At 55.2% G+C, this 114,030-nt stretch overlaps 4 protein-coding genes, 3 long non-coding RNA genes, 1 other non-coding gene and 1 pseudogene across 15 annotated transcripts; 3 read left to right on the forward strand and 6 right to left on the reverse strand.

The window, feature by feature from the left end:
* Positions 1–900: 900 nt before the first annotated feature.
* On the reverse strand, positions 901–20,769 carry USP22 (ubiquitin specific peptidase 22). Its single transcript, XM_032499054.1, has 13 exons — positions 20,434–20,769; positions 15,145–15,277; positions 13,087–13,200; positions 12,537–12,638; positions 12,045–12,214; positions 10,617–10,764; positions 8,709–8,814; positions 7,588–7,746; positions 5,690–5,816; positions 4,905–4,996; positions 4,128–4,190; positions 3,761–3,910; positions 901–3,383 (listed from the first exon to the last, which is right to left on the reverse strand). Exons 1-13 carry the CDS (start codon positions 20,569–20,571, stop codon positions 3,341–3,343), a joined length of 1,545 nt encoding a protein of 514 aa, XP_032354945.1. The 5' UTR covers positions 20,572–20,769; the 3' UTR covers positions 901–3,340.
* A 5,222-nt stretch (positions 20,770–25,991) lies between these two features.
* Positions 25,992–27,576, reverse strand: LOC116669346 (annotated as a pseudogene). Its single transcript, XR_004326740.1, has one exon. The product of XR_004326740.1 is annotated as a 40S ribosomal protein S24-like (transcript).
* Positions 27,577–30,990: 3,414 nt separating this feature from the next.
* On the forward strand, positions 30,991–65,997 carry DHRS7B (dehydrogenase/reductase 7B). Of its 4 annotated transcripts, XM_032499055.1 has the most exons (11): positions 31,021–31,595; positions 32,605–32,865; positions 32,978–33,062; positions 33,488–33,667; positions 52,523–52,657; positions 55,198–55,376; positions 59,354–59,463; positions 61,342–61,558; positions 62,092–62,184; positions 63,738–63,890; positions 64,859–65,997. In XM_032499055.1, exons 4-11 carry the CDS (start codon positions 33,648–33,650, stop codon positions 65,062–65,064), a joined length of 1,113 nt encoding a protein of 370 aa, XP_032354946.1. In that variant the 5' UTR covers positions 31,021–31,595; positions 32,605–32,865; positions 32,978–33,062; positions 33,488–33,647; the 3' UTR covers positions 65,065–65,997. The 4 variants fall into 4 exon arrangements, 2 of the variants coding, with proteins under 2 accessions (XP_032354946.1, XP_032354947.1); XR_004326738.1 differs by lacking the exon at positions 64,859–65,997 and having other exon boundaries at positions 30,991–31,595; positions 62,092–63,264; positions 63,738–63,874; XR_004326737.1 differs by lacking the exons at positions 63,738–63,890; positions 64,859–65,997 and adding an exon at positions 63,437–63,578 and having other exon boundaries at positions 30,991–31,595; positions 62,092–63,264.
* TRNAS-GGA lies at positions 33,146–33,218 on the reverse strand. Its single transcript has one exon. It is a non-coding gene; the product is annotated as a tRNA-Ser (tRNA).
* LOC116669348 lies at positions 37,669–45,331 on the forward strand. Of its 2 annotated transcripts, none has more exons than XR_004326743.1 (3): positions 37,669–40,984; positions 44,637–44,738; positions 44,977–45,331. It is a non-coding gene; the product is annotated as an uncharacterized LOC116669348 (long non-coding RNA). The 2 variants fall into 2 exon arrangements; XR_004326742.1 differs by lacking the exon at positions 37,669–40,984 and adding an exon at positions 40,995–44,021.
* On the reverse strand, positions 52,950–54,955 carry LOC116669350. Its single transcript, XR_004326746.1, has 2 exons — positions 54,859–54,955; positions 52,950–54,254 (listed from the first exon to the last, which is right to left on the reverse strand). It is a non-coding gene; the product is annotated as an uncharacterized LOC116669350 (long non-coding RNA).
* Positions 65,998–68,392: 2,395 nt separating the features above from the next.
* On the reverse strand, positions 68,393–79,607 carry TMEM11 (transmembrane protein 11). 3 transcript variants are annotated; one of them, XM_032499065.1, is made up of 3 exons: positions 79,480–79,540; positions 76,002–76,106; positions 68,393–69,210 (listed from the first exon to the last, which is right to left on the reverse strand). In XM_032499065.1, coding segments are annotated over exons 2-3 (519 nt in total). In that variant the 5' UTR covers positions 76,004–76,106; positions 79,480–79,540; the 3' UTR covers positions 68,393–68,693. The 3 variants fall into 3 exon arrangements, with proteins under 3 accessions (XP_032354956.1, XP_032354957.1, XP_032354955.1); XM_032499066.1 differs by lacking the exon at positions 79,480–79,540 and adding an exon at positions 78,971–79,231; XM_032499064.1 differs by lacking the exon at positions 76,002–76,106 and having other exon boundaries at positions 79,480–79,607.
* Positions 79,608–87,246: 7,639 nt separating this feature from the next.
* On the reverse strand, positions 87,247–98,711 carry NATD1 (N-acetyltransferase domain containing 1). The gene is made up of 3 exons (XM_032499068.1): positions 98,455–98,711; positions 91,177–91,295; positions 87,247–89,936 (listed from the first exon to the last, which is right to left on the reverse strand). The coding sequence occupies exons 1-3, from the start codon at positions 98,558–98,560 to the stop codon at positions 89,820–89,822; spliced, it is 342 nt and encodes a 113-aa protein (XP_032354959.1). The 5' UTR covers positions 98,561–98,711; the 3' UTR covers positions 87,247–89,819.
* A 384-nt stretch (positions 98,712–99,095) lies between these two features.
* LOC116669351 lies at positions 99,096–106,634 on the forward strand. Its single transcript, XR_004326747.1, has 3 exons — positions 99,096–99,230; positions 100,081–100,268; positions 103,382–106,634. It is a non-coding gene; the product is annotated as an uncharacterized LOC116669351 (long non-coding RNA).
* Positions 106,635–114,030: the final 7,396 nt, after the last annotated feature.

Raw genomic sequence — 114,030 nt, forward strand, 5'->3', positions numbered from 1 at the left:
GCGGCCCAGCCCCCACGCCCACTCTGTGGGCCCAGGAGCTCTGGGGACACCGAGATGGGGCAAAGGCCAGAAAAGGAACCCCCGTGGGGCACCCAGTGGCCATCAGACCAGCACTGAACCCCTGGCGCAATGCCACCTCACTTCCTGGGACCAGCTGGCCACCTGCTGGCAGGTCAACCACACAGAGGGAAACGTGGAGCCTCCTGCCCTGCCCATCAGCGCCGCCCAGGACACCTCCCAGGCATTGCCTGACTGGGGGCTGAGTACAGCCCGGGCCACACAGCCAACAGGCTGGCATCCATGCAACTGATCGCTTGTGAACGGCCCGCGCCTGTCTTCCAGGATGACTCGCTTCTAATCAGAGACACTGTGGGGTGCTGACCCCTGTGGCTGAGTGTGCAGGGCCCAGGATCACGGAGCGGGTGACACCAACAACCTAAATGTTCATTCCCGGCCTGGAAAACTCTGGTTTGAAGGTCTCAGACCCCAAGAGGGCGCTTCCTGCAGTGGACACGTGGTGGTCCCAGAGAACCTGGGGAGATCACTACACACCAGGACTGGACGGCTACTTGGAGCCCTGGGCACTCGCAGGTGCTGCCCGGTGTCCCATGTAAGGGAAGTGAAGACCAGCCGAGGGCGGGGGAGTGTGTGGGGGAGGGCGGGGACCATCAAGCACAGCGTCAGACGGCACCACCCGGGCTGCAATTCCCTCTCTGCACCCTTCTCTGCACCTGTTTTCTCATCATGTGGGGACCCTGTACACACACATTCTACACGTCCCGGGACCTGTCAACGAACTCAGATGAGGATTCCTGTGCTTAGAGGTCCTTGGTACTCCCCGGCCTCCTGTCCCCGACCCCTCTCCTTGGCCGCAGGCGCTAGTAAGGGAGAACCGGCCAATTTTCAGAATAAAACGCAGTTTTATTATGACAAGGAAAGACTACAAGCCGTTAAGGGGGGAGAAAAGTCAACAGGTAAACAGAGAAGTGAACATCTCGGCAAGAAAACCCACAGCACAGTCACTGGAACCTTGTTCTTACGATCATTGTTTTCAAAGTCATAGTAAATCAAACAGTCACGTGAGTTATCAAAGGAACGGCAACTTCGAACAAGGGAAGCACACGGACCCAGCGCAACCACCGCTCCATGACACACACGGCGGGAACCCCGGCGGCCCTGGCCCCGCATCCCCGTCCCAGCTTTTTACTGGTCACACCCCCACTCACGACACCTGAATTGCGCCTACATGGTGGTAGTCAGGGAACATTCCCTGCGTTGAGTAGCCAGATGTGAGCTGAAAGGAAATAAATTCCTAAACCCGTCACACGATCTGTTCCTAACGAGGTGAAACCACAGCAGGATGTCAGCACGGGGGGGGCCACTGGCTGCGGGAGCCCCCAGGAGTTCTCCATCACAGGGGGCGGGGCGCTCAGCAGAGGTAAGTGCTTAGAACATCAACGCCGGAGGGAAGAAGGGGATTAATCTGGATACAAAAGGTGAAAATAGCGTCTAGTAAGATGAACAGCCTGTCCACCCCATCCTCATGCTCTTGGAGCAGCTGAGCCCCGAACACAAGCGAGGAAGGGGTGCAGGGCTGACCAGACCACAGGGACCTGCCAGAACCCCTGGGACCTACGTGTCTGCCCCCTCCCGACCTGCAAGGAGGGCACCCGGGAAGCAAGGAGCCCATGGGCTGCAGCAGAAACCTCACGGCTCAGAGCTTCGCGGTAACCTCGGCCGAGGCCCCGTGGGACGCGCTGTCATCAGAGGCCCGACGGCTCAGCCACGCGCCAGTGGGCCACGCAGGCCCGAGAACACACATCCACCCGCGGGTGCTTCCTGCTGTTCCACAACATGCCTGAGACTTGTGTGCCTCAAACACAGAAACACAACTGGGCCAGAGCCCAGCCGTGTCCTGGGGATCCCCCCAGGCACGACCTCTCTGCGGAGCAGATTCCAGCTCTTCCCACACCGCCCGGAGCGGCTCAGCGCCCTGACCAAACAGCTGATGGGCCAGCTTCTGCACAACCTGTCAGCTGAGGACACTTGACACGTTTTTAGGTAGTGAAAAGAATTAAAATTCTGTGACATGTGAAAAGTGTGTATGAAATTCAAATTTCGCTGTCTGTAGAGGGAGTCTTCCTGGCACCCAGCTATGCTCACTCACATGTCACCCGAGCAAAGGCAGCAGGGCTTGGACCTTCGTGGAAATAGTCTGCCAACACCACTCTTGTCCAGGAAGGGACGTGGGCGGGGCCCCAAACTGCGCCCCCACATCCCGGAGCTGTGACGTCTCAGAAACGGACAAGCTAACTTTGGGTCTAAACAGACAAATGCATGCAAGATACCAGACGAGGAACAGGGACACTGTCCCACCTCCTGCATCAGCCCTTCCCACAGCTCAGCCCCAGTCCTGCGGCCGCGGACACTGAATGCAGGCAGAGGCCCAGCTTGAGGTGGCTGCCCACTTCAGCCCCTCACACCAGCCTCCAAGCCATGGCCAGGAGAGCTCGCGGGACGGGAGGCAGGAGGAAACACAAGGAAGGAAACGCTTCATTTACGCAGGAGGTTAACGTGACAGAGACCATCGGGACGGCAGCCTGCTTCTCCTCCGCTGCGCCCGCCAGCCTGCGCCAGGACTTGGTGCTTCCGGGGATGGGGGGAGGCAACAAAAACAGCACCGATTAGAAAGCAAGATTCACGCCCCAGAATAAAGGGAACCGATCTAAACGTCAGCGTGAGCTTGGTAATTCGTTCACATCACTATCACATTTATGAAAATCACCATTGTGGAAAGAGAGAGCAAGAAGTGTAAGAAAATGCCTATTTCTAGAAAACCGGGGCTGGGGAGAGACGGTGATGCCCGGCATGCAGGGGGGTCTCAGTAATCAGCAGAGCGGACGTGCTTGGAAACCCATGAGTGTCTCCAGCTCCACAGGCCCGGGGGGGGGGGGGGCGCCTCCCTCTGCCGGCAGGACGGAGGCCGAGTCTGTGCTGCGTGAATGTCACACGAAACTTGGGGAGATGCCCGCCAAGCCCCCCATCCCCTCCACTCCCCGGCTTTCTGACCCACAATGTGAAACAGGCCGGTGCAGTAGAACTGAGCCCCGGCGCCCAGGGGGTCCGTGGGGAGCACAGGAGACACCAGTGGCGCATCCCCCCAAACCCCCACCCCCACACGCCGCCACCCAACCGTCTGAACACCTCGACCCTGGGCACCCGCTCCTCGGGGCCCAGGCTGCAGGGGAGCCGGCACTCTCGGGGTGCTCCTGGTGGGTGGCGGTATCCGGAGGCTGGGGAGGTCGGGGTTGTTCTGCGGGCCTTGCCAAAGCGCCGCCCGCTACTCGTACTCCAGGAACTGCTTGTGGTAGAACAGCAAGTATCTGCAGGGGAGACAGCTGCTCGTAACCACCCTGACCGCAGCACCACCCCACGGCCTGAGGACGCAGGGCACCTGCCTGCAGGGCCCCCACTGCCCCTCCCTCATGTGGGGTTACTCTCGGAAGGATGCCTGCAACGGTTCCAACCAAATCCACCTCCGCCCCGGCCTCCTCATGGCCACAAGGTTGTCCCCTCAGACCCGCACTCCACGTGGGGGCCTCCCAGCCGCTCAGGCAGCTATGCTGGAGCCAAGAACCCCACTGACAGTCTCTCCACCAGGGACTCTGTGGAAATGAAGGGGTCTCCCCTCCAGGCCCCCCCAGCATCGAGCCTGGTGGGTTCCGGCCCAGGTAAGCAGCGCCTCCGGCTGCAGACGCACCCCTCGCTGTCCAGCACGTCGGCGATGCCAGCCTTGGTGATGATGGCGTCGTCACACTTGAACCACTGGTCCTTGTGCTGACGGATGAAGCTGGTGTAGTGGCCGCTCTCCAGGGTCCCCTGGTGGTTGACCACCGCAAACAAGGAGTACCTGAGTCGGAGAACGGCTGTCACCACTTTCAGCACCACCGGAGACCACTGTCCCGCAGCCAGAAGCTGCCCCGATGGCAGCCCCCCGCACTCAGACACCAGGACACACCCCTGCGCCCCCCACACTCAGACCCCTGCGGGACACCCCCCACCCCAGCACTCAGACCCCTGCAGGACACCCCCTACCCCAGCACTCAGACCCCTGCAGCCTCACTCACTTGTTGTCGTTACTGAAACCGTCTGTAGGCGGCTGGTGCTGTCCATTCATCCGGCTCTCTTTGCTGTAACAGACACGGCAAACTCTGCACCACCTCAACACTGACACGACCACGCACAGCAGCAAGGGGTCGGGGTGGGGGCGGGGGGCGCCAGGCTCTGTGCCACGTGAGTTTTACAGACGCTTTCTGCTTCTCCCAACAGCTGCCATCTCAGGCAGAGCTCACCCTTGAGTGATGGTTGGGGACCTGGAGCCAGGGTGGCGGCCCGACCCAACAGGACCACACCAGTTTCGAGGCTCGGAGGCAGGGCCAGCCCAGACCCGTGGCCACCCTCCTCGGACCCTGCCAAGGCCCCGTCGACACTTGGACTTCAGGGCTCTGGCCTGAAGGTGGGCAAATAGAATTCTGTGGCTTCAAGCCACCCAGCCTGTGGTATTTGCTACAAATCCCGGGAAAGGACATCTGCTAAGCATGTATCCTGGTGTTTCAGGAGTGTAAACTGTAAGTGGCCTAAGACACAGACTCGAGAACAAGGCAGGTGGAATCCACAACTGCAAAACCACTGTGTCGACCTGCAGTCCAGCCTTGGTGCCAATGGCTACAGCACTGCCCCGCACCCCCGCCCGCAAGTCCAGGCCTGCAAGTCAGCAGAGGAAACCCGGCCCCAGAGCAGCCTGTCTGAGGAACGCCACCCCTCACACGGGGCGACCTGGGCTGAGATCAGGACAGGCAGGTACCCAGTGCCACCCCTGCCCGACCGCGGACACAGGGGCAAACCTGGAGGCCATGAAGGGGGTCATGTCCAGCTCCAGGGGGAACGACACGTAGGTGGTGATCTTCCGCCGGAGTTTGGCCGAGTGCTCGAAGCGCTACAGAAGCCGGGGAGAGGGAGGGAAAGGGCTGCACCCAAACCGGGCCTTCCGTTTCTTCTCCGAGCCTCCTGCGGCCACACCCGGAGCCCGAGCCCCACAGACGGCACGGACCCCCACGTCACCCAGGGGCTGCTCCAAGCACAAACCCAGGTGTAAACCCCACACAGCACACGGGGGAGGGAGACCAGCACACTGTGGTCTGTGGCCTCTCACCAGACAAGACACCTCTGGGTCAGGGCCAGGGCCTGGACCCACCAGGGAGGCAGGGTGGGGCTCTGGATTTTGTTTTACGGTTTTAAAGGGCCATGGAATAAGAGAATAAGCAAAGGAGACTGTATGATTTGTATACAAAATCAGATCAAAAATATCCAAGAACAGCAAACACACGATCTCTGCTGTGCAATCTTCTTTCACAAACACGTGCACTCGACTGACACCCACTCCTGACCCTTTGCGGGAAAGGCCTGCCCACCCCCGACCAGACCTTAATGCTAAAGGCCTTGTGTGCTTGTAAGAAAAGAAAACAGGAAGCTTAGGGAGAGTATGGAAAAATCTGGGGGCTGAGAGGAGTAAAAGGCTAGCCCCCGCTCCCTTGGTAACACACACTATTTCATCCTGAAACAATCACGGACCAGAGCCCCGGCCCCCACCGAGGCAGCACAGCCCTCACCAGGGCCGCCGCAGCCTCACCTTGAGGTGGAAGCAGGCCACGATGGGCAGCTTCTTCATGGTGAGCTGCTTGGTGGACTCCTGGTAACTGTGGCAGCCGCTGCACTTGATCTTGGCGCTGCTTCCTAAGTGCTCCGGCCTGGTAAACCTGCAACGTGTTGAAGAAAAATTTTAGGAAAAAAGAAAGGAGAAATGAGAGGAAAACAGAAAAGAGTTATTTGCGTCACTTTCAATCGGTTCATTTTTCTCCTAAAGACACCCGTACCATTTGGGATGTTTATCATTTTTCAATCAAAAAGAACTGCTACTTTTTTCATCTTCTCTCCTGTCACTTCAAAAAGTGTTTATCTTAAAAAAAACTTAAACGTAAAGTCTGATGAAATTGTAATGACTTTCTACCATGACCCAGCAATCAAGTCTGTCCCTGAGAAGTGAACGCTTCCATCCACACAGACGCTGTCATGAATGGTTACTGCAGCTTCATCTGCAAAGGCCGAAAAACCCGGAAGCAGCGCAGACACCCTTCAGCGGCTGAGTGGCTACACCGGGTCCACCGTGGAACACTAGTAAGCAATGAAAAGGAACCAACGCGTGATGCATGCAACCTGGGTGACTCTCCAGAGGATGATGACGAGTGAGAAGAGCCAATCCTGAAAGGTAACGTGTTGTATGATCCCGCTGACGTCACACTCTTGACATGTGGACTTTGTAGAAATGGAGAACACGTGTGTGCCGGCCAGAGGTGAAGGAGGCAGCAGTGGTGGGAGGGCGGGGGGTGGCTGTGAGGGACCCTGCAGTGAAGGAGATGCCCCGCACCCTGACCGCACCATGTCAATGCCCCGACTGTGATGTTGTGCTATAATCTGACAAGAGGTTCCCACCGGGGGAACCTGGGTAGAGAGCACACAGGGTGTCTCTGGATTACATCCTCCAACTGCATGCCAAACTGCAGTTATCTCAAAATTAAGAGCTAAAAAAATGAGATGTTTGGGGAAATGGTGATTTTCTACTGAAGAAAGCAGGAAAAGGAGATGCCAAGTAGTCAGCAAGCATTTCTGGCAAAGGAGGAAGCTACCAAAGATACAAACCCACAAAACAGGCGTTTGAATGTATTTTATATCGAATCTTAAAAGTTTAAAGCTGAAGACAAACAAAAAATTCAACCTTTTCACAACCAGGTCTGGAAATCCTTGTTTATCCTACGGAAATTGTCAGATAACGTAGGGCAAACTGGTGCCCAGACCAAAGCGACCCTCCTGACCTCAGCACCAGGAAGAGGGGCCGGGCAGTTGGCGGGATCTCGGAGGAGGGAGGATGGAGCCCAGTCCCTGGGGGCTCATGCCCCTGCCAGAATCAGTCCACAGACGCCACCACCAAATCCAGGTGGGAGATTATATGTACAAACAACTGGTCTTTTCACTACAGAAATGGCAAAGCAAGACAGACCACTGGACCTGAGGGGCTGGGAGACCAAGCCCTATATGCGGACCCAGTTGGGGCCGTGACTGGGACAAACTGTATTAAAAAAAAAAAAAAAAAAAAAAAAGGCAACCACTAGAGCACTTTGGACGCTGACTGGACACCCCTGGAGGGGAGAACAGAGCCCCCGGTGACAGGGAGACTGGACAGACGCCAAAATCCAAATGTCCAACCCAAACAGCTGTGCCTCCTCACCCGCTGGCTCAGGGCTCACAGGACCTTGGCTGTGCTCCCCCCTCAGCCAGGCGAGGACCAACGTGGCCTGTCGGGCTGGGAAGACACCCCCATTCCAGAATCCCAAGGCCAATGCTGACCACTCCTGGAACGTGGTGGACCCAGTCCTGGCTGCATCCCTGTAACTGGCCAGCCCCTGAATCACAGAGACCACGCTGCTGCTGCAGAGGGACCTTCCTCTCCCACCGAGCGCGGGCGGCTCCTACCTCCGCAGGCAGTCCGTGAGGGTCGTGGTCCCCGTCACGTGGCTCTCCCCGTTCACCACGCTGCCCTCGCTCCCAGGGCTCAGTGGCCAGAAAGGGGTGGAGGAGCCAGGCAGGTCCAGGCTGATGTCCCAGAAGGGGTCGATGGTGGTGGAGACGCCGCTGGGGGGTGGGAGAGGAGGACAGGTGAGCACCAGTGGCCCCCACCCCAACGCCCGGGCTCTGGGGCCACCTCAGTCATCTCAGGAATTTCGGGAAAATATAGATTCTCAGGCCCCAAATCCAGAGGTTCTGAATCAAGGGATGTAGGTGAGCCTCTGAGGGCCGTGGACACTAGGCCTGGGGGACATTGGACCTCCAAGGACAGTGACACCAGGAGCAGCAGCACTGGCCCAAGGGCGGCATGAGATGGCCCCTCCTAGAGATTCATTTTAAACTTTGCAAAAAGGAGCCCCGCAGGTTGGGAAACGCACTCGAAGTAGCTGATCAGTCAAGGGAGATGCCCTCTTGCTGACAGTTGGGTGGAAAAGGGCCGACAGGGAGGTGATTCGAAACAGACCCCAGGCCCCACCCAGAGCGATGGCCCTGCTGTGTGCTGCTCCACTGGACATGTGCCACATGGGCCACACCGACCCCTCCCCAAGACCGCAGGGCCTGGTGGATCCAGGTTCTGAACTTCAGGGGATCACGACCAGGGTTTTTACAGACTGAGACGAGCAGCACGGAGGGGGAAGCGGAGAGCTCCCTTAGCCTCACCAACGTGCACCCTCGCCTCCCAGAGCAAAAGTCTGAGCCCAGTGCACTAGGGGCACAGCTCAGAGGAAACGTAAAGGGTCTGTGAACTGACTGACGGCTTGTCAAGTGGTCCTGTCCCTCTGAAGGGGGCTGTGCTCGGCTCTCGGTACAGGGAGCCCAAGGGATGCAAGGACGCCCTGACCTGTGGGTCACCCGCGAACCCCTTGGGCCTCTTCTCAGAGCTGCTTCCTCCTGGGGATCTGACGGCAAGGCTGCCAGAAGGACACGTGTTTCTCCTCCAGCTGCTGCGTGAGAGGTAGGGCCCTGGCACCGTGAGGCCTGACCCTCAGAGAGTGCCTCAGATGTGGGCCAGCAGGAGGCGCACTTACTGGCACACCTGGCAGGTGACGTCCGACTGCAGCCCGCCCGTGAAGATCTGGTCTATGATGCAGCTGCAGTGGTTGGGGTTGTCAGCCTTCTTCCCACTGTCATCACCTGGGGGGACCGCAGCACGTCACATGGGCCACCGACGGGGCAGCCCCCAGGGCAGGTGAGGGGCCCAGCTTCCACCGGACGGACTTCTACCCGTTTCCTCGGCCTCCCTACCGTCCACCTGACACCAAAATGTGTCTCATGCCCGGTAACTGGGGGCGGTTACCAATTCCTTTTTCACGCACAGAGTAACTGGGTAGTCTCCCGCTGTGGAAGGGGCTGGACACACGGTGGGTCAGACGCCCCAGGTAGCCCTGCTCTCCTGCACCAGACGTAAGGTATCCATGACCATGAGGCGTCCTTGCAGGACCCTTGCCCTCTCTCGCACCAGCTCCTGCCTCCAGGACCCCAAAAGCTGTTCCCTAGCCGCTGTGCCCAGGTGAGACCCACTCCTCCTCCACAGTTCAGCACATTTTATTTATATAATTTATGGGTAAGTCGAAGACTGTGAAACTCCCTTGGTGGAACATGAAACTCACTAATGTACATCGTATACACATTCTGTGTGACTTTAAGTCAGCTGAACAACAGGGAGTGAGTGTGTGTGTCCATCTGCGTGTTTATTAAATAACAAAAAGTTAAATTCCGACAGAGGAACACAGGGTAGCCCCTGGATCTCCTGACAGCAGTTCCCTGGAGACTGAAGAGTAAACGCTTCCCAGAAGGATTTCAAACTCATGGGACGAGATGTTAAGATCTGGGAAAACACACACAAGACAATGCCAAGAAAAGGCAAAGCTCGCCATCTGAGGACACGTGACCCTGAGCCAGGGGGCCGGGCTGCCCCGTGAGGATGCTGCACTGTGAGGAGAGCCATACACATCTTCTCAAACATTTCAAAGGGAATCGCCCCTGAGAAGATCACAACGGCCCCACTGTTTTTGCCACGTGACCACTGTGACAGCAGTGCACTTCCAAACAGAGGACGCTCAGAGGAGACTGACGCCAGCAGGACTCTGCTTTGGCACAGTGGATCTTTCCTCTGTGCTACAATTTACCCCAGGAAACCAAATCTTACGTAGCATTAAAAGGATCATGTGTGTGTTTTAGGGAGAAGAAAATCTAAGTTCCCCCTCCACCCCCCACAAAATACGCAACAACAACAGCTAGAACCAAAGCCACAACAGGTGACCGCAAGGAGACACCACCACCAACTGGGCCGTCTCTGAGATGGACCCCTCACTACAGACTCACCAAACACCCCAGCCCCCCAGTCAGTTAGATTCACCCTGTGTCCACACGCTTCAGCCCAGGCCCTCAAACAGGGAGGCCCGGGGGAGGGCAGGAGCCCACCCCCATTCTCCCCGCTCCAGCCCGCTGCCCCTCCCCCAATCTGAGGACCCCGGCGAGGCCGCAGCCCTCGGGGGCCAGGCTGTGGGGCTGCATCACAGGAGCCGATCCCTGTGAAACCCCAAGAGACTTTAAATGAAAGGCCTAGGAGGGACCCAAACTGGACGCGACTTGGGGTCAGGGCGGTGCCAGCGAGGGCGCAGCTTCACTTGTGTCCCCAGCTCCTCTGGCCACTTAAGACCTTTGGAGACTCCCCTGGAGAAGGGAGCCAACTTGGAGGTAAAGCTAGGATTCGAGCCCATCGGGAAGCTCTGGGCAGAGTAGCTCCTGCCACCGGGCAGACACGCGGCTCCCCCACCAGCTCCCCAACCCCAAACGAGCGAGGGCGGAGGACACACCCCCACGGCCTCCTCCTCCTCCACACTGGGGACACAGATCAGACATGACAGGTTCCGCGCTCCTAGCACCAGCCCCCCTCCCTGAACCTTTGCAGTCCCTCACCCCGGCCCCCCAACCTTTGCAGTGCCGGTGCAGGACGTCCAGGGCCGCGATGAGGAACTCGTGCGCGTCCTGCTGCTCGTACCCCGCCAGGTGGCGGGCGTGAGTCCACACCAGGTGCAGCAGCTTGTATGGGATGTGGGGGGCCCGGTGCCCGGAGTAAAACTGCTCAGAGAGGAGAAACCATGGCCTCAGCAGGGGTGAAGGCTGCCCTCTGAGCACAGGGCCCATGCGAGAGTATCCAACAGCCGCTCGGAGTTTCCTGTGGCTACTTTGACAAAAACGACCCATTTATTCCCCTTTTTGTGCAAACTTTTTTTTTTTAACTTTTGTTGTAGGGGGAGGCAATTAGGTTTATTACTTACTTATTTAAAGGATGTACCTGGGGATTGAACCTAGAACCTCAGGACTTCGTGCACGCTAAGCATGCACTTACCCCCGAGCTCTACCCACCCACTGTCCAAATTGTTTTTATTTGAACTTTCTGGGTCTGCACCTCCCTTTCTCCAATCCCACCAGGTGTTTTCTGACATAAACCAAAAGGATGGACTGTGACAAACACTTGTGAAAAGAGACCCCACACACTAAAAGGTGACTGCTGTCTGTGAACCGCACCTCAACAAACCTGAGCTTGAAAGCCGGCAGGGCAGAGACAAGCTCACCGCCCAATGGTGCTGAGCGAGCCCCGTGCCTGCAGGGCACACCCACCAGCCCATTCCCCGCAGCACCACTCAGCCCGTCCATGCCTGTGATCCCAGGAGCCGCGGTAGGACCTCTAGGACTGGTCAGGCCCGAAAGAGGTGGGCAAACTTTTCCTGAAAAGGCCCAGACAATAATTAACTCCAGCTCTGCGGCCAGACAGGCTCGGCCATAAGGGCTCCCTGCTCTTTCTTGTGCAGCAGGGAACGGGGGGTGCTATCCAAGGTTCTGACAAAGCCAGGCAGGGCTGGGCCCCTGGGCTGGACGTCTGAACAACAGCCAGGTCCTCAGGACAAGGGGAGGTGCCGGTCCCGCTCTGCAGCCGGGGCGCCCGAGGTCACACGTGAGCCTCCAGGCTGGGGTTCCGTCCTGCCCCCGGTGCTGGTGGGGAGACAGGGCAGGCAGCCCTGAGTGGGAAAGCGGCAGGTGCCTGATGCCCACCCTCCTGTGAACCAGGACGAAAGACAACAGGGAGGAAACTGCCAGTGTCCACCGCTCACACCCCTTTCCAAGGACTCTCCTGTCTTCCAAGTCAGTGGCAAGCCTCTAAAAACGATGCCACGACTCCCCTCAACAATCCCTTTGGGAAGACCACGTGTTCCACAAGAAACGCGTTCGTCAACTGTCTCCTCAATAGGTAAGCTCGTCAACACCTGCCCTCCTCCATTCCAGTCAGCCCTGTCTTACCGGTTTAAGGGAAGGAGAGTTTTGGAAGCGCCCCGGCAGGAGCAGGTGCACAGGCTCACCTCCTGGAAGAGAGACGACATCTCGCAGACCAGGCAGGAGCCGGGGCTCTGCATCTCGCAGCGGTGCCGGTCTGACAGGAAGAAGTCCCGTAGCAGTGGAGTGTGCGTGAGCGCCTGCACGATGCAGTTCATGAAGCACGTGTTCCCCAGGTTGATGAGCCCGCGGAGACCTGGGTGGGCGGACGGGAGCGCGGGTGACTCTCCCACCCCCTCAGAAGCACGAGGAACTGAAGCGTGGCTCTGACTTTCATGCTGCTTCTGTACGAGGTGTCCTGAGGGCCGTCCCCCCACCCCAATTCAGCATCACCGCAGGAGGAAGTGCCCGTAGGTACTGACAACTGGGCCTGACAAGCAACCTCCTTCAAAGTTTCTGAATGCATTTCAAGTCCTAGAAAACCCGGAGAACCTTCTCATCTGCATCTCTCCCCTGCAGATTCCTGCCCACAGCCTCGACTGCCCCCCCCCCACGCCCGCGTCCCACCCACAGCCCACCGATGGTGCAGTTGGAGGTGATCTTCCGCCGCTTGGGGTTGTGTTTCAGCAGCTCCAGCTCCCGCTTTGTCGGCTCCCAGGTGGAAAACTTCTCCCCAACACCTAAGCAGAAGGGAGGTGGTGTCTGCGTCTATGAGTCAGGGTGGCGGGACGCAGACCTCACCAGGCTGCAGCTCAGAGAGGGAGACGTGCGACTTGGGCCCTTCCAGAAACTCCAGTACAGGGCAGCGAGCTCAGCAGCCACCCAAAGGAGTGTCTGTCAGAGCCGGTGCCTTGAGTGAGCCGTGCTCCCCGCGAGGAGAGCGGCACTCTGCCAGAGACCCACCACAAACACAGAGACGCCTGCTTCCTCAGCCTCTGGTCCCCAAGGAGAGAGGGACCAGCACTGCCAGCGCGGCCCCCAAACCAGACCCAGCCACTCTCCCACGCCCCTCCGCTGTCCCTCCCTGGTGCCAGCCCCTTGCCCAGCAAGTCTGTCCCGACAGAGGGGACGGGGGTGTGGACTGCAGGACTGAGACGAGTCGGGCGCACAGATCTCAGAGAACCAAACCTTGCATTTTCCAAGCTTTCCGCTGCTCCTCTTTAGCGATGATTTCTATGTCCTTGTCGTAGATGTAGTCCTGACAGAGAAAGCAGTAGATGCCTCCATACACCAGCTCTATGGCTGCGGGGGGGGGGGGGGGAGACAGCCTTAATAAAAACCCAAAGGTCACAAATACAACACGCAAGCGTTTTAAACATTTCTGTGTCTGCACCCTTTCTCTAATACAGAATCCTATTGTTATAAAAGGGCTCCCTCCCACATCGGACAGGAAATCCTGAGCAGATGGGTGTGTGTGTTCTCTCTGGAAGCTCCTGCCAAGGGTTGAGGAATCTGAAAGAGAAGGAGGCGCCAGGTCCGCATTTTATGAAGCACCAGATGCCCTGGTGCCAGGACCTCCGCCCAGTCTCCGGGACAAGGCAACCCTGCAGGAGCACTTCCAGGGCATGAGCACTCCCAGCACCCAAGCTTTAAGGACAGGGCATGAGGGGACCCAGAGCCGCTCTGCACCCCCAAGCAGGTCCTGCACTTTCTCAGCCTCATCCTGGATGAAACAGCAATGACGCCTGAGAAAGGAGCTACTGCCGTTCAACAGCTGAGACAGAACTGCTGCGGCTCAGAGTCTCCAAGCAGCACAAGGCGTCTGCAAGGCAGAGCGGCCTGGAGGAGGCACCCCAGACCTAGAGCGACGGGTGGGACGGCGCCCCCCAAACCCCGGGCCGTGCACCTCCACCCTGCACTCCACTCCCCGGGGTGATGAATACAGGACCAGCACTGCCGCCTCACGGTCTGTCTGTGCGACAACCAACCAAATACACACAACTACGTCCCACAAGCCTCCCAGTGGACAGTGACATCTTAGTAAATCACAGCCTTTATCGCACTTCACGTCTTAATTTACCAAGACACAGACCAGTGACACTGTGGTGCATCTTTAAAGCCCTCTAACACAGAGCTACCAAAACTCAGAACACAGGTTAAGAACCCCACCCGGCTTCCTGCCCTCCCAAAAAAGGAACACCCCACCAACTGTGTAAGTCATGTCACGGGTGTTCACAGACCCACTGCAGGAGGCACAGGGACCAAGGAGAGACCTGGCCAAACGGCTTGCAGTGAGGGTGAGAGAAACTTCAGGAAGGCAGAGACACCATCTGCCAACAGCAGGGCCACCAGCCCAGGAAGACCACACGCCACGTTCTCCCAGAGAAGCGGCTTCCGATACTCAGACCACCAAGTGGGGCCCCCACGCACGCCAGCTCACTCGGGGAGCCCAGCCCTCAGCCGGCCGGCGCAGGCAGGGTGCCTCCCTACCACCACCTGAGCCCCCAGTGCTAAAGCTGTCACGCCCTCGGGAGAGGGCGGAGTGGAGCACGATCCCACCCCCACCACTGTGAGGGCCGGGTCCCATGACACACGCTCCAGAAAAGGTTCTGCGGCTGGACCTCTTGAAAGTGGTTTTCCTCTGGACGCCTAAGGCCCTCACCACCATTAACAGAAAACACTGCTCTCAAGGAGCGACCCACCAGTGACCAGTCACAAAATAAGGCCAAGAGCAAAACAGCTCCACGTAACGTCCAGAGGGCACAGCCGTCCGAAGGCGTGATGGTATGAAATCCACCTTTACCTTGACGCTGTGTCACTGGCCTTCCCACAAACCCCAAGCACAGTGAAACCCGTGGCAGGAAGCAGTCAACTCAGCCAGGGACACCCAACCACAGCCCACGCCAAGGGCTCAGCGCTGCACTGAACACCTTTCTCTGCGAGTCTCTGCCTCATCTAATCCATAACCAAGCTTCTCAGAGGGAAGGACGAGTGTCTCATCTTCTGTTAAAAAGAAAGCACTCTGCACACACAGTTACCCTCACGGTCACAGGTGGCACCAGCACCAGCCTAAAACCCTAAGGCGGGGGGGGGGGGGGCAGAGACCCAGCGAGCTGCTTCCCTCGTCTGCCAGGAGTCCTGTAGGACATACTGCTTCATAAAAGTGGGCTCTGGAAGAGGGGACGTCAAACTCAAAGGAGGAGGTGGTGCGGAGACCCTGAGGCCCAGAGGCACCTGGGGCCTTACCCAGGTTGTGTCTCTTCGCCTTGGCGTGCTCATGGATGTGCTTCTTCGTGAAACAGCCAAAGAAGACACAGTGCAGGCAGGAGTGCAGCCTGTTCAGGTGGACGCCACACACGTGACAGACGCACGACTTCGCCTGCAATTCAGAGAAGACAGTCAGAAATCAGGAGTTCTAGGAAAGACTGTGACTGGGGTCCCGACAGCACCGCCGGGGTTGGGTGGGGAGCATGGATTTCCTCCCTAAGAGACCATTTTCTTAACCCTTTCAACCGCCCGAAAAGGTACTTAGGTCACTAAGCTCAGAACTAGGTTCACGGAAAACATAGCTTTCTTCATAGGAGGATTCCATCTTGTGCAGGAGAAAAGACAACATAAAACCTTCATTTTAGAATCATCACAGTTATTAATAACTGGCTCAGTCTGCACCAAAAGGATGTGAAAACCATGGGATAAAAAAATATTGGGTGGTTCACAACAATTAAAGGCAGAAACAGTCCAAATCTCTATTAACAGATAAACACACAAAACATGGTGTATCCACACAATGGAGTATTAATTACTCAACCGTGAAAAAGAACAAGGAACTGATCCAGGCTACAGCAGGGATGGCCCCTGAACACACACCAAGTGAGAGAAGTCAGACGCAAGGTCACACACAGCATGACTCCATTTGCGTGAGGCGTCCAGGCAGAGCAGAGACCAGAGGTCACCAGGGCTCATAGAGAGACTGGAGCAGATGACAGTGATCTGAAACTCGAGGGGGGAGCACGTGCTACACACGCACCAGGTCCTGGGTTCAATCCCCAGTCCCACCATTTAAAAACAAAAAACAAACAAAAAAAAAACCTAACTACCTCCCCCAAATTTAAAAAATAGCAATAAATTTTTTAAAATTAAAAAAAGGCTCAGCAGAGGTCAGGGTGAGTAGACAACTGTGCACACACTGGACAATTTTAAGCGGTTAATGTCTGTTACGTGCACTCCACCTCAGTAAATGTGTGTGTGCGTACCCATGCACGCATGTAAACTGAAGCACTGAATGTTTACTGTTTCAAAGTGTCACCCGTGAGATTAGTTTTGTAATTAAAAGGGAAAAGGTTTCCTTTACAACAGACAACTCTGGCCAACACCATCGTAACCTAACTGCACATCCCCACAAGGAATGATGGGTGAATCTAGACGCTAGATCCAGAGCTCTCAGCAGCACTCCGGGCAGTCAGACGACCAACCTGCCACTGGTGCTGCCAGGCTCTCCGTCTACCAGTGTGTCCTGTCACTCCATGGATTCTGCCTAAGCCAGTGACAGCAGGACTGCTACTCTCCAAAGATGGTTTCTACCAAAAAGCTCAACATGAGAGTCATTTGTGTCTCGGAATACAATCTGACTCCAGCACTGAAGCAGCACTGATAAAAGGGGCACCCGGCACAGAGCCCTGCCGTCAGTCTCCTCCTAATACACAAGCAGTAACACTCACTCAGGATAAACAGTAACAGACCATCCTCCCCCACAACCAAAGGCCTGAACCACGCTTCTAAAATACTGACCACAGAAGCCTCCCACTTCTTAGACAAGGGTCCACAGGCTGACAAGTCACAGTGTCGCTTTGTAAAGATACAGAATGGAAATGAGGGCATTCAAGCTTCATGTTTTACATTTAGTTTTTTATTTCTCTCCTTTGTTTCCCATACATAAAACTGCACTTTGTAAATACATCTCAGGTTTGTGTCGAGTGAACAAATCACATTTCAATCCGTCAGCAAACCAAAACATAGGCAGTTAAAAAGGTCTTGCCTGGGAGAGGGGGAGGATGTGGCTCAGCGGGAAGAGCCCATACTTAGCGTGCACGAAGTCCTGGGTTCAATCCCCAGCAACGAGGATTACTCCTTCTTTGAACTGATTACCAGGCTTAAGTTTTACAAATCCTTAGTAAATCTTCCAAACTGAAAGCCAGAGGGGAAAAAAAGGAAAATACACAATGCCATCTCCATTCGATAGACTATTAATTGTGTAGCTAAAGAGAATGACATCTAAACGCACAGGCAACAAAGAAAGGAAGGAGTATACACAGCATGATTAAAAACAAAAACCACGTAACTCTGCTTCACAGGCACACGTGTATTTGCCGTTGTTTGAAAACCAGGGAGACTCGGGCAGCACAGTCTGCATCGCGGTCATCCAAGGTCAGGAAGACTCACTGACCTTTCATATTCTATGCACCTTTGAAGTGTTTTATCTTTAAACACCGAGAACACATTCATACAGCCATTTCTGTAATTACTTTTTAAAAATACAGACTCATGAATTTTAATCTTTCTCAGTAAAACATTCCAACATCTGAGCATCTAGAATTGTCTACACATTCCTTTACATGTGTTTAGCCTACAATTACCTCAGGTATAGTAACTACTATTGGACACCTACAAATACTCTACATTTTTAGGCAAGAATTTAGTACATTGCTATTTGACATCTAGTATTTAAATAACCTTTGACAATAATGGTTTCAGTTCCCCAAGACAGAAATCCAGGGCAAAGAGTTAGCTGACTCAAGCCAAAAAGAGAAAGAAAAAGGCCACATATCGCTTATATGTGGAATCCAAAAAAAAAGACAAAAATGAACTACTTATTATTTATGACTTAAATGATTGATTTCTTGAATATATGTAAGCACATTCAACTGTCATTTATGACTGGACTGCTGCATTCTGTTGATTCCTATTTTGTGGTTGGCTTTATTCCTTCGATAACTTTGCAAATTAAAAAAGCTAAAGCTCTCAATTGTTCTTAGAAACAATGAACAGTACATATATGTAAATTTTAAAAGTTTTCTCTCAATGAGTTGCTCTTCCTAGAATAAACTTTGTTTACCGCCCCCAAAAGTTAGTTAACTCTAAAAAGAGTTGGCATAGTCCCACTTCCTCCCAAAGGGTGCCCAGTCCAAAATTCTTGAAATAGTGGTGTTCAGACCACAAACTCGGAGACAGAAAACACACCACAGCAAGGAAGGCGTGACTTCTGGACCTGAGCACCTACCACTTCCCAGAGTTTCTTCCCTCCAGCACCTTTTCTCAAACAAAAACCTCCCTGAGATCTTCTACCTAAACGGTTGCTTCAGTTCCCAAATTTTGTGCCAAGAAGACTTCAAAGGCTGTCTGCCAGCCTCCGGATTACTGCCAAAATCAAATCAGGATCAGTAATGGTCCAGAAGTGCCAATGTTTCTTCACTTGTGGTGAAGTACTTTGGTAAATATATTTACTATGGTTACAAAAGGGGGGCTTTGAGGACGAGCTCCTGGAAAATTTCAGAGCCACAGAAACGGTTCAAAAGAGAGAAACAATTATTTTTAAAAAATTACCTGTTCCCCAAAATGCCTGTTCAAAATATAACACACACTACACCAAGTCATAACAATCAAGTAAAAATTTGTACGTCTTTACTGCCAGTTTCCAAACGCTCAAGTCCTCAGGTGGTAAGACACGTGCCAGACACGCACAGGAAGGTACGTTCAATACAGAAAGTTAGCAAAAGTGACCACCTCTTCTCATTCTGCCTACCAAAAGAATCAAAGTTTAGTTTAAAATTCATAACCCTCCTCTACTTGGAGGAAAGAGAGTTTTAACTCCCATGGCTACGTTGTAGCAGAGACTGGGACCTCAGAGAAGTTTAACTTGGGTTCAAGTATTTATACCAAAGGTACCATCAGCTGAGTCCCAGCGAACTGCCAAACGTTCATCACTCTTCACCAGCGAGTTAAACTCTTTCTCAAACCAACTCCTCCTTGGCTGGGCCATTCCAGTGCTAGAAATGCACAGGACACCCCCCCCCCCCAATATTCAGAGAGAATACCGGATGGAGGACGTGAGGGTTCACTGCTGGGATTCGACAAGGCACTGCGCTGCGGTCGGACCTGAATTCTGGAAGTATTCCACCCTCTCCTGTCTGTCTGTAGTTCAACTTCCTACCAGCAAGTAACAGAGGTGCAGTTCAATAGCGCTCAAACTAAGCAACTGATAGAAAAAGATTAATCCAAGCCACACAGAACCGCCCAAATGTGATTTCTTCACTACGAAATTAGGCAAAGTTAATGATCGGTTGAACCTGCCTCCTTCAGCGCCTTCAAAAATTACGGGGCGGGTGGGGGATGGAAATGGGTCACATAAATCCTGACCAATAAACTAACAATGTGGAGAGGTAACGCAATCATCCTTGGAAAAACGGTTTCAACCAGGTGATTTTTAAGGGCACATAATTCCGTTAGCAGAAACCTCACACCCATCCTCCTAGAAATGTTTCATCTCCGGCGTTAGTTCATCCTAAGAGGTAACACTTCCCAACACTGTGACCGATTAAACAAAGAAAAAACTGGTGCTTAACGTTCTCTACAATCTCAGTGGATGTTAGTTTTCCCATTAAAAAAATGCTACTTAAGATGGACACTGCTTAACAGCGCTCCCGACCTCAGACTGCAAACTGCAAAATCGCGTTACTCTGTAAAAGCAAAATTAATTCAGGTAAGTAAATACAGTCATTTTCTTATTTCCAAATCACTAATAAACCTACTCGCTTATATGGGGCGTACATCCGAAAAACAGGACACTGAATATCGTTCTCTCAGTGTCTCAGGGAGCGACTGGTGTGTCGCAAGGGGCACCCAAGGCCCATCGGCCTTCAGACCCATCTCTCCTTTAAACCTGCTCCTGCGCAGCTACAGGTGACACCGCAAATCATCATCGTGCCGAACGACGGGACTCTCAGCAGCAAGACCGCCTTGTTTCTAGGTGCCGCTGCGCTCCGCACCTGCGCAGGTGCACACCGGGGGGGGGGGGGCACGTCCTGGAATGTCTCTACGGACCCTGGGCCCGGGGTGCGCCCCGCGGCTGAATGGGGGGCGCGCGTCTCTGTGGACCCTGGGCCCGGGGTACGCCCAGCGCGGCGGCTGTACCCGCATCCTGGTGACCCCGCGGACGGCCCTCCCCGGCCCAGCGACCTCCCCCACCGCAGGGCAGCGGCCAGGACTAGGGAGCTCCGCAAGGCGCGTGCAGCACAGGCTGTCTCCCTCCCCGCTCGGTCCTCCCGCTCTCGGCACCCCCACCCCCACCCGGCGGGAGGACCCCCTTGGACACGCCCCGCGCTGCGGCGTCGGAGACCCTCCCCCTCCTACCCGGCAACCCCTGAAGAGACCGAGACGGCCCCCGCCCCCGCCCGGGACTGGGCCGAGGAGAGTGGGGGAGGGGAGGGCGCGAGCCCCATCCCCCGGGAGCCGGGCCTAGCCGCAGCGGGGTGGGCGCACCTTACGCTTGCGGGCCTCCGCCGAGCCGCTCCACACGAAGCACTGGTAGATGGCGCGCAGGTTCTGCTTCCAGTTGTCCACCTTGAAGCTGCCCAGGTGCACGCAGCCCGGGGGCGTCACCACCAGCTCCGACTCCATGGCCTCGCCGTCCGGCTCGGGCCGGGGCGCCGGCGGGGACGAGGACGACGCCAGCGCGGCGCGAGGCTGCGGGCGGCCCGGCCGAGGGACGAGCCGAGGACAAAGCGGAGCCGCGCGACGGGAGTGGCGGGCGCCGCCCGGGCTGCGCTCGCGGGTCGCCGAGGCCGCTGCGGGGCTACGTCATCGCCGCCGGGCGCGCACCGCGCCTGCGCTGCCCGCCGCCGGCCCGCCCACTGCTCCCCTCCCCCGCAGGCTCGGGCGGGTGAGGGGTGGGGCCAGCGAGGCCCCGCCCCTTAGCCCACGCCATTGGTCGTCGCCGGCCGCGTGATGTGGGGGCCGCGGGGGCGGGGCCGGGCCGGTTTGCGCCGGCCGGGGATGCCGCAGGGGCGGGGCAGGGCCGTTCTGCAGAGTCCAGCCAGGCGCCCTGCGTGCCGCTAGTCTGGGCTTCTCGGTGGAAAGCAGGGAACCAGGCGCTAGCACGCCTGGCCCGCTTTGGTCGACCGTCGCCATTTCGGACTCGCGCGGGCCGCACGTTCGGTTCGGGGTTCGAGTCCCCAGAAGGCCTGTCACCTGGCGCTGCAGGTGCGGAAGGTCCGAGACGACAGGTGCGAGCATCTCCGGGGAGTCAAGAGACAGCGGGGCCCCGGAGTCGCCACAAGCGAAGAGACACAGAAACGTAGATGATCTCCGCGCAGCTGAGGCTACAGGCTCGGGACCGAGGCCCGGGGTGACGCTTGCGGCTCGGACACCGCCCGGGCGCTGTGCCGCGGCCTTCGCCCTGGACGCGCCGCCGCCGCCCGTCTGCGCCTCGCCTCCTTCGGGGCCTGGTCGGAGGCTGCCTTCTCGGGGACGCCTCCCCGCCGTCCTGTGGGACGTTACAGCCCCCAAGTCCTTCATCTGCTTACCCCAAGAGTTTGTTTACTTGTTTATTCTTTAACTGTTCCCTCAGTAGCGTGGAAACTCCGTAAGGGTAATGATTTTTGTGCGCTTTATTAATCGCTATATCCCCAATACCCAGGGCAGTATTGGTAATATGCAGGTTCTCAAAAATCAATGTTTAGTTAACTAGTCAATCATCCCAAACTTTTGTTTTGTTTAGTAACAAATATGAATAGGATTATTCTAAAAATAAAACGCGGTGAAGTAAGGCACGCCATGGATATGTTAAAGAAGTATCAGTTTAATACGAAGTGAAATCGGAAATGTCAGTTAGGAATTACAAAGTACACGATACACCTCTATAAACATTGCTTGTGATGAGCATTCCAGTGCACCGGGCATGCAGATATGGCTCGGTTTCGGGTGCCCTTAGCATTCAGGCCCCTCGGCTCTACATTAATCAAGATGGTCATTCAACCGTGGAAGGATTTCTGTGCTCTCTACTTGGATTATAGATAATGACTTCAAATGCCCCGCGATCACAACAGCTTTATACATAAATAAAATTAAAACACAAAATATATCCCTGAGAAGCATTCCCGTAAGATGCGTGGACAAAACTGTTTACTATAGCTTTTTTTCTAATGGGAAAAAAGCTGAAAACACTAATGACCACTAATAGAATGAGTTAATCAACTATAGGATAAGTATTCTAGGGAATGCTATGCAGCTGTTACAGAATGACGTAGGTCTGTAAGTACTAATGTGGAATGCCTGTTAAGACATAAGTGAACAGAGCAAATTGCAGAAAAATACAGAGGATGCTGACCCCTGAAAAGTAATGCTATATGTAAGTACGAATTAAATGGCTGGAAGAAACAAACCAACCCACCTATCATGGTTAACTTCTGGTGAGAGAACGTTATCTATGTTTGAATTCTTTTATGGTAAGAATTAATCATATATTGTGCTTTAAAAATCACTAAAACTTAAAAAGAGAAGAGAATGTTATTCTACAACTTAGGCTGGGAAAGGGGACTTGTTCAGGTTCCACTCATCCAGCCACCAGAAAACTGCTAACCTTAAGTATGGCTCCACTGCTGACTACCTGCATAACCTGGAGCAGATGGCTTACCTGTTAAAATTGGGGTGACACCAGCTCAGTGTTTACATTAAAGGGTTATGGCAAGGAACAGATGGGCCAAGCTCTTAGAACCTGTCTGTCACTTATTAAGGGTTCAAGAAACAGCAGCAATTACTGATCCAGAAGTGGCATCCTACTTTAAGAACCCACAGTGTAGTGGGTAGACAGCAACATTCGCAGGCAAGTACGGTACAGTCCTCCGTATCTGTGGGTTCCGCATCCAAGGATTCTATCAAATGGGGATGGAAAATGTTTGAAAAAAGTTTCCCAGGAAGTTCTAAAAAGCAAAACTTGAATTTGCTGTGTTTTATTTACACAGCACTTACATTATATTTAGAACTATTTACACAGCGTTTCTGTTGTGTCAAATATTATAATTTAAAGATGACGTAAAGTATACGGGAGGATGTGTTATATGCAAGCAATGCACCGTTTTATAGAAGTGACTTGAGCATCTGTGGATTTTGGTTATCTACAAAGTGTCCTGGAACCAGCTCCCCACGGATCCTGAGGGACGATTGTAATAAGAGACTGCAGAGATGAAGGAAAGTCCAGTTAATAGGAAAACACTCCATGACACCTCGTACCCTAACCCTGCCCAGGCGGTTGCAGCGGAGGGGGTCTGGAAGTGTTTTCTCTGCCGACCTAAGTGTAGAAGGGTGGGTAGAAATTGGCCAGTTTAAAAATAAGTGACATGATGAGGTATTTGCCTCAAAAGGCATTTCCCCCTATCCATGGGACTAACATGGCCTAAAGTGTTTTTCTATTTATGGGTTTTTAATTTTTTTCAATTTTTAAAAAATGTAAAACAACCATGGCATTCTGCTTCCAACAGGGTAAAGTAATATCCTAAACTAATGCGCTTTCATATAACAAGTATGAACTCTGGACAGAAAACAAAAACAAATCCCTGAAAGCACTGTAGTGAGCCAAACAGGCAGACTTGGAAGGAAGTAGACACTTGGAAATAGGGAAAAGGAAGTGACATGTTTTTATGGCTTATAGTCAAGGACAGGCCAGACTAGGAGCCCAAAAGGGAGGCTGAAGCTCTGATTGAAAACACACAGTCTCTCTGCACTGAAGAAGAAGAGAACAGAGAACAGAACAGCTAAAGCCACAGGAAGTGAAGACAGAGCCAGGGGAGGGGAGCCCAGAGTCTGTGTATAAACCACATCCAGGTGTCTAGTTGAGCACTGGCCATCTGTGTGTGGGGCAAATTCCAGCAAGCCAACTGGAAAAAAAGAATTGAGTAGAGACAAGCTGCTGCCCAGGAAGCGGTTAAATTCTTTTCAAAAAATGTTTACCATTTTTAAAAATGTAAGACTCAACAGTATACCCACATTGCTTGATATGGAAACTGTGGTTTAGCTGAAATGTGGTTTTTAGGTCTGAAGGTCACACCTTTAATCCATTTTGAGTTACTTTTTGTACATGGCACGTAGTCCAGTTTCATTCTTTCACATGTGACTGTCCAGTTTTCCCAACACCATTTGTTGAGAAGACTGTCCTTTCTACATTGTATGTTCTTGGCTCCTTTGTTGTAAATTAACTGACCGTGTCTACCTGGGTTTACTTTTTGTTGAGTTGTAGTTTTTTATATATTCTGAACATTAAACCCTTACTAGGAATGTTTTGCAAATAGTTTCTCACCCTCTGCAAGTTGTCTTTTCACTTTATAGTGTCCTTTGATGCATAAGTTTCAAATTTTGCAGAAATCCAATTTATCTATTTTTTATTTTGTTGCCTGTTTTTGGTATCATGCTTAAGAAACCATTTCTAAATAAAGGTTCCATAAACATTTTCTCTAATGTTTTCTTCCAAGAGTTGTAATCCCTAAATTTAGGCCTTTGGTCCATTTTGGATAAATTTTTGCACATGGAGTAAAGTAAAAGTCTAACCTCACTCTGCACATGGCCGCCCAGTCTTCTCAGCACTATTTGGTGTACAGAGTGGACTTTCCCCATGGGATGGCATTGGCGCCTTATTGAAAGTGAGCTGACCACAGATGTAAGGGTCTCCTTCTGGGCTTTTTCACTCCCGTGGGCCTGTGTGTCCATCCCTATTCTAGTGCCACAGTTTGATACTGTAGCTTTGTAGGAAGCTTTATTATCAGGAGGTATCAGTCCTCCAACTATTTTTTTTTCCAAGTTTTTTTTTTTTTGGCACTTTGGGGCCCCTTGAGATCCCATATGAATTTTAAGCTGGTTTTTCTATTCCTGCAAGAAATCCCATTGGGATTTTTTAAATATAGCACGGGCTTTTATTTATTTTTAAGAAGCATTTTTAGTCCTGAAAAATGATAGAAGGCATACTTGTACTCATTTTTAGAAGGGCAGCAGTACTCCTGATCTGAGGGCTGAGACAGACTCTATTAAACATCTCTGGGACAGGTGACATAGGGTATTATCATCTGAGATGATTGATTAGACTTGGTCATTAGAGATACAGACAACACTGACAAAACTGCATTTAATCCCGAATGAATCTGTAAAGTCACTGCACACATAAGAAGAAGTAACGGTGCTGGGTGCCCCAGTCCAGCTGATGGGGTTTCAGGTGTGGATAAGATGCCATTTTTAAAAAATTTTTATTTATTTTATTATTTTCTGAGGGGGAGGGAGGTAAACTTGGTTTACCTCGGTATTCATCTATTTTTTTAGAGGAGGTACTGGAGATGGAACCCTGGACCTCATGCATGCTAAGCATACCCTCCCCCCGGCCATTTTCCATTTTTTGAAAACAGGAAACACTGAATTCAATGACAGTCCTTTAGCTGAGATGTTCTTATAGGGTGTGGGTTTGATTTGTTAGGATGGAAGGTGGCCATATAATTTATTGTCCAAACCAGGACAATTTTAGAGTGTAAGAGAGTGCAGTTAAAAGTGACCCAAGGACAAGAGGCATAAACCAGGGCTGTCCTGGGCTAATCAGGATTGATGTGTGTGTTGGGAGGGGCGTGAATAGTGGGAGAGTGTGTGTTGGCTCCAGTCAAGGCCTCTGGTCCTTCTCACCACAAATGCTACCCCTTGTGGCTTTGGGTAAGTCATTCTGCTTTTTTGAACCTCAGTTACCAAAATGGAAAAGATACCAAACACTTGTTCTGCTTACACCCTGAGGTCTGTATTTTTCCCTCCTTGGGTATGAGGGAGGGGACTGTGTTGACTTCCTGTTCATGTGTCTTCATATCCCTCTCCTTGTATGATTCTCTCAGCTGTTAGGTGGGGTTTAGTGCATAAAGACACTCAGGAGTAGGCAGTTGGGATAAACGGCCAAAGGCCCTTCACTCAGCAGTAAAGGGGCGAGACTGGAACTCCCCCAGGTCAGCCATTGGGACTTGCACAGGGATCTATAGATCGCTTTGGGTAGTACTGACAACACTGACAAACTGTCTTCTAATCCGTGAGCACAGAATGTCTTTCTGTTTATTTACATCTTCTTTAACATGTTAAAGTTCTTAGTTTATTAATCCTCTCATGAAAAATCTGCACAATCACCACAGATACAGTCACTGCAGAATCTTTACTCCTTCTTTTTGCCAGCACCAACATTGGCCTTTGCAGTCCCCCTGACTTTCTTCATCCTTTTCTTCCATTCCTTGCCCTGTTTGCTTGAGGTCTTTTTCTTCTCGTATAGGCCATGTCTTGCAAGCCTGTGTTTGGGTTCATTTTTTCTTCGCATAATCGAAGGAATCGTAAATCATGCCAAAACCAGTTGTCTTGCTGCCACCAAAATGAGTTCTGAATCCGAATACAAAGATGACATTTGGCGTGGTCTTGTACATTTTGGCTAGTTTTTCCCGAATTTCTGTTGTAGGTACTGTTGCCTTCCCAGGGTGAAGGACATCAATGACCATTTGTTTCCGCTGAAGTAGTTGGTTGGTCATGAACTTCCTGGTCCGGATAGTTACTGTGTCATTCATGATGGCGGCTGGTCTTCAAGCAGCCAGGGAGGAAAAGCCGTTTATTTACATCTTCTTTAATTTTTCAATAATGTTCTAGTTTTCAGAAGGATTTCCTTCTGCCATTTATGTTTTCTGTGTATTATATTTTTTTTGTTTCTCAGTTCCTCTATTACTGCCTTTTTTGTATTTAGTTGATTTATTGTCACTATCATTTTTAGTTCCCTCTTCATTCCTTTTCTGTATATTTTTCCTTTTTAAGAGGTTGCCTTACGGATTATAATTAACATTTTAAACTTCCAACAACCTAGTGTGAATACCACCAACTTAGTTTAAGCAGCACAGAACACTCTACTGTCTCCACTCCCCCCTCTTCATGCTGTCACTGTCACAGATTACATTTTTATATACTGTGTGTCTGCTAACATAAATGTATAATTGTTTTATGCATTTTCCTTTTAATCATATAGAAGAAAAGAGCAGTTTCAAACCAAAAGTACAGTGCTGGCTTTCCTATTCACCCAGGCGGTTACCTTTACCAGTGTCCTTTCTTTCTTCATACAGCCTTGAGTTACTGCCTGATGTACCTTCATGTCAGGACTCTTTAGTATTTCTTGTAGGGCAGGTCTACTAACAGTAAGTTTCCTTAGCTTTAGTTTGTCTTGGATTGTTTTAATTTCTACTTCATTTTTGAAGGGTAGTTTTGCCAGATACAGAATCTTCGTTGGCAGTCTTTATTCCTCAGCACTTTGAATACATTATCCCTCTGCCTTCTGGACTCCATGGTTTCTGATGAGAAATCAGCTGTTAAATCTTACTGAAAATTAAATATTTCTCCCTTGTGCACAATCTCCTTTAATAAAAAGCTTTGCTTGCCTAAGAGTCTTGTGGAAGCGACACTAATTCCTATGGTACTGCTGTCCAAGAAACTGGAAGGGGCCTGATAACACTAGGGGATTTTGGAGGAGTGTGGGGTTCTTAGTGCTTCCGTGTTGGGTAGTAAGTCAGTGGAATGAGGAGGTATAGCTCAGTGGTGGAGCACGTGCTTAGCATGCACAAGGTCCTGGGCTCCATCCCCAGTACCTCCATTAAAATAAGTAAACAAATAAACAAACCTAATTACCTACCCCCCAGCAAAAAAAAATTAAATGGAAGATTATTGCTGTGGGATTGGGCAGGCCAGCACGTGGGCAGCAAAGGTCTCTGCCAAACACAAAGGATGAAGATGGGGAAGGAGTTTATGCAGAGACGCTGCCGCAGACAACTGCGGGCCACGTGGAGGACAGCTGCCTGTGCGAGCCCCAAGGCCCAGCTGCTGAGGTCTCTTATTAGGGAGAGTAAACTTTCACTCTGTGCTGACATGACATCAGGCACTAAGGGGGTCGCGGGGGGCAACATTCGCTTGTGCACAATCTGACTGCTTGATTTTGAGGTAACAGGAAGGGCAGGGGTCATGAAAGGGAAGGACTAGGGATTTTGGTAGGGGTTGTGACCGGTTCTGGTGGTCAGGCTTCTGGGCACTGTACAGATAATCATTATCTCAGCTAAGGCAGGTATGTATTAGGAAAGGAATGTTCTCTGTTATCTTTAAAGGGCAGCAGCCAGGTGCCTGAGGGGCCTTGGAGCAGGAATCTGCCAGATGTCTGTGGACACCACAATTATAGTAACCCAAGAAAAATGAGACCACTAGGGCCTCAGATCCTTCTGGAAGTGCAAAGCCCTAATCAGCCAAGATGTTGGCAGAGGGTAGAGATAACACGGAATAGGTAGTAAGAGGAGCTGTAAACATTGATCATGGTCTCTGACCAGTTATGTAAGGAAAACTATAGTAAATATGCATTTTTTTCTGCATGTCTTTCTGTATATTAATCAGTTTCAGTATTCTTGGTTCCTGTTTTACGTAAGACACATTTACATATTTTCCCCAGCTATTTTACGTAAGTGGTGGTGATGAAAACCCTGAAATGTTAAAATTTCGCATCATGTGATGCCTTTCCAACCAGAATTGTGTTAATAAAGTAATTCCAAATGTAATGTTTGGAATCAGTTTGAAGTTAGTAATGTCTACTACATTCAAACACTAGGAATGTGATGTCTGTAAAAACAGTTTTTCTAGATGGAACAAGAGTCAACCTCTGCTCTGACCAGGATGGATGATCACAATTTCTTAATCAGCAGAGTTCACACTCTTCATTTACACTCTCAAACTCTTTGTTAAGTGATAAACCCAGGAGAGCTGGACATTTTCCCACATGCTTGCGGGAAGAGGATGGCGCCAATGATCCTTGTGGTCGGATTTAACAAATAAATCCTGTAAGTGTCTATTAAGAACACAGAGACTTCAACTGCAAGACTATCCCCCAGAGCAACAAACTGTCAACTAAGATAACCATGTAAAAGTCGTGGCCTTTATGTAGGGCTTTTTTTTTTTTTTGCAGAATGTGGCAACTTCTAAAGCTACTGTGTTGAAATAACACTTGCAAGAAAAAATTTATTTTGACCACAAACACAAGTTGGTAACTGTCATATTCACACCATTCTCAATTTTTCATCAGCCCGTAGGATCTTGTGACCACTCTCAACTTACTGTTTTATCAAATCAGGTTATTTTAAAGTGTTTGTGATTGTAACAGATTGCTTAAATAATTTAGATTATTTAAGATAGATTATTTTAAACAGATTATTTTAAATAATTATTGATGCAGAACATTCTAACCCTTGTATCTTCAATTCTTTCTGAACCTCCCTTTGTTAATTCTTTAGACTTAGTTTCTAAGGCCTGGCTCTGCATACTCAGCATCACATGAAAGAACAGACCTGCAAAGTGCCCTTTTACTGGCAGAAATGGAGCAGAGACTGAGTGTGGATTTTACAACAGTGAAATGAAAGTGAAGGATGTGGGGTTCGGGGACAAGTGAGAGGCCCCATAGAGAGCAAAAGGGGGCGCTAGTCACAAGATGCAAACCTGCGCCCTAATTATTTACACCATAAAGACACAATAAATCAGAAAACAGAGAACGTTCCTCTTCCAACATGTAATTGCTCTAGCCCAACTAACAACCCTGAGTTATGACCTAACAACGCCTCCCCCCACAATTCCTCCAGTCACCAGACCCCCTACCTCCTCCTAAAAATAACCCCTTAGATAATGATCAACTAACTCCTGGAAACGTTCAACACGACCCCTTCCCTAAAGCACGTAGGCCCTTCCTCATAAAAGGCTCTAGAATTCTGCCCTCGGTGCACACACAGGCACCTCTCGTCCGCGTGGCCCGCTGCTGTCTGTGGCAGCATACCCCTACTAAGCTTTTTATTTCACTTTGTCTCTGGTCAGTTCTTTCACCACCCGCGGTACCGGCCTGCCTAGTCCCACGACAAGAAAAACTGGTTACACAATTTTTTCACACTCGCACTGCTAGAGGGAGGCAAAAATATTATTTCAGCCCAGGAAATCTGGCCCCAGAACCTGCTCCGGTAACCACAATACTACGTTAGTAATCAGAGCAGTTTGCACCTCAACCTGAGGATGTTACGGAGCAAATAATTAGAAAGTGGCTTGATTTTGGAGCCCCTGGGAAACACTGACTCAAGAATGAGTGTCAGTGTCCTTGGCCTTTTTTGGGGTGTGATGTACACAAGGCTGCAACATACACACAGTAAGGTGCACTGACCTCAAGGGAACAGCCTGAAGCACCTTCACGTGTGTGCACACCCACAGGACTGTCCCCAGGTCCCGATGCTGACGAGCCCCCGCCCCACGAGGCTCGCCCGTGCCCCTTCCCCGTCACTACGCCCCGGCCCAGGGAACTGCCGCTCTGGCCTCCGTCACCCGACCCTGGACTTCACGACATGGCGCTCCGCGTCTCCGTGGAAGGTCGCTCATCGTCAGGTCGGCCGTGCAGCCCCGTGGACACCGCCCGTGGCTGCCGCTCGCTCCTTCTGGCGCTCTGTCGTCAGTCCCCGGTCGGCCCGTTGGTGAGCGATCCGGGTCGCCTCTGGGTTCTGGCGATTACGAGCAGAGCGGCCAGGCGCGTCTGGCTCCTCCCTTGGTGGCTCACAGGGTGGGTTACGCCTTCACCACCCAATCGCGCGACTTTTTTGCAAGAAGCGCGGACCGAACGCCGCAGAATCGCCGGCCCTCTGGGGACCTCAGGGCCCTGCCGACGGCGGTGCGCGAGGCGGGGCTCCCGGCGCATCACGGGCCCGGGGGCGCTTCGCCGGAGGGCGCCGGAAGTGGGCGCAGCTGCTGACGACCCGTTGGCCCACCTGCCTGCAAAGGACGCCGGGAAGCGCCGTCACCTGCGCGGCGGGGCGGCCTGGAGGGCTGGTGGTCTCACGGCGCTGCGGCCCGAGCGGGCGACGCTCCTCCCCGCTACGGTGACGGAGGGGCTTTGTGGGGACGCAGGAGCTGGGAGTGGCCGGCAGCGTCACAGGGCGGGACGCTAGGAGGCAGCAGTCCACACCCCCCACCCCCCCCCGCTTTTGTTCTTTCTGGAGACGGAGCCTGATTGGCCGGCCGGGACCGGACCGCTTGATTGACAGTCGAGGGTCCGGACCGAAGGTGTGGGGGAGACCACGGTTCCGGGAGCGGGTCGTCGATCCGGGGGTCGCGACCCAGAACCCGAACCAGTCCTGCAGTGCTTCCCGAAGCTCCTCCGGCAGTTTCGGTCACTGGTGCCCGACCAGCTAAGAGCGCCTGCCAGGAGGCGCTGCCTCCTTGGATGGCGGGGAATTTGCATGTCTCTGCTTTCAATTTAGGGTGAAAAAGGAGAAAAATTAGTAATTCGTCGGGATCAGAAATGTGACATCTGATTCTCGGGGAGGACGGTATCCATTTCACACGCAGCCGGAAACCTAGAGAGTGAAGAGGAAATCAGAATTTAAGTGCATTCCAGCCAGCCTTTCCCTGTCTCTCAGTTACAGACTTGCCACCATCTGTCCGCGTTCAGCAGACCACCACTTGACATTTGGACCCAGTAGCTCTTTACAGCCTCAAAATAACTCTAAATGTCATCCAGATTCACTTTATAGATAAGTAGCCCGTGACTTCAAACACTGGAACCTAAATTAACAAGGTGGAAGTTAAGTATTCATAAACACAAGGTACCGATGCTTTCAAGGTTCATGTCTTAAAGCTCTTCTCAATAAAAGGTTATTAATAGGGGTGGGGAGAAGAAGGGTTGAATACGCAGAGCACAAATGAGATTTAGGGCAGTAAAAATGCTTTGTATGATATTATAATGATAGACGTATGTCATTATGCTTTTGTCCAAGCTCTCAGAATGTTCAGCAACAAGAGTGAACCTGAGAGTAAAGTGTGAGCTTAGGGTGATTATGATGTGTCAGTGTAGTTTTATCATTGGTAAAAAGTGTACCACTCTGGTGAGTGAGTGGATAATGGGGAAGGCTGTGCATGTGTAGGGGCAGGAGGTATGTGGGAAATCTTTGTACCTTGCTCTCAGTTTTGTTGTAAACCTAAACTTCTACTTTTAAGAAGTCACTTTAAAAAAGTCCTTGACACTTAATCTGTGCCAAAAAGGCTGAGATGGAGAAATAAGTTTCCTGTCCTCAAGAAGCTGCCAGTGGAGGGAGGGGGTGGACCAAGGGTGATTTGGATAATGAAGACAAATATATAGCTGATTTGTTCCCCAAGGCGCCATGTGACTCTATGAGACTCTCTAAAGGTTCTGGGAATGGGGAACTTTTTCAGCCTGGGGAAGGGACCAGCGTTCTGATCCATAGATTATTTTTAAGTATATTGTTTAGCTTCCAAGTTCTGGGATTTTTCTACTAGCATTTTCTTAATTGATATCCAGTTTGAGTCCATGTAGTTGGTGCACACTCTATATAATTTCAGTCCTTTGAAATTTGTTGGTTAGTTTTTATGGCTAGGATTTGGTCTATCTTGGTAAGTGTTCTGTGGGTGCTTAAAAAGAATGTGCTTTCTGTCATTGTGAGGTGTCCTACAAATGTCGATTCAATCCTGTTGGTTGATGGTATTGTCAAGCCCTTCTATATCTTTGCTGACTTTTTATCTGTTCTATCAGGTACCAAGAGAGGGATCTTTAAGTCTCCAAGTGGTAATTGTGGATTTGTCTGTTTCTCCTTTCAGATCTATTAAATTTTGTCTCTGGAAAGATGCACACAGCTAAGAGCATTGTTATCCAGGTGAAGGAGAAAACGGTACCTGGACAGCAGGAAGCGAGATTTTTCAATTCGTACACTTTGCCATCAATTCAATTTTGAACTATGAAAATTCCCCCCAGTTTTTCTGTCAACCTCTTTCCATGTTTCTTCTTCCACCACTTCAGGTCTTTAAAAAACATTTATTTGCAAGAATTACTCATATATTCTGAGTAGAAGTTATTTTCAGGTATGTGTATCACAGATGCCTTCTCCACTCTGTTCCTTGCCTTTTGCTCTGTTGATGTTGTCTTTCCTTGTCTTAAATTTAACAACGCCCATTTATCAGCATTTCCCTTTAGGGTTGGTTGGTACTGATGTCTTGCCAAAAACTGTTTTCTTATCCCATGGACACGATACTCTGCTGTTAGCTGTTATTTTCTAGAGGTATGTCTTTCACATTTAGACCTACAATCTATCTCGGATTGATTGGGGTGGGGTGGTAATTAAGTTTATTTACTTATTTTTAGAGGAGGTACTGGGGATTGAACCCAGGACCTCGTGCATTCCAAGCACGCACTCTACCACTTGAGCTATACCCTCCCCCCGGATTGATTTTTTTGCATGAGGTAGGGGTTAAGGTTCATCCCTTCTCACCTCCCAATGACATTCAAATAATGTAGCACTATTTTTTGAAAAGAACCTTCCTATTGGATCACAGTGGCTCTTTCGTGGGGAGAAGAACGTGGCTACACACCTGTAGTCTGTTTCCGGCCTCCCCTTTTCCATCGGTTTTTTAATTTATCTTTGCGCCAATATCACACTGCTTCAATTACTGGAGCTCCAACCCTGTGTCCCCTCTCTTTCCCTAGAGCGCACATAACTCGAAACCTTTCGAATTGCCTACCTGCGCCTTGAGGGACGCAGCCCAGTGCGCGTGCGCAGCCCACGGTCTGGGATTGGACGAAGCCGCACGGCTGGGCGACGGAAAAGCACGTCACTTGTGAGGTGGAAGGATGAAGTTGACTCACCATGGTCTCCGCAGCGACCAGGTAGGGCTTGCGAGAGGAACCTGGCTGGCGAGGGGCGCGGCGAGTCCCGGCTCGAGCGCACTTCGGGCGGCTGAAGGGAGGAAGCGGTGCGGAGGCCGCGGGCCAGAGGGCCCCTGGCTCGGCGTTTCCTGGCTGGGGAGCCTGCGACTCCGCTCTGGGCCTCGGCTTGCGCGGCTGCAGATGGGTGTAGGCTGGCGGCGACCGCGATGTCCCCGATTCTGCGCGTGCGCCGCAGCCCCGCCCCCGCGCAGGTGGCAGGTGGCAGGTGGCAGGTGGCGTGCCCGAGGCGGACGGCACCTGGCCTGGTGTGGGGCAGGACGGCAGGTGCCCGTGTTCCGAGGCAGAGCCGGGGGCCGACTGCTGCGCCCCCGCGGGATGGCTGCTGAGGAGCTCTGGCTGCGCCGCTTCCCAGGCTGTGTGGCTTGGGCCCGTGTCCTCAGCTGTAAGCTGGGAACCCTCACGTGGTTCTCGTGAAGCGTAGTGCGGATTGGCGTGGACCGTACTCTGCTAGCGTGTGGCGCGGGTTAGGTACTCAACAAATCGTGCCCATAGAACTCTTTTCAATTCCTTTTGCTGTAGTGATTTGAGATTTGACAGGTTACTTTTGTTTTGTGCGTATTGTTTATTTTTTTGACAAGTTACTTTTGAAGTAACTTTTTTTTTTTTTTAACGTTGGTACCGAGGATTGAACCGAGGACCTCGTGCAGTCTAAGCACGGGCTCAACCACTGAGCTACACCCACCCACCTGAAGTAACTTCTGGACTTCTTCTTCACACGTATTTAGCGAACTTCTCTTAATGGAATTACCAGGAAGTGCTTTTCACGTCTTCCACCCTGTGTGTGGGGAAAACAAAGAGGAAGTCGTTTTCTAGAAAAGCGGCAGATGCAAAGAGGGAGCCTCAGCTTGGTGATGCAGAGAGAATTAGCAAAACTGATCTTAATTCTTCTGAAGGATAGGGAAGGAACTAAGTTTCTTGGGCACCCACCAGAGTGAGTGTTGTAGATACCTCTCACTCCTCACCACAGTGTAAATCCTACTCCTTCTCATATAGGGGCTGCTTTGGAAGGTCCTTGCTGAAGCATGTATATTTAAAACTAGTCTGGGTTGTTGCCATAACAAAGCTTATCAACCATATAGAGGTAATGATGCTTTTTATTTCTCTTGAGGCTTAGGAAGGGAGGGAGTGGAGAGGGAAGGGAGGGTTAGGATCAGGACTGGGCCTTGGTGAGGGGTGACCGGTAAGACTGAGTCCTCCTCCTTGCTGGGATTTCCTGGATGGCGTTTTGCTATCCCTGAAAGCAACGTGCTGAGATTTCCAGATTAACATTAACTGAAGTTTATGTCCTAAGAGGGCTTGCTTTAAAGGAAGGCATCATAAATGCAGGTACATAAATTGCATTTTGCTGAATTAATCTTTTCTTTTGGGAAACTTCGTTAAATTATTTTTCTTTGCAACACTTGGATATTCTTTGTGATTGTCCATTTTATTCCAATACGTTGGCTAGTGGGGTGGTTGAGTTCTTTTATTGCTGTATACAGACTCTGAAAAAAACATGTATACCGTTGGAAAAGGTCTTTATATTGTGATTTTTTTTCTCTATCATAGATAGGATAGGGATCTGGTAGAGACCCCAAAACAAGATTATCATGTAGTAATGTGTGGCATATTCTGTGCTATTCAGCCAAGAGGCAAGTACTGTTTTAGTTCCATGTTTACAGATGAAGGAATGGAGGCTTGGAGAAGTTAAATGATGTATCCAAAGTTGGAAGATCTAAGTAAGGACATATGCAAACTTAAAGGGGTGTGTTGGGGATTGTAGAACACAGCAGGGAGGGGGAGGGAGGTGGCCCTGAGATGTTGGAGGACACCGGAGCAAGGGGCATTTCCTCATTAAGTCATGGAGTTTCCTACTAGGAGGAAGGGGCCGTTGTCTTAAAGGCGAGAGCCTGAGGTCCTCTGGGTTTTGAAACCCAGGTTGGAACCCTGCTTCCCTGAGGAGGGGATTCCTGGCACACTTGCTTTGAAAGGAGCCACACTGTGCACGAGCAGACGAGCCATGGAGATGCAGGGTCGCTTCACATCCAGACAGAGTCTTGGCTTTAGAAACAGGCCTATTTCAGAGTTCTTTTTGATAATATATTCCCCTGGTATACTTAAAATATTTGTTCTATTCAGCTTTGCAACTCAGTGTTTGCATTAATGAGGCTGTGCCTGTGCCCTCACCGGCAGCAGGGGGTGTGCTGTCCCCACCACACACTTGCCGCCTGTCTCCGTCCTGTCAGAGGATAAGGGTGTTTAGTGTGCACTGAGTGTCTTAAGACTGTGCTAAGAATTCTGTCAGATCGCTCAATGCCCACAATAACCCTGTAAAGTAGGAACAATAATCTTCACTTACAGAGGAAGACGTGGGCTCAGAGACGGTAAGGAATTTCTCCAAAGTGCAGAGCTTGTAAGGGCAGAGCCAATTCCCTGTCACTCCAAAAGCTGGTGCTTCTCTGTGTGTGTCCTTCACCCCTTTACGTAACAGCTGCTTCCTTAGGGCCTGCGGTGTTCCGGCAGTGTGCTAGGCGCGGGTACACTGACGGCGGAACAGGCACAGCGCCTGCCCTCACGCTGCTTGCGAGTCCCACGAGGGAGATGGACAGAGCCGAGGCTGTGTGGGCGGCCGTGCGTTCCTGTGGACGGCAGAGGGCGCTGTGGGGAGGTGCCCGGCCGGCAGCGGGGCAGTGCCTGTGCCGGGAAGGCCTTCCTGGGAGTAGTTCTTAGCTGAGACCTTAGGGACTGAGCTGGAGTTACATTGGGCAGGGAGGTGAGGAGAGGGGACAGACGCGCTGCCCGGCTATAGGAGGGGCACGTGCCTCGTGGTGCTGGGAGGCCCGTGGGCCAGCAGAGAAGTCAGACACGGACAGGGCGGGCCTTACCCAAGAGCAGTACTGAACTTCAGTCTTGCATTACTTGCTCCTGGGAACGCAGACCAGCTCCACAGGCTGCATCTGTGTTCCAGCTCTGACTGTGCTCCGGCCTCCTGCAGAAGTGGTCAGGCCTCCAGTTGCCCAGATGGGGCAGGTGTGCCGAGTGGCAGAGACCTCAGTTGGACCCTTGTCGCTGTTGGTAGCTTGCATGGCAAGGAGTAGACAGGAGTGCCAGAGCTGTGTTTCGTCATCGTTGTCTCTGGTTTGCAAAATGATTTAACATCTTTTACCCAACTATAGCCTGAACCTCCCTCTTCCTTCTTACCCCAGAGAGAGTCTGTCACCCAGCCCCACTGATCCCACCTCTCAAATAGCCTGGGATCCACAGATGTCGCCTGCACTGGGGGAGGAGCCAGAGCCAGATCTTAGAACACATGCCTGCTGGTTCCACTCTCCTGACAGACTCTTCAGTGCCGCCCACTCTGCCCTGCCCCCCACCCATCTCCGGATAAGCCCCAAATACTGGCACGAGCTGGGAGGCCTGCATGGCCTGACCCTTGCCTGCCTCCACCCCAGCCAGTCTCCCTGACTCTCCCCCTCCTTCACTGTCCTCCGGCCCCACCTGGGAGGACAGAGTCCACATGTGCCCGCTCACGCCACCTCCCTAGCACTGCAGCAGGTGGTAAATAAATACATGCTGAAGAGCAAGGTGGGTAAAACAATGGCAGCTTCTTCATGGGAGGAGATAAAACATTAGCTGGGTTGATAGCTGTCCTGTACATGCTTGCACCAGGGCAGCTCTCTCTCTGGCCTGTGTGTCTGAGATGGGAGGCCCCAGGGGAAGGACATGAGGTCAGTGTGGAGTAAGATGTCTTTGAAATAATGCCCATGAGGTGTCGCCACGGTGGTGATGTAGGAGAGTCAGGCATTTGGATGACAGGCCTGGGCCAAGTCTCTAGAGAGGAACACTTTCCTCATTGAGGGCGCCATCAGGGTGGCCCAGTGAGAGTAGAATTTCTCCACATTTATGTCGGGGGAAGGTTAAAAATAACATTTCCTGCCAGCTTAGAAAATGGTGTCCACACACGAGGAAAGAAAGGAAACAACTTTGTTACTGAGTAATCACTCACTGGAACTGAGCTGCACCACGGGCGACCTGTTAGTGAGTCTGCAGAAACGGGAAAGTTCCCACCATTGACAGTCCGTTACCCACATGACCTCAAGGGTAATTGCAACCTGTCCTCTAGCACAAAGGCCAGACAGCAGTGTTGCTGAACGAGCTTTCACCCTAAGCTCCCCTGGTCAGTGGGAAGGCCATCTGTGCTGTTAAATGCCTTTCTCCGAAGGAAAAATAAGAGATCCTTAATTTCTGTGAGCAGGTAGCCAAGGTGCCTAGGCTAAACTCCACAGTGACGGGAGATGGGCTGTTGTGTTTCTGATGTTACCTGTGAGGGAGACGGCTCCAAGCCCTTCAGGGTGGGGAGTGTTCTCAGGTTTTACTTGTGGCTAGAGCTAGGCTTATTTAGCCTTTAAAAAGACTTGTATACATACCAAAGGGACAGAGGAAGGATTTACAAACATTAGGTTTTTCAAAGAAATGCTCTAAGAAAAAGGAGGGAGAAAAGTCTCTTTCCCTTTTGGCATCAGGGAAAAGTTAGTTTTCAAAACCTGCTTGAACAGTGCAGTAGAATGTTGGACCGGAGCACGCACAGTCTAGGGGTTATTCTGGAGCTGGTTTGTAAGTGCATCTCCTGCAGTTGTGCATGGTTTGGATGCCTTGCGAAGTGGTCAGATCTAGCCCGTAACTTCTGTACGTTGGTCTGAAGGAAAATGTGGATCCAGATTCTGCTGGTAGGTAACCCTTCCAGGACTTGTCCTCTGTAACATCCATAATGTCATTTCTCACTCCTACCCAATGTTAAAAACAGAATTCAACTGAATACATCTTAAAGATCTTACTGGCTTACTCCAGCGATTCATGGACGGGGCAGTGTCCCATCCAACAGAGAGAGAGGAGCTCCGAGGAGCTGCACAAGGTGAAAGACTTCCCTGGGCAGGAGGGGGCGGGGACAGGAACTGAGGGCAAAACGCAGGTTGGCTGGGCTGAGTCACCTTCCTTTAGTGGGTGCAGGGGTCTGTCGGCAGGTGACCTCCCTACAGCTCAGCAGGGAATTCCTAATTCACTGGTTGAGATTCCATTTCTGGGAGAGGCTGTTACTGTAATCAAGTGAATTTTGGTGACGTGAGGCTTAGCATAAGTGACTCCATTTGGGATGTATTGTCTTGTTTTTCACACCAGTTACTCACATACGAGGCCTTTCTTTGGTAGGTAATGCTATGATTTTAACACAGAAATGAACTCTCCACTAATCTGTTCTGGAAGGTTGTGAATACAGGGGTGGAAGTTGAGATTGAAAGGATGTAGATTTCACTTGGAAGCTTCTTGCCACTCACCAGGGGACAGAATTCAACAAACTCTTAGAGTCTACCTGAGCTGTTCCTCCATCATCTTAAGTTCATGGTAACCTGAGACTTGGCCACTGACCTGCTCTCGCTGGAGGGAGAGGTCTGCTGATGGCAGCTGAAGTGATTGAACATTGCTTACCAGTAGTTTGAAATTGTTTGCTGTAATTAGCTCTTATTTTATTAAGTAAACTCATGTTTGTACTAGGAACACTAAGTTAAAGAGAGATGTCAACTTTTCCAGGTTTATGTAAGTTATTAAATTGGAAACTCTGTTAGAGAACTGTTAGTGCTTCAGAATTCTCTCTGAGTGCAGTGTATAATCCAGATTGGCTTAAATTATTAGCTAACCTGAATCAAAGAAATTGTACTGAGCAGTTAGCTTCTTTACATTCAGTTCTTAAAAGCCTTTGTATTCTGTTTGGATGGTTGGAACTGAGTTTAGGGATCTGTTCATCTCCTAGACAGTATTAGAAGCCTTCCTGGAGGGAGGGTGTAGCTCAGTGGTAGAGCATGTGCTTAGCAAGCTTGAGGTCCTGGGTTCAATCCACTGTACGTCCATTAAAAAAAATAAAATAAACAAACCTAATTACCTCCTTCCTCAAAAAAAAAAAAAAAAGAATCCTTCCTGTTTAAGGTTCCAGTTGAAGGATTAATTTTTTTTCTTATATGATCTTCTGTTTGATGCACTCAAGAGTTAGTGTGGATTTAGAGTCTGACACTTGGTTCAGATCTCTGCTGTCTGCCAGCTGTGTGACTTCAAGTGCCCTTTTCACTGAGCAGCTGGAAACGTGTCTACCTGGTAGCATTGCTGTGAGGATGAAATGAGACCATGGATATGTGTTTAGCCCAGTGCGTTGCCACACTGAAAAGTTAGTATTAATATTTTTCTTTGCACAATAGCCACATATGGTAACAGGCTAAAAATTACTTTTTTAATATATGATTTGGATGTCTGTGTAATATTAATGTTTCAGTCAATTAAAGTTGTCATATATCAGAAACAGTCACAGAGCAGTCAAAAGGTTAATTATATTAGAAATAAAAATGTACTTCTGTCTGAGGGAGCAGTGTATAGAGTGCTTTCTACCACCTTTCCAGAGGGCGAGGGTTGGTGACGTTAGGTCTCACAGCATTCCGTGACACGAAAACCACAGCAAGAGCAGCCCCAGTATTCCTGTCTGTCGCCAAGGCTTTACAGAGGGTGAGCTGGACTTACAAGTTGTGACAGAGAGTGGTTCTTCCATTCTTGCGCACGTATCTCCAAGGGCCCCACCTAGTAATTTGCACTGAGACTTGTGGTTTCTGTCACCACTGACTCTCTGGGGTAGCACTCGGGCCCCGCAGTTCCAGTTCCTGAAACCTGGGTGTGGGGCCGTGGGGCCAGCTGCCCGGCCCTCACCCACAGCCTTCCCCAAGCTCCCACTGTGCAACCCGGCAGGACACTGGAGAGGCGAGTCAGGAGGGAGAGTGCATGTGTGGGCGGGCCAGGTGCAGCCGGTGTTCTGGGGCCGTGGCGGGAGCACCGGGCAGCTCCGAGCTTTCTCTGGGATCTGACTCCCACCTTCAGGCTGAGAGACATGAAGCAGTGGTGGGGTAGGTCCCCGATAGACCCCTCCGTCACCTGACAGTTACCCCCTGTTCTCCTATCTCGTGACTGTCTTGAGACGCAGGTAGAATGGAGATTATTTCCCCGTTTTATAGGTCAGGAAACTGGGGTCCAAAGTGGATGAGTTCGAGCATCGGACAGCAAGTAAATGGTGGCAACGTTTTGACTCCAAACCAGTTGCTCCCCCATGAAGGAACTAGAGAGGCTGCATTTCACTCGCAGTGCTGGCCTGCCTCAGTTTAGAGCATCTGGATTTAGGAAGCCCAGGCTTACTAATCACTCAGGTTGAAGAGGTGAATATTTGCCCCGCAGAAGGACTTTCCAGCAAAGGTAGGTTCTCTAATCTAGGGCGTACAGATGGCCTTCGGGACACTGTGGATCTCCTGAAGTCATTTCTGCACCTTGCTTGTGTTAGCTTGCATTTTAGCAGAGACAGCAGTGATCAGGCCTTCCAGGGAGTCTACACTGGAAAAAGAGAATGCCACTCCCCCCACAGGTTTTTTAAAAATTCAGTAAGTAAATTCTTAAATTATGATAGTAATTATTTTTTTCAGGCAATGTTTCTCAAATAGTAACTCTCCAAAAAGTTTGTTTGAAAATTGTTTTGAAATGTAACTTAAAAAAAAAAAGTATGACTTTATAGGAAAATGTCTGTTATGTTCCCCAGTATGTTGCATGTGGTAGAGTAGTGTATTGTTTAGAGGTATATCAAATAATGAAATGGAGAATGAAAAAAAGAAGGTTGATTCATTGTCCATTGGCGGATAAGGAGAGAAAAGGAAATTTAAACTACAGTTGATCCTTGAACATGTGCTTTTGAACTACAAAATCCATAGGTTTAATACAGGCAAGTTATTAAACAAAACACACCAGCAATTGTACTGTCTCCAGAGGGGAAAATCAGAACCTGGAGTTCCTACAGTGTAGTGTCCAAAATGGCTAATTTTCAAAAAAGTTTTACCAAAAAAACAAGAAAGTGTGACTTGTACCAGGGGAAAAGCAGTCAGTGGAAGCTGTGTCTGAGTTGGCCCAGATGTTGGGCTTAGCAGAGACTTCAAAACAGCTCTCATAAATATGTTGAAAGAACTAAAAGATGCCACATTTAAAAGAATTAAAGGAAAATCCACAAGTAGTTGATCCGACTACAGAAGTAGAGCGTGTAACAGAGGACCGAGTGGGAGCTCTGGATTTGAGAGTACAGTCATGAAGTGAAAGATCCTTTAGCGGGACTCGGGTGCAGATTTGAGATGACAGTCAGTGCGCCTGAAGAGGGTGAACAGAAATGGCCCAGTGTGCAGCACAGACGAGGGTGAAGACAGGTGAACAGAGCCTCAGGAATTGTGGGGCAGCATCAAGGGTCCCAGAAGAAGAGGAGACAGAACGGGGCAGAAAAGAATATTTGAAGAAATAATGTCCAAAAAGTCTCCAAATTTGATGAGAAACACTGTATTGCATTGTATTCCTATTGCTGCTATAATGAGTTACTACAAACGCAATGGCGTAAGCCCCTACGCATTATTATTGGACAGTGCTGGAGGTCAGAAGTCCTGGAATCAGTCACAGACTATCACTTTGCCGTATGCCTGAGACTGACGCAACACTGTAAGTCAACTATGCTTCAACTAAAAAAAAGCGGGTTAACAAACAAAAGCCAACAGTTTGTTGTCTCAGGAAACCTACCTGGAATATAAAGACGCAGATAGATTGAAAGTATAGGGGTGGAGAGAGAGATGCCAGGCCAGCACTGATCAGAAGAGAGCAGGACCAGCTGTGTTCATTTCAGACAGAGCAGACTGCTGAGTAGGGAAGGGGACCGGGAAGAGAGAGGGACACGGCATCGTGTAAAGGGGCCGGGGCTCCAGGACAGCGGTCCTCAGTGTGTATGCTCTTATCAACAGAGTGTCACAGACGTGAGGCAAAAACTGACAGAACCGTAAAGGGAAGTGGGTGGAACACCTCCCTATCAGAAGCGGACAGACCCAGCAGGCAGAAAACCAGTAAGGGCATGTTTGGACTCAGTGGTCCGTCAGTCCACTGGATGCGGTCGACGTCTGTAGGCTCCTTCCTCCAACAGCAGTGGATTGCAAGTCTTCAAGTTCACATGGAACATTCTCCAAGACAGACCACATTTTGGGCCATAAAACACACCTTAACAAATGTAAAAGAAAAGAAATCATATAATGTCTGCTCTCAGACAACTGGGGGATTAAAGGAGAAACCAGCACAGAAAGATGGCTGGAAGATCCCCAAATGCTTGGAGATTGGACAACATGTGTCCAGATAACACACGTGTCAAGGAAGAAATTGCAAGAGAAATTTTAAACTATTTCGACCTAAATGGAAGTGAAAATACAGCTTATCAAAACGTGGGATGTAGTGAAAGTGGTGCTTAGAAGGAAATTTATAGCATTGAATTCATGGATTAGGACAAGGAGGAAGATCTAAAATCAGTCATTTACACTTCCACTTCAGGAAACTAGAAAAAGGAGAGCAAGTTAAGTCCAAAGCAGAAGAAAAATAATAAAAATTAGAGTAGAAATCAGTGAAATTGAAAAGAGGAAATCAATAAAATCAGCAAAACCAAAAGCCGGTCCTTTGAAGAGATCAATAAAATTGATAGACTGGCTAACTAAGAAAAAAAAGACAAACTGTTCGTATCAAAAGTGAACAGGTATCCCATGGACATGGAAAGGATAATGAAAGAATATTGTGAGCAACTGTATGCCCACAAACTTGATACCCTAGATGAAAACGCTGGACAGAATCTGCCAGAACTCATGAAGAAGAAACAGACAAGCTGGACTGGCCTGAAGCTGTGAAGGAAGTGGAGTGAATGATGAATCGTGCTCCAGACCAGAAAGCCCCGGGCCTGGGTGGGCTCCCTGGTGAATTCTACAGAACTTGAGAGGGAGAGATCATACCAGTTCTCTGCAGACTTGTCCAGGGGATAGAAATAAAGGGAACCGCCCCCCCCCCGCCCCCCGCCCCCAGCCCACTCTGTTTACCCTGATAGCAAGTGAAAGGAAACAACAGGCGAGTATCTCTCAAGAACATATATGCAAAAATTCTCAACAAAACACCAGCAAATCAAATCAGTGTGTATAAAGAATCACGCCACGACCAAGCAGGATTTATCCCAGCATGAAAGGCTGGTTGACCACTCAAACCCAATTAGTGTAATCCATCACATTCACAGGCTAAAGAAGAAAAACCATGTGATTTATCAATGGGTGAAGAAAAGCATGAGACAGAATTCCATACCCATTTATGACAAAAACTCTCAGCAAACCAGGAACAGAAGGGAACTTCCTCAACTTGACAAAGAGCATCTGCCAACGACCCACAGCTCGTCTCAGCCCACTTGATGGTAGGAACTCGAAGCTCCCTGCTGAGGTTGGGACGAGGCGAGCTTGCCCCCTCACTTCACTGCTTCTCCGCGTGGCACTGTGTGTGGGGTGTGGGGGAGAACCCCGCCTGCACTGCCGAGGTCCAGGGGGCCAGACATTGTTGGGGCGCAAGGTGAAAGGGGCCTTTCCGGGTGGAGGATTTTGCTGATGACAAGCAGGAGGCCCACAGGGTTTCAGAACGTGGGGCTGGCTGGGAGATGGGGTCAGAAAAGGTGGTGCCGCAGTAGTTTGAGGTTTGGGAGCCTGGGGAGGTCTGGGGGACCTGCCCTTCCTGTGGTGACTGACTAAACGGGGATTGGGGGCGTGATGAGACTGGCCCGGTGGTTTCCAGGAAGATGGGGCAGTGAGGCTGGGTGATGGGGTGGGGGGTGGGGCTGTCCTGGGGGCTTCTACTGGACTCCTGTTGACAGAAGCTGGAGGAGAGGTGGTTCCCTGGCCCCGGGGGTGGAGGGTGGCACATCTCTCCTGGTGACAGCTGCAGAGAGCTTCAGTGGCTTCAAACTTAGTACCCGTTGAAGTCATCAGAGGAGGATAGGAGTCGTCCAGATTCCCAGGTGTCATCCTTTCTGTTGCAGATTTCAGAGGTCCGCAGCAGGTGAGGCCCTGGAGTGCATTTTAACGGGTGCTTCTACAGTGAGAAGTGCTCTGAGCCAGCTCGTTCACAAAATATGCAGGAGGTGAGGACTGGAACGGTCTGGTGACTTACTCTGCAGTTGCCTGGTCGCCATGCCACCAGGGGTCCAGATCAAGACCCCAGCCCCCGACCTTGCTACCCCATGTGGACGCCACTGTAACGTGACATTGGCCTCTCTGTTCCTCTTGGTGTCTGAGTTGTGGTATTTATTAGCTAGTTTGCTTTTGTAAGGTTGACGTTTAAAGTGTAGCTAATTATTTGCTTTTCTGGCCTCATTTTAGCGAAGTTGAGCATGAAACGATAGAAACACTCACAGGCACGCGGAGCAGACAACTACAGCCGACCCGTAGACTCACCCAGCGCCAGCCGCCCCATAGACTCACCCAGTGCCAGCCGCCGTGGGCTCGCTGTCCCGCTGGGAGGTCGAACACTTAGATCCTCCCTTTCCTGACTCAGATTTGACTTTTAAATTCGTTTGCTCTCACCTGTTATGTGGCCAGGCTTATTAATGCTTACATGACCAGGCGAATCTTTGTAATCAGTGTCTGTTGACTTCCTGGTTTAAATGCTGTGTGAAAAGAGAGCCTTTATGCTGTTGCACACGCTTAACAATAAACATGGTGACTGCTTAAAAGACGCTTTGGATTTAAGGTCTTTTTTTGTTTAAATATAGGCCCTGGAGTTGGCCAAGTCATATTTTCTAAGCCTGAAGAGGCTCTGAGAGAGAAACGAGAGGGGAAAAACACATATGGGGAGAACCTAAGTCTGCCAGCGGCGTTTGGCCTGGTGGCTTCTGTGGCCTGGCCTGAGGAGACACGGCCGTGTCCCGAGGGAGCTGCTGGGGGGGCGCCAGGAAAACACGGTGGCAGAGCACTTGCTAGGCTATTTTTGGATGGAAGCTTAGAAGCTGGCTCTGGAGAAGCGCTCCGGCTGCCATGCCGCTTTCTCCTCTCGTCCTTCCAGGACGTGTTTTTGGCGTGAAAGTGCGTGCACTGCAAATCTGACGTAGAGGCAGTATAAAAACTGCTTCGGGTGAAAGGCCGTTTCCTAGTTAAATTTCACAGTGGTATTTTCTGGCTCCAAAAATACCTTGGAACTCAGGGTGAACCATTACCCTAAGTAAATTGATTGAGAGACACAGCAGGAGACAGAGGCAAAGAATTTCTCCAAGTCAGTGAGGAAACTAATTTGTTACAGTTTAAAACAATTTGATTTCAACCATGAGTCTACTTGAAATTAGACAGTATTTAATGTTTAACCTTTTATGAGTGACATAAAATGTTTTTTATTCTGGTGAGATATACATGACATAAAACTTCCTTTTGAACCATTTTTAGGTGTATAGTTCAGAGGTGTTAAATGCATTCAGAATGTGTGCCACCATCACCACCACCCATCTCCAGAACTCTTCATCTTGTGAAGCTGAAACTGTGAATTCATTCAAAAGTAATGAATTCCCTTTCCCTCCCTTGTGCCCAGCCCCTGGTGACCCCCATTCTGCTCTGTGTCTGTAAGGATTTGGCTACTCTAGAGTTCTTGTGTAACGGAACTCATGCAATATTTGTGCCTTTGTGTCTGGCTTATTTCACGTAGCATAGTGTCCTCAGGGTTCATCCACGTTGTAGCAAGTGTCGGAGTTCCCTTCCTTTCTAAAGTTGATGAATACCCTATTATATGTATATATCAAGTTTGCTTTTCCATTCATTGATTGATGGACACTTGGGCGGTTTCCATCTTTCATCTGTTGTGACTAATGCTGCAGTGAATGTGGGTGTTCAGACGTCTCTTCCAGACCGTGCTGGCAGTTCTTTTGAGTATGTCTAGAAGTAGAATTGCTGGGTCGTATGATAATTCTATTTTTAATTTTTTGAGGAACTTCCATACTGTCTTTTCAGTGGCTACACCATCTTGCATTCTCGTCCACTGTGCACAAGGACTCTGATTTCTCCACATCTTCCCATTTAACTGTTTTCTGGCTTTTTGACAGTGGCCGTCCTAATGCATGTGAAGTGGTTTTTTGTTGTTTTCATTTGTGTTTCACTAATGACTGGTGATAATTGAGCAGCTTTTCATGTAGGTATTGGGTGTTTTTGTCTCCTTTTGGGAAGCGTCTATTGAAGTCCTTTGCCCATTTTTGGATCAGGCTGTTGGGGTTTTTTGTTTGTTTGTTTTTGACAGTTAGGAGCTCTCTATCCTGGACCACATACATGATTTGAAAATATTTTCTGCCACCCTGTGGGTTACGTTTTTACTTCGTGAATAGTGTCTTTTGATGCACAACATTTAAAAATGTTCACGAACCAGTTTATCTAGTTTTTCTTTTGTTGCCTGTCCCTATGGCATCTGACCCAAAAACTCATTACCAAGTTCAAAGTCATGAAGCTTTTGCCCTATGTATCCTTCTAAGAAACATGTTTTAGGTCTTACATTTAGGTTCTTGATCCATTGTTAGTTAATTTTTGTATAACGTAAGTGTCCAACTTTGTTCTTTTGCATGTCGGATATCCAGTTTCCTTAACACCATTTGTTTGAAAGACTCTCCTTTCCCCATTGAATGGTTTCACCACCCCTGTCAAAAGCCATTTAACCATTATGTGAGGGTTTATTTCTGGGCTCTCTATTCTGTTCCACTGGTCTAATGTCTTTATGCCAGCACCACACTGTTTTGACTATTGTAGCTTTATAGTTAAGTTTTGATACCAGGAAGTGAGTCTTCCAGGTTTGTTCTTCTTTTTCAAGATTCTTTTGACTATTCAGGGAACTTTGAGAATCCATATGAATTTTAGGATGGTTTTCTTTTGCAAAAAACATCACTGAGATTTTGATAGAGATTGCATTGACTCTGGAGATTGCTTTGATTAGTATCAACATTTTGTTTATTTTTATTTCTTGATTTTTGTTTTGGGAGGTAATTAGGTTTATTTATTTACCTACTTATTTTAATGGAGGTACTGGGGATTGAACCCAGGACTTTGAGCATGTAAGCACATGCTCTACCACTGAGCTCTACCCTCCCCCAACAAACCTCTCAGCTTTTGTTTGTCTGGAAACGTCTTAGTTTCTCCCTCACTTTTGGAGGACAGTTTTGCCAGATACAGGATTCTCTAGGTTGACAGCTTTTTTCTTTTAGCACCTTGGAATATAGTGGCCCATTGTCTTCTGTCCTCCAGCGTCCGTGTGAGGAATCTGTGGATACTCTTGTACGTGGCTGGCCACGCCTCTCTTGCAGCCTTCACGAGTCCCTGGCTTTGCCTTGAGAACGTTTGGCTGTAGCATAACGGGGCGTGGGTCCCTTTGGGTCCATGTTACCTGGAGTTCATGGAGGTTCTCTCTGGGTGTGGGTATTTGTGTCTTTCATCGAGGCTGGGGACTTTCCAGCTACTTTTCCTTCAAGTATTCTCTCTGCCCCTTTCTCTCTCCTCTTCTTGAGGCTCCTGCAGCGCAGACGCTAGTCTCCAAGAGCCTCGCGCTGCAGGCTTCCCTCCCTGCCCCCGCTCCGTAGATTCAGTCCCTGCCCTTGTCCCGTCTTCAGGTTCACTGATTCTGTCTCCCGCCTGCTCAGATCTGTCTTTCAGTCCCTCTAGTGAATGTTTCAGTTTAGTTTTGTTCTTTTCAGCACTTATATTTCCACTTGTTTTTGTTTGTTTGTTTTTAGGGTTTTTGTTTCATTACTGGTATTTCCTTTTTTCATACATTGTTCTCTACTTTCTCTACTTGAGTTTTTTGAACGTGTTAGGCAGTTGTTTTTTATCTTTGTCAGGTACATCTGCCTTCCGATCTTTTCAGGGACAATTTCTGTTTTGTTTATTTTTCCTTTGAATAGGCCGTGGTTCCTGTTACTTTGTATGCTGTTTGACTTTTTTCATTGAAAACTGGACGTTTGACTCTAACGTAACTCTGGATGTCAGATTTTCCATTCTCCAGCGTTTGCTGCTTTTGTGACTGTTCTTGTTCATTCTCTTTTCTTTTTGGTAGGCTGTCTTGGTGCCAAGCATCAGCCTGATGTAGAAGTGTGAGGTCTTCTAAAGTCCTTCCTGAGCCTGTGCCTCTCCCTGGGTGTGTGTGGCCACTTTCTCATTTTCCACACACGTTCAGCTGCTTTCAAGTATCCTGCTTGTAGTACTGGCACCCAAAAGGGGGGAGGAGAAGAGTGAAGGGGAGTAAACAGCACCGGCCCTCTAAATCCCCGCAGTCACCTCTCCCCGAGTGCTGCCCCTCCTCGTCTGCCGCAGTCAGAGCCCAGAGCCCCGACCTCGGGGGACAGGCTCCTTGTTGCCCAGCTTGTTCCTGCAGGCATGTGCATGGCTGCCTGCCCTGGGGTGGACCCTGGGAGCTGCTCCTGTGCTTGGAGCTGAAACTGGCCACAGTTGACCGTCCCTGCCTCTCCAGAGTTTGCCGGGCTTCAGCAGACTCCAGAGCTTCAGAATAGTTACATCTGAGAAATCCTGTGCGGGCGGGGAGATGGGTGCCTGGTGCCACCTGCTCCATTGTCTTCCTAGAACCCTTCTGACATGCATTTTATTTGCTTCTCTTTTTTACTGTTTGTCTCTCCCATTGGTGTTACATCTCCATGAGGACAGTGATCTATTTCCTGTTTTGTTCACTGTACCGCAGAGCCTGGGGAAATTGACACACAGTAGGTGCTCAGTAAATACTTGTCAAATGAATCTCTTCTGTAGTAGATAGTGGGTAATTGTGCTCAGTCTTGAGAACTGGGTCTTATTCTAAAGTTCCTGAAGCTGACACCTGTGCGCAGTTCCTGTTAGTTACTCTGGTTTGGGCTCCAGCAGCTCCTTTAAACACAATGGACCCAGCTTCATGTTTACCTTGGTACCTCGACTGTCTTATTGATACTGATCCATGTGATTTTTTTAAGGTAACAACCTAAACTCAAGAGTCACAAACGAGCAGCTGCCCTGAGCTGGGCCGTGTGCCATGTGGCCAGCATGCTGGTTTGGGTAGTTCTGACTTTGAATCAGCTTCAGGTGAGGCTCGTCCTCTAGACAGGCCACCTTATCACAGTTCTAGTTGTTTAATTTTTATGTTTCTTTGTTGATTGTCAGCCTGTCCGTCTAGGTTGTGAGCTCCACGTGGTCCCTTGGTGTGTCGCCCTGCAACCCAGGCCCAGCCAGTGCCTGGTAGGTGAGCAGTGCGCCCTGGAGTCTGCAGCACGGGAGGGGTGCACAGAGGAGTAGCCTGGCCTCTCATCAGACACACTTGAACATGAGCAGCCCTTAAAGCTGCCGGTGTGGCTGCCTTGGCTCGGCTCCTTTCTGAGGCCCTCTCTGGCACTGCCTGTTTCCCGTCGGTTTGTGAGCCAGCAGCATGTTTGTTCAGGGGTTAGCATCTACACAGCGCTTTCCATGCGGCTTCTTGTTGGCATAATCATCCTCGTTTTGAAATTAGGACACTTCGTTGCAGACAGAGTAGATCTGCATGCGTCACGCAGCAAGGACGCGGCCGGGGGCTTGAACCCGGCTCCCCGTGCCGACTTGGTGCCCTCCTGCTGCGCCTCCTGCCAGGGCCTGGAGAGCGGGTGGGTCCCTCTGGCGCCTCCCAGCAATTCTGAATTCACCTGCTAAAGCACATTAGAAACCACGGTGGTTTTGTGACCGGGCGTCCGGGTAGCCGTCCTAAGTGCTGTTTTCAACAGCGGAACTGAGACCTTGGCCACAACGAGCAGTCAGCCTCCAGCGCCCAGGCCTGCATCAGTGGCCCGGCTGCAGGGTCTTGAGCTGTGCCTGGCACCACCTTTGCCCTCCCAGCGGGGCCCCGCGCAGCACCTGCCCGCATCTCACGGGGAGCAGTGCGTGCTCCGCACGGTCGCTCTCCCCGGGCTGGACGCTCAGGGGCCGGTCTGAAACTCTCAGGCCTTCCGTTTGCTTCGATCTTCACTAATGCCAGCCCGTGTGCCTTTACCTGGGGGGCCCTGAGGCTGGCATCTGAAAATACCCCACAGTCCCCTCGTCCATGGCCTGTGCCAGCATTCCAGAGCGGCCTGCTGACCTGAAGGTGTCCTATGGCCTCCGGTCCAAGTCACTCGGTCCCAGGTCAGAAGACCAGACAAGACACGGTGCCAGGACCTGCGGCTGGGAGGTGGCTGCTGTCTCAGGTAGGGTCCTGTCTTTCCTTTTCAGTTGAGGATGGCCTCGGCTGCCGCTTCTTGCACACTTGAGACCAAGAAAGAGCGGCTTTCCTCTGCTTTTGCTTTCTGAAATGTGATACGTATTTTCAGATGTATTCTCAGATGTGGGTCATAAGCATGACCCGTAGCTGAGGTCACCTTTAGTAGGACAGCTGTGTGGAGCTGGCATTGGTGATGGAATGCAGGAGGTGGAGGGCCGGGGGACCAGACCCCGACTGCTTTTGCTGCTGTGAAGCCCGGCCTGCCCCGGCCTCAGCGTCCTGGGCAGCTGGCCAGCTGGAACCCCTCTCTGCCCTTCAGCCCGATCTCCTTGTGCACAGCCTGGTAAATTGTTTCGTGACAAATCCGTACAGACCTGAAGTCATTACCGTTTTTTGACTTTGGAGGGTTTTCAGATCCCTTCCTTTGACTTCCAGGTGTGGCTGTTAAGGGTTTAATTTCTATGTGTGAGGTTTCTGAGGAGATTCCAGCAACCTGTTTTTGCTGATGGTTCATTTTATTTTATTTTTAATGCTTGTTTGAGAGGAGAAGGGAGCTGGGGAACAGACTCCATCTGTGTGGTGCACGATCGAGTCTGGGCTGAAGGGTGGAGGGGAGCAGGCGGCGGAGGGGTGCCGCCTGCTCAGAGTTGAGCTCCTGATGAGAGACTTGTTTCTAACTTTCTAGCTGGAGGTTTTAAGGAGCCTCAGGAGGAAGCAAGCGCAGGTGAATCCCAAGTCACAGCCAGAGCCCATGAACGTCGGCACCCGGGAAGGCCCCTGCTCCTTTGTCACTCTGTCCCCTGGGGTGGGAGCGCCGAGTCTGCGAGCTGAGTGCCGAGCTCCCTACCTCGCCTGTGGGTCCGGTCAGGCTGCCCGTCACCCCCAGTCCAGAGAGAGTGGATGTACCTGGTGGGCGGGGTGCTCCATGCTCCTGGACCAGGGTCTCTGGCTTTACCCGAGGGGCTGCCTGTCCCGCTCTGGCTGGGGTGCCACGCAGCTGAGTGGCCCTCGCTCCACTCGCTCGCCTCCAAAGGTGGGAAAGTGTGAGCAGGACTCTTTCCCACTCACTGCCCCCCTTTCTTTAACCACCAATCTTGTCTTCCTAGTTATTTCTGCAACCAGCAGTTAAGAAGCATTTTGGTATAAAATGCAAAATTTGTAAACATGTCATATGCCATTTACAAAAAACCGGCCCCCTTGACCTTACGTGGGAGATTTACTTCCTGATCTGGAGACATGGCCAGTCAGGACACAGCCTCTTCCTCTGCTCTGGCGCTGTCCCTTTTCTCAGACGAGGGAGGCCCCCGGACACCCCAGCAAGGCTGTAGGGCTGGGTGGCTTCGGGTCTTGCCCTCCGGCTGTCTTGACCTGCTCCCCTCCACCGCCCGCCAGGTGAGACCAGAAGCAGTCAGCTCAGCTGCCTCTGAGCCCCTGGGAGGCCCGGGGCCGCCGGTGTGGCCACGTGCGCTGCAGTAAAAGGTGGAGGGTTTTCAGAATCTGAAAAGCACCCACAGACAGTTGGGATTGCCCGTCTGACCGGCTTCACCGGGTCGGGGGCTGGCACTGAAGCTGAAGCTGACTCCGAATAAACGGCCCTGGGGGCTTCTGCCACCACCATCCCGCGTCACTGGTTCTGATTTTCTGTTTGTTCTGATTCTTTAAGAACGTGCCAGACTGAATGCACCTGCGCTTTTCTTACAGAAAGTGGGCGAGGATGGACCCCTTTAACCTGGCACCATCTTTGCCTCGAGCAGAGGGGCCCCCGGGGCCAGGAGACCCGGGCTGGCTGGTGAGGTTGTGTTGGGCGCCTGAGGAGCACCAGACGCGTATGAGACGGTGTGTGGTTCTCTTTCCTTCACGTCAGCTTGATGCCGGGGGCTTTAAACAGGCGTGCGGAAGCATGGTGTATCGGCGTGCTGCCCCAGCGGGAGTCCCCCCCCCCCCCCCCCGGGGTGAGAAGGGTGGACGGGCGCTGCGGCCTTGTCTGCTCTCCCCTGGCCGTGTTGGCCTTGGAGATTGTTGGGCTGTGGGATTCTGAGCTCTGACAAAGTTGGGGTCTCTTTTTCCCTGTACGTTAATTTAGTTAAACCAAAGGGTTTATGAAGGTGTAAAAATAACTACAGAACTATGTGTTTAGTGAGCTTCCTTTATTTCATAAACCAGAGACCCTTTCCACTACCTTGAAATCTGATTTCTGGGACATTGATTTCTGGGCTTTTGTTCAGTTGTGGGTGGTGACAATGCTTGCTTGTCCAGCTGTCTCCTGAGCCCTGACCCCGGGCCCGGGGCTTGCGTGCATGTTTCCACGTGTTAACTCATCGGACTCCCAGCAAGCTGCCTCACACACAGTGGAGCTGAGGCCCCTCCCTGCCCAGTAAGGGGCTGGGTCAGGAAGTGAGCCCCCAAGGGCCCGTCCTGTAACCCCAGTGCTGCTGCTGAGTGTTTTCCAGGTGGTCTCTGGAACATCTGAACTTCAGGAGGCAACGGGCTGTGAACTGGTGCTCGACTCTCAGACCGCTCAGTGAAGCCCGGGGTCTGAGGCGGGCAGACTCCACAGGGCCGCGGTCTCCAGGAGCCCGTGGAGCGGCCCGTGGAGCGTGTCCGCCGCTGACCCAGGGGCTGCGCCTGTCCCCCCACGAGCAGCACCCCCTCCCCGGGCCCCTGGGCGTGGCTGGGCCTCCAGCGATCCAGGCCGGCAGGGTGCTCGCAGGTCCTGGGACCGCCGCGGGGGTGGAGCTCTCCTTGCCCGGCCGTCCCCTGGGTTGGTATCTGCACCCCCCGCCTTAGTTTATGACATGAAAGTTCTGAGCTTGTAACTGTCTCGGGGCCTACCTGTGTTTTCTCTCTCGGTCGTGACACTTTTGTGGCCAAGCTACGCTGACAGACTGGCCGTCGTTCCTGCCCCCAGAGGTCACCCTGCCGTCCTCGGGGGAGGGGGCGCTGGTGCCTACCTTCCCCCTTTCTGAGGGCTTCCCACGTGCCAGGCAAAGGGTCTCTGGGCCCTCTCCTCTGCCCTAGGACTCGCCTGGCCTGAGTGTCCAGTTGAGGGCGCGGCTGGTGCCAGCGGCGCCTGCTAAGAGCTTGACACCTCAGAGCCACTTCTGCGTGTGGGCTGGGGGGGCGTGTCCGCTTGACGGGCAGGCGCCGTGTTTTCTCAGAAGTAGGGCAACGGAGGTTGGTGGGAAATAGTCATTTTTGCAGATGTTTGTCCAAGACTGTTAGTTTCTCGCGTTGATCAGGACTGTAGGTGTGTTTGGAAAGGCAGGTGAGAATGAAGCTCGGGCGACACTTGAGGTGGGAGCAGAGCCCTCTGGCTCAGGTCAGGGTGGCCCTTCCCAGGCCTGGATGTCGGGACCAGGGCCGCTCAGGCGCAGGTGCGTCTGCGCTGGGGTTCCGCTCCCCTGGCTTCCTGGCATCCAGAGTGGGTGCTGTCCTGGGAAAGGGAGCAGAAATATGTTTTTGAACACGTGGCTGAGCACACGGGAGGCAAGTGAGGGCTTTGTGTGGTTGCAGGTCTGATGAGTGACTGGAGGCTTCAGGCCGGCTCGCGGGGCTCCGCTCTTCTTCCCAGCCTCTCCCTGCCCGAGGAGGGCCTCAGTGCCGCGGGCCCGGGCCTTTCCGAGGGGCACGCGCGCTGCTCCCCAGCAGCTCGCCCTCACTCCCTTCAGCCCGCGTCTCCCTGCTGGCCACAGCTCTGGGTGCGCGGCGGGCAGGGCTGAGGGCGGCTGTGGAGGGGATGGGTGTTTCCTAAGACCTGACCACACACTTGCACACACACTCTGTGGCCTCCCGACTTCAGCGGTTGACCGTGGCTCCCCAGTGACCTCTGGGGGAGCCTGGGCCACAGCCCGAGTCTGTGCCCGCTTCCAGAGGGCAGCTCGCCTGAGGCCTGTGGCCGTGGAGGAGACGGCCAGGGCCGTTGGCTCAGGGAGGAGGAGGCCAGTATGGTTTTCTTTCTCCTTCTGAAACACTTTTAGAAACATTTTTCTAGCATTGCAAAGACCAGGAGTGGGAATGATGCCGGGGACTTTGCTCACCTCCGCAGGCAGACTTCTGAAGGGGGCTGGGCAGGGCTGTGTGGCTCCTCCCGGCAGGCCCCCCGAGCCGGGCCTGCGCAGGACGCGGCCTCTGCCGGCTCTGGGTGGACGTGCCCCTGCGGCGTGGCGGGCGTGGGCCTGCTGCCTGCCCCTGTCCGAGCAGAGGGAGAGAAAATCGGCTCCACGGTGCTGAATGACCAGCACGGAGCCCGGGGCCTGGAGAGACGTTGCCGGGCTCGGAGCTCAAGTCCACGCGAGAGAGATCGGGGCCTGCAGACTTGGGGAGGACGCTTGGCACATCCCTCTTGTCACTGATGTATCTGGTTTTGGTTCTTCCAGGAAGAGTCTGCTGCAGGCGAGGGTCATGGACTTCCTCACCTCCACGGCCGTCCTGCCCCTGCTGTTCGGCTGTGTGGGGGTCTTCAGTCTCTTGAAGTTGCTGCAGTGGCTGCGCATGAAGGCCTACATCCGGGACGCCGTGGTGGTCATCACAGGCGCCACGTCGGGCCTGGGGCGAGGTGGGTTGTGGAGGCGGGGCGGGGGCGGCAGGGGGCCAGGGCTCAAGGAGCAGCTCAGTGCAGGGACCAGTGCAGGAGCGAATGTGCGAGGCATGTGGGTGACGGGGCAACCAGACTGTCACCATCCTCACCTGACAGAAGAGGTGCAGTGAGAAATGGCCCTGACCTTCCCCAGTGCTGGAGGCAAAGCCGGGGAGGAGGCTGCGTGTGCATCTGGGGCAGCAGCTTGTTGGAAGGCTCCCAGTTTTTCGGGACAGACACCAATTTAAAAAATGTTTTCCCAGCTGTGAGGGCCAAACAAGACATGCCTCTTCCTGGATTCAGCTGCGGCCCCGGACTGTGGCTTTGGTGTCTCCACACCTTCCCTTCGCAGGGCCATGCCTCCAGCTGTCCCCTGGGGGGCTGTAAACAGAATAGATGACGCCTCAGCTGCTCCTTAACCAGGGTCCCCAGCTGAGCTCTGTGCTAATTTGGTGAACACATGGAGCTTCTGGGTCCCAGGCCCATGTGCTGGGACCCAGCCTGGAGTCAGCACCAGCCATGCCCGAGGTGGGAGCCCCTCCCATGTGTGTGCCAACCTCGGCAGTGTTCTGAGAGCCAGCGGGTCAGAATCCATGCTTACACCCAGCTCCATGCGAAGAGGCCAAGAGGCGCCCTGAGTGGGCACCCGTGCTCTGCGCCTCCTGGTTGGTGGTGGTTCAGCCAGCGTGGCTCGAGCACCTGCCACGTACAAGGCCCTGGGCCACGTGCTGGGACAGATGACATGAGACAGGGTCCCCTGCCTGCGGGACTGGGGAGGGACCCTGATCTGTGCTGCTTGGGCCCACCTCACTGTGTCCCCCGAGGTGAGACTCAGAGCAGGTGTGACTGGCCTGGATTTGTAGCCAGAAAGTGCAAAGCCAAGATCCAGCCCATGTCTTATCTCGCCGGGGAGGGGGCAGGCCAGCGGGGAGGGCCTTGCAGACAGGCCCCAGCCTGAGCAGCACGGCCGTGCGGGGGCAGGGAGAGCAGACGGGGCCTCTTCTGCAGGGCCCTGGGCAGGCTTTGGGGGCAGCGGCTCGTTCGGGCACCCGTGGTGCTTCGGTGAGGTCGCCGGGGGTGAGCTGGGTGTGTCATCGGATCTGCAGGCCCTGAGCCACAGCCGGTCCTCCGACCTCGCTCAGCTGCTGTACATACGGTGTCAGCAGCCACTGCTCTGTTGCAGAGAGAAGCCTTTTGTGAAGGCTCTACAATGCGAATGCCGTGGCAAGTGCTCCAGTGTGTACCTGTGTGTGCGAGTGCGTGTGTGTGCGTGTGTGGGTACGGGGTGTTACTCCCACTGCCTCCGCAACCCCCCTGGGGGACAGGAGCCCGTGTCGCTCCCCTCCGTCTCCAAACGGCTGCCAAGGAGGACACTCCGTGCTGCCCTCAGGGCTCGGCCGCCGTGTCGGCTGCCTGGAAGTTGTGGTGCATTTAAGCTACAGGGGCTTGTCCTTGTAAAACGGAGGACCCCCGAGTGCTCACGCCAGCCCACTGAAGCCCGAGGTCGTGAAGGGCTGTCCTGACCCGTGAGCCCGAGAGATGGTTCCTTAGGACTGACTCTCCCCCGACCCTCCTGCCTCCTCCTATCAGCTTCTTCAAGAAGTGAAAACGGAGTCTTCCCAGTCTGTGGTTCTCATGTCTGTCACTCCCTGCACAGACTTCAGTCCCCCTCTGGCTTTACCAGGAAGCAGAGCTAAGCAGACGCAGGCAACCGTTTGTTTTCCACAAACCGTGTGACACCTGTGTGTCCCCCAGCTGGGTCTGCGTGTCTGTGGCCGTCAGTGGCCCCTCGCAGAATGTCCCTTGTGTTGTCAGGTCAGGAGGAGACAGGGTGAGGAGGCCAACAGGGCAGAGATGCATTGTCCCTGGGAGTGGTGGTCACCCGGCCTGGGAACGCAACCCCACCCTGACCCCGAGGCGTGGAGGAGGCACAGCAGGGCGGGCGGGCAGGAGGGGCTGGGATCCGATGAGACCACGGCCAAGCAGGGTCATCCTTGGTCAGGATGAGCCAGCAAACAGACCAGCAGGTCTTCAGAGCTGAAACAGCACTGGTTTAGTCCACTCAGCCTCCTTCCAGAAAACTCCCTCTGGGTCAGGCAGGGAGGCGCTGGCCCAGGGACACCAAGGAGGAGCCGCAGAATAGAAAGAGGGCTTTGCCAGCCAGGGAGCCCCCTCCCTCCATTCCTGAAGGGCAGTGCACTCCCCACTCCTGGCTTTGATGTTCCATCGGGGAGGGACCCCACCTGGGCCCCACCACTGCCGCCTCCCTTCCTGGTGAGGAAGCCACAGCCTGGACCCCTGGACCGTCCCTCCCATAAGCTCGGGGCACCCAGGCTCCCCTTGGGCACCCGGACCCTTGGGATCCAGCCCGGGACCGAGGGGGCTCCGTGGCTGTGGAGACCTGGCCTCGGGAGAGGGCCGCCTGTGCCTCCTCAAGCCCCGTGTTTCAGTTTTCATCAGCCAGCTTCTAGAACAGTTCAAAAGGCAGCGTAGAAGGACAGAAACCACGCTGGTCTAGTGCCTTTTCTGTGCTACGTCTGCGTTAGCTTGTGCAGTCCTAGTGCTGTCCTGTCCGCATTTACAGGAGAGGACAGTGACCGGCAGAGAGGCTGTGACTTCTAGCGTCACAGAACCGGCTGCTCTTGGGAGTCTGAGTCCATCTCAGGAAGCCTCACACATGACTGTTCTCCTGACTGCAGGCTGTGCCACGAGCTTCCAGGGCGCTGAGTGGCCAGGCCTTGCAGGGGGCAGGGCCAGCAAGGAGCTCACCCTGCCTCCACCCTCCACCCCGCCGCCCCTCCCCATCAGCGCTGGGACATACGTGGCCCCCACCGGGCTGGTCACAGTTCTGTGCATGACCCAGTGCCTCCCTAGTTCTTGTCACCAGAGATTGGAGGGAACAGGTCCAAGACCCCTCTTATCTGGCCGTGGCGTCCATGTGAGCCCAGAGCTGTCTGCAGCCCTCCCATCTGGCACAGAAGCCGGGCAGGGGTGATGTGGGGAAGGGGCCTGGCTTCATTGGGAGAGCCTGGTTCCTGCCGCCAGGGACCCTGGGCAGCCAGCACTGCGCTCCGGTCCCCTCTTCTTGACCATTCAGCTCCTCCTTGGTTTTTGAACTGCCCTGGAGCCCTCCTGATGAATCCTCTTTTTGCTTTGCCCTCGCGTGAGCTGTCTCTTTTCTTGCCACCAAAGAATAATGACCGAAGAGGTGCCCAAATAGCTTTGGACTGTCCCCTGCTGGGACTCAGTCTGCGTCCCTGTCCCTTGTCACCAGCGATGCTGCGGGGCCCAGAGGAGCCTGGTGTCCGGTCCCCTTCCTTCCCACTCGGCGGGATGCTGCCACCTCAGGGGTCCTTGCTGCTGCGGGCGCTCGGCAGACAGCAACTCTTAATCGCGTTTGTCGCTGCCCGGCCTCGCAGGGCTTTAGACTCTGCACTTCCTGCCCGGCTGTGCCCTCCCCCGAGGAACGGTCCCCAGGCTTGAGCACGGGGGGGGGGGGGGGCGGCCTCCCATCCTTTCAGCAGAGTCCCGTGCCCTGCACTTCCCTGAGCCGGGGGGCAGCCCCAGCAGATAAATGCCTGTGCGTCGAAGTGCCTTGGGAAATGGGGTCACATGGCCATGGGCCTCGGCCCACCAGGTGTCACCGTCGCTGGCACATCACTCGGCCGCGCTGAGCTCCCTCAGGTTTGGATGTGGGGCTGATGCTCACAGTGCTGTTGGGAGCTAAAGATGGTTGTGGAGGGTCTGAGGCTGGCTCCTGCCTGGGCAGCAGCAGACGCCTCCTCCCTGGGCGCCGACTCCTGGCCGCATACCCGGTCCACAGGGCAGCACATGTGCTGAGTGTGTGCAGAAGTGGACACGTGTTCTGAAAGGCTGGGCATGTGGGAGCTCAGCTGCACCAGGGAGGAAAGGCTCCGGGTCTCCCCAGCCATCAAGTTCATTCCTTCTTCCCCTAGAATGCGCCAGAGTCTTCTACGCTGCGGGCGCTAAGCTGGTGCTCTGTGGCCGCAACGCCAAGGCCCTGGAAGAGCTCACTGAAGAACTCGCTGCGTCGCAGGCTGCCAAGGTGAGCCGGGGGTGTGTTCTTGTGGGGAAGAGCTGCAGGCCCCGGCTGGGCTGCTGGATGTGCAGGGGAGGCAGCTGGTGGCCCAGGAGGAAGTGTCTCGCGGATCAAGTCCCGACTCCAGCACTTGCTAGCTTGTGGGGGTGGGTTCCTCTGCGAATGCTCCCGGCAACACACACCCAGCTGATACCTGTTCGTCTCATTTGGGGGTGGTCGGGAGGTTGGCGAGGACTTTTAAAATTTTAATTGTGGGAAAATATACATAATATCACTTTAACCACATCTAGGCTTAGAATTCAGTGGTATTAGGTATGTTCCCAGTGTGTGTGACTGTCACGACTGTCTGCACCCAGCCCTTTTCATTGTCCCCAGCAAAGGTTCTGTCCCCATGAAACAGTTCACTCTGCCTCCTCCCCCAGCCCCGGAAACCTGTTCTGCTTTCTCTGTGTGCACCTGCCCTTCGAGGTGCCTCGTGTGAGTGTGAGTACATTCTGTCCTGCCCTGTTGCTGCGGCTCAGGTCGTGGATCACACCCGTGTGCACTGCTTGTCTAGTGATACAGGTTAATCATCGCTTTAAGTGCATCTATCCATTAAATTGTGTGGAAAATGAAGAGTAGACTTACAAGCTGAAATTGCAGTGACGCCCGCTTCTGTCATGGCCTGTGTCTTTTGTTTGTTTGTTTCTTTTTTTCCTTTGTGATCGGGTCCCTCCTTGGGCCATGTCTTTATTCCACTGAGGTCTTTTTTCCCCCACTTTTTTTACTGAGTTACAGTCATTTTACAATGTTGTGTCAAACTCCAGTGTGGAGCACAATCCGCTGGAGCTCTTTCTCTCTTCACGTGGCTCTGAGTGCACTGCCTCGCCTCCTTGCATTTCAGACCTGAAGGACTTCCGTTAGCGTTCCCTGCAGGGCACGTCTGGTGCTCACAGTCCCCCTCAGCTTTTGTTCATCTGGGAAGCTTCATTTCCCCCATTCTTGACGTGTAGCTGTGCCAGATTCAGAACTCTCGGCTGACGGCTTTTCTGTCAGCAGGGCGAGCGCGTCAGCCTTCTGGCCTCCGAGTTTCCAGGGAGGAATCGGCTGCTGATCTTCTGAGGATTTCTTTTGTGTGGGGAGCAGCTTCTCTCTTTGTTCTCGGATCCTCTGCTTTTGGCCCTGTGGTGGTAACGTGTCGCAGTGCAGGTCTCGAGTTTATCCCACTGGGTGTGAACCTCCTGGACGTGCAGATGCACGTCTCATTGAACTGGGGGATTTTGCAGTGGTGGTTTCTTCCAGTGTTTTTTCCGCCCCTTTCTCGCTGTCTTCTCCTCCTCAGGCTCCCACAGGGAGCGCTGGTCCACTTGGCGTGCCCCCGGGTCCCTTAGACTCTGTTCACTTCTGTTTATTCTTCTCTTTTGGTTCCCAGGTTTGATCACTCCAGTTGCCCCTCTTCAGGTTCATGGATTCTCCCTTCTGCTTGCTCAGATCTGCTTCTGAACTCCTCTAGCGTATTTTCCATTTCAGTGATTGTACTTTTGAACTCCAGAATTTTAGAAAGTGTCTCATGAGCAAATGAATACAAGTGACCTGGCCTGAGAAGGACAGTTCCTCTCGAACCTCAGGACGCGTGCAGCCCATGGTGGCACCAGGCCACAGGGGGTGCCCTGTAGTTACATCTCACATGCCCCCTGCCCTGCGGACTTGACAGGCAGTTCAGGAGGAGCGGCGCCCAGGTCGGGGTGAGCAGAGGAGGCGGGATGCTCAGGCCACGTCTCCAGAGTGGACACGCTGCAGCCTGTCCTTCTGGCCCAGGGCCCTCCCAGGGCTGAGAAGCAGGGGCGTGTGGCTCGCCCGCCTGTCACTCCAAAGGTGTGTTTGGCTTCTCTCATACCTGACCAGGTGCAGACACACAGGCCTTGCTCGGTGACCTTCGACCTCTCAGACCCCGGGTGCATAGTGGGGGCGGCCGCCGAGATCTTGCGGTGCTTTGGCCACGTGGATGTGCTCATCAACAACGCCGGGGTGGGCTACCGCGGCACCGTCGTAGACACCAGCACAGACGTGGACAGGAGAGTCATGGAGATCAACTACTTTGGCCCAGTTGCTCTGACGAAAGGTAACAGTCTTGGTGCAGGAGGAGGAAGAGCAGTGGCACGGTGCGCTCCGGTCTCCCTCGGGCCCTTCATCCCAGACCTGCCCCACCCTGCCCCTGACCCTGGAGTCGGTGTTGTCCCTGCAGCCCCTGGTGGCTTTCTCCAGGCTCTTAGCTGCACATTCTGTGTCTGCCTCGTGGTTTTCCGTCAGGATTTGGCGTCAGCGTCATCTGCACCGTGGGGCCTCTGCATCCTTTCACTGTGTGTGTAACCCACAGAGCGTGCGGGTGTCATGATGTTCAGCCACGGCTCTCACTCTAGGGAGAGGCCCTCCCTGGAAAGGGGGACTGGCGGACGCCCGTAGTGGTCGGGGTCCCGTCTTCACCTCCCTGCTTCCTCCCTCCCCTCCTGCCTGCTGGGCGCGGGGGCCCTGAGTCCAGCAAAGCAAGGCCCCCTCCACGGGGGCTCTCGCTGCTGTTCACCCCTCTGCTCTGGCAAGCGTGTGCACAGCTGCGTGCACTCGGTGCGAGGTGGTGACCTTCTGCCCTCTCCCCAGCGCTCCTGCCCTCCATGGTGAGACGGCGCCAGGGCCACGTCGTCGCCATTAGCAGCATCCAGGGGAGAATCAGCATCCCCTTCCGGTCAGCGTGTGAGTACTTCCTGCACCTCCTCCATTTCTTGGCTGATTTCCTGATGATGAAACAACACACTTACTGTCCGGCCTCCGGAGCAGAGTGCCCGGGTGCAGATCCCAGCTCCACACCTTACGCACCTGCGACCTTGGCCAGTGCTCCATCTGCTCTGTCCCCAGTCCTTGTCTGCAGGGTTCCAGCCTGGGAGGGGCCTCTAGGAGGAGACTGACTGACTGTGAGTGTGAGTGCAGGGCCACAGTGGACGCGGCAGACGGGGCTCAGCGTCGGCCTTGGGGCTTCAGGGCAAGGACGCGCTGTGGTCTTTGTCCGCACTTGGGTCTGGCCTCACCGAGTTCTGTTCTCTCACCGTGACTGCATCTGGCACACTTGGCTGGTCGAGCACCTGTGATGAGCAGGCTGGCCCGTCGGCCAACCCAAGGGTGCTGTCCCCCACTTCCCCATACAGTGGGGCACGTGGGATGGTCCTGGTGGCCTGATCAGTGCCCAGGAGGGCCGAGTCCAGGGCGACGGTGATGGTGGTCAGGTCGGCACAGCCTGAGAGCCATGGGGCCCTGCCATGTGTCAGGGTGTGCTCACTCCTCAGCTTGCAGCCTGGGCGCCGGCCCCAGGGAGGCTCGGCAGTGAGTCCAGATGCTGCGGGAACTGCCACATGACTTGCTGGTGTCTGGGCTGCTGGGCGCCCCTTTCCTCAGGCATGCGCGGGGTCTGAACCTGAGGATGCGCTGTCGGTGGGGACGCTGTGTGTTTTCCAAGAGGGTCCTCACAGGGTCACTCTGTCCCCTTGGACGCTGTGTTGGGAGGCTGTCACTGACGATCTGAGGGCTCTTCAGGTGCAAGGCCACCCTGTTGAAGTCGTCAGAGGAAACCCGCAGGGAGTGGGCGTGGGTCTGTGGTCCCCCCCCCCCCCGCCCCACCTGCAGGGATGTTGCTGGAAGCACAGTGTCAGTGACAGAACCTGGAACAGCCCACGAAGACAGTCCCGGGGTCTGTGACCTGTGACCACGAGGAGCGGGGCTGCATGGAGGCCGCCAGCCGCCTGCAGGTGGAGAGTGGCTGGCAGGACTGACGCGCCCTTGGTGTGGATACACGGGGACTAGAGCGTCCTGGGCAGCCCTGGAGGCGGCGCTGGGGGCCGGAGGAGCCCTTTCACTGTTTCACTTCCTTCTGAATTGTCTGAACGCTTTACCCAACAGGCATTACACTTCTGTTTTTGTTTCTGTTAACTGAGAATAATTTCACACTTCAAAGCTGCAGGAGCTGTGCACACAATGCCCGTGGACCCCCCATGTTCCCGGCTGTGAGCGTGTTACTCCTGGTGCGTGTGCGCGCGCACGTGCGCACACGTGGAGGTTTCCTGAGCCCCTTGAGAGGCGGCGCCCCTTCACTCCTACGCAGGTGGGGGCGCTTGCCCGGCTCTAGACGTGAGTGGGGCGGCCACACCCTGGCTGGCCCTCGGACGCCGTCCCGCAGAGGGACGAGCGGGCTGGAACAAGCGTGGGCGTGCCCCACCCGCCCACTCACCTGGCTCTCTGGCCACCGACCTGTGCAGATGCGGCCTCCAAACACGCCACCCAGGCGTTCTTCGACTGTCTGCGTGCTGAGCTGGAGCAGTGTGACATCGAGGTGACCGTCATCAGCCCCGGCTACATCCACACCAACCTCTCCCTGAACGCCATCACTGCCAGCGGGGCCAGATACGGAGGTGAGGCCCTGGTCTCGCTTTTCTTCTGTAAAAAGCTGCCTGACGACTCTGTGGGCACCTTCACTTTAATCTGGGACATACTTCCTAAAACCAGAGCGCACGTGGGTGGTGGTCACCTGTACTGGTCTGACCTCCACCACGACCGTAGCCGAGGCTACGAGTACCCCACGAGCCTGCTGTCAGTGGTTCAGTGAGTGATCCCCGGGCGCCACCCCCCCCCCCCCGTGTGCCTGAGAGGGGCTGACCTCAGGGCCCTGCGGCAAAGAGCCGGTCTACAGGCAGTGCCGACTGACCCGCGGGCACAGCGGTGGGCCAAACGGCCTGGCCCTGTGCAGGCTTAGGCCGACCAGAGACCCCCACCTGGGCGGCAGCAGAAACCACACAGAGGCATCAAGCTGGAGAGGTTCATCCTCGTTTACCCTTAGAAGAATCTTTTGTAAAAATCCACTGGTGGCGCTTAAAAATAAGCGGTGATCAGAAATCCCCGTTCCTCTGTTAACAAGAAGGGTGAGAACAGATCCCGCGAGGACTCGCCGTGGCCTCTTTGCTGCTGACGGTTCCCGCTTTGCTGGCAGAACCTTCAGACTCCTAGGGGCGCAGGAGCCTGGGCCGCTAACCGGTCCGACCCTCCTTCTCCCGCCACGGCTTCTAACCAAAGCTTCCTTCTTGCCACTCGTCCAGGACACTTGTGCCCTGGGGAACGTGGACCTGTGTTCCTCAGCCTGCACTCACTCTGGTGAGCGCGCCCGACCCACCACACCACCCTCCCGCTCGCAGGCCCTGAGGCAGGTGCGCTGCCTCCTGCCTCCTCCCTCAGACTGCGGGACCGGATGGCGGGGGTGCCGCCCCCTCCCGACTTGGAGGAAGCTCCTGGTGGGGACCCAGCACCCAGCCCGATGGCCCCATCGGCTCGGGCCTTGTGACGGGGGCCGCAGCTCCCAAGCTCAGTGTCTCTCGTTGTGTTTCAGTTACAGACAAGACCACGGCCGAGGGCCGCAGCCCTGTGGAGGTGGCCCAGGATGTCCTGGCTGCCGTGGGGAAGAGGAAGAAGGACGTGGTTCTGGCCGGCCTGGCACCCTCCCTGGCTGTGTACCTGCGTGCTCTGGCTCCCAGCCTCTTCTTCAGACTGATGGCCGCCCGGGCCAGGAAGGAGCAGAAGCCCAAGCACTGCTAGAGCCGCAGGGCAGGTGCTGTGGGGCCTAGACTCCTGCCCTCAGGTGGGGACGGGGTTGGGGTGCTCTCCTGCAGGCCCCTGGCCAGGCCCCCCACCCGACAGGGAAGGGAGCCAAGAAAAGCCTTTCCCCAGGGTGAGGGGTCACCGCTCAGGGAAAGCTGCACAGCCGGTTTTAACCCCTGGACATAAAGGAACGGGCAGTAGGAGTCACGGCCCCGCAGGCAGGCTCCCAGGAAGCGCTTCCGTCTTGAGAACTGCAGACACCCTGCTGTCCTGACCCAGTTTTTACATCTGATCTGCGGCGCCCGCGGCAGGGTCCCCCCCCAGTGCTGGGGGGACGGCTGCCGTACTCACGTCCATCTCTGCTGCCCCACAGCCCCTTGTTCAACACGGTGAGCGGGTGGGAGGTGATGGGTCTTTACACGTAAGCCAGGAGATGCTGGCTTTGGCCTCGTTTCTCTGCTGACCCCACCCGCAGCCCTGTGGTCAAGGCACTGCTCCAAGCAGATGAATTTTCTAAGGAGACAGCAGCCTTTGCGGAGAGGAAAACTGCATGGTCTCACATGGTCTCTGGAAAATGAGGCGCAGCACCTGGAATTCTCTCTAAAGCAGAGTTCTTGGGGCCTGGCGGACACAGCCCGTTAGCTGTGGCTGTTGGAGTGTAGTCAGAAAGGGTGCCTGCTTCCACTTTCTGATTTATTAAAAATGCGTGGTTGGGGTTCACTGAGTGAGTTGACTTCAGTCTCAAGTTGAGGGGGAAACTGACGGGAGATTGCGGGTCTAGTGTGTGGGCCTCCCCGAACTGGAAAAGAAGTCTCCGGGCACATCACACTGGCACCTTACCCTGCGTCCTAACTCTGGACCCATGGAGCTTGTATTTTCAGCAGCTGCCCCTGAAATGAAAATGGCCAAAGCTGGCCTGTGTTTAGGGTGCGTGAGCCTCTTGCATCTCCTGGGAGGACAAGGGCTGATGGGATCTGTGGGTGGACCCTCTCTCAGCCCCACAGCCGTGGTTGAAATGGGGATACAGATGTGATTTTCCACATCCACTATCTGCCTCCCTCCTGATGGAAAGAGAAAGACCTGTTTAGTTTCCCATCCGAGCTGTGAGACCAGGGGAGGGCTGGCACCTGACAGCGGTGGCCCCTCACAGCTCGGCCCAAGTCGGGGCGAAGCGGTGCCCGGCACAGCAGGGCTGCACCCACGCAGCACTGGAGGGAGCGTCTCTCCTCGGACGCTGGCTGACCAGCACTTTCCAGGTGGCCCCTTTCTGCCCACTGAATGAAGCGGCCGGCACAGAGACGAGGCGGTGCCCCTAGGACCGCAGCTCAGCAGTGCGGACTCTGTCGTCAGAGGCACCAACTTGCCGAGGAAGTGGGTTGTGGAGCTCTGGCTGTGCGCGGGGCCTGGAGCAACACAGAGGTCTCCCGGTGCCACTGGGTGTTTGTGTTTCAATCACTTATAAGAGCTTAACTGACTTTCTGAAACTTACTTTGCAAACTGTACATCCTACTGTGTAAATAGAAAATAACATAACATAGACAGGGCCACAGAACTCTGGCAGGACCCGGCCGTCTCCAAGGAGAGGAGCACCCGCACCCCAGAGGGACGGGGACCTGGGCCCAGAGTGGCCGCGATGCAGCCCCGGAAGCTGTCTTGGGTGCGCCTCCCCCCCCGACAGCACTGTTTGCGTGGGGGGCTGTTGCCTGTGGGGCTGCGTCCTGAAGGGGGTGCTGGGCAGGCGGGCCGGCATCTCGGAGGTGCTGCTCCAGTTCCCGTTTGTCTCATCCTTGAGCCCTGGGCTGGTTGAAGAGCCCGATGCTGACTGGTTCCACCTTTGGGTCAAGTTCAGAGGTCCTCTCCTCCCTGGTCTGAGCAGAAGCAGCTCTGCAGTGCTTCCTGCCAGTCAGTCTGAAAAATAACAGTAAAGGAACAGACGGCCCATCGGGTGGAGTGTGAGTGCAGGCCCGGCAGGCAGGCAGGCACGCACCAGGCCCCGCTGACGCAGCAGCTACGGGGCAAGTCCTCCCTGGCGAGGGGGCTTCCTGGAGGCCCTGTGCTGTCTCTCGGACTGGGGCCGGGCTGTGGACCCTGCAGGAGGCCTCTGCTCTCTCGGTTGGTTATTTAAGGCTGTTTCTTCAAGTGTGCACAGCAGAGGAGCAGACACGTGTCTGACGTCTACGTGGGAGGCAGCAGAAGCAGCTAAGTTGGGGGGCGGGAGGGAACCCCTCCAGACCTGCCAGTGTAGTTCCCCCCAACCTCTGCCAACCTGGGGCCCTGCTCACATGGACACCTGGGATGCGAGGTCCACTGCGGCACCATGGCCTCACCTCCTGGGCTGGGACATACAACTGAGATGGCCCTTCAGGATCCAGGCCAGTCCACCCAACAGGACGCACCCTGGTTGGTGCATCTGCTTCTGCTTCTGGCGAGGGCTTCTGCTCAGCTGACCTCAGGTGGCCACTGCTTGTCCACGTCTTGTCCACATCTAGCCACCTCCCCCGTGAAATCTGCTTTGCAGGCAGAGCACAGGACTCCCTTTCCAAATCTGGGCTGTTCACTACAAAAACACCTCCCATTCCCACCCAGCAGGCTCAGGAGGCAGCAGGCTCTGCCGTCAAGCAGGTCGGTCTGTCTGGGGTCACTGCCGGTTCACCCATGTTCCAGACCCCACCCCCTCAGCACCCAGATGAACTGTTAGTCCAGCCCCTGGGAATTAAGTCAGAGTTTCTCAAACTCTTAAAAGCTCTGGACCTCCCTCATAAAACAGCCGTCACCCCCACGTGCCCTTGACTGGCATCTGATCTTCCTGACGGAGCCTCTCAAACCAGGTGAAAATCAGCCTGGCTGCTGCTTAGAGACGGGCCCTCAGGAGAAAGTGCCGTGAGGCCCCTCAGGGGTCCTGGGATGGCTGTGGCTACGGCAGGGCCCCCTCTTCTCTGGAAGGAGTGGGGAGCGTGGGCCTCGGCTCCTGGGGGTGGGGGCTGCTCTGAGGTGCTCCCCTCAGCCTGCGGCAGCGGGCTGAACGCGGGGTCCACCTCAGGACAGCTTCAGTGCTTTAAAAACTACAGATGTTAGTTTCTGTGTCATCCTAAACCAGAATGTCTGGACAGGAGGCCCCAGCTCTCCCAGTGAAGCCAAATGGAGACCCAGTGGCCACGTCCCCAAGCAGTACTGGGCAGTGCTGCCTTGGAACGGGCCAAGGTGGGCTGGGAGGCCGCCTTGGGAGGGTCTGGGCCTGCCCATTGAAAGGCCTGCTGTGGCTACAAGGGGGAACACCGTGGTGCCCACACCCACCAGGGCAGTCATGGAGAGCAGACACCTGGGGTTGAAATTCTCATACTTTTAATGGTCAGCAGCTCCCGGCTGGCTCTGGATGGTACAGTTAACCACACTCTCAGACCCCCCCGCGCGTTCACCCCCGCGGCGGTGCTGCTTCCACCACAGCCTGCTGCCCAGGCGGCCTCCACAGCCTCAGACCCCGGTGGTCTTGGAGACCCGCATCTTAGTGCAGTGAGCTGAAAACCCCTGGTACACTTTTGACCTGTGATTCCTTTAGAAGAACAGACGGTGAGCCAGCGCCTTCCCAGGCCCCGCCGTCTCGGCAGCGCGTGCCCCGCCGGCCACGGTCATACGGCACAGAGCTCGTAGATCTTCTTTACACAGTACACCAGGGCCGCCAGCGCTATCGTGTTGTGCAGTCTCTTTCTGTGCAGGTCGTCCTTCCGGACCAGCACCACCGGGGTGGAGGAGGTGAGCGTGTGCAGGGGCAGGCGCGACAGTTTGTAGGCGTCGTACTCCACCTGGTACTTGCAGCAGGGGTCGAACTGCCAGGAGATCCCGTAGAGGGTGCAGCAGGCCAGGCTGAGCACGCCGGCTGGCAGGGAGATGTAATGGGAGTAATCCAAGGGCAGCGCCAGCGGGGTGAAGAGGCAGGCGGTGCCCGCCAGCACGGTGGTCTTGTGCAGGCAGTTGCCCACGGTGATCCAGCGCGCCGTCTCGTCACCGATGCGCGTGGGCTCGATCACGATGTACTTGTACTGGGCTTCCAGGGCCTGCTCCAGCTCGTACTCGAACTGGTCCTGAGCGTTCTCCCCGTTGTAGATCTCATGCACGATGTAGCAGTCCGTGGCCGACAGGCTCACCCTGGGGGGAGCAGGGAGAGAGTCAGGCAAGACGCACCCAAGGGAAGGGCACCACACCTCACCTGTGTTTGCACCTCCCTTACAACCCCACACATGCGGTAATGAATAGAGGACTTCCTTTCCGAGAGAATAAAATAGTGAAATGTAAGACACGCAGGGCAAGGAGTACCCCAGTCTCTACAAAGTTGGTGACCTAGTGGAGTCAGACAGACAGATCTGAGACAGCAGAGCTGCTCCCAGGGGAAAAGGATGATTTCAGCCCCGAATCACACAACACAGAGGAAAGAAGCACAAGGCTGGTGGGGGAGAGGTGCCCTCAGTTAATCAGGGCACCTGACAGTGATGCCCACACCTCCCGGCTGCATCCTGCAAACGCAGCAGCCTTGGCCTCACCTTGCTGGGCATGATGGAGAATAAACTCCCTTGGTCCTCATGGGGGACAAGCTGCACCAGGCGCCGAGCCCACCACTCAGAAAAAGCAGCCCCTTGACTTGACCAAGAAGAGACGAGGCCTCAAGACGTGACAGAAATGGATGTTCCCGCCCATTCTGCCCTTGGGGCCCAGGACTCTGTTCACTGCCGGTAAACGCTTCTCTCACCAGAAGCAGCCTGTTCACAGGAGCCCACTAGGGGCTGTGCGGCCCAACGTGGGGGACACGACCCCCTTCCCCCATCCCAGCCAAGGACAAACCCAGAGCCCATGGAAGGAAAGCAGTCTGGCTGAAGGGGCAGTTCAGGACTCTGGCTGGAAGCCTCTCCAGGGTGCACCTCCCACCCCTGGTGGGCAGACCTGCCACTCTCCTGGTCCAGACCTTCCTGGACCTCCACGCTGCTGCCCAGCATGGAGGCATCACCTAGTTCTGTCCTGCGTGTTCATGGCACCAGCAGCCCCCTCACCCTGCCTCCCAGAGGAACGTGGCTCAGCCTGTTACTCCTACCAGACCCCCAGAGCCACCTCCTGCCTCAGGGAGAAGCAGCCCTCGGTCCCCAGGTTGGTGAGACGTCACAAAGGAGATGAGGCCCAGGGGCCCCATCTGACTGCTGGTGATGACCATGTCCCCCAGTCCCCACCCCGCAAACTGGGGCTCTAGAAGGTCCCCCAGGTTCCCCCTCCCCGTGCCCCTGCCACGACCCAGTGTCCACTGAGGGGCACAGTGCCAGGAGCTCAGGCATAAGGCCAGCGGCTCAGGGGCCCGGGCAGGCACACGCAGAGGGGCCGCTGGAGCTGGCTCAGAACTTCGTGCTCAGAGACTGTGCACAACAGGGACCAGCGAAGGCTTGCGAGAACGACATCACCCCAGAACCTCCACGTTCAGGGTGGTGGAGACTGGACCGGCGGGCAAACCCTGGGGGAAAAGGACGGGGATGGGAGAGCCGGCCGCTGGGGGCCCCTTCCAGCCACTGCTCCCGGGAGGCACCCGGCAGTAGCAGCTACCCAAGCAAATGAGCCAGCAAACCCAGGCAGCAGCTGCACTCGAGGGGCAAAGCTGGCCACTCGGTGCTCTCGGGCACAGTGCTCCCAGGACCCATAGGCTGGGCTCGGGGAGCCTAATTAAGCCACAGCCCCCAGTTAAGCCGTGTGCACGGGGGAGACGCTGTTCCCAGGGGTCAGAAAGGCCTCCTTGCTCGGCACAGGGCACAGGGCCAGGCACTGTAAACGGGGCCCTGCTGTCTGGGTGGGTTGGCGGGCTGTTTCTGGAAGAGCCCGCAGACAGGGACAGAGCTCCTCGGGGGGCCTGGGAGGAGCTTCCCCACTTGATTTCAGCTCAGAGGCTGACGGGCTCTCAGGCCGCACACGGCACCTGACGAGACACCTCAGCAACCAAGAGGCAGGGCCTCGCTCCTGGCAGGAGAGCCCCGGCCCGGAGACTTCCTTTGTGCTCTCAAGTTCACGAGCAGTGGGCAAGACACAAGGGAAAGGGAGGCAGACTCACCTGTGCGTCCTGCTGACCGTAAGATCTGAGGTTGGGATTTCAGAGTGTTCTTGCCAAAACCCAAATCTACCCAAGGGCCCTGGCCTCCCCTGCCCAGCAGACCGGCCACTCTAAGTGCAGTGACAAAACAGGCCCAGTAAGAAAATGCCCCTTGAAACCCCGGCACTGGACAGACTGCTCCATCTTGGAACCACGTCAGTAGGCAGATCCCACCTCAGCCCCACCTGGTGCTCACCCAGCCCCTCCAGCTCCCTCTGCCCTCCCCTCTGCAGCCTGTGCAGAGTCCGTCCAGGCTCCCGCCCCACTGCTGCTGTCAGGGGGCTGGCACAGGGGCACATATGCGGGAGGCACTCACCCGACACACACCCAAGCCTGTGCTCCAGGGCTGCCTGGAGCCCCCATGTCTCGCTGTGGTCAGGCCACCCCACCCATCACCCACCAATCAACAGTCAAGCCCCCTCCCAGGCGTGCCTGTTCTGCTTTTAAAGCCAAGCTGGCTGCACCCAATTCAGGACAGGATGGAATGCGAGAGCTAGAGAAGCAGGTTTCCAGGGCTCCACGTGATGTACAAGGAGGCGGAGGACAGGTCCCAACAAGACACAAGCAGGCACCCCCACCCCCACCCCTGGAGGACCCCGCCCACCCTGCAAGTGCAGATTCCCACCGCACCAGCGACGGGAAACGCTGCTTCAGGAGCCAGGCAGCCGAGGGCTCCCCAGAGGGCCACAGCCACCACAGCCTAGCCACCCAGCGCCCACTATGTGCAGCCTGCCCTTGTTTCTCGGTCTCGAGTAACCCAACCAAGGAAGGAACCCAGTGAGGAGGCTGCCTTGGACCATCTCAGAGCATCACTAGCCCCCAGCCTGAACCCTGTACACAGAGCAGACTGAAAAAACAACACATAGCTAATTGGGATCCTTTGAGGCTGGGCTGCCTAAGGGTTACTTCTGCTTTTGGTTGCAGGTGTGAAATGCCCAGTAAGCGCATAGTAAGAAGAGTTTATGCTGGAAAAAAACAAACAAGGTAGCACCACTTATGGAAAAGTCTCCAAGACGTAAAGAGAAAAAAATCAAGTACCAGACAGCGACCTTTAGTGCATTTCAGAAAAAGTAACGTTTGCTTTTAGATGCACAGGTCATTTCTGGACAGATACACAAAGACCTGGAAATTATGACCCTGGGGAGGGGAACACAGTGGCTCCAGAAAGAAAAGGGGTCCCTTTTTACCAAATGACTGTAGACCCTTTCGAACCTGGCAGGTTCCCTGGAACTCATGGAATACGGTTACTCTAAACGCTTGGTCTGCGCTGAGGTCACTCTGCGCCCGAGCCCCTGACTGGCCCAAGCCCGACTGGCCCGGGGAGCAGAGCACAGCCTGCCTGGGCCCTGTGGCTGTGGCGGGTCACAGGCGCGCGAGGCTGGGCTCTTGGACCTGCCTCCCTCTCCCCGCCTGAATCCGCTCTGGCAGCGCTCAGGAAAGTCATCAGAGGAATCCCTGGGGACACTAGTGGCCACCAAGAACCAACAGGACAAATTCCACTTCCCCAGTGCTCTGGGCCCCCTGTGCACGCACCCAGCAGTCTGCCTGGAGTCTGGGCCCAGGGTCCCCCACCCCGCCGCACAGCTGGTCTCAAAGGAATCTGGGATTACAGAAGTACCCCAAATATGGGACCCCCCAAGTCTGGAGACTCCTCCAGGAGTCAGGATGCTCACAGCAGTGCCGTCTGGTGAGAGCAAGATTACTGACAAGAGAAACAGTGGAGTCACAGCTGCAAAATCACTCACTGTGCAGTGGAGGGAGTGGGCGCTACAGGCCAGCGGACACCACACACCGGCAGACATCGCGTGCACACGCGCACACATGCACACACAGCGCAGACCCTCTGCCTGCAGAGGGGGATGTGTGGCCAGGATACTGCGAGTATTGGTCTTAATCGTTTTTTTCTGAATTATGGTAAAATACACGTAAGATAAAATTTTCTACCTTAACTATTTTTAAGTGTTCAGTTCAGTAACGTTAAGTACATTCACACTGTTGGGCAACCCATCCCCACAGCTTTTTCGTCTTGCAAAACTGAAACTCTGTCCCTGTCAACCCACAGCTCCCGCCCCACCCCGCCCTCCTTTCTGTCTCCATCAGCCTGGCTGCTCTAGGGACCTCGTGTGAGGGGAATCACAAAATATCTGTCCTTCTGCGACTGGCTCATTTCACCCGGCATCACATCCCCAAGGGGCAGCATGTGCCGGAGCTCCCTTACTGTTTCAGGTGGAGTAATGCTCCACTGCCCGTCCAGACCATGCTGCTGCCCATCCACCTGTCAATGGCCCTGGTGGCTTCCACCTTCTAGCTACTGTAAATGATGTTGCTGGGAACACAGGTGTAAAACACCTGTTCAAGTCCCCAGTTTTGATTACTTTGGATAAATATGCAGGAGTGGAATTGCTGGGTCATACGGTGGTTCTATTTTTTTTTGGGGGGGGGTTAAATCGTTTTCGGGTGGTTCTATTTTTAATGTTTTGAGGAACCTCTATACTGTTTTCCACAGGGGCTGCATAATTCTTCACTCCCGCCACCAGTGCCCAGGGTCCCAGTTTCTCCGCATCCTCATCCACACTTCTGCCTCCTGTCTTTCTCACTACTACCCGCCGTCCAGGTGGGTGTGAGGTGGTTCTTGCTGTGGTCTGACTTGTGCTCTGTAAACACCAGCTTTATTGAGACAGAAACTCACCCATTTAAAGTGAACAATTCAGTGGCTCAATACTTTCACTGAGCTGTGCAACCAACACCACAATCCATTTCAGAACATCTTCCTCGCCTCAAAAAGTAAGCCCGCCACCCCCCATGTCCCTGCCGCCCGGCCCTGCTGTCACCATGCTCCCTCCTGATGGCAGTGGCCTCTCCCGGGCATTTCACGTGAACACCGTCCCACAGCCTCTGGGGCCTTTAACACCCTGTCTCCAGGATCACACACGTGGTAGCAAGTTTACAACTTCACATGTTAAAAATACATTTTTGAAGGATTTCACTTATAATTTTTAAAACTCCAAGACAAAATACCTGAGAAGCATCATCAAAGGTGCTATGCATTAAAAACAGATCAACGGTGGTTTTCTTTTGATGGTGGCCAAACAAGTGACTTTTAAATTTTATTTTTCTTCACAGTTTTCTGTATCTTTCAAAAGCAAATAACAAACATGGGTTCTTTCATAATGGGAAGATTAATTACAAATCTTTTCTTAAAAAGAAAAATCTTGTCCAATAGCCCTGTATCCCCTGGGGTAAGGAGACCAGAGAGACAAGGGCCCTCCCCAGCCAAGGGGACCTGGGGGGACCCATCTCCCACTCCGGCAGCTTCCCTGACTACAGAAGCCCACTCGGGACCAAGTCCCCTCCACCCCGGGGCTGAAGTGCCACGTGGTCTCACAGCCCTGCAGTCCTGCCGGGAAGGGAGAATTCCATTCCCTGTTCCACTCAGGCAAGCACTGGACTGCAACTACCGTCTTCTGGTCCTGCTGGAACCGGAAGAACAAAATCTAACTAGTGGAAGCACCTGCTTTAGGGCCACTTCCTAGAGCAGCCCTGGACTCACTGGCTCCGTCCAACACAAGAGGTGGATTCTGAGCTCGCTGAAGGTAATGACTGCGTTTTCATCACACACACCCCCACCCACCAGCACTGGGCCTGAATGAGACTGGTGCCCAGAAGACTCAGTGGAAGAACATCTGAAATGAATGGAGGAGGAGAAAAACAACTATAGTAACTAAGAGAATCCATGGCTGAAAAACTAAACCAGGTCCAGACTAATGAGCACGGGGTCACCTGACTACCTGCTGTCCGCCAGGCGGTGGGCCTTTCCTCTACTACCCAGCTAGGAAAACCCGCTTTGGGCTCAGGAGTCAACAAAAGCAGTACAATTCTACGCTGTAGATTTTAAAGCCAGCTAGGACAGAAAGGCACAGGGCTTGTAGCTCCAAATACTGAGGACAGGTTCCAAACAGCCGCTGACATTCTCGCTGTTCCAGAGGAAGCCACTCCCACTGTGCTCAGGGACCTGGCAGCCCTGCCTTGGGGACGAGGACACCAGAGTGGGAGTCAAGAGGCCTGGGTTCCGGTTCCTCTCAAGTCACTTGCTGGCTTCATGTCCAAGGGCAAAACCCCTTGCTTCCCTGAGCCAACTTCCTCGTGCCCCAGGAGCAAAGACCCTGGCTCCCCTAGAGCAGGGACGGGACAGGATGGGATGGGAAGAGATGAGACAGGCTAGTCATGCAAAGTGTCAGCAGCAAAGCACCACCCAGTGTAGCCCCCAAGCACTGTTTACACGTCAGTAAAATTTAAAATCCAGTTCCTCAGACACATGAGCCACATTTCAATTGCGTGACAACTGCACGTGGCCAAAGTCTCCCCTAATGGACAATTAAGATACAGGACATTTCTGTCAGCGCAGAAAGCCTCACCGGACAGCCCTGGCTCCCAAACTCTGTGGCCCATCAAGGTACTGCTGGTGCCAGGGACCCAACACAGTGGCGCTGGGAGGCTCCTGTGTGCTTGCTCCGCAGAGCGCGTCACATTTCCACCGCCCTCGCTCACTGGGCAGGCCCGGGCAGGGAGGCCAACTCAGGACACACGATCACCCCTCCCTTCTTCAGAAAGTAGGGCCTGAAGGACTGAGCCACAGAGGCAGGAGTTACTGCAGTTGGAACCCAGGTGCCTCGAATGAATCAAGGAGAACGAAAATTCATGCCAGAGGATGACCCCAGCAGACCCTAACCTACAACCCCCAACTTCCAGGGTCAGAACCTTCTGGGAACCAGGTGAGTAGGACCCCCAGCCCAGCACCCTCATGGGTCTGCATACTCACATGGCCCGTCCAGACCAGGAGGAAGGAAACACTCCACCATACACGACAGCCAGATGGGAGTCTTTCAAGAGAAATCAAACACCCCAGTCCCCGGAGGTCTCAGCTCTAAAAGGAAAGGGTCCGATCAGAACGGAGGGGAATGCCACCTCAGAAACGTGGTTCAGCTGTTCTGGGAACTAGACCCTCCACTTCCAGGACCACATCCATCCAACTCACAGATGAAAGCAAAGCATCAAAGGAGAAGGCCAAGGCCCGGGGAGTGAGGTGCAGCACGGAAAGATGTGGAAGTCATCTCGCAGGACTGGCCGCCCGAGAAACCACTGGGGCAGACGTCTGCATGAGCCAGGGGAGGGGAGGCCACAAAAAGTGATTTCACCCTAAAGCCTGAGCACTCGGTCCTCTGAACACACAAGGCCTTTAAACAGCACTGCTGCCCTGCGCCACGTCAGAACCAGATCAGAAGCATCCTCACGTGCTGTTCTCTCATCCAACCATCAGGGAGAATTCAGCGATGCCCGGGGCCCTGGGGGCGTGAGGACCAGTCGGAGGGGGGAACCCTCTGTGAGCTGGCCCAGTGGGTACCTAGTGGCAAAACACACAGGTCCTGGCACTGTGCCTTCCTAGACGGGCAAGTGTGTCTCAAAGATGCCAACAGGACGAGTGGCAATCTGTTTCGGGTGCTGGCTGAATTCTAAACAGGAATTCAGATCACAGCTCAGAGTCCGCTGTTGCTCATCAGGAACACTGTTGACTCCCTCGATCTAAGGGAGCAGAGAGAAAATCAACAGGCAAGCAGCTCTCCCTGGCTACTCCCACCCTCTCTTGCTGTGGTCCGCACGGCACTGCCCTTCCTGCAGCAATGGACATGCTCTGCATCTTCTTGGTCCAGTACATCAGCCACAGGCCGCATGCGGCTACTGAGCACTTGAAATGAGACTGGTGTAACTGAGGAACTGATTTTTTCACTTTATTTAATTTTAATTAATTTAAACTTAATTGCCACAAGTGACTAGTGGTTACTGAATTAACACAGCTCTAGACTCAAGAACCAAGGAAAGCAAGAATCCACAGTACATTCTAACCAGGACCATCGCTAACACACAGCTGGCAACAGTAATCCTTGTGGACAGTCTGGCACCTGCAGAGCCTTTTAAGTACAATGCACACTTCAGAGTTCGAAGCCACTGGCAAATCTGGAAAATCTGCCCAAAGCACTGCTCTGCTCCAGCCCCTGCCCCAAACCTGTTTCAGTTTCAGCATAAAGCAGATTCCAGCCAGGTGCGTGCAGCAACTTGGGAACGTGGTCTTACAGCGTGGAGCTGAAATCTGAGTCAGCATGAATGTGACATGGAACAAAGTCATTAAAGAGCCATAAACAGCCTACTTCAGTCACAGGAGCCAATAATTCGCTTGGGCCTCAATCTATGGTATGGGCAATCAATTAATCCAGCCTGCCCCCACCCCAAGAAAAGGCTTCCCACCCACTGAGCAGGAATGGAGGTGTGTGCCCAGAAGTTAGCTAGCTAGAGGGTTATGTTTCCATCCCCTGCTCCGTGTGGGAGGATCTGAGGGAGACCGGCCCAGGCAAACACTCCTTCAGCAAAGCCCAGCTAGGGCCTCACACAAAGGCAAACAGAGTGGTACCCCCAGCCACACCACGTTATCCAGAAGGAGGACAGATGGTGCCACCCAAACCACTAAACCAGACACCCGGTTCCCGGCTGGCACACGTCTGCGTGTCTGTGCGCGTATGCAGAGCGTTCTGTTCTAGGCCAAAGGTTGCAACCTGAACACCCAAGGAGACCAAGCAGGTAACTGCAATGAGTCAAGCTGTCAGGTGAGGAATGATGAGTGCCTGCCCTGACCAAAAAGAGCCACCACTCAGCTTCTCAAGTAGAGTTTCATGTGAAATCTTTCCATTTACAAGCACTGGCAACTAATTTAAAATCTCTTAAAATCGAGGGTCAACAGCAAAGACTGGGTACAGCCTTCGAAACCCTGGTTTGCAAACTCAGTTTTGAATTAACACCTGTCTCAAACCAAAGAGAGAAAAAAAATCCCCAATACCTAATTTCTCAGATCACCAAAAGCTTAACTTTTGCTGGCACAGCCCCCGTACGATGTCTGAGGCATACCTACTCGGCCCTTTCTGTTGTTTTCATCCAGTAAGGAGGAATACTCTTCTCTCTGACACTCAGTCTTTTCTAAACGGTGACCTCCTATTACTGAAAGATTAATGTTTGCGGTAAAAATCTTGAAAACGTTTGCTAGTTTTTAAGGCCATCCGCGGAAACCATCATGGTCACTTCTTTAACTTTTTACTGGTCTGATCTAAAAAAATACCAGATGGGAGTTGGAAAAACAAAACTATCTGCTTGCCACTCACTGCTGCTTTTCCAAGAAAGAGGAACTGAAGAATGGACACTGTTGAATAAAATGCAAGCTAAAGGGGTCTTATCAACACAATTAACCAAACAAGAAGAACGTTCTGGGCTGGGAAAATCACCTGCAGGGAACAGCAATGAACATGTGAGGGAATGAAAGGAAAAGAACAGCTCAGAGTACTTGAGAGAGAGCAAGGGGGGAGAGGGAGACAGAGAAAGAGAACTTTTCTATTTAACAATTCTCACCCCAAAAAATTAGTAATAAAAATAATCAAGCAAGCAAAAACAAAAAACAAAAAACGGAGGTCTTGCTGACCTCTGCTACACCAACCAAGTCGTGAAAAAACGGTTAGAGCAGCTCAAACCAGGTGACTCCAACATACACCCCTTCCCACACTTCGGGTGCCTGGACACCTTCTAGTGGCTTCTACTAGCTGAAACCGTTTTCCAGAAGCAAAAGCTGTAAATTCAACACGAAACACGAAACACGAAAAGTACTCCAATCTCCTCTTCTAGAAATGAGTCCTCCAAATCGACATCCACCTTGGAAGAAACAAGCTCCCAGCTCCCTACCCACACACCAACCGTTAGGAAAGGTCACTGCAAAGGACTTCCACGACAGGGGCGCTCGCAGAGAAGCCTCCCAAAGTCCCAAGAATCACCGCTGGAGGAAGCGGTCGGCTCCCGGCCCGGGAGACAATGCGCGGAGGGCTGAGGCCCCCAGTAAACGCGCGGACCGCACTTCCCTAGCCGCAGCCGGCCCGCTCCGGGAAGGCGTCCCTTCCTCCGTCCCGGGAGCCACTCCTCGCCGCGGCCGAGACAGCATGCGCGCGCCCAGGCGGGCGGAGGCTCCCGCGCGCTCGGCCAGCGGCAGCCAGGCGGGTCCCGCCGCGTCCAGACCTTGCCCGGCCCGCCCCCGCCCCTCCCCGAGCCCTCCGCCGAGGCCGCGTCGGCCGGGACTGGGACCCCGCGCGCCCGACGGGCAGACGCACCGGGGGCGAGCCGCGGGGCGGAGGCGGGGACGCCGCTGCAGCCCCAGGAGCCCCGCCAGCTCCCCGCTCCGAGCCGTCCGCAGGGAGCAGCCTGCGCCTCACCTCTCTCTGGCGCCGCCGCCGCCGCCCGGGCCGAGACGCCTCCTTCCCCACGCGGCCATCTTGGAGACTCTCCGCTCGCGAACGCCTCGCGCCGGGCGGCCTCGCGACAGCGCGCGTGCAGGAGGGAGATGTAGTCCGGCCGCCGCCCCAGACGCCGCACCAAGCGGAGGCTGGGCCTCGTAGGACTACAACGTCCACAATGCACCGCTCGCCGGAAGCCCGCCCCGAGGCCGCCTGGGAAGCGCGGGCCCAGACCGACGGCGCGGAGGGTCCACTTCCAGATTAGACTTCGCGCGTTCCCCGGCTACTGGGGAGCTTCTCCCGCTTCGTCCCTCCAAGTTCTCCGGGGGCGAGACAGACGCGGTCCCCGGCGTCCCCGCCGGCAGGCTGTTGGCAGAGAGGGTCTGGAAGAGCGAAGAGGACGAAATTAACGTGCGACCTCTGCTGAGAGACCGGGCTCCGCGGTGGAGAAAAGCCCGTTTTCGTGGGACCCCACGCACACCCTCTCCTGTCCCGCGCTGAGCCGTCGGCGAAGCCAGGTGGTGTGCTCCTCGACGGGAGCCTGCCTGGACGCTGCCGTGAAGAGTCAGACCAGGGGCTGGTTCGGGGGAATCCCTTGCAGTTCGTGAACTTGTAGTCCTCTCCTACTTTCCGCAGACAGCGTTACTGGACGTGGTAGTTTGTCCCGTAAATATCTGAGCAACTCTTATGCCGAAATCTACTTCAGATTCAGAGACGGGCTGAAGCACAGCGCCCGCTCTCGGCCCCCAGATGTGGTGGAACCGGGGAAGCCGGGGCCGGAGAGCTGTCAGGTGTAGAGGCGACTCTCCCATCACTGAGGATTCCTCAGGGTTACCTCCTAGTTCACATTTTACAATAGTCTTGAGTGCCTGAAATCCTCTCCCAGGCCCTCGTTACCTACAGGAGGTAATTCAAGCTCCTTAGCGCAACCTGGAAGCCTCTGTGAGGTTTGGAGTTCGCTCACCTCTCCAGCTTCAACTGCCTGGTGCAGGCCGGGTTAGCAAATCCAGAGGGTTCGTAGGGTCCCAGGTGTTCTGCACTGTGCATAAAACGCCTTTCTTTCCCAGCCATCTGTCCCTCAGCAGGACCTGCCCTTCCTGTGGGGTCTGAACCCCACCTCCAGGTGCCAGAGAGCAGCACCACACGGTTAGCATGTCGCCTGGACCAATGTGAAGAATCAGAGAGTTTCCAGGTTTTCTAGAACAGCTGGGTTTGAAGCATGGATGGAGGCTGGATCTAGGGCTGCTTGTATATCCTTTGTTTCTCAGCCCCCTTGTTTGTAAATCCTCTCTGAGGACTGCTGTGAGTGTTACATAAGATGGTACTTGTGTGTAACAGCACACGGGTAATGGTCACAGCCGATGCTTAAGTCAGACCAAACCCTGTTCTAAATATTTTAAGTGATTTAATGCTTTTAAGTTTTCTCAGCAGCCCTATGAAAGTGATAACTGTTATCAACATTCTCATTTTGCAAGTGAGGAGGGCCTGAGTGGCGCTAAGATTGTGGCCAGTCGGGATTGGAGCCCGAGCTGTTTGGTTGCAGAGATGTGGCTGTGCTCCGGTGACTCTCAGGAAGAGTCAGGTGGTGTCTAGGGCACACAGGGAAGTGAGCAAACAGCTGTGGAGCTAGGGCGGTCTCCCCGCACTGAACTTGTGACAGGCCATCTGCCTCAGTCTGCTGACTTGAGCCAAGACCCCCAGAATTCGCCTCTTGCTCACTGCAAGTGCACAGATGTCTTCTGGAAGGTTCACAGGCAGGTTGATTCCCTGGACGTGTGTATCTGAGCTCCCACTGAAGGCACAGCCTGGATGGTGAGCGCTGGGATTCCCGTGGAGACTCCAACAGACCCCTGAGAGCTGGCAGAGAGTAGCCAGCAGGAACGGTGGGTCCTCGCTGGTCTCCAAAATAACCTGCCCCTTCTCTTACCACCCTTTATATTCATTCTTAGAGCAAATGACTCGTGTGCACACTCAGTGCCTGGTACTCTTGGGCACCAGAGTCACAGCATTTAGTGAGACAAATGCTGTCCTGGTCTCATGGGGTTTCCAGTCCAGTGGATAAACAACTGATAAGAATTTTCAGAAAATGATAAATACTAACAAGAATCTAAGCAGGACAGTGTAATAAAGTGACTTGGAGATTACAGGTGGCTAGAGGCCTTTCCAGGAGGTCACATTTGCCTGGGACCTGGAGAGGAGTGTGCATGGAGGGAGAGCCGGAGATAGAGCATGCTGACCCCGTGGTGGGACCAGGAGACGGGGAGACATGCTGAGTTTGCCTTGGGTTAGTCATTTCCTCTCTGAATTTCAATGTCATCAGCTGTAAAATGAGGGTAATTTTATCTTTATTAGTCAGTGTCTAATTAGGAAAAAAAAAAATCCACCCTGGGTATGTCAGAGAGAAGAGATTTAATCCAGGACATTGTTTAATGTGGGTGTTGGGGGCCGGAGAAGCAAGGGGGCAGCGAGGACATCCTCAGGCTAGTAACTGGAGGAGCAAAAGGGAAGAGAACGTTTCCTGGAAACTGAGTCTCACAGCCTGAGCAGGAGCTGGAGCCGCACTCGCTGGGGGCATCACTGACCGGTGCCGCCACCACTGTGGCCTGAGCGCCACCAGAAGCCCCCCTGTGGTGGCTTTCCCTTCCTCCTGTCTGCTGAACCTCGCCAGTGCCTCCCAGTCGGCAGGAGGGTCTGGGAAAGGCAGTCTAGGGGCTCCCGCTCTGACTGCTGGGAAGAGTTACAACAACATGGATGGACTTGGAGGGCACTATGCTCAGTGAAATGTCAGACAGAAGGACAAAGTGTGATATCACTTATGTGTGGAATTTTAAAAAGACAACAAACTATAATGACTATAACAAAAGAGAAGCAGACTCACAGACAAGAGAACAAACAAGTGGTTCCAGTGGGGAGAGGGAAGTGGGGAGGGGCAACATAGGGGCAGGGGATTAAGGAGCACAAACTACTATGTATAAAATAATCTGCAAGGAAATATTGTACAGCACAGGGACTATAGTCAGTATCTTATAAGTGGAGTATAACCTTTAAAATTGTGAATCACTGTGTTGTACACCTGAAACTTAGATAATATTGTATGTCAACTATGCCTCAAAAAAAAAAAAAAAAAAAAAAAGGAAAAAAGCTCCTTTTACCAAAGGCTGTGTGCTCTGCATGATCCTCTGTCATGCTCTTCTCTGTCGGTGCATCCTGGCGCCCACATAGACCTGCTCAAGACGTCTGGACACTCCACATGTACGTGTACGTATGTGCATATATGTGCACTGAAATTGCAGGAGCCAGAATCCCGGTGGTCGTCTACTGTTTCAGAAAGCACTGTCCATGTGCACGGAGTCCTAGGGGAGGGCTTCCTCTAGAGGACGAGCTGGGTCCAAAAGTGTGGGCAATGTTTTTTTTTTTAAGGACAAGTTGAACATCTTTTAATATTCTTTTTTTAAAATTGCAAAATGTAGCACACTTACAGAGAATTATATAAAACATTTGTCCAGTAAAATGAATCATTATGAATGAATCTCCAATAACCAACAAGTAAACCAGAAGAGAAAACAGACCCCCACCTTGGACCATCCCCACTCAGGGCACGTCGTTTGATTGTGTTGCCAAACTGCTCCAAGCTCCCACCAGCAACATTATATGAGGGGGTCAGGTAAGGAAGCATCAGCCTTCCTGCCTGGAATATGGATGTGATATCTGGAGGGCAGCAGACATTTTGTGACCACAAGGCAACAAGCATGAGGGCAAAAACCAAAGCTAAGGATGATACAGAGAGAAGATGAAAAGACCCTTCAGTGACATCTTCACACCTTGGCACAAAGCCTGGACCTTCCTCCTCTAGACTTCATGATGTGTAAGGTAGATGAAATGTCACTACAAGTTGGGTTTTTCTGGCATCTGACCACATGTCTAACTAAAACATAGCTACATGACAAGGAAGATTAGACAATGACAATATCTGGTGGAGGAATGTCTCAGGTAGAGGGCACAGCAAGTGCAAAGGCCCTGAGGCAGGGACAGGATGTAAAGAGCAGAAAGGAAGTGAGAGCAGCTGATGTGTGATGACCTGGAGGGACATTGGTGAATAGGGGCTGTCCCTTGGAACCACTCTCTCCTGGAATCTGCCCTGACCCCTCACCTGCCTTCCCGCCCCCAGCCCCCACCGGCCAGTCATTTCCCCACACTCCAGCCACAATAATTCTTTTAAAACAAACATGACCATGACACTTCCCTGCTAAAACCCTTCAGTGGCTCCCTGTAACCCTCAGCAGAGAGTTTGAATGCCCTACCCAGTCCTATGTAGAGTCGAGGTGTCATCAGCCTGACAAATGACTCGCGAGGCTCCAGAGGCAGACACAGCACATGAAGCGCCCCTCAGCACCAGAGCCCGCCTGCCTCCCCGGGCGGGACCTGGGCACCAGTCCCCTGCCTCCGTCACTCTGCTTCCAGCGGTGGGGGAGGAGGGCTGGGAGGGGAGGCGCCACCTTTGGAAAGCCTCTGTCCCCTTCTGCTGACAGTACTACCAGGAGGCTAGAAGTGCAGTCCATGTGTCCAGGGAGGACAGGAAACGGATTCTGAGACAGGCCGCCCTCCGGCGTTTCCCTGTCTTTGCTCACAGCCTCCCCAGAGGGATACCCATTTCTGCTCATGGTCTCTGAGCTCTTGACCTCCACCAGCAGCACCCTGGGATCTGAACAGGAATGAAATGGTGGGGTGGGGACGGGATGGCCTTGGGCGGGCAGAGGTCCCACTGGAAGAAGGAAGGCAGGAGCAGGAGACAGCTCAGGGCAGCCGGGCCCCCAGGGTGGGTGTGGTGGTGCTGAGCGCACCTGGCCCGAGCCTGGTCTCTCTGCTGTCCTCGTCCTGTTTCTCTGTGGCTGCAGCTGCGGAGGAGTCTGCACACTTTCCGCAGCTCCTTTCCTGCCACGTGGGCCTGACCAGGCTTTTCCTCCAAGCAACACCTCAGGGACCTGTGTCCTCTACAGCCAGCAGACTCACTGTGCCCAGAGCCATGCCAGCAGCTGCTTTCAGGAGCGAATGTGCCAGACAGGGCCTTGGGAGCCCCTGGTCTCCATGGCAGGGTTGGGGGCAGGCAGGTGCAGCCCTGTGTCCGCAAGTGGACACAGTGAGTACCCGGCAGCACCTCCCACCTTCCCACTGGCCCAGGCTCACCTCATCTCTCCCACTTCCAGCTACACTGGCACCAAAGGTGCTGAAAGGTGTGGCTTTGTCTACCCAGAGCCTCCTCCCCGCTGTTCCACCCCTTCACCCATTCACCTGTCTGTCTGTCCATCCAGGCATCCACTGACAAATACCCTTGAGCCTTGAGTACGTGCCAGGCCCAGATCTCAGCAATGCTGGGACGTCAAATGGGACAGAACAGAGACACCTGTCTGCTGGCTGTGAGTCGCAGACAACAAACGACAACAGATGATAAGTGAGACAGTGAATGAGTGAGTCGTGTGCCATGTAAGGAGGAAGCAATGATGGGGAAACAGAGCAAGTGTGGGTCAGCAGTGGGGGCAGGTGGGAGCGCTCCATGGCCCAGGGGGCTTCACAGCTGGGAGGTGGGACTGGAGACCACAGGGCGGCTTCTGTGGGGCCTGTGGGCTGCTCCCTCCCACCCATCTTCTAGTTTTCAAGCCCGATATCCCTCCTTCAAGAGAGCCCTGCAGGGCCCTCCATGTCGGGGCCCCCGCCCACGTACCCCAGCCGCCTCACATGGAGCCCTCTTCCTGTGGGTGTGGTTTCTTGGTCCCTCCCGCACTGGGTGTCCCTGGGGTCGAAGCCCCATCTGCCTCCATGGTCTCGTCCTCACTGACCACACGATGGTGTTCAGTGTGGGAGGGGGTGGCTTTCTGCGCTGCAGTGTCTCCCCCCTCAGCTAGGAGGGTGATCCCTTGCCAGGCGTGCTGGGAAATTTGAACAAGGCGACCTGGGTTTCCACCGTGTCCACACACTTGCTAGACAGCAGGTGAGACGCCAACATGTTCTGATGCCCCGACACCCCTTTTTCTACATTCCAGAACGGCTGTGGGGAGGCCGTGTCAGTACCTTCCCCACCCAACGTGGGCGTCAGACCACCTTCGGGGAGAAGCCCCGACCTCGAGTGCCCCACCCTCCCCCTAATTCAGAAGAGCCACCTTCTTGCTTCACAGCCCAGTGCCCCGCCCCCCGCCCGCCAGCATGCCCACTGGGTGAGGATGTGGTGCCCTCAATGGTCCCTGAGCTGACGGCTGCTCTCAGCCTTTGCTGTGGATGGATTGCTCCCCACAGGCAGGAATCGTCCTTATTATTTTGTCTCAACTATTTGTCTACTGGCCCCAGAGGCCCTCCTCTCTGATCACAGAGCCCTCCCCATTGATTTGGTGTGGGGGCCCTGGAAAGGGTTCTGGCAGCTGGTCCACAGCAGCCCAGTGGCCACGGCGTGGGTGCCACTGTCCCTCCGGCTTCGTCTCGCCAGTGCTCCCCCATCTCCATCTTCCCGGCGGTTTTCTGACCAGTAGGCTTCTGATCACACTGCCCTGGTCAGCGGGACAGGGTCGAGGTGATCACACAGGCCCTGGGGTCAGCTGGGAGAAACTGTAGATCCAGCTCAGGCACAGGCCCAAAACCAGAGCATCTCTGGCGGCCAGAATCTCTTCCTGTCCTGTAAATACCAGGATGATACAACTGAAATGCACCCCTGCTTATCCTGCAGGTAAGGCTCCTGAGTGGGGCTCACAGCCTCCCCACACCACTGACGCGAAGCGGGCACAGAGCTGGAAGGAGGGGGACCCCGAGAACCGGGGTGGACTCGGCCTGGGGAAGGGCCGCACCAACTCCTGCTCTGACCCAGTCTGCATGCAGCCAGGCACCTACGTGCCCCAAGGCACTCTACCATCGAGCGCCCGCAGCACAAGACTGAGCCCACCCCGGCCCCCCAGACATCTCTCTCCCTACATGGACACGGAGACGCAGGAACTGGCTGGAGGCCCCTGTCCCCTTGCCTTCCAGCCACATGATCTGCAACCTAGTGACCCTTACCCTGAGCCTCCATTTCCTAATACCTGGTATCTCATGGCTTCTGGGGAAACGTCGGAGGGCCCGGCGACGGCAGCACCCCTCCTCCCTCTGTTGGAGCAGCAGTGTAGCCCCCCAGGCAGACCAGGAGAAACACATCCCATCCAGGGGTCCCTCGGACTCCGTGCTCCGTGCAGGAGGCTCTCCATCCTGTGTGTTCCCAGCCCCTGGCCTGCGTGGGGGCCCTGCCTCCCCTCACTGGACCAGAAGCCCTACAGGAAGGCTTTCCTAGGGGAGACGGACATATCCAAGAGCATCAGCTCATGCGACATGACAGCCTTTTCCTGGACATCCCACCTAGCTGCTCCCAGCGAGGCGAGCCCACTGGGAGCACGATGGTGGCCTTAGAGGGGCCTGCACCTGGGAGGAGGCGTGGGCCTGGGCAGGGAGTGTGGACGGCACAGCTGGCGGAACCCCGAATCCTGGCAGCACCTGCACCCTTGCTTCCCCTGCTGCCAGTCACACAGCAGCAGGGCTGAACCGCAGGGTCACAGGTCAGGAACCCAGAGCACCTGCCAGCCCAGCCTCCTCCTCCTCCTCACCCCTGTGGGCACACGACCTTGCTCTGCCTGTTTCCTCATCGTAAAAGTGGGGCCACCAATCTGACAGTGGGGGCAGGGGTAGAGTGGGCGGCAGGGAGCGTACTTGCCCTCCTAGAAGCAGGCCTTGAGCCACACTGGGTCATATCTTTTATTGAAATGTATGTCATGCAACCCGTCCGGAGGCCAGCCTGGCCCAGACGCCACCTGTAAGAGGTCCTGAGTCGGAAAGGCACGAGAGTTCCCACCTATTTTGACTGGGCAAGAAGAGAAACCCACAAAGTGAGGCGTGGCTGGTGAGCACGGGCCTTTGGGGTGACCTGCTGCGAAGGGGCCTGGGTGAGTGTCCCCCAACCCTACCGGTGGCACATGAACTGGCCCATGTAACCTGCCCCCTGATCGAGTGTGCCGGGAGGGACGGGGCCAAGGCTGAGATGCCAGACAGGCTGGGTAGCACCGGGGACAGGCCAGCCTTGGTGGGATGGGGTGAGCTGGCAGAGGTGGGCTGGGGGCTCCAGGGTGTTGCCTGCAGCGGCCCAGCTGGCCTGGGAGAGGAGGCTGTTACTGCTGCCCGAGGGTTGTGTGTTTGTGTGTGTGTGGAAGGGGGCAGCGGCATTTTAAGGCAGCCCAAGGCAAAGAGGCCAGGGTCGCACCTGCAGAAACTGGGGACAAGCTGCCCCTGGGGTCGGGCTGCACGTCCCAAGACTCACACAGTCCCTGGTTCAAGTACTAAGTGTTTTGTGTGGATGCCTCCCAGGTGCAGCGAGTCACCTGCTCTTGGAACATGGTGGGGTTCCCCCCAGCCGGTGCCACCTGGCCCTCCTCTCCTCAACATGCTGCTTGCCCTGGGGTCCCCGTGCCACTGCCGCAGGGCGCCTCCTGTGGTCACCTCTCCCCAAGGGCTGCCAAGGGCTCGGCTCCCGCTCACTGAGCTACTGGAGAGAAGTCTGCTTGACGGAGTCTGTGCTGAACTTGGGGAGGGATGCGTGGTGGGGAGGGGGTGATGCGGGAGACAGTGGGAAAAGGTCCAGAGCCTGGTAGGGGGTATCTCCACTCTCAAGCCCACAACCCATTCTCTTCCTAAACTGCGCCAGAAAGGGGACACCCCTGGCCCTGGAAGGGACCCTGGCAGCTGAGCCTATCTCCTGCTGGCACGGTGGGGCTTCCCCACCTCCCCCAACAGCCCTCTGCAAACAGAGCTGGGAGCACGGTGGGAAGGAGGGGGGGTGCCCTCAGTCCTCTCTGGAATTCTGGAGGCCAGAGTGGGGCTGGGGGGTGTGACATGGGAGAGGTGAGGGTGGGGTGCTGAGGATGTGACTTGCGGGAACGTGCAGTGGAGCTGCCCTGGCCCTCGGTGGGAAAGATCTGTGCACGAGCGTTGCACAGGCTGCTGTACCACAGGCCGCTGTGGTGCTGGGGGGCTCAGTGCCAAGACTGGGAGTGGACAGGTTAGTGGAAAAGGGACACAGGCCAACACGTGCTGAGTCAGGCAAGGGAGGGGTCCCTGTGGCAACCAGCCCACCCCTTTAGAAGCCTGGAGGGACCACCTCTCCTCAGGCGTCCACCATTAACTAATGTCCCAGCCCCAAAGGGACTGACTCCTGGGCTCCCCTCCAGCCCCACAGAGAAGCACTCATGGAGCTGATATCCTGAGCCCTAACTAGCCTCCAAAAGGAAGGCCCCAGAAAGGCTGGCCCCATAGAACAAAGGGGGCGCTCCCCAGGCCGTCTCCAGGAAGGCTGGTTTGGGAGAGGCCCCAGGACACCTGAGCTCACAGAAAGGGAAAGACTCTGATGTCTGGCTCCACAGAACCCTTTCTTCCTCCTGAGTGGGGAGGATGGTTCAGTGGAGGACGCTCTCCTCCCTCCCACCCCAGCTTGGAAGGGTCCTGAGAAAGCCCACCCACAGGGGCACCAAGAAGCCAGTGAGGGGCAGGGACCTCAGTGATGCCCAGGCTGGAAAGGGGAGGGCACTGCGGGTGGGGCCTGTTTCCTGCAGAGCTGACAGATGGGGGGATAAGGAGAGACACCAGGCACCCCATCAGCCTGTCTCCGGGGCACAGCTCCACACTTAGCGTCCTGCTGTGTGTGTGTGTACGTGTGTGCGTTGTGTGTGCATGCACATGCAGCTGAGCCTGGCCGGTGCCGAGTGCACTGGCTCTTGGCCTCGCTCTGCAGGGAGAGCGGCCCCATCCAGGCCAGGCACGTGGCTGCAGCAGGGGCAGCACGGTGGTGGTCACGCCCACCCAAGAGGACACCCTGGGAATCGGCACACAAGACTCCTTATTGCTCGCCCAGCCAGGAGTGCCCTCCTCTGCGGAAAGGACCCAGACCGGGCAGGGCTCCAAATCAGCCCCTCAGAGAGTAGGGAACAGCAGGTGGGACCCAGATGGGCCAGAGGGACAAGCTGCTGGGTCCCGGTCCTGGCTAAAGGCCCTCCTTGGTCAGGCGGGACCTGAGAAGCAGAGTGCTGTCTGCAGAGTGGAAGCAGCCCGGACCACAGCCGCCGGGCCTTCCCTTCATCACAGCAGCTGGCCCACTGCCCATCCACAGCCAGCCTCCTCCAGGGGCTGCAGACCAGCGTCCTTACAAAAATAACTCTGAGTCTGTCCCCTGCAGGGACCAGGATTCCTGAGAGCACGCAGAGGCTGGGGCCAAGGCGCGGAGGGAAGGGCGGGCAGTGGACTCCCACCCCGTGGGGCCGGGGCTACGGCTGCAGGCGCTCCAGGTACTGCGGCAGGGGGTTCTCCTTGACGTACTTCTGGATGTACCAGCACGTGACGTGGGCCTTCAGGTCCTCCTCCACCACGAAGTCCAGGGCGGCCTGGTGGTCAGGGCAGAGAGAAGAGCGATCAGTGCCCACAACTGGCACCGTGGGCTCAGGCAGGCTTCGGCTTTCCCGCAGGGGCAGAGCTGGCTGCCCCCCGCACCTGTTCCCCTGGGTCTGCGGTGGAGGCCAGAGGTGACAGTTGGGAATCGAGGCAGAGGAACCCCCAGGGAAGAGAATGAGCCAGGGTTGGATCCACCCTGGGAGAACCTGCCCCATGGTCTCCACAGCCAGCCAGGGTACCCACCCCAATGCCTCTTGTCCACTCGTCCTTCACGGGACACCTCCTCCTGGAAGCTCCCCTGGTTGGCCCCCAGTGAGATCACTTCATGGGGATCCCAAGGCAAGCACCAGGGGGCGATGGGGGTCCCCGGCAGGTCTGGTGCACCTCCCTGCTCCCAGTGCCTCGCACACAGTGGCGTCTAATACACGTGTGCTGAAGCAAGTGGAGGACAGCCTCGGTGGGGCTGCTGACCTGACGGAAAGGAGGCTGCAGGGCCGAGCGCCGACGATGCAGTGCCTGGGCTTCCTGGTTGCTGTCTGACCACCCGGCCCCCCTCCACCGCGGATGTGTGCCTCGCTGCCTGCACCTGATCCCTGGGTTTCAACCTGAGACCCTCTAGTGACAGGATTCCAGGCTCTTCTCCCACTTTGCAGATAAAGAAACTGGAGGCCGTGGGTAAGCATGGGGGCTTACCTCCTGTCACCCAGGAACCAACTCTCGGGGTTTCCTCACCGGTGATACCACAGACGAGCTCACAGGTGGCCGAGTAAGAAAGACAAGGACATGGGGGCGGGGGGCGGTGTGGAGGCAGGAAGAGCCGGCCGACGGGGAGCCTGGGACCCAGGAGCCGCCTTCAGAGGAACTGAAGCTCCTCCCTGCTCCAGGCCCCAGGCCCTTGTGAGCCCAAGCCTGAGCTCCAAGCAGCCTGGGGTTTGAGGTGCTCCACAGATGCAGGTGGACACGAGCCAACTGACTGAACGCCCACTTTCCCACTCGTTCAACGAGGGTTCACGGAGCACCTATCATGCGCTGGGTGCTGGGCCCCGGTGGGTGAGGCCTGGAAGCCCAGCGGGTGTCAGTGGCCATGGAGGCTGGGGCCCAGAACCGCAGCCATGTGGGAGGAGCCGGCGTGGGCAGCAGAGGCACACAGGGGCCGTCCACGTTCTGGCTGAGAAACAGGCAGCCAGGGCAAGGTCTCCTCTGGGCTGGTGGGGGCAGCTCCTACGCCCCTACCTTGGCGAGGTGCTTGGCAATGCCGCGCCCACGGTAGGCGTCGGGAACCTCCGTGTGCTGCAGGTCCACGATCCGCTTGCCCACGTACTCGTACAGCAGGACCGCCCGGTCGTGACATCCTGCGGGCAGGGGGTGGGCAGGTGAGGCCTGGGTGGAGGGTCAGGGGCTGGGGCTGCGGCTGGAATAACCTCTCTGCGCCTCAGTCTCCTCATCCGTCGGGTGCGGATAGAACGGAACTCCCCTCACTGGCGTGTTTGGAGGATTAAAGGAGGGGATTTCCGTACAGCGCTCGGAACAGCGCCCAGGGCGCTCCAGGCCTCTTGTGGGCTTCTGCTGCTTTTGTCAGGCCCAGCCCAGGCCCCTGGCATCCCCTCCAAAGCCCAGCTCTCTGCGTCCCCAAGGGTCTGGGAGACCCAGGAGTAGACAGTCCCCACCTAAACCACAGCCTGCAGAGACCAGAGCAGCACCACCCGCCGGACCCCGTGGAGGATCACAGGGAGCGGCACCAGTGTCCACAAGGAGGTGACACTGGGCACAGGTGGCAGGAACCGGCCTCCACGCCCTCTCAGGCCTGGAGCTCACCGTCTGCCGCCATCTCCTGGTGAAGGAACACTTAACTGGGGTTCCTCCAACACAGTCTTCAGGTCCCCATCTGCCTGCCTGTCCCCCATTTGCCTGCCAGCCATCCGTCCATTCCTGTTTCCCTCAGCAAGTGTTTACGCAGCCCCAGGCTCTGTTTCTGGAGAGGGGTACACAGCCACAAACAAGCCAGACAAAGAGCCCTGCCCTTGCGGAACCGCCTAGAGGAGCAGACAGAGCAGACAAGAAAAGCAAGTTAATGGTGGGGCAGGGAGGGGGTGCTGGCCGGCGGGAGGAGGAGGAGAGGGAGTAGGTCCGTGCTGTCTGGGGAACAGCCAGTGCGAAGGCTCTGAGGCAGCGATGGGGCAGGTGCCTCTTAAGCCCCCGTGGGCTGGGAGCCACGGGAGGGTCCTCGGCAGAGGAGGGGCGGATGAGACTTGTGGCTTCACAGGATCCTCTGGCGACTGTGAGGACACATGGGGGGCAGGAGCAGGCAGACAAGTGGGTCGGCTGCCCTGGTCCAGGTAAGTGACGGTGTGGGCGCTGCCAGGGGAGACGGGGGAGCGGAGAGGGATCAGCTGCTGACGTTGTTTTGAAGGTGCAGCTGGCAGGATGGGCTGGTGGCTTGGACGTGGCAACAGAGACGAGCTGAGGACAACTCCAGGGTTTCTAATTTCAGGGAGTTGCAAGTGTGAGAAGGGAAAATAAGCTGGGCTGGGGTCGTCGGGGGAGCCCTCCCAGGAGAAAACCTCTGAGCTGAGAGGCAGCTGGGGAGCAAGGCACCAGCTGAGGGAAGAGCAGGGGAGGGCTGGGCAGAGGGCACAGCCAGTGCAAAGGCCCTGAGGTCACAACACACAATTCACCCTGCCCCTGAAAGAAAACAGGTCAATGCCAGCTGTCTCTCTCTGACCTTCAAAAGCAAGTTGTATCTCACGTTTTTCACTTAAAGGCACATGAGGGCTCGTGCCTGAACGCTGCCAGTCTGAGGTGAGCCTCCCAGGTGGGGACTGACAGGCTGAGGGGTCCAGATGGCCAGTCCAGGCTCTCACAGCCCCGGTGAGCAGGCCTGCTGGTTCTCCCCAAAGCTGCAGGAGTGGGGCTACAGTTCCCGGCCCCACTTCCAGATGGGGAACTGAGTGCCAGAGATCCAAGTCTCACAGCACGTCTACAGTGAGCCCCAGACCCCAAGCCCAGGCCTCTCCTCTGCTCTGTCCCCAGGCCTCTGCCTGGGCAGCTCCCTCTGCCTGGAATACCCTTCCCCCCTCAAGACCAGCTGAGGGGCCTGGCACCTCCTCCTCGTGGCCTGACTGTCACTCTGCTGGCCTCACCCACCACCTGGCCATCGCGACCTGCCTGGCTGCGCGACACGGGACCCACGCCTGCTGAGGCTGATTCGGCTGGCCCAGGACAGGAAAGCAGAGTCACCAGTCACTGAAGGGGCTGCCTGCCTGGCCCGCATTTAATTAACCAAAACTCACTGAGGGCCTGGTATGTGCCAAGCAGGGTGTTGGGTGCCGGTGTCAGTGAAGAGAATGGACAGAATGCTCCCTCATAGAGAGACAGATAATGAATATGGTTTTAAACAACAGAGGACTCGAAGGGGATTAGCTGGAGAACCAAACAGCAGGGAAGGGGTGAGGGGAGAGAGGACACACAGGGAGAAGTGAGGGATCCAAAGGGACATGTGGGGGATGGGCCGTCCACTGGGAGAACAGCAGGTGCAAAGAGCCTGAGGTAGAATGTCCGGGCAGCAGCAAGGAGGCCGGCAGGGCTGGGCCCCATGGGTGGGGGAGGGAGCCCCTCTGGGGGCCTTGCAGGCCCCTGGGCAGCCCTGTTCGCACTGTTGCCATCTCCGCAGGGAAGGAGGTGGGGGCCTGGGGCCCTCGCCAGTGTGCTCCTGTTCTTCTTGGAGTTGCCACTTGGGCCAAATACAGGCCAGATCCCAGGATGGCCTGGGAGATTCTCTGCCCTGCCCCACCCGGCCGGCTCCTGGGGGGCCACACAGGCTTGGTCACCACCATGTCCCCAGAGCCCAGCCCAGGGCAGACACCCCAGAAACACCTGGCCCACAAACCCCTGCTGTTCTCTCTCTGCCAGACACACTGGAGGAGTCGGGGGCTGTGGCTCCTGGTACACCCAGCGCCCTTCCCAGAGCCTGGCCCCGCACCCTGGGGGAGACCAGGATGAGAGCAGGTGCATTTGCACTTGCGAGGCCGGGCCCAGCCCTCTCCACGCACTGGTCCTCCCGAGAATCTCACGTTGTGGGTAGGACCCTTGCAGCCCCATCTGCAGGCAGGGAGACGGGCCTGAGAGGCAATCGCATAGTGCAGTGGTGTGTGCAGTTGGCTGGGGGAAGCGGGGGGTGGTACTTAGGAGGGTCTTCTGGCTGGAGGAGGAACAGAAGGGCTGCCAGGGCTGCGTGGGATGCATGTGAGGAGGGAAAAGGCATTAATGACCCCCCTCCCTGTGCCGGACTGGGGAGGAAACGGACCCAGCGGACAATCCTGGAGCACCTGCCTGTGGCCCTGTGGCCCTGTGGCCCAGCACGGCAGAGACGGCCACCCCCCCCCGGCTCAAGCCAGGATCCTTGGGACGCTCCTTGTAGCTTGCTCAGACTCTGGTCTGATACTGCAGTAGGCCCATGGGCATAACTTTCAAAACATGCCTGGAATCTGGCCCCTGTTCACATCTCCCTGGGCCTCCTGGATCCTGTGCCTCCTTGCTCAGGGCTCTGGTCTGGCCCCACTGGCGTTCTTGCTGCCTCTCCCATACACCCGCCTCTATCGGCTGCTCCCTCCGCCTGGCAGTCCCTCCCCCACTGAGCCTCCCAGGGTTGGCTCCTGCTATTCGCTATTCGAGGTTGAGGCCACGTGTCACCCCCAGAGCCCCCCCGACCGTCAGCAGAAGGTCAGCCTCATCCCAGGCACCACAGCCACCCCGTCTCTGGTCTCTGGGCCCATGGATACCAAAATCTGCACTCACGGGTCAGGGGCTGGACCCCAGGCCCTTCTCCCAGCTGGGTCAGTACTTGCCACATGGGGGCCACAGGGACAAGCCAAGGCAGGGAAGGGCCCTGGGTCCAGTCCCAGCTCTGCCAGGTGACCTCAGACCTCACTGTCCTGGGGCAACTGCTACTTCCCTCCTGGGCTCAAAACCACATCAATTTTACAGGCTGTGGCCAGTTTTGAGAAAAGTTAAAGCATCTTGGCTAATGAGGGGCCTTCTCTGGGCCTCTCCACCCTCGCTTCCTCCACTGGCCCCAGTCCAGTACCAAAGGCCCCAGCAAATTGCCAGGGAAGTGGTCACCGAGAAACGGCCCTCCCTGGCAGGCAGGGAAGAGCAGCGGGGGTCCTGGGCGGGAGACGGGGGGGGGGGGTGTCTCCGCAGTGGGTGCTGACAGACTGCCCTGCCTGCACCAGCCCTGAGGGGGGCCAGCAGTCAGAGCACCTACTGGGCAGGCGAGGGCACTGAGGCAGAGGCCAAGCCAGAACCGGGTCTGCCCCCTCTGGGAGCTGAGGAGCAGAAGCAGGAGGAGCCCACTGGCTTTCTGGGCGTCTCCAGCTGCAGAGCCTGGTTTGCAGAGGGGCCGCCTGCTGGTGGCTCAGAGCTGGGAGTATGAGAGGGCAGACCTTGGGCCGCCCAGGAGAGCCCACCCACCCACCCAGCTGGTCCCCTCCCCACAGCAGGCATCCCCCGTCCACCCTGCCCAGGTACCTGCTCCAGCATATATCCCAGGATGCTGCCTGGGAACTGGGATCTGAATGCAGGAGGTCTGTGGCCTCTGGGGCCTCAGTTTCCCCATCTACAAATGGGGGCTGGGGAAGACACTGAAAGCTCTGACAGGACCCTCTTCTTGCGGCAAGTGGGACACTTAGCCCTGACTGAGGGAAGAGGGGAGGCCGCCCAGGGGTGGGGGCTCAGTTCTGGCTTAGCAGCCCACTGGCTGTGTGCCCTGGTCTCCCCACTGAAGAAATAGGGATACACCAGCTAGTGTTTCAGAACCTGGATTTGGGGGCCAGACAAGCCGGGGGGCCGGCGTCCTCCCACACCCCATCCCAGGCCTGTTCACACTTCCGTCAACGGTGGTCTGGGGGCTGGCCATTTCTCCCCACCCCGGCTCACACTGCTGGGACTAGCACAGCGGCCACCACCCTGCTCCTGCCCTGCCCTCAGGGCAGCCAGAGGGAGCCTGCGACATGCTGTCCTCCTCTGCCCAGCACTCTCCCAGGCACCCACCTCACCCAGAGTCAAAGCCAAGTGCTCACAATGCCCTCTGCTGCCCCGAGCCACCAACCTCCGAGACCTCCTGATGTCCTCTGCCGCACGTTGCCTGTTGCCGGGCCTCTCTCCATGTCCGTCCCCTCCCTGCTGCTCCCAATACACAGCAGGCACACCAGGGCCTTCGCACTCGCCGCTCCTGCTACCTGGCGTGCTCCTCCTGCTGGAGCACCCTTCCCTGCCTGCTTCCTGGGCAGCCCTCCCAGACACCTGACCCTGAGCAGCCTTCTCTGATGCGCCGGCCCTCAGCTTGTTTCTCACCAGCCTGGTTCTCTAGGGCGCTCTGTCTACATGGAATAACCCACGGAACACAACTACACGTGATAATGTCCACCGCCCCCTGGACGGTCCGTCCCACGAGTCCCCGGAACCTAGAATGACGTCTGGCACACCAGGCGCTGAATGAGCACTTGCGGGGGAGTCCTGGTCCTTCTGCCTCCAAGATGCAAGACCCCGGTCGCGTAACGGTCTCGCTGCCTCAGTTGCCTCCTCTGTGAAACGGACAGAGCAGCTTCCCCTCACCCTGCCCAGCGATGCCCGGTGATGCCACGTGCGTGGGGCCTGCCCAGAGCCCAAGAACTGCATGCAGACTGCCGCTCAGCCCTCTCGCCTCCCCAGGACCAGAGCTGGCTGGAGGCCCATTGGGCACAAACCCACCCCCTGGAGTCATGGTGCTACTCTGCCTCTCAGCCTCAGTGTCCACACCTCTCAGTGGGCACAGTGAGCCAGACCCTGGGGCCGCTGCAGGTCAGGAGCCACCGCAGCAGGCCGTTCCCCTGCCCAGCAGAGGCCCAGGCACAAATGACTCCTCTCCCACCTCCCTACATACCCCAAGACCAGGCTGGGCCTGGCCGCACAGCCTCCATCCTTGCAGGCTGGAGAGGAGCTGCTCGCTGGGTGTGGCTGGGGACCGGGTCCACCTGACAGCTGACTATCTAGGCAGTGGGTGACAGAGGGACCAAGGTTAGAAAGCTGGCTGGGCACATCCAGCCCTGACCACAGCCACCTGTAGAGGACCTGTAAAGGGGTCCTTTGGAAAAGAAAAAAGGAAAACCCCAAACATTCCTTTTTTCCTGTTTGTGTGTCTGGGGCCTCCATGGGAATCAGAGGCCTCTCTGGAACCTCAGAAAAGAGAATTTGAAAAGCCATGAGGGCCCCCTTGCATAAGAGCAGCCAGGGCCCTGAGTGTCAGGGCCAGTGGGGCCACGGTCAGCACCAGGCAGCAGGACCTGCCTCAAGGTGGATGGAACACGGTGTCTGGTTCTGGCCTGACTTTGCAAAGTGGCAAGTCACTCCCTTCCTGCGGTGGAACCTCAGTTTACTCCTCTGATGTGGGGTGGTGATGCCAGCACCACAAGGACATTGTAACAGGGATGTGCTGGGACCCTGGCTCAATGCACTGCACAGCCCAAACAGGCGTCCGGGGGATGTCCGTGCTCCAGGCCCCAGCCCCTGTCCTCACTCTGCCCCAGCTCACTGCCTAACCCCGGGAAAACGGTCTCTTTTCTGGGCCTCTGCTTTCCCTTCTCAGAAACGGGCAGTGTCCTTACAGGCCCTTTCAGCTTGGACAGTGCGACAGGGGGTCCAGCTGGGAGGAAAGAAAAAGTTATGAATGCAGAAGACGTGGGATACAGGGAGTTCAGTTGTCCATTACATAATTCTGCGTTCCACCCCAGACCTCTCAGGTGGAGGGAGTGTGGGCTAGTAAGTGGTAGAACCTTTCTTTACAGGAAATGAGGACTTGACTTTGCTTTCTGGCTTAAAAAGTGATGAGTCCACGTCTACCAGCACTTACTACCGGCCACAGGCGCTGTGCTGAGCCTTTACTCCTACGGGCATCTCATCCTTACAACCAGCCAGAAGTTATGCACTGATGTTATTCCCGCTGTAGAGATGGAGAAACGGGGGCACAGAGATGAGGCAACTTGGCCAAAGTCTCACAGCCGCCGGAGTCTGATGGTGACACCATCCCCCGTCCCGGCCCCGGCCCCGGCCCCGGCCCCCCCCCCCCCCGGGCAGGAGCCCCTCTGTCGGTTATCGGTCAGCCCCAGGTCTGCCCAGAGGACTCTTTCAACCCCCTCCGTGCAGAAAAGCAAAGGTTTCCAAGGCAGCCAGAAGCCACTTAACACCAGGGAAAGGGGAGGTCGCGGCCCAGCCGCTCCCCAGGACCGCAGCAGCAGCCCGGAAAACAGCCAGGCCGAGCAGGTGCGGGTTCCCCAGGGTCGAGGCGGGACCGGGGCTGCCCGGCGCCGCCTCCGCCTCCCCGGGGCCCGGTCCGCCCCGGGTGCCCAGCATGGGCGCGCCTTTCCCGGCCGCCCGCTCCCGGCCAGCGCACGAGTGCGCCCCCGGCCCGCGCCCAGCTGGGGGCACTCGGCGGCCCGGCTCCCGGGCAAACAAAAGGCGAGGCGGGCCCCGCGTTACCGTTGAGCCGGACGGAGAACTGGCGGCGCCGACGGTCGTGCTCCACGCGGATGGGGCAGCCCTGCTCCAGCGTGCCCGGCGGCAGGGCGGCCGGCGAGTGCGCCATCGGCGCTCGGCCCGGGCCGGGGGCGCGCGGCGGGGCGGGGGGCGGCGGGGGCACGGAGCCGGCTCGGCGGGAGGCGCGCGCGGACCCCGCACCGAGGGGCCGACCGCAGGCGGCGGCTCTGAAACTGACACTCGGCGGCGGCGGCGGCGGCGGCGGCGGCAGCAACAAAAGGGGGGGCAGGAAATCAGCTGTGCGGTCACGTGCGGCGCGCGGCCAGTGGGCGCGCGGCCGCTCTGTTTTGATACATTCCGTTCGGCTCTTAAAGGCGCCGCGCTCTGGGCCCTGGGGCCTCTGGCATTCGGCCGGCAGGCGATTTTGGGGCCCCCGAGGGACCCCTCCTCAAAAAGGTGCGACGACTTAGGGCGGTTCTAGCCGTCCCCGCGCAGCCACTGTCGACGAAGCCCTCGCCTGTGCCTGCGCGCGGCCAAGCCCGGAAGCTGCGCGAAGACTCGCCGAGAGCTGGGCGGCGGTGTGAGTCCGTTTCCCGGGAGGAACCGGGGCCCAGGGCAGCGAAAGGCCTTCGTGGGTCACACCCCGCTGAGGAGGGGTTATTCCCAGACGCCTTGCTTGGGACCCTGTGAAATGCCACCTCTCCGCCAAGAGACAAGTGCGGGCAGCGCCTTGGCGATCGCAGGATCCGCGCCCAGACCGGGAAACTGAGTCGCACGAGGTCAGGGACTTGCTTGAGGACACACAGGACTCTCGGCGTGGCGGTGGGGGCCGGGACTACTTTTTTTAAAGGGGGCACCTGACCAATCACCCCCCACCCCTTGATCACAACAGCAGCTGCCCACTGAGTCACATGACTGCAGGTTACTTTCTACTAGTTTGTTAAGGAAGGTGTAAGCCCGCCGTTCACTCTCACGTGACCACCACCCAACTCCAGATACACATCGCCTGTGTTTCCCTGCCCCTTCCAGTCAGTGCCCCCCAGCTACCTCGATCCTTGACTAATTTGCTTTTCGTGGTACTTTGTATAAACAGCATCATATGGTATCTGCTTTTTAGGGTCCAGTTTCTTCTGTCCAAGACTTTATCTGTGAAATTAACCCGTGTTGTTGAGAGTGGAACAGCATTCCATCGTGTGCATATTCCACAGCTTACCCACCCACTGTTGATGGTCAATGGGGCTGTTAGTGGGTTTTGACTGTTGTGAATAAACCTGCAGGACTTCCTTAAATGAGCGTCTGTGTGTCTGTGTGGTAGCACTGCCCGTGGAGGGCTACCCGGAGTGAGGGCTTTGTCTTGTAGTTGGTGCGTCTTGAGTTTTGTGAAAATTGGCCAGAGCTTCTCCCAGAATGGTTGCACCGTTTTCCTCTCCTGCCAACAATTTTGAGTTACATTTGGTGTTGTCAAATCTTTTCAAGTCTTGTTTGAGGCATTCTGATTAATGTGAAGTGCCTCTCACTAGATTTAATTGCCTGATGCAGCTGCCATCACAACCCAGTTACAACGTAGTTTTATGACCCCTAACCGCAGCCTCTCCCCTCCCCCTCCTGACCTGTGTTCTGTCCCCATAGGTGCTTCCCCAGCATGTCACAGAGCTGGAGCCACGTGACCTCCGTGGTGACCCTTCAGTTGGCCTGATGCCCTTGTGAACCCCCTAGGGGGCCTTGCGAGCCCGTGGTCTGTTCCGTGGACGGGGTCAGTGGCGGCCAGTGTTTTGAGGCTCCCTCTCCGCTGTGTGGGGATGGACTCAGCAGGAAAGGTGAGAGGTGGGGACCCCTGCTTTAGTCCAGACACGCAGTGACAATGGTGGCTGCCATCCTGAGAGGTGTGAATATGCCGAATCGACTCCCCTCAGTCACATACCAGGTGGAGCCACCTCCTCTGGCCGTGAGGCGTGATCGGTTTCAGACCCAGCTCTGTCGCCAAGGGTGGGACAGTGTCCGTGGGGCACCCCAAGGGGCTCCACGGACACCTGCAGGTGCCCTGACCCTCACTGTAGGGCCGGGGCCACCAACACCAGGAGGGCGCCTGAGCTTGACCCCAGCACGCTAAAGACCAACTTCGAAGGCCACAAGCACCTGGGGACGCGCCGTGTGCGGGTGGCTTGTGAGAGACAGATTTAGGATTGAACCAGCCTGATGCAGAGGCTCGCTGGTAGCCCTCGAGCACTGCAGCCCCGGCCACAGGTTCTTCATCTGTGAAACGAGGGAAGGGGTCTGAAAACTTCATCTGGGATCTGCGCCTCCTGAGGCCGGCCCCTGAGCCCTGAGCGAGCCCTGCTGTGTGTGACACCAGGCCGGCGGACGGGGCCCCCTCCCTTCTGCAGCCCCGGGCCTGTGTGCGGCAGGTGGGGCGCCTGTGCTGGTTCCCTGCCCAACGTTGTTCCCAGTGAGCCCCCTCACCCTGCCTGGACGCCCCCGACAGAGCTCCCTCCACTGTCCTTCCTTCCTGGGTGGACGCACTCAGTAGAGGCGCTCACCGAAAACCCTCAGAATCAGCAGGAGACTGCAGGGAGGCGGCGGAGCCCCTCACAGACCGGCTGCTGCCAAGAGGTGCTCTCCCCTCCCCTCCCCCCTTCACCTGGCTCGCTCGGCCACGCTTACTGAGCAACAGCTCTGTGTCCCAGGTTCTGGGACCTCAGCGAAAAAGGCACCGAAGCTGCTCGCACGAGCTCTTTACACACAGAGGGTCAGAGGGTCTAGCCAGCAGAGAGGGCATCATAGTCTCTCTCCTGTAGTCCTTCCACTTTGCAAGGCAGTGTGAGCAATTCCCTTTGCTCACATGTGGGAAACCCCAGAGTCACTCTTTAAGAGTATTTTCAAATGTAGTTTCTGATTCCATAATGTATTCACTTGCTTCAGAAACTGAGACAAAATGTGTACAAGCCCCAGGGAACAACTCTTCCATCCCCCTCCCACCGCACCGAGGGAAGCATTCTCACTTGTTTCTCATAAACTTTTCCAGTTTTCCACACATAAACCCAAGTGAATACAAATACATGGTCTTTCTTCCCATTATGTAACCCTGGAGTTAAGCCTGTCACCTAACAGTGTGTCCTAGAGTCAGGTTGTTGCCAGCATGTGCGGGTGACCTGCCCTGTCCAGTGCGAGGTCATCCCCTGAGTGGACACCATGATGTCACTGGCAGATGGCGAGGCCCAACAGCCCTTCTCTCTGGCACGCCCGAGTCACTTCTAAACACAGCCTCCGTCCAGCTGCAACTCTTCCTGGTCAAGGGGACCGTAGTTACCTGAGGCGCTCCCTGCAGTTGGGCAGTTGGGTCAGTGTCAAGCATTCCCAGAGCAGGGAGGGCGGAGACTCAGAATGGGGGCAAAGGGACCAAAATCAAAGATCAGGGGTGAAGGGGTGAAGGGGAGGGGGCTGGCCAGGTGATGCCTTCCAATGGCTCCCACGGGGACAGCCAGAGGCCTGGGTCCCTCACCCCCAGCTCAGGTGCCTCAGAGCTGAGCAGGCGACAGAGATGCAGCAGACGAGATCTCTCACCCCATCCCCTGGAGAATGGTGGGGCAAGGATGCGGGGATGGGGGGGCAGGCCCTCTTCCTTACCCTCCCAGAGGGAGGCTCAGAGAGTGCAGGTCGCTTGCCCGAAGTCATGCAGCAGCTCACACCCACCTGGGGCGCTGGGATCAGATGGCCGAGATCTCTCCTTGGTGGTGGGTGGCGGAGCCAGGGTTCAAACCCGGGCAGGCTGAGTCCAGAGGCTAACATTCCAAGCAGAGGATAAGCCGCCAGGCAGGCCCGAGCAAGGAGCCTCCTGACAGTCCCTGAGGCCCCGAGATCCTCTGGACTAGATCACGGTCGATGGTGCGAAAGGTGCAGGCCAGGCAGGTGCAGGGTGAGGGGGGCAGGCTGGGGTCACATGGGAGGGAAGGGTATGGAGGTGGCAGAGGATGCCTGCCTGTATAAAGGGGCCTGTTCTGGTCGCTGGGTTTTCAATAGGAGCTGGAAACAAGAAGTACAGTGAGGCCTCCTGAAGTGTAATGCTGGCAGCCAATTAAAGGCACAACACAGGTGCCTGCTACTCGCCCTTCAGTGGCTGGGGGAGAGGGACAGGGGGCCTGGCAAACTGGTAACAGTTGGTGCGTCCAGATAAAGTCTGCCTGCAAGTTCAGGGCACGATTCTGGCCACTTTCCTGGAGGCGTAAATTTTTTCAAAATAAAAAATTGGGGGGAAAAGAGAGAAAACCAAGTAGTGAGTTTTGGTTACATCCTGGTTGGGGAAAAAAAATCAGCCATGAAAGACGTTTTAGGGACAACGGGTCCTCGAGTGTGGACTGCGTGTCAGGTGTGGGTGGAACTGCAGCTTTTGCTCAGGAGGGACAATCACGCTGTGGTTTCGGGGAGGGTGTCTGCTCTCAGGGGTGCGCGCTGAGAGGTAGGCTGTACCGTCAGGAACCGTCAACTGGGTCAGAAGCAACAGGTATCTAGGTGGGGGTGGGCGGGGGAGAGAGACAGAGAGGAGAGAGCCCGGGCCTAGGCATGGTCCTGGCGTCCCGGGCTCCCGCTTCCTGGGTGCCTGTTGAAACTTTTCATGATACACATTTGAGGCAACAGGGTAGAGAAGCCACCGTGGGGGTAAAACAGGGTGCACGTGGGTGTGGCTGTGCCCCAGTCATTCAGCCGCGTTTGCCCCCACAGCAAGATGGGGGACCAGGGCCCGACAGGCCCCAGTGTCCTTCTGTGCCTCGGGTTTCCCTCCCTCCCTGGTTTTCCTACTCCCTACCCCCAAGAGCTCCACTCTGTGGAGGTGGAAACCAAGAGCCAGAGCAGAGAAGGGAGTTGGCCAGTTTGCACGTCAAGTTGGGGCAGGCAGCTGGTTCTCAGGGCCTCCCGTCTTTCCTTCTGTCCTCAGATCAAGGACACCAGCTCTGGAGTCAACAGGTCTGGCTGTGCCCCCAGCTCTGCTGTGTGACCTGGGGGACTCATGTAACAGCTTCGGGCAAGGAGTTAACGAGGGGACGCAGGAGAAGGCTCTGGACTGCTGCCCTGGGCACGCCAGTGCTGTCACGTGTCCCTCTGCCCTGCAGTCCCAGAAATCTCAGCCTCAAGGCTGCCCTGGACCAGACAGAGCCCCTGCCTCCACAGCCTTCTCTCAGCCCAGCCCGGATCACTGCTGCTGTCCCCCTGGCCTCCCTGCTGGCCTCCTGGCGTCCCCTCCGATCATGTCACCTCTGAGCCTAGTGTCCTCATCTGTAACAAGGCAGCGATGGCCCCAACCGCTCAGGGCTTTTTCCTTCATCAGGCAGGCTTCCTTCCTTCTCCTGCCCCAGCTTTAATGAGGCACGATTCGCGTGGAATAAAATTCACCTTTCAGTGGGATGATTTTTCACACATGTGTGCAGTTCTGTAATGACCACCAGGAGCACAATGTAGACCCTCTCCTTTACTCCCAAGTTTCCTTGTGTCCCTTTGTGGTTTACCCTGTCCATGCCCTGGACACAGCGGATCTATTTTGCTTTACTCCAGCCTTTTCCAGAACAGCTTTCAAACGGAACCACACTGAGTGAGGGTCCTCGTTTGGGTCTGGCTTCTTGAACTCAACACCCTCAAGACGCACCATGCTGCCCCATACCTGGAGTTTGTTCCTTCTTGTCTCCAAGGGGGGTCCCACTGAGGGGCACAGCACCTTGGTCATTCCATTCACAAGTTCGTGGACATGGCGGGTCTCTCCAGCTTTTCGCTATGATGAATGACGTCGCTATTAGTGCTCACGCACTGGGGTGTGTGTGTGAGTGTAGGGTTCCATTTCTCGTGGGAGGGGAGGGGCTGGGACGTAGGCAGGGGTACGTTTGATTTCACAGGAGTCTGCCAAGCTGTTTGCAAGTGGTCGTACCTCTTTGCACCCCCACCAGCAATGTGTGAGAGTTCCAGTTTCTGCCCATCCCAGCCACCACGTGGAACTGTCAGCCCTAAAAATGTTAGCCATTCTAACAGGTGTGCAGTGGATGTTCACTATGGTCTCAGTTTGCACTCCCCTGGTGACTAGTGGTGAGGTCACCTTTTCATGGGCTTGTTTGCCACCTGGATAGCTTCCTTGGTGAGGTGTCTGTTCAGGCCTTTCCCCCTGTTTTTATTGGGTTGTTTGTTTTCTCATGGTTGAGTTGGAAGAATTCTTTGTATATTCTGAGTACAAGCCCTTTGCCAGAGATGTGTTTTGCAAATGTTTTCTCTCAGGGTGTTTTGAGGGGTAAATAACATGTGAACAGTAAGTGGGTACCCTTCTCACTGTAATTCTTTTTACTGCTGTTGTTTTATTACTGTTTTGTCCTGCGGCTGGAAGGAGACTTCAGGCCTCTCAGCCCAGAGCTCCCCGGGGCACCTGCTGAGGCCCGTCTCCGCCAAGGCCCACCACTCAGGGCCCCTCTGCTGGAGCTCCCAGCACAGAGGGGACATCTGTGCTGTTTGTTGTTTACATGTTCATTTATCAGAAGCAACCAGCTGGCTTCGGTTGCGGGGCTGGGCCTGGAGGAGGCCTCAGAGATGGCCTCGCCCTCCCTGCTCTGCCCACAGGATGGAACCAGACCCCTCCCGTCTCCCAGCCCACCGTGTGGCCCCTGCGCGCCTAGTGAGCATGGGCCCATCCCCTCAGTCGAACCTCATCGCAGCACCAGGGTCCCAGTCCCATTTGCCAGACGAGGCACCTGAGGCTTGAGGAGGCGGTGAGGCCCACAGCCTAGAAGGGGCAGCGCTGGGACGTGACTGCAGGATCAGGCCCTGAGGGCATGACCCGCAGCACCGCCACCCCACAAACGCATCACCAGGCTGAGCAGAGGCCACCTGAGGCCGACAGGGACTACTGAGCATGGGCTGGGCATGGATGATCTCCCCCGAGGGAGTCGCTGTTGTGGACCCATTTTACAGACGAGGACACTGAGGCTGCGAGAGTCCCAGTGACTCACTCAGTGAATTAGTGGCAGAGCAGGATTTGAACCCAGGCATGCTGTCCCCTGTGTTGGGGGACACGGTGGGCCAGTGTCTTGGGCGGTAAGAGATTCACCAGAGACAAAGAAAAATTTAAGAGACAAAGGAAAGTTTAATAGGAACACTGTCATAGGCAACAGGGAGCCACACAGACAGAGGAGCCTGTGTGAGCGCTGGGGGTGGGTTGCTGAACAGAAGGGGCTGCGTGGTCAGCTCGTGCTCAAGTTTTTGATTGTTTGTGGGTGAGGTGAGAGGGTCGGGTGTGAAGAGACGGTCCGGGAAGGAGGAAACAGGCTGAGACAAGTGAGCTGTTGTGAGGTCAGCTGCTTCCCGGGACTGGGAAGGCGGTCGGTGGCTCTGTGAGTGGTCGCCGCCCAAGATAAACTGCAGAAGATGCACAGGCTTTAAGGACTGGCTGCTAGTTCCCCGTCATTCCTCTCATTGTGGGGCAGGGCCCACGTTTCATCCCCTTAAAACTGGGCAGGTTGCTTTGGCCAACAGAGTGAGGCAGAAGTGATGCCATGTGACTTCTAACACTGTCAGAAAGGGTCGTGCAGCTCTGGGGACGCTTGCCTTGGAGCCCGTCCACCCTGCTGCAGAGGCTGTGTCGGGCTGCAGCCCACAGCCCTGCTCGCCCGCCCTGGGGTCCTCCCCACCCGGGTCTGGACGGGGAAGGGGAGGAGCCTCTGGACGAGTCCAGCTGAGGGTCGGACACCACCCACCCCCCTGGTGCCCTGAGCAGCACAGAATTGTTGTTTCACACCGCCGACTTTAGGGGGGTTATAATGCAGGAGACAGCGGGGGGGGGGGGGTTCTGTGACTTCCCCTGTCTCTGATCATCAGTCCTTTCTCAGCACGTCTGCTCGCTTGGCACTCGGTCCAGGATCAAGCCATGGAGCCACTGTTTACCATCCCCTGTGAAACAATGGGGATGGATTAGAATCAGGGGACACTGACCCCAACCCTCTGCTTCCCCCAGACCACTATACACACCCAGCCCTGACACCACTGGAGTGGGGTCTTGGGTCACTTGATGGTGTCAAGTCTCCTGAGGAGCTCTGTTTGGATAATCCAGGAAGGCTGCATGTAAGAGGCAAGATTTGAATTGTAAAGATCAGCCAGAGTTAGAAATAATGATGCCATTTTGTTTGTTTGCACAGAAGTATTAAACTAACATAATTACATTAATTGACTGTATTAACATATTAAAATGCTACAATATTTAATTTATATTAAAAATAACATAATTCTTGCAGAAATGTTTGACAGGAAAAGCATAAAGATGGTAACACATTTCTTGTGAGCTCAGGCCCAGAAGTCACCACTTCCTGTGCTTCCGACGTTCCCAGCCTGTGACGTGGACTAGGCGGCAGCTTTGGGCAAACTTCCCCCCGGGGTCAGGGAGGCACAAACCAGCTGGCAGAAGGGGCGTTTCCACTGACAGTGGCAGAGGCCATGCCTGGGGCATGTGGTCCCCAAGGAGGTGCCGGCTGGGTGCCCGCCCTCCCCAGCCCTGCGCAGCCCCCAACGACAAGGAGGTTGTCATGCGGCCCCTGCCCTGGTCATTTACAGAACAACCCTGTAGAGGGACACCCCGAGTGTGCTGACCCGACATCCTTCCTGCCACCCCTCCACTCTCCGATAACGTCAGGAGCACGAAAGAAGCAACCTGTCTGAGGGAGCCAGGCATCCCGACTGCCGCCTGACTGGTGTCCGAACCAGTCTGCGTCCTGCGCCCGCCGGGGTTGGGGTTAGGGAATGCATTCCTTCATCCACGGCATCAAGGGCCCCCAGCAGCCCTCCTCCGGGGGACAGACTCTTCCTTCCACCCTGGAATGTTTGTGAGCCTCCCAGGTCAAGCCCGAGAACACCCGCTGACACCCTCTCCTGCTTCTCCGAGGAAGCCCCGTTGGCTGCTGGAAGGGGTCCGGGAGCAGGACATTATGAAGGACAGCAGCCAGGCCGTCCCTTGAGGTGGGGCAGGACCTCCCCCTAGGCCTGGGCACCTGGAAGAAAGTCAACACTTAGAGCATTTTCTGCTGCAAAGCAATTGTCACAGCTCCCTGGGGGCACCGTCTGGGACAGACGTGGGCTTGCCTGATCCCCAGCACCCCCGCATCCATGTGACCAATCAGGCCACTGGAAACTGGGCTGCAGGCAGAAAGGCGGTGCCGGGTGTGGCTGTGGGGGCCTGCATGGAGGAGGCTGCGGGAGGGTGTCTTGACCGCAGCCCTGGGGAGTGACTTGCACTTTTGTTCCTGAGTGTGAGGCTGTTAGGCCGGAGGATTAAGATCCTCTAAAAATATTCCAGTTTTGACTTTTCAGGACCTGGGCCTGCGGATCTCCTAGCCTCAGGCCCTCCCCTCCCCTCCCTCCTACTTGTGCTGGCCGTGTCATTGGGCCTTAAAGCTGACTTTTACTTGTCATTAAAGCGATGCCTGTGCTTGGTGTTAGAGGTCAGGCAGCACTAGGCAGCCTGTGAGAATGAGAACAGAAAAGCCGCAGCCTCTGCCTGCACCCGCTGGCCAGCGGGAGCTGAGCGCCTGCTGCGTGCAAGGGCTCTGTTCCAGGCATGGGGACACAGCGGAGACCCAGACTGCCGAGTGGCTCCTGCCGACGTTCCAGAGGAACTGCCTCCAACCCTCGCAGGCCTCGCCCACGTCTCACTCACAAGCTTGTGTTGCCACTTCTGTCTCTTCCGTTTTAGACGGTACCCGAACGAAGGCTTCCCACTGCAGACAAGGGTGTCTTACACCTGTGTCCCTGCGCGTCTCCTCCCCCGTTTCAAGTTTTGGATACATCAATATTTGGTGTTTTGGTTTACATTTGGTGATTTGTGTAAATATTGTCCCCCGCTGAGCTGTGCAGCACTCTTTGACTACGTCTTCTATTTTGTGTTATTTGTTTTTCTAGGAGTTAATAATTGCCTTGTTTTCTTCTTACATCAAGTTGGTCACTCCGGGGACCCTTTCAACCTGGGGTCTCGTGACCTCCAGTTCTGGGAAGGTAGGAGGCATACCTGCTTCTTTTACAAGCTTTTAGCTCATTTTGTTTCCATCCCCACCTGCCCCAGAAGGACTTGTCCCCTCCACCTCCAGAAGGACTTGGTGAGCTGAGCTGACTGTTTCTAGGGGGCTGTTAGGTCAGTGGTCTGGCCTCAGACTGTCTTCTTCCCCTGCAGACTTTGGTTTCACCTTCCTGCATTTTTGTATTCATTTAACAGCTTCAAAAATCTTGTAGATTCTTCTTGTCCATGTCATTGGCTTTCCTGTTCTCTTTGTCTTTTTGAGTTTGTGCCTTAAAGTTTTCTTACTCTACTGTTATTTTAGTGAGATTTTGGGAAGGAAAGGGGAAAAATATCCCTGTTCAGTTCATTGTCAACAAGAAGTCCCCCTCACCTTCTCTCTGAGCAACAGCTGTATGCCGTGGATGATTTTAAGTTGGCCTCTACACAATTTCACCAAGCTCTTTTTTGTCACCCACATTTGAGCTCAGAAGACACCTCCTCCAGGAAGGCCTCCTTGGCCACCCCATCTAATGGAGCCACCCCAGTGCCTCTTTGCCACATCACCCTGCTTTACTTTTGTTTTTAACCCTTATCACTATTTGAAGTTATTTTGTATAGTTATTCCACTGAGGTATTTAACTTCTTTCTCAACCCCTCTGCCCTCCCCACCCTACCTCAGAAGATTTGCTCCATGAAGGCAGGGACCTTCTGTCTTGTTCTTCACTCTCTCCTCAGCACCGAACATGGTGTCTGGCAAAAATAGATGCTCAGGAAATATATGTTGGATGGATGGATGGAGCCTGGGCTCTCCAAGAGGCAAACTTCAGCCTAACTTAAGGAAGAAGTGGTGATGGTCAGAGTTTCCTGGGAGTGGAAGACACTGCCCTGAGAGGGTGGGTGAGACCCTGATCATGGGGGGAATATCAGCCCAGGCTTGGGGGTGGCCCAAAGAGACACACACACTAATGAAAACGGATGTGATCATCTCCAAGGCCTGGCTGAGATGTGGTTGGCTCAGGTTCAAGCAGCTACTTCCTGGGGGAGTGGGGACACCCCTCAGATCAGAAAACAGCCCTTTGCAGGCAGATAGTGGGGTGCGTCCAGGTCGCAGAGTCATCCCAACCTGGACGCAGCCCTGCCTTGCATCGCCCTGGTCATGGGATTTTGGCCAAGGTGCTTGTCTCCGTGTTTGCCATGATTCCACCCCCCACCCTGCCCCATACCCGGTGATAAGAACAAGTCCCAGGTCCCTGAGGCCAGATGACAAGCTTGAACCTTCCAGCAGAGTGAAGATCTGGGCCAGAAGACTGGTATCATCCTTCCTGGCAGTGGGACCTGGGCATGCTGCCCGGGCCTCGGTTCCTTACCTGTGTGATGACGGTCTAACTACACTGGCCTCACTGGTCAAGCCTTGGGCTTGGTGCGCAACACACATCAACCAGCCCCTGTCCCTGGGCAGGAAGAGCCCTGGGTGAGGACATGGGGACAGACAGGCTCCAGGCCAGGGCTCTGGGATGCCCAGATCCCTGGGCGCGTGAAGGTTCTTGGGGGCAGCCTTAGGGTTTCTGTGCCACTCTGAAGGGTCCTGGGCAGGACAGACCAAGAGCTCAGTCAGAAGCAAGATGCTTGGCAGCTTCCCAGAAAGGAGCAGAGGGAATTCAAAGGCGATGAGGTTTGCTCAGAAGAAGGGTGTTGGCCACTACTTTAACGGAAGCTTGGGCAGGAAAAGGCAGGGAACACTCTGTCTCCATCTGACAACTCCAGCGGGCTCTGCTCTGCCGTGGCCAACAGGCTTTAGCCCTCCTCCAAGCCTCCGCTTTCTCATCTGTCATGTGGAGGAATGGTAACAGTGTGCAGCTGCCGGGGTAGTGTGAGCCCCCTCCTTTCCACAACTGCTCACTGAGCACCTGCTGTGCGCCAGGGACACTGCCGTGACCAGAGCAGCCCCCATGCAGCTTGCATCACAGTGAGTCCACAAGAGGATGTGCTTCGGGGGACTAGCACACAGTAGGGCTCTAGAAATAGTACTTGCTACTTTGCTCCTGGAGCCGCCTAACTTGTATGAGTCCACCCTTTGATACTCGAGAGTGGTGGCTATTTAAACAGAGCAGCCAAGCCCCCGCCCTCCCTCCAAGCTCAAGGGTACCTTCTTATTGCCCTGAAGTACCACCTCCAGCTGGCCTGAAGCTGGGCCAGAAAGAACTCAGCCCTGCCTCGGAGCAGCTCAATTCTGGAGATGCAGGCAGGGGTACGGCCACTGCAGAGCTGGGGGCCCTGGTGAGAGGGGCTGGGGTGGGGCCGTGGTGGCGGCAATGTCAGGGAGAGCCTCCCCTCCCAACTTCAGAACTGGGTCTTGAAAGGGGTAGGAATGATGGGGTGGCGACTGTGGGGAAGGGCATTCCCAGCTGAGGGACTAGGCTTTGCAAATAAAAGTTCAGGGAGGAAAGCTAGGGTGGGGAGTGGCTGGACTGGGGAGACGTCTGGGAAGCTCTCTGCTTAGGGAGACTTGGCAGGGTCTGGAGCTCTGCCAGCCCTGTGTTTGGAAGGCTCCCTGGCTGCAGTGTAGAGAAACCAGGGCAGGAAGCCCAGAGAGGAGGGGGAGCAGTGGAGGTCCCTGACGTCCAGCTACTGTGCCAGGACCGGTCACCAGAGGGCACTGTTGGCCAGCAAGCCGAGGAAACCCTAGCTGGTATCGGGGCTGTGCGGGGGCCCAGCCATGAGGGTGGACCTGCAGGTACAAACTGCACCTGCCGTGCGCATGAGTGTTAAGTGTGTTCTTGGGGTGCGTGGACTTAGGGGTGTAAGGGGGCCCGTGTCAGGGTGTGAGTGAGCGTGTGCAGGAGTGCATATGGGTGACAGCAGGGCCCCATCTCCTGCCACTCCAGCCACTACTCCAGCTGCACTGTTACTCCCCACCGGCTGTCCACCTCAGGGCCTTTGCACTCACAGCTCCCGCCTCCTGGTCTGCTCTTCCCTGATGTCCTCGTGATACCTCCCTCACCTCCCCAGGTCTGTGATTACATGTCACCTTCCAAGGAGGCTGGTCCTGACCTTCCTCTTTAAAGTTACAGCATGCCTGTTCCCTCCCCTCCTTTCCTCCTCGGTGGACTATGATTTAATGTGTGAATTTTGCGTGTGTGGTTTGCCCACCCGACTATCAGTCGCCTCCCAGAGGGCAGGGTGCTGCATCTGTCTCATCAGGCCTGCAGTGCAAGGCGCACATCAGGGCTCAAAAAACAGCTGTTGAGTGAATGAATGCGCTTTCGCCACCCTGGGCTCAGACACCCTCTCTCCAGCCCTCTGTCCCCAGCCCGCCACCTCAGCTTGCACCCCTTCTACCTTGGGCCTCAGTTTCCCCGAGTCTGCGGAGAAGGGTGTTTGGGGCTTATCCTCTAGGAGCTGAGCAGCAGGCAGCCCTAGCGACACTGGCCAATGCCCCTACTGGTTTCTCGGTGGCCTTGGAAACCCAGCCTCCCTGCGCTGCTGCTGCTGCTGCTGCTGCTGCAACCAGCCAGGAGGGGACAGAGGCGCTCTTGGGGAGCAGCGCGGCTCTGCCTCCAGCCAGGCCCTCAGGGGCCCCTCTGGCAGCTCCAGCCCTCTCCAGGGAGACTCTTTCTTGCTTCTCTGCCTGGCGAGCTTCTACTGGTCTTTAAAAGTCCAGGCACAAAGTCACTTCCTCTGAGGAGCCTTCGCGACCTCAGACTGGTGAAGTCTGGCACCTCCTGGGACTCTTGCTCACCCGTCTGTTTATAGTGCCCCACACAGTGCTTTGTGATTCCTGGGCTGTCTGTCAGGCTCCCTGCCTAACCATCGCCTCCTGCAGCTGCAGGGCCTCCTCTGAGTCATAAGAGTGGGCCGCACGGGGCTGGAGTCTCCTCCAACGTCTGTGGCATGCCTTCCGTCCTTTGTTCATTCCTCAGCTACTTACTAGGCACCTGCTTTGTGCCAGGCCCCAGGCTGTGCTCTAGGAGTGCAGCAGAGGATGACTGGCCAGACTGCTGCCCGGGCAGGGCTGAGGGTCTAGTGTGAGAGCCAGGTCATAACCAGAGTGAACAGGAAAGGCATTGGTGGCATGGGTGCCGTGCAAAGAATTAAAACTGATTTGAGGGCATGACCGGGAGGGCCTCTCGGGAGCTCATTTAGAGGAGGCCTGCAGGAGGAAAGAGGAAAGGGAAGCCAGCCCAGGGAGCATGGTGGGAAGGTGAGGGAGAAAGATGTTCCAGGCAGAGGGAACAGCAGAGGCGAGGGCCCTGAGGCAGGACCAGTATCGACATGTTCAAGGGGCAGCACTGAGACCCTCGAACATGGCACAGAGCAGAGAGGGCAAGTGGTTGGCAGGGGCCTGAACCCAGAAAACCCGCTGGGCCAGCCCTGCACTCCCAACAGGGAGGGAGCTGCTGGTGGTGCCCACTTTGCAGATGGAGAAGCAGCGGGTCCCGAGGTGAAAGGACCAGCCCAAGGTGACAGGACCCATTTGGGACAGGGTGCTCTGCGCCACTCCCGACACCCATGAGTTTTAGATAAGGCCAGGACAGCTTCCTGTAGGAGGTGGCCCACTGTGTGATTCCAGGCATTTCCTGAGCACCTAGTGCCAGCACTTCAGAGTTTGAGCTCCTGAACCTACTTCAGGGAAGCCTCACTGTCCCAGGGACAGGCACGTTAACAGGCACCGAGCTGCTCAGGGCTCCTCCGAGCGGCACCACTGGCACTTGAACCTGTAGTCTGCCGAGTCCACTTCTCATGGCTTTCCACCCACTGGAGGAAATCATGATAATTAGCAGGGCCCCCTTATCTCATCTGGCCTCCCCATCACTGTGTGGGTGGCCCTGTGGATCACCCCGTGGAATCGGCTTCTCTCACGTGAGGTGCCTGCCTGGAAGGGGGAGACTGACCCCATGACCTCTGCCAGGCTGTCCATCCGAGTCACCTGACTCCAGTGCCAGATTGGTCAGTGGCTCCTGAAATCCCCAAGACTCCATGTGGGAGGAGACAGGAGGATGCCCGTCTGGACATTATACAGATGAGCCGCCCCAGAGGAGGGGAGGAGAAGGCTTGCCGAGTGGAGAAGATACACTGAAGAGCCTTCTCACTCCCTCGGAAACTCTTCCGCCAAGTGTAGAACGGGGGGTGGGATGGCAGTAGACACGACCTTTAAAGACACCTTTACTGACTTCTCAGGTGCCGCCAAGTTCGCGTCTGTGTCCCCAACCGCTGCTGAAGACGCACGAAATGCACGCACACTGGGGCTCCGTCCACAAACACTTCCTGAGTGCCCGTGGAAGCCGGGCCGCGTCTCAGCAGCAGCGCCCGGAGGCCGGGCTGTTAGGGCCGCTCCTTCACGGGGGCGGAAACAGGCTCTGGGGTGACCTGACTTGCCCAGGTCAGACCCGCTAGGAAGTAGTCGAATCGGGATCTGACCCCCACCCATCCGGGAGGCGCACTTTGACCTCAGCTCCCGCCGCAGAACTCCGCCTCCCAGCTTCCCGGGGCCGCAGCGGGGGACCCCGGGGTTTCTCCGCACACGCGCCGGAGCGCACCCAGAGCACACTGGCGGGGCGCACGCGGCGCCGGGG

The sequence above is a fragment of the Camelus ferus genome, chromosome 16 (genome assembly GCF_009834535.1).
Source record: "Camelus ferus isolate YT-003-E chromosome 16, BCGSAC_Cfer_1.0, whole genome shotgun sequence".
Taxonomy (NCBI): domain Eukaryota; kingdom Metazoa; phylum Chordata; class Mammalia; order Artiodactyla; family Camelidae; genus Camelus; species Camelus ferus.

What these genes read in the sequence shown, in the direction of transcription:
- USP22 (XM_032499054.1), bottom strand. Translation starts at nt 20,571, where the DNA reads ATGGAGTCGGAGCTGGTGGTGACGCCCCCGGGCTGCGTGCACCTGGGC. An exon ending in GTCACCTGCCAGGTGTGCCA is followed by an intron (nt 7,747 to 8,708) that starts GTAAGTGCGCCT and finishes CCCACCCCCCAG; the next exon opens with CGGCGTCTCCACCACCATCG. An exon ending in GGTTTCAGTAACGACAACAA is followed by an intron (nt 3,911 to 4,127) that starts GTGAGTGAGGCT and finishes TCTCCGACTCAG; the next exon opens with GTACTCCTTGTTTGCGGTGG.
- DHRS7B (XM_032499055.1), top strand. Translation starts at nt 33,648, where the DNA reads ATGGTCTCCGCAGCGACCAG. An exon ending in ATGGTCTCCGCAGCGACCAG is followed by an intron (nt 33,668 to 52,522) that starts GTAGGGCTTGCG and finishes CTTTTCTTACAG; the next exon opens with AAAGTGGGCGAGGATGGACC. An exon ending in CACGTCGGGCCTGGGGCGAG is followed by an intron (nt 55,377 to 59,353) that starts GTGGGTTGTGGA and finishes TTCTTCCCCTAG; the next exon opens with AATGCGCCAGAGTCTTCTAC.
- TMEM11 (XM_032499064.1), bottom strand. Translation starts at nt 79,538, where the DNA reads ATGGCCGCGTGGGGAAGGAGGCGTCTCGGCCCGGGCGGCGGCGGCGGC. An exon ending in GGCGGCGGCGCCAGAGAGAG is followed by an intron (nt 69,211 to 79,479) that starts GTGAGGCGCAGG and finishes TGCTCCCCCCAG; the next exon opens with GGTGAGCCTGTCGGCCACGG.
- NATD1 (XM_032499068.1), bottom strand. Translation starts at nt 98,560, where the DNA reads ATGGCGCACTCGCCGGCCGCCCTGCCGCCGGGCACGCTGGAGCAGGGC. An exon ending in GTTCTCCGTCCGGCTCAACG is followed by an intron (nt 91,296 to 98,454) that starts GTAACGCGGGGC and finishes CCCTGCCCGCAG; the next exon opens with GATGTCACGACCGGGCGGTC. An exon ending in TTGCCAAGCACCTCGCCAAG is followed by an intron (nt 89,937 to 91,176) that starts GTAGGGGCGTAG and finishes CCTGACCACCAG; the next exon opens with GCCGCCCTGGACTTCGTGGT.